This window comes from Diceros bicornis, chromosome 34 (genome assembly GCF_020826845.1).
Source record: "Diceros bicornis minor isolate mBicDic1 chromosome 34, mDicBic1.mat.cur, whole genome shotgun sequence".
Lineage (NCBI taxonomy): Eukaryota > Metazoa > Chordata > Mammalia > Perissodactyla > Rhinocerotidae > Diceros > Diceros bicornis.
Window position 1 is genome coordinate 6,196,841 of NC_080773.1, and position 122,404 is coordinate 6,319,244.

The 122,404-nt window shown below is 39.9% G+C and overlaps 1 protein-coding gene across 4 annotated transcripts; it reads left to right on the forward strand.

Annotated features, from left to right (window-relative positions):
* Positions 1 to 6,523: 6,523 nt before the first annotated feature.
* Positions 6,524 to 79,862, forward strand: DPY19L3 (dpy-19 like C-mannosyltransferase 3). 4 transcript variants are annotated; one of them, XM_058529064.1, is made up of 20 exons: positions 6,524 to 6,632; positions 7,943 to 8,083; positions 8,273 to 8,414; positions 10,921 to 11,054; positions 31,008 to 31,098; positions 37,589 to 37,710; positions 38,308 to 38,453; positions 39,928 to 40,051; positions 40,593 to 40,727; positions 53,621 to 53,752; positions 55,366 to 55,467; positions 57,070 to 57,143; positions 57,317 to 57,475; positions 60,705 to 60,827; positions 61,217 to 61,328; positions 62,157 to 62,213; positions 66,186 to 66,268; positions 73,759 to 73,891; positions 76,876 to 77,034; positions 78,453 to 79,862. In XM_058529064.1, exons 3-20 carry the CDS (start codon positions 8,312 to 8,314, stop codon positions 78,612 to 78,614), a joined length of 2,151 nt encoding a protein of 716 aa, XP_058385047.1. In that variant the 5' UTR covers positions 6,524 to 6,632; positions 7,943 to 8,083; positions 8,273 to 8,311; the 3' UTR covers positions 78,615 to 79,862. The 4 variants fall into 4 exon arrangements, with proteins under 4 accessions (XP_058385047.1, XP_058385049.1, XP_058385048.1 ...); XM_058529066.1 differs by having other exon boundaries at positions 8,326 to 8,414; XM_058529065.1 differs by lacking the exon at positions 7,943 to 8,083.
* The last annotated feature ends 42,542 nt before the right edge of the window (positions 79,863 to 122,404 follow it).

Sequence of the window (122,404 nt, forward strand, 5' to 3'; positions counted from 1 at the left end):
GATAACCGTATCAGCACTTGTGTTTAACCATTATCCACTGATGTAACTTACTCCCTAAAAAATTAAATGGAACAAGAGAGCTTCATAGCCATATTTGCAGCTATAAGTTATACCTTACAAAACAAAAATGGATATGTATAGAAGCGAGATACAAAGAGGAAAACAAAACCTTCGAACAGTAACGCTGGTTTTGTGTAAATAGCTGCACCCTTTTAATACCTTGGATTAGACACCCTATGGGTGTTTTTGAAATTCAAGAAGACACGAGATCTTACCTACACAGCAATTTACACTTACATAGCACCTTTCAGCTAATTTACTCAAACACTTAGCAAGCATTTCCTAACTGCATTTCTAAATGCCCCCAAGCAAGCTCTTCTAGTAAAACCTATCCAGTAAAATTAAATTTCCAGTTTTAAAAAAATAAATCTATGTTTTGCCATAAAGTAGGGGGGAAAATTAAAACTAGGGAATCTGCATTTAGTAACCGATCAGGTAGTTTTTACATTGATTTTGGACCCTTTACTAATACTAATAACTGAATTACTCCAGTTCTGCTGCTCAGTCGTAAGCTATTCCCACATTAGCTTTATCAAAGAACTCTTAGCTTGTGCTTACAGTTTGTGATCATCAAAGAAACAAGACTAATAGTGTGCATGAAAATACATTCAATCTTGACCCTGAAAAGAAAGTACTTTTCCCATGGGTTGTGGCAGACACTGCCAGTTGTTCCCCAACGTCTACTCCTCTCTTCCACGGTGGTAGAATTTTTAGCTGGGCACATAAAAGCCAGGCCATTTCCCAGTCTCCCTTATAGCTGGGCGAAGCCACATGACCAAGTTATGGCTCATGGGATATGAGTAGAAGTGATACATGGAACTCTAGGTTGTGCCCCTAAAATTAAGAGGGGTCCCATCCCCTTCCCTTCTCTTTTCTGCTGTTATGTGAACGTGGTGATGAGCCATTCCTGATTACAGGAACAAGTGTGACACCCTGATGACAGCAGAGCAATGAGACAGAAAGACTCTGGGGTCCCTGACACTGCAACTGGACTGCTTACATGGGAGAAAGAAATGTCTTGTTTAAGCCAGTTTCTTGAGGTGTTGTTTCAGCAGCCCCACCTGTATCCTAATTAATACTGAATCCTCAGCCGTTATTTCTAGTCTGTCTCTCCCCTCCTCCATCTATGTATATTGAAAATCCATTAAAAGGAAAAGTATACCTTCAGGATTTGGGCAGCACTCCAACCACCAAAACTTAATCTATATCAGTGTTTCAACACTTTTTCCATTATCACCCCCCTAAGGAGCCTTTTTTAGACATTGTTTTCCTAATCAACCTCTCCCCATGAAATTTGGATACCTTAGATATACTGTATATCTGTGCTTTATATACATAAAAAAGGGTTTTTTTTCAATCCCCAATTTTCTCCCTCCTGGGGATATCACCATGGAGAATGCATGCTCTTACATAGATGAACTGGTTGACGATAGTTCTGGGGAGAGAAAGATACTACAAACATCATCTCCTGGTATCTTGACTGAAAATTCAAAAGGTCATCAAGAGATGGTGATTACTGACCTCTCAGAGGTGGCTGTATGTTCCTCCGTCATGTGGGGATCACTAAACTACAGAATCCACCCAGTATAGTCTCCACACAGCTGTTGGGGTCTTTTCAGTCCTACTAGCTTTCAGGCCTGGACAGTTGGGGTCAAACTCGTGAATTCTTACGCATAAGGAGTCCTTCAGGCTAGCTTATCAGTATCCATAGGTGGACTCAGGAAGGTTTGAGGGGAGCACTTCATAAGTGTTAGTGAAAATCCAGCCCAGTGCTCGTAGATTAGCCATAATTTAAGGCATGATAAAATATCTGAATCTGAGAGTGTTAGAAACATACACATTTCTGGCTGAAAGTCCTACTTCATCCCAGACCAGAGAATACGCTGTGGCATCTGTTAGTAGGAAAAGGCTCCTTCTAGGATTTTCGGACACCTGTTGTGTATACGCCTGTTTTGCAGAGAACGACATTACAGCAGTCCAAAGGAACAAACTGGAAAGACCAGCCAAGGCCACTGGATCGTGGACTAGAACAGCCAACATCTAGGAATCATCACATTTGGCAAAAAGTTTATGTAATAAAGCATCATCATCTGCTCTAATTGAATAACTTGACTATTCGTGTCCTCATTCAAAAATATACAACAGTTATTCTAACCATGGAAATGAAAAAGGAAGGTGTAGGTGGGGTCAACAGACAAGCAGAGGTAAGGGGAGTAGCAGGTGTTAAGGAGAAAAATGAAACAAAATTGATAATGTTTAAACACTTTGTTAACTTTATTTAATAGAGTCCTTGAATAACTCTGCCTATGCTAATCTGCCTATACCTTGCACTGTTCTAAACCACTACAAATCTAGTTCATAAAAAGTTGATCAAAGGAAGAGAAAAAAATACAATATTTCATAATGCCTTTTCTTAAGAATCTCACAGGGAAGGAGCCATATACTGACAAATATTTTAAAAGAGGGAAGGACGACTCGAATGTAATGTTAATTCCTGTGCAACTCTGGAATGATCTGTGAGCACTGAGGAAACTGATCCCTAGGACTTAGCATGGGTCCCCTAAAACCAAGCATGCCAAACCAGGCTCAGAAGAATGCCATAGCCACCCCCTATGTCTGCGGTCTCTGACATGGAGCGTACCAGGAGTGTCTAAAACAATCCAGTGGGATACAGGCAGAAGATATTAGGATTTCCATTCGTATTTACTTTACCTAAATATATGTAAGTGTGTGTATACATATAAATGGATGTATACACACAGAGACAAAAATTTTTGTGTGATAAAGGTGTGAGATCAAAAAGTTTGGAGACCACTATTCTGTCATCAAGACAGCAGAAAAGCCAACCCTCGTGGACAAGGTGGCAAAATATGAAGTGGATGAAAATACTGTTGGAAAAATATACGTAGTGGGCCAAATTGTCTTCAACTGAATACATGTTCCTGTAAGAGAAAACTTGGTAGTGTAAGGATCTCATTTCTCCCAAAGATTTCTATACATTTTATACAATTTTAGCAAAAAAAAATGTCCATGGATTCTTTTTTGGAAACTAGCAAATGATTATAAAGTTTATCTGAGCAAATAAATATACAAAACTTGCCAAGACATGTTTAAAAGACATATAATGAAGGGGCAATTGCTCTCCCAAATATCAAAGCATTCTAGAAAGAAACAGTAATTAAAAATATGTCAAACTGTTGCATACTAGTTCTTTTTTAAAATCATTTAAACATAATAGTGAGTTTACAAATACGCCATATACATATAGGAATTAGTATGTAATACAGATAATATAAATCAGTAGGGTAAGAATTACGTTGAAAAAAATTGACTATCCAATTAGAAAGAAATTGTCAGATGTCTATCTCACCCCATATTAAAAAGATGCAATATTTTTAAAAAGTAGAAGAAAATATTTTTAAATTTTTACAGTCTTGGGATGGGAAAGGTTTTCCTAAGCATGACAGAAAAACCCAGAAGCTATAAAGGAAAGATGACAGATTTGACAATGTAAAAATGGAAAATTGCTGCACAGGAAAAAGACACATACGCAGTACACAATAATGAGACAATATCTGCAAGGTATATGACAAAAATTAATATCCATAATCTATAAATAATCCCTTCATATCAAGATTAAATCGATTACTGGCCAAAGAACACAAAAAGACAAATCATAGAAAAAGAAATACAAACAGCCAATAAACTCCCGATGGAACCGTCTCGACCTCAATAATACATTTAAAATGATACATCATTTGTCACCTAAGACTGGCAAAGATTAAAAGTATACATTCTTGGCAAGGACATGGAGAAATGAGCACCATAATACACGTTGGTGGAAATGTAAATTAATAGATTTTTAACCTTTTTGGAATGTAGTTTGCCAATGTTTATCATAATTTAAATTATGAGTTCTAGCAATTCTATTTCTAGAAATATATCCTAAAGAGTTGCATAAATATAAGGATGTTCTCTACAGCATTGCTTGTAATGGGATAAAACTAGAAACAACCTAAATGTCCAATGAGAGAGGAACAGTTAAATAAATTATGATAATCCATACAGAGGATTATTACTGTATTGATTCCCTATCATTGTATAACAAAATTACCCGAAAACTTAGTGGCTTAAAACAACAATAAACATTTGTTATCCTTATTGTTTCTGTGTCAGCTATTTGGGAGTGGCATAGACGGGCAGTTCTGGCTCAGGATCTCTCGTGAGGATGTAGCCGTCTGACGGCTGACCTGCAGCTGGCAGATCCTCCTCCGAGGTGGCTCACTCACGTGGCTGGCAACGTAGTGCTGGTTCTAAGAGTGTTCCTACTACTAAGCCAAGCAATTTAAAACTGAACAAACATTGTACATCAGATAGGAAAAAGCCAATAGAGGAGAGCTCTCTCCCTTGGCCCCAAGGCAAGACACTTTTATGGGAAGAATGTAAACAGCATTAATGACTTCTGGCGCAGTGCTTCTCAAAGTGTGATGTACACACAAATAACCTGGGGATCTGCATTACAATGCAGATTATGTCTCAGTGGGTCTTAGGGAGAGCCTGAGATCCTGCATTTCTAAGAAGGTCCCAGATGATGCCGATACTTCTAGTCCACAGACCACATTCTGAGTAGCAAGGTTCTGCTGTGGTTCTCCAACTTACTGAGCATAGAATCACATGGAGAACTTCTTAAAACAGGTTACGGGGCCCCCACCCCTACAGATTATGATTCAGTTGGTCTGGGATAGGACCTGATAATTTGCATTTCTAACAAGCTCCCAGTGATAGTGATGCTGCAGGTCCCCAGACCACACTTTGAGTCGCACTGTTCTAGAGGACCACAGCTTAACTATTGCGGGCCCCAAAACAGGAAAAGCCAGAGTCCATTTGGGTTTAAAACATAATGCAAAACAAGAAGTATTCCTGTATACCACTGCAGTCACAGGCCATGATCAGAGTTCATTAGGGAGCTCCTTATCCATCACCCCCAGGGTTGCTGTATCAGAACTAAGGACTTATTCCTGACTTATTCATTCCGAAGACTTACTCTCAGCAGTGGAGGCCAACTTCTTATAAGTGTCAAAGTTTTATCTTGCTTAATAAAGCCACTTCATGGTAAAACAAACGAGCAGCTGCTAATGAGTACTATTTCCCTTACTCAAGGGATGCATGTTTCACCACCGACACATTTTTCCCCCAAGTGAGAATTTCAGAAAAAACTCTATACAGTAAAAGGGGGGAAATCCTATTTAAGGAAGAATAAATTCACACATGTATTTATTAAGCACACAAATGTATTTTATGTAAGCCATCTTAACGTGAAAGATTATAAATATACAGTCCCTGCTCTCAGGCCTATAAGATTAAAGAAAGAAGACACCAACAGTCATGTTGAAACATGACAAATGCCATCTGAAAAAAACAGCTGACATTTATTTTTATTAAAGCCACCCAGCAGATACCTCCATCCATTGGCACAGAATGTGTGCTTGTCATTAACAGCAACAGACACCCAAAGGAGGAGGAAAATATCCAACAGGGGTGACTAGGAAAGGCCCCCTGGATGCAGTAATTTCGTGTTGGAATTAGAGGATGGGCAATCTTTTCACAGGTGGAGGACCCAGAGGACTACTGCTTTACAAAAATCAGTTAGCACGTGGTTTGAGTATCTGCTGACAAAAGGCTTTCTTTCTCTACTGCTTTTCGCAGTGCAGTTAAGAAAAACATCCAGATACGCAGCGCAGTACCCGCCCTCAAAACAGGCTTCACTCTAGTTGGGAGACGAACTAACACAGGAGGCTAAGACGACACAGGAGCACATTCCTGAAGACAAAACTAAGAAGAAAACAGCGCCCCCACCCCAACACTAGAGGGGAGTCTGGAGATGCGAAAGTACCTCTCGGGTACTCTCGTGGCATCAGGAAGACTCCAAGCGCAGATGAGCGGAACTGGAGCTTGGGGTCTGCCCAGACCGGGCAGGGGGCGCGCCAGGCCTGGCAACGCGGGAAGCTGGGAGATGTCCGAGTGGCCGGACCGCTTCCGTCCATCTTGCCCTTACCGGCCCTCCGCATCCACCAGCACAGGGGCCGCTGCGGGGCCGCCGCTCCCGGCACCCTTGCTCGGAGCCGGGCCCTCCTCCCCGGAGCCGCACCTCTCGCTCTGGCCAGCGGGTGGCGGGCGTCAGCGTGGGCCACGCCGGCCTCGTGGCCCCGCGAACCGCGGCCGAAACCCCACGGCTCTGCTCCTGGCCCCAGAGCGGCCGGACGCGGGGGGCGGCGCCGGCCCGCGAGCGGAAGTGCGCCGCTTCCTTCCGGCCGGCGCCGCACGAGACGGGGCGGGGGCTCGCGCTGACGGACGGCTCCCGGGACCTATGGGCGCGGCCGCCGCGGCGCGCCCCTTCCTGGGGGCCGCTGACGCCCCCAGCCCCCATTTCCAGGGTGTCGCACGAAGCGCCGCGGCTGTCGGGTGTCCCTCTCCCGCGGCTGGTTGCGGGCGGGTGTGCGGTCCCCGGCGCCCCTGCGCGGCCGGCCTCCTGCCCCGCCCGGAGCCGCGCTCGAGGACGGCTGAGGCCGCAGGTCTGTGGCTGCGCGTCGGCCCCGGGCGGGCGGGCGGCGCGAGGGCACGCGCGGGCGCCGGGCTTCGGCGGCGGGCCTCCGGGTGGCCGCGGGCGGGCGGCGCTGCGCCCTGCCTGGCGCGTGCCGCGGGATCCGCCGCGACCACCGAAGGCCCGCGGGCGGGGCGCCGGCCCGGCCCCTGCGGCGTCTCGGGTGCCCGGGTGGGTCGGGGCGCACGCTCGTCCGCCCGAGATGCGGCGGCCGGGAAGTTTGCCGAGGGCGGGGCCTGGCCGCTCTCCGGCCTCCGCGGCCGCGCGGCTTGCTGGGGCGCTGGACAAGTGCCGAAGTTCCCCGGCCGCCGGCCCTGGGCGTCTGTGGGGACCCGGCGCGGCGGGGCTGGGCGCGGAGGCAGGCTGAGGGACGCGCCCAGTCTCTCTTGTGACGGAAGAAAGCGTCGCTGTCATTGTCCTTTACAAACGTTTAGACGGCATTCCTTCTAAATTGATGGGGAAACTTTTGTTTCGTAGTTCGTGCGAGGATCGCGGTGCCTGACACGTAGTTGGCACGTAAATATTTGTTGCCCTTGCGTCTTAACGTGTTAGAGTGTATCCCTTGTGGGGTTTTTACAACTCCTCTCCGAGCCCTTAGAAAGAGCATGATTCTAGGATGAGGTGATTTGGGGATAAAGCATCTCTGGCGGTACGAGTTGGCGACACTGCTTTGCTGTCGCGCTGCTCCCGAGTCTCCATTTCGGTGCTGGTAGTTGTCTGTTTTGCTTTTCACTTCTGTTTGAATGAATGAATAAGTAAATTGTATAATGTTGGTTGGTTGGTTTTCTGTAGAGCAAGGTGTTTACTTTTAGGAATTAATAAGCTGCTCGAACAGTCGTGTCCAGCAACTGATCGTATTTAATAAAGAATTAGTAAAACGCTGTTCGTTATTCAGAGGAGCGAGGCAAGCTGTTCCAGGGGACTGAGCCGGCTTACTCACTGCCGCCGCTCCCCCGCCTCCCACGGGCTGCTTCCAAACCAGGCTCCTGCTCCCCCGCTCCTCCCACTGCCGCCCCTCCCGGGGATCGCAGCCGCCCTGGTGGGCACGCCCCCGCTGCCACCGTCCCCGCGGAGGCAGAGGTCTGAAGCTGCCCTTGTGAGTTGTTTTCAAGAGCACAGGTATTAAAATTCAGATCCCTGAGACTAAACAGTATTTCAGGTCTTCAGCATCAGGCCGTCAACAGAATTACTACTGAATACCTGTCACGTGGCATGGAACTAGAGAAAATAATGTAAAACTATGTGAATGTGACAGATTGCATTGTAATTGCTATGGCTCAGGAACGGAAAAGATCAGCAGGAGCTGGTGCGTGAAAGAAAGTGCTTTCTGGAAGAAGGGCAGCAGGAGCTTGTCTGGGAAGCTCACCTGTATTCCTGACTCTTGATAGTTGGCGATAGAACAGGCACTTTGTAAATATAATTGTAAGTAAATAGTTGAATTGTGTCTTGAGAGTAGCTTTGAAGGCTGGTTAAGATTTGGTGGGAAAATGGGAGGGCATGCTAAGCAAGGGAAGTCAGCTCAGCACACCTAAGCTCAGATGAGCACAGGGTGTATTGGGGAGAGAGGGTACTGACATAGGGATGGGGGCCTTACTTCTGTGTTGTTTGTAGGAGTGGTTGGAAGAACAATGCATGTAAGTCTTTGACACCATGATATCCATCAGGCAAAGAAAAGGAGTAAAAACCACAGAAGTTTCTGAGGATTTTGCAGCACAAGAAGAAAATGTGAAGTTGGAAAATAAATTGCCATCTGGTAGGTGCTTTAAATTAAAGCTGCGTTTTGGATTGCTTTATATTAATGTATCATTCTCCAATGGGGTAAAAATTCTGTGAGACCTAGCAGTTGAGGAAACTTGTTCTAATACCCTGATATTTAGTTTTACACATGATTTGATTGCAGTTTGATACTGGTTTAACAGCTATGATATGAGGTGAAAGAGCTCTGATATGATATGAGGTGAAAGAGCTCTGATCAGAAGCCCTTGTTTCTCAGCTGTCTGTACAGTAGGTTACGGTTATGCCAATCTGGTCCTTTGACTTTCTAGAATAATGCTTTCCCCCACCATTCAGGTTTTAGTCTGTTTCTAATTTTTCTGGTTTGTGTATGCTGTTCACACTAGATAGCCTTACCTTGGATGAGTTTTTCATTTCATTAAAGTAGTGAAAGATGAATCAAACATTTTTCTTATTCTTTATTTTCAGTCAAATTCCTGAAATTTTCTCCTTGGTTTTTTTTTGTGTGTGGGAAAAGTTATTACATTTGGTAAGTTGTTTATATAATGCTGAAGGCTCTTGCTAAGCCATACAACAAAGGGAATTAATTACCAACTTCTTGCCTTCAGAGTGCTCTTAACTAAGCTGCATCAAGATTTCTAAAAGTAAGCATGAAAAAGTCCGTGTTCAGCAGCCATTTGGGATATCTGACACAATTTACATTAGTTGCAGCCATGTTAATTCTTACCACCCAGAGCTAGAAAAAGAATTTGGGGGAACAGTTTTATAAGATAAAAGTGATCTGGGTTGAGAAGTTATGCCATCCAGCGCAACTACGTATTAGCAATTTTAGACAAGACAGTACTTTCTGAAGACCTTATACAGTGCAAATTCAAGTTTGCTTTGTTCAATTAAGACATAACTTTTTTGGGGGGTGGGGGAAGATTAGCCCTGAGCTAACATCTGTTGCCAGTCCTCTTTTTGCTGAGGAAAATTGGCCTTGGGCTAACATTAGTGCCTATCTTCCTCTATGTGTGGGACGCCTGCCACAGCATGGCCTGATAAGCAGTTTGTAGATCCACACCTGGGATCCCAACCTGTGAACCCCAGGCCACTGAAGTGGAGCACACGAACTTAACCACTACGCCACTGGGCCGGCCCCAATTAAGACATAACTTTGAGGATTGTTCATTTTGCCAAAGCAGTATTTATTCGTGTAAGAAAAAAACCTGAAAACTAAAGAAAAGCAAAAAAGAAGGAAAAGATACTCCCGCAAACCCACCCATCCTGAGACTGCCACCCATGACTCTTTATTTTGCTGTCTAAATGTTGTTCTCTGCACGTGATTACCTACAAGCATTCATATGTGGTTTTACAAAATTGGTATCCTATATGCTCTTTTGTAACTTGCCATATTTCTCTTATTTTGTTATGAACATATCAAAAGTCAGTCAATATATTTTAAAAATATTGTCAATGTATAGTCATTGTGTGGCTATAGCATAATTTATTTAATTCCTTATTGAATATTTAGATGGTTTTTAACCTTTTACCTATACATACAGAACTGTGATAAATATCCTTGTGGCCAAATGTTTATTTCAAACTTTAATTATTTCTTTGGGGTATATGCCTAGATTTAGAATTACTGGTCAGATGGTGTGCTCATTTTGATGTCTTTTACTTCCTATTGCCATGTTGGATTCCAGAAAGGTACCAATTTATTCTTCTACCAGCAGTGTTTGGAAAGTGACTATTTTTTGTACCCTTATCAAAACAGAGTATTACCATTTTTAAGCTGTCAAATTGGCCAGCATTTTAGAAGTTACAGCTCATTGTTTTGATTTGCATTCCTTTAATACTAATGAATTTGGACATTTTTTCCTAAGTTTATTGACCATTTTTTCTTCTGTGTATTGCCTGTTCATGTCTTTAATCCATTTCCTACTGGAATATTTATTGTTTTTTATTATCTTGAAAGTATTTATCCTATATTAAGGATATTTAAGCTTTCTTATATGTGATATATATTTTTTTCCTAATTTATATGTCCTTTAACTTGAGTTATTATGGATTTTTTTTTCCTATGGGTTTTGAAATATTAAGTAATCAAGTGTTTTAGTAGCTTTTAATGAATAAACCACAAATTATAACTAGATAATCCAGAAGGCTGTTTATATTCTAGACATGTAACCCATTTATTCCTCCATTTAACAAACCTCATAGTTAAACTATAGTTATTAAACTGTGCCAAACACAGCCCTAGATACAAAGATGAATAAGACAACGTACTTGTTCTCAAGAAGCTCACATTCTACTTGGCAAAATGGACAAGTGAAAAATTAGATACAGTGGGGTGAAAACTGTAATAAAAGTATGAAAACAGGTCTGTGGAATCACAGATAGGAGCCCCTCATGGTCTGCTGGGACAGAGAAAGCTTCACCAGTGACAAGCAGCTGGAACTTAGCACGCGTCGTAGTCTGAAGTAGAACTGTTAAATTCTAAATTCTTTATGGACTTATTTATCTGTTTTGTTTTTCTAAAGGTTGTACCAATAGAAGATTATGGAAGATTCTGTCATTTATGGTTGGAGGAACAGTTGCCCTTTGCATTGGACTTCTTACATCTGTCTACCTGGCCACTTTACATGAAAATGATTTATGGTTTTCTAATATTAAGGTATGGGGTTTCTGTGACCATTGTGTGATTCGCTCATCATGTCTCTAGTAGTTAGCCATATAGAGGAATGACCAAGACAATGCAATGACCAAGACAATGCAGCTTTGCTGTAAAGAATCCAATCTCTTAAAAGATATGGCTGTAGAGTAAAGGGACTTTGTTAGTTTAAGGTAACATCAGAATTTTTATAATCAAGTGAGTTTCCTCATTTTCATTAATTTCAATTATGCAGCAGTTGCTGTAAACCAGTATTTTTCAAACTGTGGATTGTGAAGTTTGTACAGTAGGTCATGAGTAACATTTTTCTTTTATAAAAAGTCAAATACAAGAGAATACCATCCCGTATACTAGGGTTGAGAATTATTTGTGGAACTTTAATTGTATGTATGTATATTCAAATTGAGTCACAATATAAAACTTCTTTTTCTCTTGGGTACAGTTGAAAAAAAAGAAAGAAAGAAAATAGCCGCTGCTCTAAATCATGGAGTCTTAATCTGGCTCCCTACATGACCTCAGTTTGTTCGTACCTTTCTAACAGTATATGCAAATGGCTGGGGGGAGCCAGAATTTTTATCATGTTCTCAGGCGGCTCTCTGACTTTTTAAACTCCAGTGTCTTTGTTGTCTTTTTTCTGTCTGCCTCTTTTTTGTCTCTCTCTTTTTAAACATTTCTTGTTGTCTTTTAATTTGGCATTGTTTTCAGATCAAGTATATCACTTACACAAGGAAACTTACACATTGCCAGTGTTTTTCATCCAAAACACTGCACACTGCCAGTGTTTTCCATCCAGAAATACTTTGGTTTGGGGCTGGCCTCGTAGTGTAGTGGTTAAGTTCATGCACTCTGCTTTGGCAGCCCAGGGTTTGCAGGTTCAGATCCCGGGTGCGGACCTATGTACCGCTTATCAAGCCATGCTGTGGCGGTGTCCCATATAAAGTAGAGGAAGATGCGCACAGATGTTAGCCCGGGGCCAGTCTTCCTCAGCAAAAAAGAGGAGAATTGGCAACAGATATTAGCTCAGGGATAATCTTCCTCAAAAAAAAAAAATAAAATATTTTGGTTTCGGTCCAAATTATCGTGATCTTTGACCTTATTTACTACTGTGGCTTCTAATGACTAGTTACTTATAAATGTAAAATTCACCTTCAAAGATCAAAGATTTATCATCTATGAGAATATTCAAAAGAATCAATGCAGAATCAAAAGCGAGTTTCCCAAAATATTTGAGCTTTGGTTCCATTATTGGAATGAGTCTCTAAAGGAAACTACTTTGAATGACAAAATTAATTTGTATGAATAAATTCTAGTATGTTTATTTAAAAAACCTGTCATTACTTTATAGGTACAGCATGTATCTATGTATATCTCTTATACAAATTATCGTGGTACCAAATAATAATTCTTATCCTTCAATGACAATTGGTAGTTTTTCTTGTCAAGAAAAATTTTACTCACCTATATCTCTTTCAAATGGAGTGCTTATAAACAGATTCTCTAGAATTAAGCAATCTAATGCTTATTTAATAACATAAGTATTTTGTTTTTTTGTGTGTGTGTGAGAGGAAGATCAGCCCTGAGCTAACATCCATGCCAATCCTCCTCTTTTTTGCTGAGGAAGACTGGCCCTGGGTTAACATCCGTGCCAATCATCCTCCACTTTATATGGGACGCTGCCACAGCATGGCTTGACAAGCGGTGCCTCAGTGTGCGCCCGGGATCCGAACCCTGGGCCGCCAGCAGCGAAACACACACATTTAACCACTACGCCATGGGGCCAGCCCCTAACACAAGTATTTTGAATAAAGGCTGAGACAGTCCTATGTGGGCATATAGCTGAAATTAAATGCTAGTAACTGTATAGTAAGGAGACATGCTGAAAGAGATCACATAACTTAATTTTAAACTATAAGTTTAGTTGTTTAATTTCAAGCTTACAAGTGGCCTTGCTGGTATCCTTAAATACACCTCATCATCAAGAAACCTAAGCATCCTTGAGTTTTTCTCTCTCTCCTCTCACTAGGTTAAGTGAGTTGTTATACTTTGACCTAGTATTTATTGAGCACCTGTTCTGTGAGTAACATTGATTTAAACGCTGTGGGGAACATGTAAGGATTTAAACACTATGGGGAACATGTAAGGAATAACAAAGACTTCTGAATTTGCCAACAATAAATTAATGCAGTAAATGTATAATATGCATCTACAGTATGCCAGCAGGCACTGTGCAATACCACCAAATAAGATGAGGCCCCTGCGTTCAAAGAGCTTCCACTCTTGCGGAGGATGCAGGCAGGCAGACAACTACAGCAGGTGCAAAATCAGCACTTTGATTAAGAGAGATAGAGTATTGTGGGAGCACATAGGAGGGGTAGCCTAACCCAATTTTGGAAGCTCAGAGAAGGTTTTCTAGAGGAAGTGATGGTTAAGTAGACCTGAAGAATGAGAAAGGTTAACCTGGCAAATTGGGGAGGAAAGCTGAGTGTCAGAGGGAACGGCCATGTACAGGAAATTCGAGAGGTAAGAGAGTCTAGAATGTTCAGGGTATTGGCAGTCATTTAGCCTGGCTGGGGAATAGAGGGGGAAAGGGGATGTACTAGAATGGTGAACAGAGGCCAGATCATGCAGGCCTCTGTGTCTCACAGCTTTCTCTGAACGTAGTAGTGAGCCCTATATTTGATGAGGCAGTGGTGTCATCATACTGGTAGTTTAGAAAGATGGCTCAGGCTACAGTGTGGAGAATTTGAGGAGGGCAAAACTAAAGTGAGAGGAAACCACTGAGATCATCCAATTCAGTGGGTTCAGTAGTATCTGAATATCCAATTAAGGCAATCAGTAAATGAATATCTTTGGTGTGCCAGACACTGATCTAGGCCCTGAGAAGACAACATTTGAAAATTATGTGGATTGGGCCGGCCCCGTGGCTTAGCGGTCAGGTGCACGCACTCTGCTGCTGGCGGCCCTGGTTCGGATCCCAGGCGCACACTGACGCACTGCTTCTCCGGCCACGCTGAGACCGCGTGCCACATACAGCAACTAGAAGGATGTGGAGCTATGACATACAACTATCTACTGGGGCTTTGGGGGAAAAAATAAATAAATAAAATTTTTTTAAAAAAGTAATTCAAAAAAAACCCACCATCCTACTAAAAAGAAAATTATATGGAACCTAATTCTGATGAGGAGGAAAAAACCATAAACTAACAAGAAATAAGTATTATAGTGAAAATCAAACAAGGTGATGAGTTAGTTATTGGGAAGCTACTTGAAATTGGAAGGTAAAGCAGACCATTTTGAGAACAAGACTTAAATGATAAGAAGGGACCAGCCAAGCTAAGGTCTGTGAGAACATCCTAAGCAGAATGAGCAAGTGAAAAGGCTCCTAGGTAGGAATAAGCTTGTCAAGTCAAGGATCAAAAACAAAGCACATGTGGCCAGAATTTTATGAGCAACAAGGAGAATAGTACAAGAAAGGAAAAAGCCAGATCGTGTAGGGTTTTGTAAGCTGGACAGGAGTTGGAGAGAAGTGGACAGAGTCAGCTTTTTAGGAGGTAGACTTGGAAGGATATATTGATTCATCATTTGTGTGGAGGGCAATTCAGAGAGAAGAACGATCAGTGATGACCTGCTGCTCCTGTTAGCAGATAAATAGATGGTTAGATATGCCATTCACTGTGATAATGAACCCTGTGGGAGGAGCATTTCTGGAAGGTACAATGATTTCTTACACCAACTACCCAGAGTTAAGCCAAACTTCACAGGTTAAGGGCACAGTCCTCCACAAAACTGCTCTCACTTCAGACACCAGTTGCAAGTTCGGGGGTCCCCAGGCTATCCTCACTTCTGGCCAATTGGCTGCAAATTTTGGGATACCCACTACCTGCTCAGGTTCAGTAATTCACTAGAAGGACTCATAGACCTCAGGAAAGCATTATACTTAGGATTACGATTATATTAATAGCAAAAGAACCAGCCAAAGGCAGAAATGCAGAGGGAAAGTCTGGGCGGTCCCAAATTCGAAGTTTCCGTTGTCGCTTCCCTGTGGAGTCAGGACGCCTTATCCTCCTGGCATATCGATGTGCTACAATCTGTAGAGTATTGCCAACCAGGGAAGCTCACCTGAGCTCTGGTATCCAGAGTTTTTCCTGGGGTTTCGTTATGTAGGCATGATTGATTGAATCATTGGCCACAAGATTGAACTCAATCTCCAGCCCCCCTCTGCTCCCCAGAGGTTGAGCTGATGTCAGCGGGCTCAGAGCCCCAACCCTCTACTCACACGTTGGGCTTTCTGGCTTGGCCAGCCCCCATCCTGAGTCTTCTCCTTAGCGCAGACTATCAGATGTGATCCTGAGGAGCCCACCATGAATAACACTTGGGAAATTTGAGGATTTATTAGCTACCTCCCAAGAGCTGGGGTCAGAGGCCAGCCAAGTTCTTGATTATGCAGGAGGCAGCAAGGCAGGAAATGATACTTTCAGGTTTGGATACATTGTGAGTCACTTTCAAAACAGTCTGAGAGATGAAGTAAAGGAAGCTGGATTTATGGATCTGAAGGCAGGAGTTCCATGTGTTGGAAATGGACATTTTCATATTACCAGCTTGTAGATGTGTGGGCAAGATTGTTTGAGGCATGTGTAGAGTGAGAAAGAGACCCTGGGCTGGCTACTTTCTGTCTTTGCCTCAGGTACCATCTGGGAAAAGCTATAAAACAGGCGTATCCTGGAACAGGTTTCTCCCATCACCGCCCCCATCCCCTGAAACTTACACTTGAGCTCAGTCTTATGGCATTTTTTCTCACGCCCTCGCTTATAGCACAGGCTTTTTTTTTTTTTTTTTTCTGTATCACAAGAGGAATCCTCAGATGTTGTAACTATTTCTCAAACCTGGTGATACCTCTACATAGGCATTGGGTTTATTTTTCATCTTAGGTTATGTATGTAGACCCAGTGCTTTCCAGTAGAACTCTCTGCACTCAACGAAATGCTAGTATCTGCACTGTCCAATACAGTAACCACCAGCCAGGTGTAGCTAGTGAACACTTGAAATGTGGCAGTGCAACTAAGGAAGTAAATTTTAAATTTTATTTAATTTAAAAATGTATATATATTTTCTGCGAATAAACCAATGAAAATTACAGCCATTACTGATCAAAGACGTTAATTAGCCAAACGAAAAGCTCACTTTCAGAATTTATATGCCTTCATAAATTTACTCCTGTAATTTACACTATTTTCATGCTGGGGGATATGGGAGTATTTGAGAAGTGTAAATCTGTTTTCCTTTTGTATTTGTGGGTTATAACTTAAAATTTCTAGGCTAATTTTTGATGAAAATACTTTGATCTTCTTTTGAATACTGTGAATTAGTTGTAATCATTCAGAGAGTAAAAATGTTTCTTATAAAATAGACAAATGATACATTGAGTTTATGCATTCAAAATGATTTTTTTAAATGTTCATAGCAGTGTTAGTATTTGAAACATGGGAACCCTGGAACAGAGCAACTTGAAAGTTGGAGAAGATGTTGGTTTTAAATGGTCATAGAAAATGTGTATGTAGTATCCTTTCTTGATTTTTTAAATTAGAAAGCTCTTCTCTTACTGTCTTAACCATTGTGTTATATTTCCCTTGCTGGGAAATTGGAAGTGTGAGAGGTTTTTTTAATATCTTTTCTTGAATGTCTGCTGTGTGGTTGGCACTGTTTTAGATGCTTTTTACACATATTGTATTTATTCTGGCTGTCTCCAAAGCCCAAACATTTTAACTCTAAATTGTCCTTGAAATGCAGCCTGTTTTTTTGCTGCCCTTTATTATAAACAAAACAAACTAAAAGGGTTCAAAGCCCATGCTCTCACTTGCTGTGCCACCCTTATGGCGCCTGGCACCTAAGCAGCGCTGAGTACATAAGGATCTTTTTGGACTAGAAGTAACCTCCAGGGAAGAGGGAAGGGGTGTAGGCTGGGGAGGCAGGAGACGACTGGCTGCTGTAGAAAATCTGGGCTGGAACTGGAGCAGAAGGTGCGGCTTTGGGAGCTGGCGCTCAGGGATGGGTACAGTTAGCACAGGTAAGTGGGGAGCCAGTCGGCTTAGTTTGTGCTTAGTAGATGGAAGGTAAAAACCTATATGATCGTCATTCTTTTTATTTTTTGAACACATATTGTGTTTTTTGTTGTACAAACTATACTGTGACAGCAACAAAAATTTTTAAATGAAAACCGTTACTCAGTATTCATGACCCTTAACAAAATGTTTTCATTTTTCCCTTCCATTCTTCATCCTATATGTGTATAATATTGTACTTATGACTCCCAATTTTTTTTATAATCAGATCGCTATATCCGATGTTACATCATATGCTTTTTTCTTAACAGACTTGCACAATTATTTTGTAAATAATTATGGTTATATAATTTAATATTTTTAAAATGTTTATACTCAGGTTATTTCACTATTTCCATACTTTCCAATTTTGAATAGTTTGTTTCTAATTGTGTGGTTAGACCCCTAAAATTGCTTACTTAACATCTTGTTTTAAAGTGGCAGTGTAAAGAGGTCAGTTCCTTCTTTTTTTAGAATTACATCAGAGCAATTAAGGAAAATGAAAAACAGATAGTCAAATGTCACCCTGGATGAAACTGAAAAGTCTGTAATCTGGAACCACAGTATACGAGAAAGGGCTGCCAAATCCAGGGAAACTCAAAGGCACGTGGAAAGATGCTGAGAGAGGACTTGCACAGCTGCAGATTTCAGATGAAGCTGCCAAAGCTTAGTTCTCCAAAGCCACAGGCACGTCCTGGGGGGTAAAACCCACAGTCCCCTGTGTGGGACCATGGGACTTGATGTGAGGAGTAATGACTGCCACTTTCCTGGAGACACTTTGGTATGAAAGAGAAGCAAACTAGGCAGGCTGAAAGGGGTAATCACAGAGACAAGCCATTTTTGTAAAAAGTGGAATTTAAGAAGACCAAGATACAGAAAACTTGCATTTGAACTCCCAATCTCTGTTGACTAAAGTGAGGAAACGACTCAAGAGCTCGCTGTTGTAAACCATCCCCATCACAAGGAAGATTCTTGCTGGCCTGAGTTATGGCCCTGGCCTCTCCCACAAGTGGACTTCCTGTAAGGAGCCAGTTTGGTAACAACTTGCCACATTCAGAAATGACTAATAATCAGAAAGGAACTAGCACTAGGTCTGTGCAATGATACTGCAAGAAAAAAGGGAAGAGAAAAACAAGAATGGATGATAGATGAAGAACAGTCACCAGAAAAATTTTACAGCAGAGACGTGAAGATTGTGACCAAACATGTCACATTGAAAAGCAAACAAACATAATAAAGCATTTGCCACTGTGGAAGAAGAATTCAACACAGGTATGTAATAAGGTATATGCCATCTTCAAGGAGATATAGCAAGATAACAAAAGGAAAGGAAACATAAGCTGGCAGAACTTAGGTAAGAAATAGAATTAAAAAATATAACCATAACAGAAATCACAGCCACATTGGAAGCAACACACAGGAGACCAGAATCTGCAGAAAACACAGAAAGAAGAATGTTGGACAGGGTTGATGAAAGTAAACGAAATGAAATTAGTAAAATATTAGAAAGTGACAGCTGAGGAAGAGAATAGCAAACATGCATAATTTGTTTCCCAAAAGAGAACCAAAACGATGAAACAGGAAAAAAACCTGTTTAAAGATAGAATTCAAGAAAACTTTCCAAAAATAAGACTTGAGTCTACAAATTGAGAGGGCGCAATGGGTCCCAGAAAATTTGGCCTAGAAAAATCATTAACAGAATATAGTTCTAGGAAATTGCTGGACTTACATAGTAGGAAACCTTTGGACATCCAGACAGAAAGATCAAGGTACTTATGAGGGGAGACAGAGGTCAGTCTGGCTTCCAGCTTCTCCATAGTAACATTTAATGCTCAAAGACCTTGAATGAGGTCTACAAAGGACTCACATACAAGAATGTATGTATATTTTAACACAGTCATTCTATCATATCTAAAGCACCATACAAATTTTTTGGATTCTGAGAAATAGATATTTTTAAGAATACCTGAAGAAATTGGTGGAGGAAAAAATTTATCCAGCCAAGAGATAAAAGGCAAAACAATGACAGAAAGACTGTCAGTGAGGTTCAAATTTATTGAACTGTAGGACTAAGACCAAATAGAGAAAAAAATATATATTATGGTATAAACAATGTAATAACATAATTGTTATAATTATTATCTAATAGTAACAACAATGTAATAGTAATATAATAATGCAAGTTAGAAGAGGAAGAGAAAGAGAAGGTAAAACATGGTAGAGGTCTCCTGTTTTTTTATCTTTCACAGCTAAAAGTCAAAAATCATTTGACTTTTGATGTATCATTTAAAAATGATACATCAAGAAACGGGCATATAGTATATATAAAAGAAAATTCCAAGAAAAATAATACCAAGTAAAATTGGGCAGGAGAAAAATAAAAATTTCATAAGATTGTCATTACTCGTTACAGGAAGTCAGTAGATACTATCCAAAGAAATAAGAAGTTGTCCTTTGAAGTTATAGCTATCAAGGTAACCCCTAGAACAAAAACATAAACCTCCCAAATTAAAAGACACACATACACGTACAGAAACAAGCAGAGACAGATGATATACTAAAAGATTTGTTCTAAAGAGCAATAAAAAGCATGGCATAAAATGTATTAACACTAATATGTCCAAATGTTTTTGTATAAATAAATATAAATGGGCTTTACTCACCTAATAAAAATTCTGGATCACAAAGCAAAATCCAGATCACATGCCATATGCATAATGTCCTCCCAGAACAAAGTTCCTTAGAAGGATTAGACCAAAAGTGTGGATAAGGCTTTACTAAATAAAAGCAGAAAGGGAAAAGAAAGTCTCAGACAGAAAATGTTAAATGAGGCAAAGGGCAAGTTTTCAGTGATAAAGATGCAGACCACAGATATGACCATCCGTGCATCAGGTAACTTAGCATAATATTCATAAAGCAAAAACCACAGGAAATACAAGAAGAAATACAGGAACACATTAGTATTGAGTTTTACTTCCTTCTGAGTTCATAAAAAAGCAAGTGGACAAAAATAAGTGAGAATATAGAAGACCTGGGGGAAATAATGAATGTGATAGATCTAATCTGTAACTATCTAAAGACAGAATATATGTTCTTCTCAAATATCTGCAGAATATTCACTAAAACATTGATATGTTAAGCCATAAAGAAAATCTCGGATCCAAAAATACAGAAATTATACGGATGATATTCTCTAATCACAATGTGATAGCGTGTTGTCTTGGCTTGTTCCTGACTTTGGGGATAATGGTCATAGACTCACAGTATCCTCTTTGTTTAATTTATTAAATAATTTAAATAAAAATTGGAGATAACTAATTAAAATGAAAAAGAAATCACTCCCTGGAAATTTAAAAATATTTCTTAGCTAACTTTTGGATCACAGAGGAAATTAAAACTGAATTTATAGAAGTATAAATAAAGTCTAGAAATGATGAAAACCACATTTCAGGATTATGGAATACAGCTAAAGCAGTACTCGGAAGAAAATTTGTAGCTATAAATACTATATTATGAAATAATGAATAAACATAAATGAATTAATTATTCCACTTATGAAGTCAGAAAGTAAAGAAAAATCTAGCAACAGAAGGAGGGATAAAGGTAAAAGAAAGTGATCAACTAGAAAGGAGGAAAACAATTCATAAATGAATGGTTATTTGGGGGTGCAACAAAGGAAGATCAAGATGTGGTAGGAAGTACAAATATCCGAAATAAGAAATAATTACAGACATCATGAAATATGGTAACAGAGAAACAACTATAGAGACCATGAAATAGAAAAGAGCCACACAAGACTATTTTGTTTGATTCTATGCAAATTAGATGAATGGATGAATTGGTGATATTTTAGAAGAATATAAATTACCAAAACTTGGGTGAGATGGATGATTTTCGAGAAGAATATAAATTAACCAAAACTGGCCCCAGAAAACACAGTTATTTCTGGGGATGTGATAGAGAAAACTTGATAAAGAGCTACCCATCCCACACCCCCAAAAATACCAGACCCCATTGGTTTTATGGAGGAACTTTACCAAATGCTTAAAGAATCAAAATATTCCAATACTATTTGAGCCATTCTAGAACACCAAAGAGGAAGAAAACTTCCAAATTATTTTTATAAATCAGGCATAACACACCAAAACCAAGGGTCAGAATATAACTCTACTCAGTTTTCTTTGTTCCTATCGGTTATGTTTTATAAAGTCACTAAGAACGCTGAAGTAGAGAATACTGAACCATTGCTCCTGTGTGCTCATGTATACACACATACATATCACACATAGGTTATAATCTTAAATCCTAAAAACTCCTCCTGGTGGATTCTATTTTCTTTATTTTACCAGAGAAAATGAGGTTCAAAAGTGTAAGGTAACTTGCCTGAGGCCACCCCACTAACAGGTGCCAGAATTGGGATTCAAACCCCGTCCACCTGGCCCCCAGGCTGGGCTTCTTTCACTGTGCCGCAGTATGCCTTACTGTCTTCATCCTCTGATCATCTCTCTGTGAGCGCTGGGATGAACAAGACCACGACTGGAATGATGCACATTAGGTGACTCGAATTTTTTACTGCTCTGCACATGACTGCAGATGTCCAGCAAGTATTGATTTTGTTGATATTGTTGTTACCTGTAAATTTTAGCTTAGTAAGCAAATTTGTAAATAAATCCATGAATAATGAGAATTGACTGTATATACTAAATAATATAAGAAAACAAAACTCAGAGACTAGTCCCACTTATTTATATTGAACCAAAAATCCTAATTAATAGTAGTAAAGAGAATCCAGAAGCACATTAAAAGCATGACACACCATGAAAGAATCAATTTTATGTCAGGAATGCAAAAGAAATTGTTGGGAAATCTATTAATATACTCGTTTGCTGTGTTAGTACTTCAAAAGATGTAAAAAAGGCATGTGAAAAAACTCAACATCATTTCCTTACTCAAGAATAGACCAGATGAGCCTACCACATCAATAGAATAAAAGACAATCACATGGTTTACGTGATTATCTCAAAAGACACAGAAAAAGCATATGACAGAATTCGGCTTCCATCCGTGGTAAAAACACTGAACAAACTAGGAATAGAAGAGAACTTTAACCTCATAAAGGGCATCTGCCAAAAACCCACAGCTAACATCATACTTAATGGTAAAAGACTGAAAGCCCTCCCCCTAAAATCAGGAACAAGACAAGGATGTTGGCTCTAGCCACTTGTATTTGACATTGTACTGGAGGTTCTAGTTAGGGAAATTAGGCAAGAAAATGAAATGAAAGGCATCAAAATTGAAAAGGAAGAGGTCAAACTGTATTTTTAGATAACATGATCTTTTACATAGAATCCACTAAAAAAATCATTTAGAACTAATAAATGAGTTTATCAAGGTTGCAGGATACAAGATCAGAATACAAGAACTAATTGTATTTTTATACAGCAGCAATGAGCAAACCAAAAATGAAATTAAGAAAACAGTTCCATTTACAATAGCAACAAAAAGAATAAAATACTTAGGAATAAATTTAACAAAAAAAGTATAAAACTTAAACCATATTCATGAGTTGAAGGCCAATATTGTTAAGATGGCAGTACTTCCCAAGTTGATCTGCAGGCTCAACACGATCCCTTTCAGAATCCAAGTGGATTTTTTTGCAGAAGTTGACAAGCTGATCCTAAAATTTATATGGAAACTCAAGGGGCACAGCCAACACGATTTTGAAAAAGAGCAAAGTTGAAAGACACACACTCCCTGATTTTGAAACTTTAAGGGTACAAGAATCAAGACAGTGTGGTACTGGCATAAGGATAGATGTATAGATCAGTGGAATAGAATTGAGAGTCCAGAAATAAGCCCTTACATTTATGGTCAGTTGATTTTCAACAAGGGTACCAAGACAATTAAATGGAGAAAGAACAGTCTTTTCAACAAATAGTCTAGGGACAAATGGATATTCACATGCAAAAGGATGAATTTGGACCCCTTCCTCGTACCACACGCAAAAATTAGCTCAAAATGGATCATAGGCCTAAGTGTAAGAGCTAAAACTGAAACTTTTAGAAGAAAAAATCTTCATGGCCTTGGGTTAGGCCAAGCCTTGTTAGATACAACACCAAAAGCGCGAGTGACTAAAGGAAAAATAGTTAAATTGGACTTCATCAAAATTAAAAATTTTTATACTCCAGTGTACACCATCAAGGGACAACATTCAGAATGGGAGAAAACATTTGTAAATCATATGTCTGGTAAGAGACTTGTATCTAGAGTATGTAAATAACTAGTACTTAAATAAGGACAACCCAATTTTAAAAATGAGCAAAAGACTTGAATAGACATTTCTCCAAAGATGGTATACAAATGGCCAATAAGCACATGAAAAGGAGCTCAGCAACATTAGCTATCAAGGAAGTTCACATCAAAGCCACGATGAGACAACACTTCATACCCACTAGCAGAGCTGTAATAAAAAAACAGATAATAAGCATTGACAAGGATATGGAGAAACTGGAACCCTTCTGCACTGCTAGTAGGAGTGTAAAATGATGCAGCTGCTTCGGAAAACAGTCTAGCAGGTTCTGGAACAATCAAACATAGTGTTATCATATGATCTTAGCAATCCTACTTCTCAGTATATACCTAAGAAAAATGAAAACATATCCACACAAAAACTTGTACACGAATGTTCATAGCAGCACTTTTCATAATGCCATAAAAGAGAACAACCCAAATGTCCATCATGGATGAATAGATAAATAAAATGTGGTATATGCATGCAATGGAATATTATTTGGCAATTTTGAAATGAATTAATGGTACATGCTACAACATAGATGAAGCTTGGTAATGTGCTAAATGAAATAAGCTAGGCACAAAGGACCACGTATTGTATTTATATGAAATGTCCAGGATAGACCAGTCTAAAGAGACAGAAAGTAGGTTAATGATTGCCTTGGGTTGGAGGGCGTGAGGGATTTGCAGAGTGATAGCTCAGGGGTGTGGTGTTTTTGGGAGGGGTAATGAAAATATTCTAAAATTGGTTGTAGTGATGCATGCATAACTGTGAATATACTAAAAGCCATTGCATTGTGCACTTTAAGTGGGTGAATTTTATGGTATGTGAATTCTATCTCAGTTAAACTTAAAAGAGTAGATGCATACTTTTTTAAAATATAGCCTGTGTACATCTCAGACCAAATGCTAAGGCCTTACCTGTTAGAGAAACAGTAGAACAGTGCTATCCAGTAGAACTTTCTGTGATGATGAAAAGTTCTTTGTGCTGTACTAATACTATTGCCATTAGCCAAATGTGCTCAGGAACTGAGGAACTGAATTTTTAATTTTAATTACATTTAATTACATGTGGCTGGAAGGCATCACAGCACGAGAAGCATGTCTCAAGCCAAAGCTATCCATTACCATTACTATTACTTAACAGTGCTTTGGCGGTACCATCGACATAAACGTGAGAGGAAGTAAAAAGTATAAAAATTGGAAAGGAGGAGGTAAAATTATTTGCAGATGATGTGATTATCTACCTGGAAACCCCAGGAGAATAATCTGAAAAATTATTACAAGCAGTAAGAAAATTCAGAAAGTTGCAGAGATGAAAGACAAACTTAAATATACAGAAACCAAAATACTTTATTTTAAAATTTGTCAAATTGCAATTAATGGGGAAGGAAGACCCAAACACACGCTTTTAAAAAGCGCTGCCTGGCAGTCGGATCACACTTCCTTTTGTCCGCTTACCCCCCACCTCTCCTGGGGAGAGCTTTTCTTCCTCAGACCTTCCCCCAGTCTTCACTGTCAGCCTTGCTTCCTGTTCACTGTGTGGAGGAGGAAAAAATTGCTTTTCTTACTACCCTCCTAAGTTCTCTGGGTGGAGTCCTGTAAGTTGAACTGACAAAAGACAGATTAACAAGAGAAAAGCATACAAATTCACTTAATACAAGGTCTCTGTGACGCAAGAACCCTCGTAAGGAAATGAAGACCCAAAGAAATGGTGGAACCTGAGCGTTTTTAAACTAGACTTGATGAACAGTGGAAAGTCATGGAAAAACATAATAAGACAAAGGGTAGTAAACTGGGGGACTCAGCAAGACCTGTCTGTTCAGATTCCTCTCAGCCTCCCTCCATCTTTGGAGATGAGGATATTGTTTTCCTCTGGGTATCGGAAAGGCACCTCTCACAAGAGAGTCTCAGGACCTGCTTCAGGGGAGAAGGGAGAGGTCAGAGAGTCCTTCCTGCACCTGCCGTTTCTCAGAATACTCAATATGCCAATATTGAGCCATATTTTGGGGTAGCGTGTTCTGAACTCTGTCAACTGCGAAAATAGAAGCAAACGGAAGAGACCTTCCACGTGCCTCCACTCCACAGCTGCCTGGACCTACACCCATGTACGCTGACTGTTCTTCATGCCACATTTGTGCAAGATCCTATCCTGTCTTCTCCAGAATCTCATCACTCTAGCAGTTGGTTCTCTCTCTTAGGTCTTTCTCCCATCCTGGGGGGAAACGTCTCTTTGACCCCACTTTCTCTTTCAGCCAGTGTCCCATTTTTCTGCTCACCTTAGCACCAAAACTCCCCCCAGAGTTTGTCAGCCTGTGGTCTCTGTTCCTTTCCTCCCATTCTCTCTCTCGAACCCACGCCAGTCAGGCTTCAGCCGTGGCACTGCTCTTAAAAAGTTCTGGTTAGGGCTGGCCCCGTGGCTTAGTGGTTAAGTGCGCGCGCTCTGCTATTGGTGGCCCGGGTTCAGATCCCGGGCGTGCACCGACGCACCGCTTCTCCAGCCATGCTGAGGCCGCGTCCCACATACAGCAACTAGAAGGATGTGCAACTGTGACATACAACTATCTACTGGGGCTTTGGGGGAAAAAAAAAAAAGTTCTGGTTAAAGTCACTGGTGACCTCCAAGTTGCTAAATTTAGTGGTCATTTCTCAATTCTCATTTTACTTGACCACGTTTTTTTTCTTGACTCCAGGACACGCATCCTCCTGGATTTACTCCTGCATCTCCAGCTGAGTCTTGGGCTCCTTTGCAGGCTCCTCCTCAGCCCCTGACCTCTTATTGGCAGAGAACGCCAGGACTCGGCTCCTGTATTTTTCTGTCCACCTGCATTTCTAAGAACAGTCTTATCTATAGCTTTGAATACCGTCTATATGCTGATGGCTCCCGACGTCTTCCCCTGCTCAGACCTCTTCCCCTGCTCACACCTCTTGCCTGAGCTCCAGACTCGTATATCCAGCTGCCTACTTGCCGTCTTGACCACCTGCATTCAGATGTCCAGTGGGCATTTCAGGCTTAACAGGTCGAGAATCAAGCACCTGACCCTCCCTCCCCTCAGATGTTTCTCCTTAAATCTCCATCTGTGTAAATTGCAGCTTCATCCTTCAGTGGCTCAGGATTTCTGTCCTTGAAGAATCCTGCTTCTCTCAAAGCCCACATGAAATCCCTCAGGAAACCCTCTCGGTTTTACTTTGACAGGGTCTTGACTCGGATCCCTCTCACACCCTCCACTCTTATCTCCACCTGCATTATTACAGCAGCCCTCACAGGTATCCCTGCTTTGCCTGGCCCTTGTAGTCTATTCTGAGCACCACAGCCAGGGTCATTCTTTTAAATGTAAAGCACCTGTGTCTCTGCTCCAGACACACACATTCGAACTCAGCATGTCTGAAACCGCGCTCCTGACCTCCCGTTCCTCCCTGCACACACACCTAGCTCAGAGCACAAGCCCAGAGCCCTTGTCGCCTACCGGGACCAGGAGGTCCGACCTCACATTACCTCTCAGGTGCCCCTGCACCTCCCTGACCCTATTAGCTGCCCCTTGCTTGTCCCCTCCACTCAACCACACTGCCTTCCTCACTCATCATGGTGTATGTGGGTTGTCCTGTCTGACCAGCAGGCTCTTATCCACATGGCTGCCTGCCTTACCTCTTCAGGTCTCTCTCTGTTCACTTGTCGCTTCATCAGTGGGGCCTTCCCTGCCTACCTTCAAGATCACAGCACCACCCCCTTCCCTCCCTATCCCCCTTCTCTGCTTTACTTTTTATATTTTTTTTTTATAATTTTATTTATTTCCCTCAAAGCCCCAGTAGATAGTTGTATGTCATAGTTGCACATCCTTCTAGTTGCTGTACGTGGGACGCAGCCTCAGCATGGCCGGAGAAGCGGTGCGTCGGTGCACGCCCGGGATCCGAACCCGTGTAGCCAGCAGCGGAGCGCGCGCACTTAACCGCTAAGCCACGGGCCCGGCCCTCTGCTTTACTTTTTATATTTTGCTTATTTGTTCTCTTCTCCCTCTGCTCTAGATTATAAAATCCATGATGGCAGAGATTTGTGTCTCTTGTTCCCTGCTGAATCTCCCAGCAGAAGAATGCTTATTGCTTGTTAGTCAATAGGTATTTGTTCAATGAGTGAATGAATGAATGAGGAAGGTAGTTAGGGGGAAGAGGAGACCAATTAGAAGCACAGAATCCACATGGGGAGGCTAGTTTAATAGTTCTTGCAAAAGACCATTCATTCCTTCTAATTTATACGTGTCTTTCCTTGATTAGTCATTTTCCCTTTTGAAAAATGCATTATTCTTTCTCATTGAAACATAAACCCCTTGGGATCAAGGACTAAATTCTACACCTTTCTGTTTCCCCAGCAAATAAATGTTCAGTAGTAAGGAAAGGTAATTCTTATTTGGCTAAAAGTACTCAAATCATTCAATGTATTTTTTAGTCTTTTTTCGTTACACTAACATTTTCCACTGTTACTCTCTTATTTATTTGATATTACAGAATTTGCATATCTTCCCATTGAATACTCTTGCAAAGCAAAGAGTCTTTAGAATAAATAGGGTTAATCCTCAAAGTGGTAACTACAGTAGTACCAAGATTAGTGGTTGCTTCAGTGTGAGCCCAATGGAAGTACTGTCGCTTCAGCCGTGGTCTAACCTGCTCACAAACACCACATGGCAACTATCACATGTCACAGCTTTAATCAACTCCAGGGCAAGAATCATTCCACTAGCAGATGGACATGAATTTAACCAGACAATAAACCATGTATGTGCCATAAATATGTTTGCTGAGGGCATGTTTCCCAGTACAGAACTTTAAGAACAGCTGTCTTATCATGAGCTACTGTTTCTTGGTGAGATGATTTGTTAGCCTAATTCTGAAACAGATGACACTTATAAAGTTAATCTTTCATAGCTTCCCCACTACCAGCAGCCTAGTTATTTTGGGGGCAGTTTTTATAAACAGAAGTTATTTACATGAGATTTTTTAAAACTAATGACGTGTTTTCCTTTGCAAATTTGGTGTCATTTCTCTAAAGCGGCTTGTTACCTTTTGTGTGTTACCAGGGGGTGCAAATCATTAATTGCAAGCAGTCATTTTTTTTTTCTTGATGCTTTTTCTTTTCTGTTAAATTATTGTATAAACTACTACTTAAATGGTTTTAGCTGTACCGTTCTTTAAAAAATACAGTTCTTTTGTCTTGCCGCTTCTTTCTGTCGTTGTCTTCAGAGAAGGTGTTTTCATTCTCTCAGCATTGCTTTCCCTGTGGAACCTCTGCAAACTGAACTGTGAGGTAGCTGTCCACGGTGCCTTCTTCAGGGGCGGCTTCTATTGGCGCACATTTTCACTGGCACAATCCACCAGGCAAAGCATAAGTTGCTGGAAAACTGGAAGAGCGTTTGAATGAGTAAAGCAGATGTTCTCTTAGCATGAAGCAGATGTAAAACTTGCAAGTGTCTGTCTAATAAAGTATAGCATTTGGTTCTCTACAGCTGGTGCCAAGATTACCAATTAATCACGTTTGAATGCATTTTTACTAATTAGGTCCCCCTCTGTTTTTACACATTCTGGGTGTATTAAAGAGAGGGATGAGGCACAAAAGCTTTCTACTTTAGGTACTTTGAGCAGTGTTTTTTTCTTTTTCCTCGTCTTTATGAAGTCAGTCTTCTTTTATTCTTAGAACCGTGGCGGATATGCAGCCCCTTACGTGTGCATGACTGATTTGACTCTCCAGTTTGACTTGGGGATGCAGGTTTGGTGTTAGAGTTTTCCATTGAAGGCAGCTGTACTTTGAACATGCAGCTGGAGAGAAGGAAAGGAATGTAATTAAACTTAATGGGTTTTTTTTTTTTCTTTTTTGCATGAACACAAGCTAGTATTTGCTCAGTTAACGTCAATTTATAGCCTCTAGGGTTACTTGACCAAGGAGAAGCTTGGACATTCTAGAAATGACTGATACCAGTTTAGTTTTGTCATCAAAAGTAGTAGAGCAGTTTTTCTGAAAGATTTAAGATGGATAGTTTAACATGACTGCTAAGAAGAGTTGCTTTTACTGCTGTGAACGATACAACACAAATCAGTAGTAAGTGGAAAAGCTGCAAGAACTGCCTCATTTTATATTGTCCTTTTTATAAAGCAGGTATGTTAATGAAATTAAATTTCAGAACCTGACGGGGCCTTTTTTTCATATTTGATTTCCCCAGAATAAATTTGTTTTCTATGAAAGGAGGCTCGTTATTAAGGAGGTTTGCTAACTTACCTCTCCTCCCTTTTTTTTTAAAAAGAGCTAACAACAATAAAACATAGTTTGTTTTTCAAGGTCAATAATTGGATGTTTATGCTCCAATAATTGAGTATTTCTTCAATGCTTTAGTCATGAGTTGATTTATAATACTTTTTTTAAAGGATAGGAGAAGTATTTAAAGAGTATAAGAAATAGATTAAATAATTTACAGGTCTGAAGATAAATAACATGAATGGTTCTTTTAATGAAATGGTTATTAGTATTTGAAAAATACTTGGAGGTAGGGAAAACAAGGATGTGTTAAAAGAAGCTTATCCCCTAGAAAGTTTAGTGTTCATCATCTTCCCCCAGTGAAGTTGGGTGTGTGGAAATGGATCTGCTGTAATAGGAAAAAACACAAGTGGAAATGCATTTTAGACAACGCATGGCAGATTCTGGAGCGTGTTTTGAGCACTGGTGTAGAAGAATCTGTGCTGACATAGAGTATAATTGTTTGTTCATTTCTACTGTTACATGTGTATGAAATGTAGGATCTAAGAGTATTAATAAGATTATTCTAGGAAGTCTTCCCCATCCTCATTACCAGTTGCCTCCATATTTTATGTTAATGATTTAAATTTTAAATTTCATAAAAACATCTTATAATCAAATTGACTAATAGCTATTACTTTAAATTTTCAGTTCTTCTAAAATTTAATATTTAGGGAAAAGCAGTTTAGTATTTCTAGTATCCATTTTCCTACATGAACGTCTTTCTACCAAGGTTACACCTGTCAAGGTAAACTTCACATGGAAAAGATCTGCTCCGTTTCGCTAAGAATACCTTACATTCTTAGAATAAAAAGAAAATTATTAATCTTATATAATATTGTTAGCTTTTAGGCAGGTGTCTAATGCAATTATAGTTCTTTTCATTTGGGAGGCTTTTTTATACTGCTCCTATTGTTTTTTCCTCACTGATTACATAAGAATGATAGTGTGGTTTTTTTTTTTAAGTTTTAATTTGTGTGAAATAAAAAACATTAAGTCTGAAACATCAACTTAAATGGAACTAGTTGTCTTCATTTTTTAAAATAGTTTGTTATGGAAAATTTTAAACATCCACAAAAGTAGAGAGACTAGTATAATAAACCCCTATAATATACACCCAGCTTCAACAATTATCAGTCTTCTGTTGTTTTTATTTGCCGAGATTTCTTAAGACAATATTTTCAGAGTTTTTTTTCTTTTAAGTTGTAGTTCTGTATCCTGTTTCTACAGTGACAGTAGATCTTTAAAGAAACTAGGTCATGTAACCCAGTCGAGCTACCTTCTTTTCAGGAAGTAGAGCGGGAGATCTCCTTCAGGACAGAGTGTGGACTGTACTACTCCTACTACAAGCAGATGCTGCAGGCTCCCACCCTCACACAAGGTAATCACAGCTGCTGCTTGCGTCCGGGCTGCTGCGTTCTTCTCAAAGGGTCAGCCACCACAGACTTCTGCACTAAAGCATTTTCAATGCTTTATAGAACTTGGGTTGTTTTTCTTTGAACTTGTGTGGTTTTTCTTTGTTAACACAATCAGTCCATGAAAATGTTTTGCTCTGGAAGAAGTTATATAATACTGTCTGTAACTCTCTTCTCCTTGCCTCTCAGCTCTACTCTATCCCAAAATTAATCTGTGTGTGATTTCTTGGTTTTACTGCTGATTTTTCTCATGATCATTTTGGAAAAGGTCTTTGCAGGTGAAAGGAGTATTGTCTAAAAACAGGAGGCATTTTGGTAATACAAATGAAAATTACAGTTGTCCCTCTTATCCCTAATGCCCCCATTCATTCTTTTATTTTGTAATTACCATTTTTCCACGTTTTCACTGTTTCTAAGTGCTTTAGAGCCCATACTCTTTATCTTTACTCCATCTAATGGAAACCCCAAAAAGAATCAGTCCTACTTAATATGTGCTTGATATGCTTAACATGGGTACACATGGCAGAAAATTGCCCTTTTCTAAGCTTGGCTTGGATTCAGATATATCTTTGGCAAGAATTCTTCATAGGTGATGTTTTGTACTTCTAATTTTATCGCAGTAGGAGACACGGAATTGTATCCTTTTTTGTGCCATAAAAATTAATCCATTGATTCTTGTGTAGATAGCCAGATTCACCCATAATATGGTTAATTACCCATCAGCCTTTCACTTAATGGTTTTAGCAGCCATTGATGATTATCGCCTATATCCATTTCAATAGAGTTACAAAAGTGACATTCTGCTTCTATCATTCCTCCTGTATTTATTAGCTGGAACTCTGTGATATAGAAAACCTTTTTATCATCAACTATTTGATTACCTTCAGGTACAGTTTTATTATATAAGAAAAGCAAGATAAGTGTTGATTTTTTTTTTTCCTGTATAGTCGATCCTTGGTATTCATGGATTCTGTATTTGCAGATTCACCTACTCACGAGAACCTATTTATAACCCCACAGTCAATATTGGTGGCGCTTTTGCAGTCATTCATGGGCTTGTGCAGAGTGGCAAAAACTTTAGTCCCCTGACATGCATGTGCCCAGCTGAGGTCAGGCAAGGCAATGCACTGCCTTCCTGTTTCAGCTCTCATACTACAGTGTCCTTTCCACAGTCCATTTAGTGCTATGTTTTTTGCATTTTTGTGGGGTTTTTGGTGATTTTGCAGTTTAAAATAGCCCCCAAGCATAGTGCTAACGTGCTGTCTGGTGTTCCTGAGTGCGTGAAGGCTGTGATGAAGGCATGCAGAGACAAAATGGGTGCTAGGTAAGCCTTGTTTAGGCATGAATTAGACTGCTGTTGGCCATGAGTTAAGTGTTAATGAATCAACAATATATGACACATAAATACACATAAAGAAGGTGTCTTTAAATAGAAACACATATAAATCAGTCATGTGTTGATTGGTTGATGAAAATGGGCAACCCAGAGGCTCATCAGACCTGACCCTGTATTTCCTACTAGTTCAAGATTGCTACTTCAGTTTTCACTGCAACTTTGTAGAACACAGCTACCATGAATAATGAGAATCAGCTGTACTTACATACTTCTCAAAATTATGAGAATTAATTGCTTCTCTAGCATCCTCTAAAGCAGTGGTTCTTATTGAGGGGCTTTTGTGTCCCTGAGGGACATGGGAATGTCCAGACACATTTTTGATCGTCACAACTGGGGGTGAGGTAAGTGTGCTACTGGAATTTAGTGGGTAGAGGGCAGGGATGCTGCTAAATATCCTACAATGCACAGGACAGTTCCCACAACAAAGAATTATCCAGCCCAATATGTCAAAATATCAATAGTGTTGAAGTTGAGAAACTCTGCTTTAAAGGTAAATAGTGAGTATTTTCTTCTTAACTTTTTCTTTATGAACTCAGTGGTTGATCTCTTTTAATTCATTTAAGTCATTTGTTAAGATTATTATTTTAGAAAATTTCAAATATAAAAAAAGGTATAGAGAATCCTCTAATGGACTTGTAGGTATCTGTCACCCAGCTATAACATTAACCAACTCATGACCGATCTTGTTTCCTCTATATCCCCATCCTTAACTTGGATTATTTGGAGTAGCTCCAAGACATCGTATTGCTTCATCTCTAAATATATCAGTATATTTCTGTAAAGGACGGCAACTCTCTTTTATAAACATAACCACGTTATCATTATCACACTTAAATACAATTAAGAAATTACTTAATATCAAATATCCAGTCAATGTTCTCATTTTCCTGATTGTCTTACAGATTTTTAATTTAGTTTTTGAGATCCAGATTAAGCCCATACGTTGCAATTGGTTCCTATGTCTCTTTAAGTGTTTCTTTTAATCTATAGATTTCTTTCCATCTTTTTTTCTTGTTTTTTTTTGTTGTTGTTGAAAATACTGATTCATTCTGATAGAATTTTCCACTTTCTGGATTTTGCTGCACTTTCTAGATTTTGCTGGAGCCCCATGGTGTCAATTAATGTTTCTCTGTTGCCTGAATTTCCTGTTAATTGGTAGTTAATCTAGAGGCTTGCTGAGATTTAGGTTCTCTTTTTGGCAAGAGTACTTCCCAGGTGGTGGTGTACACATCCACGTCAGGAGACACGTACTGTGCAGCTAGCTCTCTTTTGGAGTAGGATTGATCCATCCATTGTTAAGTTCTGTTAGCCTTTCAGCAAATGGTTTAGCACCGTTGATGGTTATTAGCTAAATCTGTTAATTTCATAGGACTATAAAATGGTGATATTCTAATTCTATAATTCCTTCCATCATTGTCAGATGGAATTCATCTCTAAAGAAAAATGTTTTCTTAGCAACTATTTGGTAACCCAGAATTTCAGGTCCTAAAGGAAAGATAGGATAAATATTGATCCTTTCTCTTTATTTTAGAATGAGTTGCCTCTCTAGCATCCCCTAAAGGTTTTGCTTTTTAAATATCATCACAAATGCATGAATTTTTAACATATTTGATGTGTTTCAGTCTTTTGCATTATTCTTATATTCAAATTGTCTAATCTTTGGGCAGTGGGATGTTCTTCGATTGGCTACTGTCTTTTTCACATGACTCCAGTAGTCTTTGAAAACTCCCTTGCTTTTTGGCATAAGTCTTTTCAAGCTCATTTTGTGTATTTCCTACCCCTGACCTAGAATCATCCATTTCTCTAAGGAGCCCTAATTCTCTTAGAATAGTTGCTATTTAGAGACCACAATCTGGGTAATAGGCATGCTTGTTGCTACGAGATTGGTCCTTGTTTCCAGGCCTTTTTAGTGAGCAGAGCTGGGAAATGTGTATTTTTTTTTCATAAGAGAAAATATGTATATAGCTGTTCTCAGTTCAAAGTTAGGATAACAGAGTTTTTTTACTTTTGTGTGATTGTGTGTAAGGAAGATTAACCCTGAGCTAGCATCTATTGCCAATCCTCCTCTTTTTGCTGAGGAAGATTGGCCCTGAGCTAACATTCGTGCCCATCTTCCTCTACTTTTATACGTGGGACGCTGCCACAGCATGGTTTGATAAGCAGTGCTTAGGTCCACGTGCCTAGGATCCGAACCTGCGAACCCCGGGGCCGCCGAAGCGGAGGTCCCGAACTTAACCACTATGCCCCCAGGCCGGCCCCAACAGTGTTTTTACTTTTTGATTTTATATTTGTATCTATTTTTTTCTGAAGTTAAAAATTTTGCTTTCTTGTGATGTGAACATTATCGCTTACTTGTTTTATGCTACTATATATGTAATACTTTCAAAGTAGCAATAATAAGATTTCTACTAACAATATGATTACCTGAAAACAGTTGGAGCCATCTTTGTGGTTCTTTTTGTCCTTAGGATATAACCCCCCGGGACTTGGAATCACATTCCTCTGTTATCAGTCGCTGGAAAGAGTTCTTTCTGTGTGGCCAAGCCACCAACTTAATAGGTTTATTTTTTTTTTTATCTTGCTTTTGGTTTTCAGGGACTGCTGTGTACAAAATTTTATTTAATTTTGTAATAAAAAAAGTTTACATGGTTCCAAAGTCAAAACTATAAAACGGAATATTCAGGGAAGTCTACTTCCATCCCTGTCCCCTCCACCCTGTTTCCTTCCTCACTCTTTAGGTAACCATTTTGATTAGTTTTTGGTTTATTCTTTTACTGTTAATATTTTTAATATAAGCAAATACTTTATATATTCAGATTTCCCCTCTTATTACCAAAAAATCCTGCTTGCTTTATACACTGCTCTCTGCTTTTTTCATTTAACAAAAGTTTTGATCAGGGGCTGGCCCGGTGACATAGCGGTTAAGTTCACACGCTCTGCTTTGGCGGCCCGGGGTTCGCAGGTTCAGATCCCAGGCGTGGACCGTCACACCCCGTCACACCGCTTGTCAAGCCATGCTGTGGCGGCGTCCTGTATAAAGTAAAGGAAGATGGGCACGGATGTTAGCCCAGGCCCAGTCTTCCTCAGCAAAAGAGGAGGATTGGCAACAGACGTTAGCACGGGGCTAATCTTCCTCACAAAAAAAGAAAAAATGGAAAATAAAAGTTTTGATCACTGTGTATTAGCATAAAAAGATATTCCTTATTCCTTTCTGCAATTGCATAGTACTCCTTTACATGAAGACCATAGTTTATTCAAGTAGCCCTCTTGTCTTCATCTGCTTGGGCTGCTGTAACAAAATACCGTAGACTGGGTGGCTTGAAAAACAGAAACTTATTTTCTCACAGTTCTGGAAGCTAGAAGCCTGAGATCAGAGTGCCAGCATGGTCAAGTTCTGGTGAGGACTCTTCTTGGCTTGCACATGGCTATCTCTCTTTGCATCCTCATGTGGAAGACAGAGACAGAGAGCAGGCTCTCGGGTGTCTCTTCTGATGAGGGCACTAATCCCATCATGAGGGCCCCACTTGTGGCCTTGTCTAACCCTGATTACTTCCCGTAGGCCTCATCTCCAAATACTATCACATTGGGGGTTATGGCTTCAACATATGATTTTTGGAGGACACACACAGTCAGTCCATAGCACTCCTGTATTAGTCTAGTAAGACTGCCATAACCTCAGATACCATAGACTAGGTGACTTAAACAACACAAATATATTTTCTCTCAGTTCTAGAGGTCAGAAGTCGAAGATCAAGGTACTGTCAGGGTTGGTATCTAGTGAAGCCTCTCTTCCTGGCTTGTAGATGGCCAGCTTCTTGCTGTGTTCTTACATGGCCTCTCCTCTTTGTGTGTGCAGAGAGTGACCGAGAGAGCTCTCTCTTGTCTGTTCCTCTTCTTATAAGGACACTAGTCCTAGCAGATTAAGGCCCCGCCCTTCTGACCTCACTTAACCTTTATTACCTCCTTATAGACCCTATCCAAATACAGACACACTGGGGTTAGGGCTTCAGCATAGGAATGTGGGAGGACATAATTCAGTCTAAAACTCTCCTACGATGGACACGTGGGTTGTGTCTGATCTTTGCTTTTGTAGATGGCACTGCGTGAATGACCTTGTGCCTGTCATTTTGTCTTTTGGCCAGTCTGTGTCTGGAATCAATACCTAGACATGGGCTTCCCAGATCAAAGGGTAAATGCACATGTAATTTTGCTGGGTGTTGCCAAATTCTCCTCCACAGGCATTATACCATTTTTCGTTCCCAGCTGCAGTGTGTGAGAGAGCCTACTTCTTTACAGCCTCACTAAGAGTATATTGTCAAACTCCTTGATTTTTTCCAAGCTGACAGGTAAGAAATGGTATCTCAGGGTAGTTTTAATTTGCACTTCTAGTAGGAGTGAGGTTGAGCATCTTTTCGTATGTATAGGGACTGTGTGCATGTTTTCTTCGTACCTTCTGTTAATTAGTGAGCTTGGTTACAGTAGCAAATGACCTCAATACAGCAATGGAATTAATTCTGTAACAACTGGTTTATTTTTTGTTGTCATTATCCAGCCCCTATTTGGAACATCCTCTTATCGTGACAGAGGGAAAGAGCAAGATTGCATTATCTCTTAGGATTCTGCTCAGACATGTCATGTGTTACATCCACTCACATGGCATTGAGTGTCAGAGCAAGTCAAATGGCCAAACCCATCCCCGGGGGAGTGGGGGCGGCTACATATACTCTCCCAAAGGAGGTGCTGCAGGTCTCATGACAGGAGGGCAGGGCAGGGACATGTAAAATCCTCCTGCCCAAATTTCTATAGAAGAACCATATGGTTTTTTTTTCATTGCACTCACAAAAATTATACTTTACCTATGTTTGTGTAAACATTTAAATAATGTCCATCTAATAGATGGGAATCTCTTTGAGGGTAGGACTGTGTTTTTTGCTTACTATTATATCCCAAGTGCTAGCACATTCTCCGGCAAATGCTAAAGAGTCTGTGAATAGTTTTGAATGAATGAATAATTATAATTGTAATTATTTTTTCCTGATTTTTTCAAATATCAACCTTAGGTTTTCATGGCTTAATATATGATAACAAAACTGAATCTATGAGGACAATTAACCTCCTTCAAAGAATGAATATTTACCAAGAGGTTTTTCTCAGTATTTTATATAGAGTTCTACCCATACAGGTATGTTGTGTTCTGTGACATTGAATAGTTGATATCAGATGAAAGTCAAAATCTGCCATTGCTAAATTGAAAGTTTAACATATGTTATTCTGATCTTCACCTGGCTTGGTATAAAAATAACAATATCCTAATTTTTTCCATATATATTGTAAACTTTGCTTTGTATTTATGTTTTATAAGATTTTTTACATGTATATGTTGCCTGGCACAGGAAGCACAGTCTAGAAGCTGATAAATATTTTTATTTGGAAATACATAATCTTTCCTCACTTATCATTGAAATAAAAAAACAATGGAAAATTAGCAAATCACAGTGACCACTTCTCCTGTGAATAAGGTAAACTGGACAAAACTAGGTGTAAAACTTTTCTAAAGAATAAAGCCAGAGTCCTCAAGGACGTCCTTCCCTCTTCTGCTCTTGGTAGTGAGAAGAAAGGCTGCTAGCACACTTTTACATGGAAAGGACTGATGTAGGCTTATTGCCTGGAATTAATACTGAGCTTCTGAATATTAAATTTCCACTGTCATATTTTTTAAATGGCAGTGAAAAGGATTAGGGCTTCCCTAACAAATATTTTTTATTGTTCCCTTTTACAGAAATATTTAGAGCCAGTTTATTTTTATATTTACACTTTATTTGGACTTCAAGCAATCTACGTCACAGCTCTTTATATAACCAGCTGGCTCCTTAGTGGTACGTGGCTGTCAGGACTATTAGCAGCTTTCTGGTATGTCACCAATAGGTGAGTGGGAGTCAGTATTCCTCTTCCCTTTCTAAAATATAAGTTAAAATAAAGTTACTCCATTTCCAGTTCAGAGAAAGTTTAGCCACGTTTGTTTGTATGGAAGTATTTTCTCTTTGGTTTACCTAGCGGTATTTATTTGTCTTATTTAGTAAGGTAGAAATTCCTGCTTACATATATCTCCAGCTGAGGAACAGAACATTGAATTGCAAGTCAAGAAAATCATCCATAATAATCCTAATTCTATTACCAATTTGCTGTGTGATGGATATTTCTGCAGCCACATATCTCATCTCTTAAACAGGTTTAATATTTTACTGTCAACCTTAAAAGGGTTATATGGAGTTCATAATTAGCACAGCATAAGGCGCTATACAAATACCAGGAAGTTCTTACATTATTTAGTTAATATCTATTATTAATTTCTAAATACTGGAGCATTATGAAATAGCATTTTTTAAATGTATTCAAGATAATATATTGAATTGTTGCCTGATCTACAGTAGCAAAACCAATATTCAGTAGGAATCTTAAAACTTGAACATGAGTTTGATATTGATTTTATTTTGAAATCCTAAGCAAATTACTTTTTGTTTTAAGCTTATTGAGTGCTTACTCTATGCCAAGCACTTGACAAAATGCTTTATATGTATTCTTTTAACCCTATAGGGTAAGGACTATTATTATCACCATTCTAGAGATGAGGAAATTGAAGCTTAAAAGGTTAAGTTATATACGTGTGTGCGTATATGAGAATATATCTATACAGGCATATATGTTTATATAGAGATAAAGGCATATACATACACACATATACACAGAGCTAAGTCTTGGTCAGAATTTAAACGCAGGATGTGAGATCGCTGTTATGCTGCCTCTTAACATTTTAATCTTACGTATTATTCCTGCTAAGAGTAAATGAAACTCAATTTTATTGTTTCTATTAAGAGTAAATAAAAGGCATTTATTGAACGCCTAGTATGTGTAGGGATGGTTCTTGGTACCGGGTGTACAAAGATGAAAACTTAACTAGACTTGCCCTCTGGGGGTTCACATTCTAGGGGAGCAAGAAGCTTTTAAAAATTATTGCTAAAGACAAATTTAAGACTCAAGTGTAAAGCACTAGAGAAATACAGAGAGGGAGAATGCAAAACATTGCCGGTGGGCACTGATGAAGTTAGAGAGAAATAAAAGTACCATGCAGTTTGACATGAACATTCGTGGGTTTAGGAACCACACCAGCATGAGTTTGAACCCCAGTCCTGCCACTTAGCTAACTACATACCTGTGGGCAGGTACTTAAATTTTCTCAGTGCCAATTTTATGTTACAGAAATGATAAGGACAAATTGTTATTGAGAACCAATAACCGGAATCTAAGTATACTTAATGTAATATATCTTTCGCTTTTGGGAACCTTTGAGGTAGTTTTGGTAAAAATTATCACTTCGGCCATTTGTGTTTTCTTTGTGCAGAATAGATACTACAAGAGTTGAGTTTACCATCCCATTGAGGGAGAACTGGGCACTGCCATTCTTTGCAATTCAGATAGCAGCAATTACATATTTCCTGAGACCAAACTTACAGCCTCTTTCTGAAGTAAGTTTTTATAATACTTTATACATTTTTTTAATTCTCCAGGTTTTATAAGAAGCTTCAGAAAATGTGATGTGCACAGTGTCCCAGTGCATGTGAACGATTCTTATTCCATGACCAGTTTTTTAACTTGAGTTAAATTAAGTTTTCTTTTTCTGAGCCTTTTCCTACTTTGCAAAGAAAATGTTTTCATTTTTGATGTTAAAAATGTGCTCTGCGTAATCTGCCCTTAAATGGTTGCAACAAACCCACACGCAATTCTGCAAAACTGTCAGAATTTTTAAGCCATTGCTCTTGAGATGTGATTTGGTGCATTGTCGCCTCCATAATAGTGTGGAGTACACATAGCGTATGTGGATATTTATATGCAGAGCGTCGCTTTAGGATATTTAGAGCTTAAATAAAAAAATGCAAGGGTTTTCAGAGCAACAGTTTATGGTTTTTCTATTTGGTTTATAGAGATATTGGCTGCTCTTGAGAAAATTTGTCTACAAGGCTTTTTATTACTGGAGACGTAAATTATACAAAGGTTTTCTTTTTACAGAGGCTGACACTTCTTGCCATTTTCATATCAACTTTTCTCTTTAGTCTGACATGGCAATTTAATCAATTTATGATGCTGATGCAAGCGCTAGTGCTGTTCATACTGGACTCCTTGGACATGCTGCCAGCAGTGAAGGTACGCTCTGCTTTCTTACTCTCATTTGAGATGGTCATTGTTTAGTGTTTTATATCATAGAATGAGCTCAAAATAAGCACATGCTTAAGGATAAAGCTGAAGCTGCTTCTGAGATGAGATGTAAGCATGCTGTGGCCAGTCGAAGCTCAGTAATTGATGCAGCCTAGTTTCACTGTCTAAACTTTTATTCTGTTTGTTTTACGTTAAAATATAGTCTAGATCAACTGTCCTCTATAGCAATGACTTAAATTTTAAAATATCAGATAGCTCTTTTAAAATGTGTTACGGTGTATTGCCTTTTTTCCCAAGGAACTCAATGGGTGTATGACAGCTTTTCTGTGATATTTTATAAAATTTTCGTAGTGACATTTAACCAATATGGGATATGAATCCCTATTGAATGGCCAGAGGTCACATATGAAATAAGACAGTTATAAGGAAACCCTTGTTTGTGTCCCAGTGTGTACTGCTGTCACTTAATTGCATGATTTTTTTCATGTGCAGAAATATGCTTTAATGTATTGTTACTATTTCTCACAGTTACTATTCTAAAGTAGAAGTAACTTATGTGTTTTCCAGGTATATAAAAATATTATCTCCAGATCTAAGGCAGCAATATAGTCTAATACAGAAGAGTTGCACTCATTTATTCCGTGTCAAAAGAGATGCAACAATCTTTGGAAACTGACTGAATCTAAATTAGGAAACATTAAAGTCAACCAACACATATACGTTGTCTGTCTGCTGAGCCACTATAATAGGATAGGCACTACAGAAAATTCCAGCCTGTGTAAGACATTGTCCTGTCCACAGGAGATTTGCCATCTAGCTAGGAAAATAAAGATATGGACAACTAGACTAGTTAGAGACGTGTCTGTATATCTATAGATGTCAATTTGTAGTAACAATAAGTGCTAGAAGTCTAGAAGAAGGAAGTTCTTTTTAGGCTAGAAGGGTTTCATAGAAGTGGGAGGCTAGAGATGGGCCACAAATGAGGAGATTGGAATTCGGATGAAGTGTGAGGGGGCAGGATATGAAGGTAGAATGTAGTAAAGAAAGCAAGTAAATAAGGCAAAGTTAAAATGTGTGTGTGTGTGTATATATATATGCATACACATATATATGATATTAGATAATGATGATAGAGCTCCAGATGCCTCAAAAAGCCACATGTACAAATGAAGCTGAGTCTCTTCCTGTCTGTTCATATTTGCTTTTCCTGTTGTGTAACCTCTTTGTACTTCGTTCATGGTGACTTGTTAAGCTGAGGGGAAGAGGTGCCTGGATGCCTTTGCATTTCTCCATGTCGTGTGCTCCCAGGCTAGTTGGTCTCCCTTCCTCTCCCTGTGTGTAATATCACTCTTTTCCCCCTTTCTATCAAGTACTTTTGCAAGAACTCTGTACACTTTAAGATAAAAAATAAATTATGTTGAGCCATTTTGAAAACATTTATAAAGTTTTTCTGTGGTGTTTAATTTTTCTGTAGTGTAATTTCACAGTAGGTATCAAAAGCCTAAAAATGTGTTTGCCCTTTCACCAACACTTCCACCTCTAGAAATTTATCTGAAGGAAATAATAAAACATGTTCATTTTAGTAGTGCTGTAATAAGAAAAAGCTGGAAACAACTGAAATCAATAGCAATAGGGTATTGTTAGATAAATATGGCATATCTATGTAATAGAGTATTATGTAACCATTAGTTTCCTCTCTCCTTTTTTTAAAAAATAAAACATATATAGAGAAAGTAAGAAAAGGTTCTAGAAAGATATATGTTAAAGTATTAGCAGTCAGCATGTGATTGATGTCCTTATATTCTTTTTATTCCTTAGATCTTTTGAACTTTTCTGTAATGAACATGTATTTCTTTTTTTTCCTTTAAAATTAGAAAACAGAATAAAAGGTACTGTTTTGACACAGACACACAAAAATAAAGAATAATACAATTATTTCATACTCAGTTCTAAACTTTGTTAAATTTTTATATTTGAAGCTGTGTTGGTGTTAGAAGTTATAAATATCAGAATTTAAGAAGGAGCAGTAGTATAATGAAAGGATCCTGAGTTATAAAATCAAGTTGCTCCTATTAGCTCTGAACATAACTAGCTCTTTAAACTTTGGCAAGCGATTTAACGTCTTGAAGCCTTAATTTCTTCACAAATTGGAATCACTGATCTCTAACCATGTCGAATGGGAAAGAGTCAGAATAATTGATACAGAAAAAGGTAATATAAATTCAGAGCCTGATTTGGTGACAAGAAGCACTATGTTCTTCAGTATGTGTCATCATCTTTTCATGGATGATGGAAAATCTCTTACCATCAAAAGCTCAAGTTTTCAGTCAGAAATGTGCACAGGATTCTTAAATATAAAGCAGAACAGTAAATGGTATTATTAAGCATATACTTTTACTCCATTAAAGACTAAGAATGTGGAGGCTGATCAACTTTTATTAACCTTCTGTGAAAACAAGACACATTAATGATCAGTGTCTGAGAGGTGATTTTAAAGTACTCCATATGGTTCCACACAAGATGGAGTAAATGCACTTTTCCCTATTCCTCCCAGTAAGTACAACTAAAAGCCCTGGACAATATATATAAAACAAACATAAGATTTTGAGAGGTAGAGAAAAAGAAAGCAGACTGCCTAGAGACCTTGAGGCCCTAGGAAGACCACAGCATAGAGTTCCCTGAATTTTCTTTTTGCCTCAGGTATCTCAGACTGCGTGCTGGAAAAGTCAGCAACCAGGAAATACCAATGGATTGAGACAAGAACAACCGCAAGAAAAGCCAAAGGACCAGAAAAGGGGAAGCTTAGCAAGATAGAAAACTTTTGGACATTAACTGCTCTATTTCAGCCAAACACCACAGAAAAAAACTGCAGCCCCACTCCCATCTCCACCACGGAAGTTCAGTGAGGAGGCTAGACTTCCACCCTCTCCCTACTGTAACAAGGTATTCCTCACTTCCTGCCAGGACTATGTCAGAAGAGGTCTGGTGGGGAGCCAGAGCTTTCACCATCTCCCACAGGCTTCAGTGACGGCCACGTGGAGAACCTTCAACTCCCACCCAGTGGTAATGATTCATTCCTTCCCCTCCTGCCAGATGGTGTCTGAAAAGGCCAGCAGGGAAGCCAGGACTTTAATCCCCACTCAGAGGTAATGAGCCTCCCTCTCCCCCTTCACCCTACCCATAGTGTCAGTGAAGGCCACGTGAGGAGCAGTAATGAGGCATCCCTTCCCCTCCCAGCCAAGATGGTGTCAGCAGAAACCTTGTAAGGAGCCTAAACTTTCACCTTCACCTAGCAGTAATGATACACGCCTATCCCCTGCGCCCCAAAAGTCAGTGGACATCAGGTGGGCACCCAGGACATGCATCCCCATCTGAAAATAATGAGGCAGCATCCTTTCCCTACTGGCATTGTGCTGGCATGGTGTCAGAGGAGGCCCACTAACCCAGAAGATTTAAATAACATCCAGAGTCCCATATCATAATACAGTACAATTGAAGATTACTTGTTATACTAAGAACCAGGAAAATCTCTCAAGTAAAAAGAGACAACAGATGCCAGCACCAAGACACACAGAAGTTGAGTTATCTGACAAGGAATTTAAAGCAGCCATCATAAAAAGTTTTCATTGAGCAATTACAGACACACTTGAGACAAATGAAAAATAGAAGCTCTCTGACTTGGGATCAAGATGGCAGATTAGGACGATCCTGGGCTCACTCCCTCTTATGGACACACCAAAAATACAATTACATATAGAGCAACTGTCTCTGAGAATGACTGAAGACCAGCAGAAAATATTTTTCATAACTAAGGATATAAAGAAAAAGCCACATTGAGATGGGTAGGCAGGGCAGAGATGTGGTCTGGTAGGGACCCACACCCCCAGCATGGCAACCCATAGGTGGGAGGGATATCACAGCTGCAGAGATCCTTTCTGAGGAGCAAGGGGTCCAAACCCCACATCAGGCTCCCCAACCCAGGAGACCTGCACCAGGAAGACAAACTCCCATAACATTTGCCTTTGAAAACCAGCAAGGCTATGTTGTGAAGAGCTGGAGGGCTGTAGGAAATTGAGACTCTCTTATTAAAGGGTGCACGCAGAAATTCACTTACTCTGAGTCCCAGCACAGAGGCAACAGTTTGAAAAGTGCCTGGGTCGTACGTGAGTGAGATTCACTGACTAATTTTAGGGCATGTGCCAGAGGGGCAGGGATCTGCTGGAACTTTCTCCAGGGATGGAGGCACTGGCAGGCACCATTTTTTTTGCTTACCTTCTACCTAGCTGGCCCGGTGCTGGCAGGCACCATTTCTGATCTCATTATCTACCTTACTAGCGCTGCTCACGCCACCCCGGCATTCTCTTACTGACCTACCCCAGCCAGCGCTCCTCCAGAGCGGCCTCCTGCTCCTCCATACAATACTCAGCAGGCAACCTCAGCCGGCTCCAGACTCCCTCCCAAGTGTCCCCCCATCCTGCACGCCCTACAGGTAGCCTAAACCAGCTCCAAAGCAGGCCCACCACACCACACCCAGTGGGCGGCCTCGGCTGGGACCAGCATCCCCCCAAAGCAGCTCCCACCTCAGTGTACCAGCCCAGCACATCGGAGTGCTCACAACAGTTGCAGCTGAGCCTTGCAGACAGCTGCACTGGAGACCTGCCCTACCCACCAGCACACCTGCAGTAATTGTAGTCCAACTGGACACCCCTGGAGCACCTGGCTCTGGTGACTGGAGGGAACCATGCTCCTGGGCTCCACAGGATATAAGGCCACTCCTTCAAAACTGGGAGATGTAGCTGAGCTACTTAATACATAGAAACAAAACAGAGAGTTAGGCAGAAAGAGGAGACAAAGAAATATGTTCCAAATGAAAGAACAAGGCAAATCTTCAGAAAAAGAACTAAGTAAAATGGAGATAAGCAATCTACCAGATAAAGAGTTCAAAATAATGGTCATAAAGATACTCACCGAACTTGGGAGAAGAATGGATGAGCACAGTGACAGTTTCAACAGAAAGACACAAAATATAAAAAAGAACAAATCAGAGCTGAAGAATACAATAATTGCAATTAAAAATAACACTAGAGGGGATCAACAGTAGGTTAGATGATATAGAAGAACAGATCAGTGACCTGGAAGACAGGGTAGTGGAAAGCACCCAATAGGAACAGCAAAAAGAAAAAAGAATTTTAAAAAATGAGAATGGTTTAAGGGACCTCTGGGACAACATCAAGCATACTGACATTCACGTTATAGGGATCACAGAAGGAGAAGAGAGAGACAAAGGGCCAGAAAACCTATTTGAGGAAATAATGGCTGAAAATTTCTCTAACCTGGTGAAGGAAACAGACATCCAATTTCAGGAAGCACAGAGAGTTCCAAATAAGATGAATCCAAAGAGAGCCACACCAAGACACATTATAATTAAAATATCAAAAGTAAGTAGAGCATCTTAAGAGCAGCAAGAGAAAAACAAGTTATGTACAATGGAGCCCCCATAAGACTACCAGCTGACTTTTCAACAAAAATTTTACAGGCCAGAAGGGAGTACCACAACATGTTCAAAGTGCTGAAAGGAAAATACTTAGAACCAATAATACTCTATCCAGCAAGGTTATCATTTAAAATTGAAAGAGAGATAACGAGTTTCCCAGAAAAGCAAAAGCGAAAGGAGTTCATCACCACTAAACCAACCTTACAAGAAATGTTAAAGAGACTTCATTAAATGAAAAAGAAAAGGCCATAACTAGAAATACAAAAATTATGAAAGAAAAAATCTCATTGGTAAAGGCAAACATATAGTAAAGGTAGTGAATCAACCACCTATATAGCTAGGACAAAGGTTAAAAGACAAAAGTACTAAAATCATCTATATATACAACAAGTAGTTAAGGGGTACACAAAATAAAAAGATGTAAAATATGACATCAAATACAAAATATGAGGGGGGGTAAAATGTAGTGCTTCTAGAATGTGCTCAAATTTAAGCGACCATCAACTTAAAGTAGACTTCTATATACATAGGTTGTTATATAAGAACCTCATGGTAACCACAAACCAAAAACCAATAACAGATACGCAAAAAATAGGGAAAGGAATACAAACATAACACTAAAGAAGTCATCAAATCACAAGGGAAGAAAGCAAGAGTAGAAGAAAGAAACAGAGAACTGCAAAAACAACCAGAAAGCAATTAACAAAATGGCAATCATAACATACCTCTCAATAATTACTTTAAATGTATATGGACTAAATGCTCCATCAAAAGACGTAGGGTGGCTGAATGGATAACAAAACAAGACCCACATATATGCTGAAGATGTGGTGTATATATATATGTATATACATATATATGCACACACACACACACACACAATAGAATATCACTCAGCCAGTGAAATCTTGCCATTTGCAACAACGTGGATGGACCTAGAAGGGTTTATGCTAAGTGAAATAAGTCAGACAGAGAAAGACAAATACCATATGATTTCACTTATATGTGAACAAACAAACAAAACAAGACAGAAGCAGACTCATAGATACAGAGAACAAACTGGTGGTTGCCAGAGAGGGCAGGGATAGCGGGTTCTTGCAAAATAGGTGAAAGAGATTAAGAGGTACAAACTTCCAGTTATAAAATAAATAAGTCATGGGAATGTAATATACAGCATGGAGAATATAGTGAGTAATATTATAGTAACTTTGTATGGTGACAGATGGTTACTAGACCTATCGTGGTGATTATTTCGTCATATATAGAAATGTTGAATCACTATGTTGTATGCCTGAAACTAACAATATTGTAAGTCAACTATACTTCAGTAAAAAAAAAAAAGAAAAATAGAAACTCTCAACAAAGATATGGAAGATAGAAAGAAGGAAATGAAAATTTTAGAACTGAAAAATTCCAATAATGAAAATAAAAAACTCAGTAGATGGACTGAACAGCAGAGTGGAGAGGTCAGAGGAAAGAATCAGTGATCTTGAAGATAGAACAATTTAGAAATTACCTAATTTGAACAAGAGAAAATAGACTGGAAAAAAATGAACAGAGCCTCAGGAACCTGTGGGACTATAACAAAAGGTCTGACATTCATGTAATCAGAATCCCAAAAGAAGAGAATGAGTGTGAGGCTGAAAAAATAATTGTTGAAGGAATAGTTGAAAATTTCCCAAATTTGGCAAAAGATAGAAACCTACAGAATCAAGAAGCTGAGCTAATGTCATATAGGATAAACCCAAATAAATCCATGCCAGGACACATCATAATCAAACTTCTAAAGATAATGAAAAAATCTTGAAAGCAGTCAGAGAAAAATGGTACTTACCTGTAGGGGAAAACCAATTTGAATGACACTGGGTTTCTCATCAGAAACCATGATGCTGAAGTAAAGAGTGGTCAACCTACAGTCAAATACCCAGCAAAAATATCCTTCAGGAAAGAAGAGGAAATCGAAACATTCTTGGATTAAGGAAAACTAATAGAATTTGTTGCCAACAGGCCTACCCTAAAAAAATGGCTAAAGGAATTTCTTGAAACAGAAGGGAAATGATAGAAGAAATGTGGGAACATCAGGAAGAAAGAAAAGGCAATGAAAAGAGTAAAAATATTAATAAATATAAAAGACTTTACTTCTCTTAAGTTTTGTAAATTATGTTTGATGGCTCAAGCAAAAATTATGATATTGTCTTATGTGGTTCTTAATTTAGGTAGAGGAACTATTTAAGACAATTATACTGTAAATGTGAGGGGTAAAGGGACTTAAATTGGAGGTAAAGTTTCTATACTTGACTCAAACTGTTAATCCACACCAGTAGACTGTAATAAGTTATGAATATATAATGTAATTACCGAGAATAACCACTAAAAAATCTATACAAAGAGATAGATTCAAAAATACTACAAATATATAAAGTGGAATTCTAAGAGTGTTCAAGTAACCCACAGGAAGGCAGGAAAAAGAATACAAATGAAAAACAGAGTGAACAAATAGGAAACAAAGAATAAAATGGCATATTTAAGACCTAACATATTAATAATTACATTAAAAGTAAATGATGTAAATACGACAATTCAAAGACAGAGATGAGTAGAGTGGATTTAAAAAGCACAACCCAACTGTTGTCTACAACTCACTTCAGACAAACAGTATAGGTAGGTTGAAAGTAAAAGGATGGGAAAAGATATACCATGCAAACATTAATCAGAAGAAAGTAAGAGTGGCCATATTAATATCAGATGAAGTAGGCATGAGAGCAAAGAAAATTACCAGGACAGAAGGGGCCATTATGTAATGATAAAAAGGTTAACCTACGAAGAAGACACAGCAGCCCCAAATTTACATACACCAAACAATAGAGCTGCAAAATACGTGAAGCAGGAGCTGATAAAACTGAAAGGAGAAAAGACAAAACCACAAATAGAGCTGAGAATTTCAGCACCTCTCTCTCAACAATTGATAAGACACCAGACAAAAAATCATTAAGGATATAGAGCTCAACAACACCATCAACCAACAGGATCTAATCAACAATTATAGAACACCCAACAACAACAGAATACACAATGGATTGAATTAAGGATTCAAACTAGACATCATACAGAAACATAAGAAAATTTCCAGTACTTGGAAACTAAGCAGCACACTTCTAAATAATCGGTGGGTTAAAGAGGAAGCCTTGAGGGAGCATTGAACTCAGTCACAAGAAAGATGCAACATGTCAAACCTTACATTAGAAAAGAAGAAAAATCTGAAGTCAAAAATCTAAGCTCCCATCTTAAGAAACTAGACAAAGAAGAGAAAAATAAGCCCCACTCAAGCAGAAGGAAGAAAATAAAGAGCAAAAATCAGTGAAATTGAAAGCATAAAAAAATAGAGAAAATCAGTGAAATAAAAAGCTAGTTCTTTCAAAGATGAGAAAAATTATATAAACCTCTGGCAAGACTCCATAATTGCCTTTGAGCATTAAAAACTCAACAGACTTTGATATCAAAGTTCTGAGTCTCTGTGACACAACTCATGTTCTAGCCAGTATAGCATAGTGGTTAAGAACACAGACTCTAGAATCAGACTGCCTAGATTTGAATAAGATCATGTTATGTGAGTCATTTAGAACACCACCTGGTATTTTGTGATTGTTAAATGTTAACCATGGTTAATTATGAATGATGATGGAGAGCATAAGCATGATCCATTGAAGAAAATTCTAATTATTCTATGCAGAAAGAATATATTATTGCTGCCTTGTTTTTAAACTGTACGGGACTAATAGAACCTGAGAAGGAACATCAGCTGTACCACTGTTAATCCAGGACTTTCTAATATACAGAGACAGTACTGCTCAATTTTACATTTATGGGTGCTCACCGGCAATGTTTCTTTTGAACCTAGGATATCATTACATTTATGAACTATGCAATCTGGTTATAGCACCAACTGCTGTTTTTTCTAGAAGTATGCCTATTTGATATAAAAAGAACTGCCAGCTTCAAAAAACACTATAACCCAAATAAAGGCAAACAAAAAAAGTCTTATAAAAAATATATATTTGTGAATGAGTGGTTGTACTTAAAGAGTTCCTACAAATCAATGAGAAAAACATTTACACTTCAATAGAAAAGGGAGAAAAGGATAGACTACTTCCTAGAAGGAAAAGCCTCAAAAAGAATAAAATACTTAGGTATAAATTGAACAGAAAAAGTACAAACTTATATTCTGAAAACTACAAAACATTGTTGAAAGTTTTAAAGACCTACATAAATTGGAAGGATGTCCCGTGTTCATGGATTTGGAAGACTTAGATGGCATTACTCCCCAAATTGATCTACAGATTCAACATGATTCCTCTCAGAATCCTAGGTGGATTTTTTGCAGAAACTGACAAGCTGATCCTGAAATTCATGTGGAGACTTAAAAGACCCAGAATAACCAAAACAGTCATGAAAAAGAAGAACAAAGTTTCTTTGCAAATTCACACTTTCAAATTTCAAAATTTAGTTCCAAGCTATAGTAATCTAGATAATGTGATACTAGCAGAAGGATAGACATAAATCAGTGGAATAGAATTGAGAGACCAGGAATAAACCCTCACCAGAAATAAAGTCAGATGATTTTCAACAAGGTGCCAAGATAATTATGCAAAAAGCATATTCTTTTCGACAAATGGTGCTGGGATAACTGGATATCTGCATGCAAAAGAATAAAGTTGGACCCCTTGCTTTCACCATATACAGTAATTAACTCAAAATAGATCATAGACGTAATTATAAGAGCTAAAACTATAAAACGTTTAGAAGATAGGAATAATTCTTCATGACCTCGGAGTAGGCCAAGCCTTCTTAGGTGTAACACCAAAAGCACAAGTGACTAAAGGAAAAATAGATGATTTAGACTTCATCAACATTAAAAATTTTGTACTTCAGAGATACTATCAAGAAAGTGAAAAGACAACTCACAAAACGGGAGAGAATGTTTGCAAATCATATATCTGATAAGGGACTTTTAGAATATACAAAGAACTCTTACAACTCTTTCAACAATAAAATATCAGCAAAGGATTGGATTGATAGACATTTCTCCAAAAAATATATATAAATGTCCAATAAGCACATGAAAAGATGTTCAGCATCATAAGTCATTAGGGAAATGCAAATCAAAACCACAAGATACCACTTCACACCTACTTGGATGGCTAAAATTATGGCTAATGGATATGGGATTTCTATTGGAGTGATGAGAATATCTTAAAATTAGACTGTAGTGATATTTTCACAACTCTGTTAATAAACTAAAAGTCATGAATTGTACACTTTAAATGGGTGAATTTTATGGTATATGAATTATGTCTCAGTAAAGCTGTTAAAAAGGAAAAACTATTTGTTCTCTGCCCAATAGTGCTGCTTTGGGAATCTATTCTAAGGAAATGCGTTCATTCATTCATTCCTCCAGTATTTATTGAGTGACACTGTTCTAGTGGGCATTATTTTAGGTGCTAGGGATACAGCAATAAACAGAATAAGGAACTAATCAGATATAACTAACTGAGGGATTTTTTAGAAGGAGGTTTATAACAACATTAATTTCAATAATAATAAAAAGCTAGAAACAAATGATCCAGTGGCAGACAAATTATGGCATATGGTGGAATGTTATGTAGCCATTTAAAATTAAATTTTCACAGAATAGTCATTGATGTGAGAAAATATAATGTGAAATAAATGCTACACGAAATATCATACACCACCATGAAATCAGTATTATTTCTGTAGGTAGTTATATTTTGACTCTAGAGCCCACCTTTCTATCCAATACCGTGTGTTTTTTATGTTTTTCTGAATTTTCTAAATCTCCTACAGTAAAATGTTATTCTTATCCTAAAAGCTATCAACACCTGTTCCCCTGAGTTTCCTTAACACTAACTAAGCAGAAGCACTGAACTGTTGCAGGCCTTGCTTTTAAATGCTTGATGTAGGTTTGTTTCTTTTGAGGTTAAGAAAAAAAACTATGGGGAAAATCTGAGATGCTGCTTATCTGGCCACATGCCCAGTTGAGCAAGCAGTTCAGGATAAGGTGTGGAGAGCCTGAAGAAAAGACCTGGAGACAGTGTACGAGACATACAGGTTTATTGGGACTTAGGTACAGGGAGTGTCGAGGGGCGGCCGGCTGGACAGAGTTGTGCGCCTGCTGCTGTGGGCAGAGAGGGAGTTTCTTATACAGGCAGGGGACAGAGGCTACGTGCTTGCCAAGAAAAACTGTCTTTGGTAGGACCAGCGTTCCCAGGAACAGCAGCTCATGTGGAAAGGTTCTGTGTTCCTTCAAGACGTGATGTTCTTTGAGTGAGATAAGATCTGGGTTGGCCAGGCCCTGGATCATCACAAATCCCAGATGGTTGGTGTCCTGCCCAGAAGGGGGCCAGAAGGACACATGGCTCTTAAAGGGCTCACAGTTTATTGCTGAGCGTGGGAAACCCTACACTGCTGAGTAAAAGTAGAATTTTTCATATGCTGTTATGAATATGGAATTATGTGATTCGAAAGAGAAAGGAAAAGGTATCAACTCTTTATTAGAAGCTGTCTTTTTTTTCCTTGTGGTGTGTGTTTTGTGTTCAGGTTGGTTGAGTTTTGCTTCTTTCAGTGTCAGCAGTTTTTATTACATCAAGAGCGAGTGTGTATTCGGTGCTAGGCATTTTAATACAGTACCATACCCGGCCCTCATGCCAGGTCCTTACAGCACCTCTGAGGAGGGTGTCATCATCCCTCTTTTACAGATGAACCAATTCCAGCACATTAGGGTCACACAGCTGGTTTACTCCAGAATCAGCACCATGTTCTCGACCGCTGCGCTCGCTGCCTGCTAGGAACCAGTGAGGTGAAAGAGTTATAAGGCTTTGCTCCAGGAGGAGTTTTCAGTCTAATGGGGGACTTAGGCACACACGTACGTAGATAAAATGAGGCAATGTAGGATACGGTCCTAAAGGGTATAGTATGGAAAATTAGGAAATAGTGGAATATGATAAAATATTGATGGTTTGCTGTAGGCAATAACTGTAAAAGATTTTAGAAAAAAATTGGAGACCACAAACCATGTTTGCCTATTTCTAGAATATACTTACACCATCGTTTGCTTCTGCTACTTCATATTCTGTTTGTTTCCTCTTTAATTAATGTTAATTAATTAAAATTTAAAATGTTCTTAATTAAAAAGCAAATAAACAGTCTGTATGTGTGTGATTTAGTTTCCTTTTTTAGATTGTAGTCCTTGAAGCTAGATGTGTTTTCTGCATTATTTGTAACTTGAGATTATCCAGCAAGTGACCAACATGTCAGTAGGTGGTAGTTTCTCGATAAATCTGTGTGACCATCTAACCTTTGGTTGTTGCAGGCGACGTGGCTGTATGGTATACAGATAACAGGTTTACTCCTGGTCTGCATTCTTCAGTTTCTTAACTCCATGATTCTTGGATCATTGCTTATTAGTTTTAACCTTTCAGTATTAATTGCAAGAAAACTTCAGGTAGGACTTTTTTTGTCCTTAATCAGAGTAAATATTTTTTCTTAATTATGTGGTTGGTTGGACCTTATTTTCATACAGCTTACAAAGGAAAATTTAAGACCAAATTCCCACTAAAAAACACTAGTGACATTATTTGCTTTTTTTGAAATGCATAGTATGGCCTTTCTGTTTTCAGGCTTTCTGATGTGCCATCTCTTTGTTTTGACATTTATTATTTCTTAGAGAACTGGAATCTTAATTCAATTCAGGGATTAGCCAAAGATGCGTATTTGAATGCCATTGATTTAAAGTTGAAATAAAAGATTAAAAAACTTAACTTTTTTCTGTGTGTGAATTCAAGAATAAGGAGAACTTGGGGCCGGCCCGGTGGCGAAGCGGTTAAGTGCACGTGCTCCGATGCAGCAGCTCGGGGTTCACTGGTTCAGATCCCAGACACGCACCAACGCACCGCTTGGCAAGCCATGCTGTGGCAGCATCCCGTATAAAGTGGAGGAAGATGGGCATGAATGTTAGCCCACGGCCAGTCTTCCTCAGCAAAAAGAGAAGGATTGGCAGATGTTAGCTCAGGGCCAATCTTCCTCACAAAAAAAAAGAATAAGGAGAACTTGTTCCTTATGGGAATGTGTTCATCACAGTCTTTCAAGTTGGCAAACCCCTTGTTATTATTTGATGTAATTCTTTCTCCCATCCTTCCATACCTTACTGATTTTTAAGTGAAATGAAATTAACTCTGTTTTGAGAATTCTGAGAATCCAAATAACCTTTAGAAATAATGGGACATTTCCTAGGGTATCATGTTTGGAAATATTGACCTCATCTTTGGCTTTATTATATAATTAAAGTTTCTTACATTTACATGAGATTTAAGGGTCAGTTGTTTTTCCTTAATAATGTCACAAAGCCTGTTTTCTTTCTCATAAACAATTCTGTATCAAGAAGCCATTTTCTTTCCACTTGAGGAAGAATAACTCCTTTTTCTTATCAGTCTTTGAGTGAGAGCTGCTATGGACAAACTGTCACGAGGATTTTAAAAAACAGGTTTTTAGTTGACTATCAGAAATAGTAGTTCTCGTTCATCCTTTTAACCTTAATTATAAGTAAATGTCACTCATATTTGAACTCTTTAGATATTATTGTATTTGTATTTGATAATCTGTAAAGTTATCTGAAGGTTATAAGAAAACTATTATATATCAAAGAGCACAGTTTACTTTGTTTTACACAAATAGATATTTAATTGGACTGTCGCTCTGTCTGTGATATATGAATTAATGGATAAATGATCAAAAAATTTGTTCAGTCAGTATATCCTGTACCTTCTAAGTGGCAAACCCCAAAACTGGTTGCGAAAGTCTTAAAAAAACAAAACTAGGATACATTTCTTCATCTTGGAGGTCGTTGTTAAGGAATTCATGTACTATTAGAAAATTACAAGTGTTAAGACAATGTAACCTCATGAAAGTCAGTAGGCTGTGTTTTCCACATATTTTCGTTGTAGGTTGCAGTGTTCCCTGTATGATCCAATGTTTTAAATCCTTAAGTAATCTCATTTTAAATATTTATAAAGTTATATTAAAATTTAAGAATTAAAACTCAACTCTTTTAATTTCTAGAAAAATCTGAAAACTGGAAGCTTCCTTAATAGGCTTGGGAAACTTTTGTTACATTTATTTGTGGTTCTCTGTTTGACGCTTTTTCTCAACAACATTATTAAGGTAGGTTAATAAAATGACATATTTAATTTAACGTTACTGAAGGTTACCAGTTTTACTTTAAACAGGCACAGTTTTAACTTTGTTTCAGTAACAGGATTATTTTCTTGATTTTAATCACTGATTTCTATTCACTCTTCTTTAAGATGTGCTACTTGGAACTCACCTTTTGAGTTATTAAACTTTTTAAAAGCTGAACTTCAAAGCATTAAGCACATATTTCTCTAAATTTAAAAAATTCTGGTTTTTAGAGATAGTTCTGTGCACTGTGGAAAAGAAAGATGACTGATTTTTACTGGGTTAAGTTAATAAATGAACTGGCTTTACCATGAGAAGCACAGTGATTTGAGATGATTCTGCCCCTCCTAGAAGGCCAGTCTCGGGACAGGAGACACCTGCGTGTACATGACATGTTCCTCCCCCTCGTAAGAGAATGGCAGTCCCGCTTCCTGCCTGTTGCCTGGCAGAAAAGCAGCCTCTTCCCTCCACCAGCCACGTTACACACCTCCACCCCAGGTCCTTTTTGCTGTCTTCTGAAACTCCGGACACTTCAGTACTTTTCAAAAGCTTATTTGAGCAGAACAATCAGCATTTCTGAAAGACTGGCTGAAAGATACGCAGTCTATCCATTTGCCCACTCCACGCATTCCCTCTCTGTGCCTGAATTGAGCCAGTCAAGAGCTGCACGTCTGGACCCCGAAGAATAACTCTCTTCACTTGCACTTGGTGTTTTGCCAGCAACCTACAATGAGAGGAATTAGAAACATAGTCTGTGAGACTCCTTCTGTTTTTGCTGTACCCATGGGAAAAATTTCTCTTGAGTCTCAGTTCTAGGACTGTTAGGATCTCTTCTGAGCAACTAGTTTCTTTTAATCTCATGACCCTGCCAGTAACACAAATGCTTTTATCTTCCTCTCTTCGTTTGCTGCTAGAATACATAAGCCCAGATTTGTGGCTCCTCTCTAGTGCATATATTTGTTTACTAACCTCAGTTCTGGATTCATCTTATTTTCTTTTCTATCTTCATTTTTCTTCTGACAACAGTTTCTTCACCCATTTATGTTATATGGATTTTTGTGAGCCATAAATTAAAAATAAAAGTATATGAGTTAGAATTATGATCACTGATGATCACTGCTGGCATTTGCCTGTTCCCTCCTTGAGCATTCCTGCCATGTCTTGAACTGCCTCTGTGTGAATGGGGCTTACAGCAGTGGCACCTGCAGACAGAAACCCCAAAGCCGAACAGGCTGTATGGGCTGTGTGCCTATTTGAGGCTTCAGGTCATCGTATCATTGGTTTTCTCATCTAAATAATTGTCCTCACTGGAGTCTAGCTCTCTCTCTCCCTGACCAAAGAAGCTCATCCTTTATCTACTTTATTTAACTGAACTTATACATAAGGTTTTGTTTGAAAAAATGATTCTGCTAAAAAAAAAAAAAAAAGGGAATAGAAGGAGCATAAAAGTCCCTCCTTTAGAATTCCTCAGTTCTAAGAACAGAGTCCTGTGAAAGTGGACACTGCATGTATGTGTCCAGTGGGAGGTTAGCAGGAAACTGTGCCTAAAGCACTAACAGCAGTTTTTGTTTTCTCCCTCCCCAATAGAAAATTCTTAACCTGAAGTCAGATGAACACATATTTAAATTTCTGAAGGCAAAATTTGGGTTTGGAGCAACAAGGTATGACCCAATTTAAAGTATATGTTTGCTTTGTTATATTAAATCAGCAGGGACTTTACAACTTAAGTTATCATTGTGACTTCAACTATTAATTTCAGGCTCATTTGAGGAAAAAATTGTAGTTTACTTGTCTTATATTGAATTTAATACTTTGCTTTCCATTTGTTCCCTAGAGATTTTGATGCAAATCTGTATCTTTGTGAAGAAGCTTTTGGCCTCCTGCCTTTTAATACATTTGAAAGGCTTTCAGATACTCTGCTTTTTTATGCTTACTTATTTGTTCTGTCCATCACAGTGATTGCAGCGTTAGCTGTTGCCTTCCACAATCTCAGGTATGGCCCGTTTCAGAAACCTAATGCTGTGCTTTAATGAACGTGTTCTATGCTGCAGAAAAATTGCTAAATTGAAAATCAAAATACGAGACACAGAACAGAGTAGTGTTGTTCAGCTTAAAGGGGGAAATATCCAATCTAGAGCGGACTCCACTCTCGGTAGTTAAGGGTGGAGTAGTGAAGAGACAGCACAGAGTAGTGGATGCCGCGCACGTGCTCTGGGTTGAAGCCCCAGCTTGCACGCCTGGGAACACTGGGATCTTTGAGCCTGTTCTACAGCCTTAAAGTATTTCCATTTCCTTGTCTGTAGAACGGGAATAGTGAGAGTCCTCACTCTGCAGGTTTTGTGAGAGATCAGTAACTGAGAACAACATAAAGTACTAAAATAGTGCCTCATGCCTAGAATATTTTGTAGATTTTAGCTGTCATTAGTTAGTATTATTATTATGGACTCATAGTGTCTATTTTGTTCCCCTTATTAGTTTCCTATGTTTTTCTATGTTTCTTCCTCTAGCTGCCTTTTTTATTTCTCATGAAATATCAAGAGTTAACTATTGTTTATTTTGTTGTGTTTTGTTTAAGGGCTTATACATTTGTAGTGGACTATAATTATTAGCATCTACTAAAAGTCCTAAGTAATAATTGACGAGTTTTCAAAACTTAACATGTCTACTAATCTACTAAAAGAAAAAGTCGAGAAGTATAAAGACTTTTTAAAAGCTTGTAGAATACCTGCCTGTCAAGCTGATGGAGGTTTTTGCATTTACTATCTTTATTAAATGGAAAGAAAATTAAGTGTAAGAATTGGAAGCTACTGTCATTTGTGAAAACTTAATGAAGCTCAGAAGGAAGGACTTTTTCTGTGTCGTTACCTTGCCAGTTAAGGTGCTGGGGAGCTGTGATTCACAGCCACCAGAAGGCTGTTCTGGGAGAAAGTCCTTAAAATGAGCCCAGATCAGTTGAGGCGTTTTATGACTATTAAGAATAAAGCAACATTGAACCATGAAAATATTTCATTGACTGTAAACTATTTTAGTATCTTTCAAAAGTGTTCTTTTTTATACCTAGCCCAAGATAAAATTTAGCCCTGTGAAAATAGATGGAAGTTATTCTAGACAGCATAATTTAATATTATTCCAGACATACCAGGTGTCGACAGGATTCTAGACTGCATGCAATGCAGGAAGTGCAGGTGGCCTGCGGTGTTTTGTGAAAATGTCTGTCGTGCTCAGTGTGACCCTGTGAGCCGTCTCTGGAAGCTGATTTGGTATATGATTATAGATAAAGATTTTAGAGCGTCTTCATCCACCAGGTAGGGATATTAGGACTTTATTAGAGGAAAAGCACTACATTAATCAATTTAAGAATTATAGTATCTTCATATGAAGTAACTTTTAAGTAATTTGAAGGATATTTTATCAGTGCCACGTATTTAAAATATTTCTACCTTTTTAGTACTAGGAAGGATGATACTGTTACATTTATACGACACATCTACCTTAGTGTGAAGGATACAGCTGCAAGGGGCACGCTCTTCTGTATTCATGGGATTAGTAAGAGCTCTCTAGCGTGGCTGGGAGGAGAGTGGGAAGTGTTGCAGAATTCTCCCAGGTGTCAAGGGAAGATGGCAGCATATGTTCTCCTTGTCTGGAATTATCTTTTAGTATCAATATGGAAGCCCGAGTTTGGGTTGTAATATATAATGTTGAAATAAAGATTACTACCAGTGGTGAAAATTACCTCAGAGTATCATTTTACTTTTCTTGTGAATCTAGGGTGGTAAGGAGAGGATTTCTAGGAAATAATAGTTCTCAAGTTACATAGAAGCATTGTACATATCCAAGTCTATTGAATTTGTGTGAAAGAGAAGTGGGGCCTTTATAAAAGTATTATTTTTCTCTTACACTGGTGGCCCTTACTGTTGTTTCCTTTTCCCCTTGACAACAAATTGTGCAACATCCAAGCGCACTCATCCATCTCAACATCACTAACTCGGAGACAACACACAATATGTGCTCCCCAGTGTGATGTAATATAGAGTGTATCACATCCCCGTGAGGTGCTCTCGCCAGAATACATGAACTTGAGTCTCATAATTAACCTCTAGATCTAATGCAAGTTTATAAGAAACATGGGAATGGAGAAACATATTAAACACCAACACAAGGAGACAATCAGCCAAATCCAGAAGGTGGGAATAGTTACAGGACAAATAGTACGTTTTCTTCAACCAATAAACAGCCTTAAAAAGGTGGGAGGGATACTTTTATTAATTGAAAGATAATTTAAAGATACATTGATGAAATGCAGTGTGCAGGCTTTGGATCTTGATTCTAAGAAACTACATGGAAGGGGGCCGAGCCAGTGGCGCAAGCAGTTAAGTGCCAGCACTCCGCTCCGGCGGCCCGGGGTTCTTGGGGTTCGGATCCCGGGCGCGCACCAAAGCACCACTTGTCATGCCGTGCTATGGCGGCGTCCCATGTAAAGTAGAGGAAGATGGGCACAGGTGTTAGCTCAGGGCCAATCTTCCTCGGCAAAAAAAAACGATCAGCATCAGGTGTTAAGCTCAGGGCTGATCTCCCTCACAAAAGGAAAAAAAAAAATTTTTTTAAATACATGAAAAAAGCAATTGCAATAAACAGGGAAAACAGAGCATGAACTAGGTGTGTTAGATGATGTTAAGGAATTACTGTTAATGTTATGGGTGTAATCATTTTAATGTAGCCATGTTTGATAAAAGTCATTGGTTAGACATACATAATGAGGTATTGGTAGGTTAAAGATGTGATCATTAATTCATAAAGGTACTGAATTCCAAGTTTAAGGATACATTTTTACTTTTTCTTATTTGTAAAACCTTGAAAAATACTGATAACTCGTAAAACATTTTTAAAGATCTCTCGCAGTTTCAGTGATTCCAAGAGGATTTTTTTTTTTTGCTATTATAATTTTTTTTGCTATTACAAAGCACTTTGAATTTTTACTTAAATTAAAATGAAATTTGTTAAATTTTGGTTATTCTGATTATTGATGCCTTTATGTTATGACACTGTCAGTCTCATAAACAAATTCAAAATTGATCCATGCTGATTCATCTTATCCTAGGAAAATCATGCATTTCCAAATATATGAAGGCATAAGTTTCTTGTATCTTCTTCTTTAAAAAATATTTAACTAAATTAAAATTATGTATCCAGCTTTAATTTTGTGTGTTTGCTATTTTATTCAGTGATTCTACAAATCAACAATCCATGGGTAAAGTGAGAAAGTGCACAATCGGCCTGAAACCAGAAACTGCCTACAACTTATTACATACCATTCTGTTTGGATTCTTGGCCTTGAGTACAATGAGGTATTTTTGTCTTACCTGTTCATTTGATTTATTTTTTTGTTTGACCCCTCTTTACCTGATGTAATTTAGCAATATAATTTGGAAACTGACAGTCATCTTCATTAATAACTATGGTTCCCATAAAAATGTCCTCATTTACTGTCTTCTCCCAGTGCAAAATATTATTTATAACCAGTTTTTTCCTAATTACCAACATTCCTCTATTTTTACTTATATGACAGTTCTCAAAAGGCAGTGGACTTAATAACTAACCCATTGGCGGATGGTCCTGCCCCGTTGTAGTAAGATTTTACTGTCACAGACAAGACAGTTGCCTTTCCAGCTGTCTCAGACTCCTAGTGTCTACACACCTAGCACTCGTTGATCTTTGCCTGCGTATGTTCTTACAGAATGAAATACCTCTGGACGTCACACATGTGTGTGTTTGCCTCGTTTGGCTTATGCAGCCCTGAAATATGGGAGCTACTTCTGAAGTTGATACGTCTTTATAACCCAAAGAGGGTCAGTGCTGTCCCTTTCTCCATTTCCTTTTTACGATGTAGTATTTCTTTCATACTGATTGTCTTTTCAGTAGTTGCCCATACATCAGTATGATAAAATGGATACTAAAATTTGAAGCTAGAAACAGATAATTGATAAGTTATGGTTTTATAAGGAATTATTTTTTTAATAATTTTAATTTTATTTTTTTAAATAATTTGTTCCCAGACCATAAGTTAGATTGGTTCATTATACAGAATTTAGAAATACTGAAAAGCACGAAAAAGAAAAATTAAAAATCACCAATAATCCCATTATCCAGAGTTATCACTATTATTATTATGTATTCTCCTAAAAATAATTATTAATAAGTGTATGGTAATGATTAATAGCCTATAAAATGCAGTTTTGAGTTCTTTTGCCCTACAAATTCACTAGGTGGCAATATGTTAGAAGCTACAAGTATCTTACAAATGATTGGGACCCTTACATTCACTCAGTTGTTTTCCATGTTGGAGACTCATGCTCTATTAAATTATATTTCTGTTGTTTAAAAAAGAAAAAGTCAGGGCCAGCCCAGTGGCATAGTGATTAAGTTCATGCACTTCGCTTCAGCGGCCCGGGGCTCGCAGGTTCGGATCCCAGGTGTGGACCTACGCACCGTTCATCGAGCCATGCTCTGGTGGTGTCCCACATATAGAAAGAGAAAGATTGGCACAGATGTTAGCTCAGGGACAATCTTCCTCAAGAAACAAAAAAAGAAGAAGAAAAAGTCATGTTTACAAAGCAAAAGCGTAAGGCAAAAGTGGTCAATATACTTGTAATCTAAATAATGTCTTTCTTATATAGATCTGTATAATGCGATATTCAGTACCGATATTAATACTGCTGTATCTGTGCTATAAGGTAAGACTGATTTTCCTCATTCCTGTCATTAATCTGTTTAGCAGAATAATTGCTTTGACTTATTGTACTTTGTGTATTATTGGCACATAGAAGGGTTTGCGGAGGTTATAAATATCTCTTTGGCTTCTTATGGCATTTGGCATTGATAGGAAAACTGATCTGTGCCCCAAATAGTATTTCACAAGTAAAAATATTATAGCAAAAACTACTACAATTTAACCATTCTAACTAATTTTGGTTTTGACTTACTATTCAGCTGATGCAAATTCTGAAAATAAAGATGTTTTTAGACCTGTTTTGAGGTGAATAAAGTAGAAAAATTATTTTCCCTTGTTACCTGCTTTATATAGAGTAAGAAATCTTAAAATGCATATTGCTTTAACCTACATATTTTATTAGATACTTAAAATCATCTTTGTAAGAAGGCTGAGCACATAAATAAATACAGTCTAAGATTAGTCTTATCTGCCCTTCAGTTTCAATAGAAAACAATGAAATTCTGCATATTCTCAGTTGACAACTAACTTCTGAAACAGCGTTAACTGTGCTTCAGTTCCAAGAATCTCCACAAGAGACAGTGAGTCGTTGATCAGGTGGACTACTTTGTGACCCTTTTGTCACATCTTTGAGATTTAGAGGCTTGAATTGTCACCCAGGCAGGTAGCCCAGATTGTTCTGTCCAACTGAGCTCTCACCTTCTTTTTTTAAAAAAATCTTACGTACTTTTTAGGTTTAGATTTTTTTCTTCAAATTTTGTTTTAAGTTAGAACAATCGATTTCACACTCTACTGTGTATAGCCCCTACTTTGGGGGGGGTTGCTGAAGGGGTGAGGGGAATCACCTGCAGAGGGGATCAGCTATAGCAGCTCAGCTTTTGGTTTCATTTGCTTATATTTTCATGTAAGATTTTATTTGAAGCAAAGGCTTTAGGCTAAAAAAATGCTTGATAATCATTATATTGGATGATTCTATTGTACATACTTCAAAAAAAATCTGTTCTATCATGTTCCTATCTATTGCGGACAGAGCACCCTGCTGCCTCCTGGACACTGGGAAACAAAACTAGATTATTTCTACCACCCTGCCTCTGGGAATTTTACTGCTCTGTAAATAAATGAGACTTCTTAAAAACATCTGGAAAGCAACAACTAAAGATTAAATAGAGTGTATATTTAATAATGAACTAGGTAACTTTACACATTGATTCTGAGGGTGTAACACCCTCTTCACAGAAGAGATACATCGTTCTCGTCTCACCACCAAAGATGTATGCACACTACAACAGTCTGTCTTACTGGCTCTGTGTGTGTAGGCTGAGTTCTTTTATATCTCAGCTATTTATTTGAAATTTTATTGATTTTTTTTAAAGCCATTTGAGGACTTAAGTCTCTTGTTCTTGATAAAATTGAGGAACGACATTTTAGAAGAAATAAATTATGCTATAGAGCATTGACTCTCAAAGTGTGGTCCCCAGTCAAGCAACATCAGCATCACCTGGGAACTTGTTAGAAACACAGATGTTTCGGTTGCATTCCAGACCTACTGAATCAGAAACTCGGGGAGTGAGGTCCAGAAATTTGTGTTTTAAGCAGCCGTCCAGGTGGTGCTGATGCACCATCAAGTTTAAGAAACCCCTGTGGAGAACAGGGTTTCTCAGCACTGGCACTGCTGACATTGTGACCAGATCATCCTTTGTCGTCCGGGGCTGTCCTGTGCATTGTAGGATGTTTAGCAGCATCTCTGTCTTCTACCCACTAGATGCCAGTAGCACCTCCCTCCAGTTGTGACAATCAAAAATGTCTCTAGATATTGCAAAACATCCCCCTGGGGGTGAAACAAAATCCTTCCCTCCCCCGCCCCCCACCGAGAACCACTGCTATAGGAGAACCAGTGATAGCACTGAAAAAGCAATCATTTTCAGGAAATCTCTGTAGAAATTCCCTGAGTGAGAGAGTTAGTAATTCTAATGAATCCTTCCAAAGATCGATGGCCTAGCCTCTCTCAGTGTTGGACTTTAGCAGATATCCTAATGCATCTAGCTTTCAGTGTATAAAATAGGTTAGATGTTTCAGCTTCTCAAAACTTGTGAAATATAAAATCACAAAGAAAATTAAGATGTTATGTGTATTAGGGGTTACCCTGAAATTGAATCTATTTTCCAACTATTGAACAGATTTATCTGTAAATAATATAAACTTGTATATTTCAAAGCCTGATTTAAGTTTTATTTAGCGATTGTAATGAGGATTTCAAAATTTCTTGTTCATAATACCAATTTTGCTGTATGTCTCTTTAGTATGATCCTGTTTAAAAGAGAAAAGCGTATACTGGTCTCCACTCTAAAATCAAGAGTTAGTAAAATTATTACCCTCGTGTCGATTAACTTGGTTGCTGAAATCTCATGAACTGCTGGTCATTTAGAAGCAGGATATAGTTAATTCAACATTATTTTCACATTGTTTAAGGAATTTACCACAAGACTATGTTACTAGATTTTCAGAATTAACAGCAGCAGCTTTCAAACTGGAAAAATATCTAATATCCATTGAATTCACAGATTTCAAAATATGTTTCATACCAAAAAACTTAGAACATATCATTAACACATTGGTAGTCGAGTGATTTCCAAAACTAATAGGGACAATGGATAATTGGAGTATTACAAAGGTGTCATGTAATCAGTAGCTTTTATTACATCTCTTCTAAAACCTAGAACCAGCAGTACTGACACCTGATTTTCCATCACCAGCAATTTTCCTAATTCCCCCACCCAGGAGACAAGATGTGAATGAGCAGTAAGAATGGCCAAAGACAAGATGACAAGATAAGAAAGTGATGAGGCTGAAATACAGCCGTAGACCGGTCAGGTGCCACTTTGGTTCTAGTTAGTGGTTCTTAAATAAAATTATTGTATTTTCAACATCAGTAGAGCATAGATACAATGTCATTGGTCTTCTGTTCCAGTATTGAGGTGAATTCTGCAGTTCACATTAGGATATATAGAGATGATCAAGTCATTTAGCCAATTGTCATTTGATAAAACAATTAACATTTAATTAATTGTTGAATTAAACGGACAAGTTATATTAGAAAAGCAGTGGACTTGGAGTGTAATTTTTACGTTATATCTGCAAAACCTTAAATAATTCAAGTTGAGTAGGAGGCACCAGTGGCATAAATATAATATTTAAATGTACCAGATTTTCCTGGAGAGTCCTACTTTCAAATATTCTTTTCTTCCATTGCACCTGTAATCATATTAATATACATCAAAACATTTGTCCAGATTTCTAGTACGAAAAATACAATCACCATGTTATGCAGTGAAAGGGGCCTGAATCTGGAGTCAGGTTCAAGTCGTGGTTCTGTCACTTTGTGACCTGGTCAAATCAGGTTCTCTCTGAGCCGAGGTCTCCACACTGGTAAAATGGAAAATAAATACGGTAGTGATGGTGCCTTCTGCATCTTCTTTCTCTCTGGTAATTGTGAGGATGAAATGAGATTCTGTATTCCAAAGCATTTTTGCAGCTGTAAAGTGGTACTGTCTTCCATAAGGCACATTCTACACTGAAGGGGGCATTGCCGGATGTTAGTTAGTTACATTTTTCTAACATACTGTGAATTTTCTCATGGTTGCTATTCCTGTCATATCCAAATTATTGTTTTACTAGATACCGACACCACATACAACAGCATTTTTATTAGAGTAAAATAAAAGCTCATTTTTAAAAGTTGACAACACCTCTAGTCCTGATTAGCTTCGGCTCAAAATAGTTTTGGAAACTTTTCTCAGACTTCAGCTCACTTCTGCCAAGAGAGTTGACTGCAGAGGTGAAGCAGTTCTGATCTTCAGATGCCATGTTTATTGGTTCACAAGTTATACACAGTTTCTCCTTTTTCATTTTAATCTTAGTGATAGGTGTGGGTGTGGGGGTGGATTTTGTTTTTGTTTTGTTTTGTTTTTAATTTCAGTTCTGGCCAGGAATGATGGATGAACTCTCCGAGTTGAGAGAATTCTATGATCCAGATACAGTGGAGCTGATGAACTGGATTAAGTAAGAGGATTTTTTTTAACCTTTGAACTTTAAAGTGCCTTTTAAGAGTCACTGTAGACCTCATTTGGTTTTTTGTTTTGTTTTGTTTTTTCTGAATTAATTGTAAAGATACATTCATTGTCAAGGTTTTCTTTAAAACTTTATATTGGAAGTAATTTCTTTCCATTCAAGAAATAGTCTCTCCAACCACAACCCCATGAAGAAGGGAAAATACCCACATGGAGAGGGAAACAGACTCGGAGGGTGCATTTCAAACCAGTGACAGCAATGGAAATAAAGTTTTATACTCTCTGCCAATTTTATCTTGATGATTTCTTTTATTTTAATACCATTCAAATATTCTATTAATGCTGACACGTAAAAGTATTCTTTCCTTGTTAATCATTTGAAAATTATACAGTAAACTGCAGTTAATTGGAGTCCTACTAGCTCAGTGCAGATTCCATTTTAACTAATCGTATTGCCCCCGCCTAGGCCTCAAGGGAATTTAAAATACAAAAACAAAGCTTTCCTCTCTTTGGCGAGGTAATGCATTAGCATTGCACTGGTTCCCGTTTTTGCCTGCGCTGTGTTGCTTTCCCTCAGCATTCAGCATCAGAAGGAAGTTTGTGTGCTTTGAAGCTTTGTTAATGAACCTGCCTCCCACCAGCAAAAATAAACTTTTCTACCCAAGCAGCATTCCTGTACCCTCTAATATGTATTTCCTTACTTTACAGCCAAAAAACAGCAGTGTAATTATTCACGTGTAAATAGATGTTGCAAATCTTGTGTGACATATTCTGAAAGCATCGACTGTATTGTCTCCATCACTTAGAATTTTAGTAGCGTTATTGGCACCTGCTCGTGACTAATGTTTACTAACCAGTACAGGTTAGCACTGCCTGTGTGTTAAGAGATGGTAAATGTTTGATAGCTTAGGTCTCTTGAGTGCAATACATGGATTTTATAGAGATTTATGTCTAAAATATATATGTGGCTTTGGTCCCAGTGTCGGACTGGGTTTGACTAGATGCAATGAGTATAATTTTTCGTATATTTTCAGTGCTGAGAATACTAAGCAGTGCTTTGTCTTTATTTATTTATTTAACTTTAAATCATGGCACACAATTACAGAGTAAATAATTCCTTCAGTATTTATTGTGTGTAGGCAAAGAGGGCTATTCATATAAAGAAAAGCTAATTACTTTTGCACTAACTATAGTCACCTGGAAATTTATGGCATGTGCATCTGAAGGTGAGGCTGAGATTTTCTGTTTTTAAAATGGCACCGTTGATATGAGTGGTGCAGAGCACCCGCTGTCTGGTAGAATCCTGAAGGATCCTCCGGATCTGCCTGGATCAGCATTGTGACATCCCGGCTCCACTCCCAGTCTTTAAGGGATTAATTTTAGCATCAGTAGAGATTTATTCCAGCAGAGCCCCAAGTAGACTTTGGCTGGGTTAGACTGGATGTTCTTGTGGTCGGGCCTTTACTTGCATGCTTTTCTCACAGAACATTACTGAACGTTCTGGTTCTGAGAGCCTGTGGATGAGAGGTTCTTCCAGGGGTGAGGAAGGCAGGCAGTCCATCTCGTTTCTCTCTTTGGGGCCGTGGTCTTTGTTCCTCACGTTCTCCTTTTCCTGGCAGTTTCTCTCCCTGGGTGTAGACACACTCTTTTTACTTTTTTTTAAACTCTCAGCAACTGAAGGATTTGTATTGTCCCAAAACAATTGGTTCCATTATGATCTAATTTTGCCTGTTTTCCCTTTAAATTCTTCACATCTGAATTATGGTTTTTGCAAAGATAGCTGCTGGCATGTTGTGAAGCAAGCTTGAGTGATGATGAATGTGTGCCAAAACCGGTCTATTTAGACACAGCATGTATTTGCGTAAATCATCATTTAAGTCTGCTCTGGCCCATAGGCTTCAGCTCCAAACACAAGTGAATGTACTTGATATTCCTTTAACCTGCCCTGATTTCTTCTGTTTTTGAAACATAGGAGCTACAGCTTGCACTTCCCGACTTTGGTTAGTCACACGGTGTTTGTGATATTAGTAGGTCTGAGCTGTGGTGTGGGAGGGCTGTGGCCTGAGGATACGTGGAGTGTATCTGAAAGTCTGTTGGACACTGTCTGATGGCAGCTGCCGGGCCTCTGTTGGGGACCTGGTCAGTGAGGGACGCCTCCTTCTCTCCATCCTTCTGCTTCTGTTCTCAGAGAGCCAGGCTGCAAACACTCACGTCTCTCCTTTGTCCAGGCAGTCATGACAGCATCTTTTAGCATGGGACGCAGCTTGCATTACAGGATGGCTGCCCTTGGGGTGAGTCAGGGTGAGAAACAGTGACCTGCAGAAACCCCAGGGGACACCTGAAGTGACCCTCCATTTTGGCACAGGGCAGTTCTTAGGTGGAGAGTTGGGAAGAAGCTTACCTGCCATCTCCTGGTCCCTGCTCCGTGCACTTGATGCTGGGACAGACCACACACTTGCCTTAGCATCACTCTTGTGCTCCGAGGACACTGAGCTCCATTTGGAGATTCTGTCTTTCCAGGGATTCACTGAGGGCTGCTCTGCTTGGAGGGTAGAGTGAAAGATTCCATCACTCCAGCGGGAGTTGGTGCTGTTCTTTTCTTTTGGAGGGACTCAATTATGACCTTTGATAGGCGAAACAGACAGCCTCAAGGGAAAATAAAGGACATTACTTGAGGATACCGCCTCTTAATATGATCAGGATCATGCCGAGGGATTAGGTTTCTGTGAAAACATTGAAAGCCTTAATATATAAGGCTGTTTCATGTCTGAGGTTGTATACTTATTAATACGATGTAACAGGTATTTATTGAGCACCACCTGTGTATATATAGGACACTGTGTTAAACGTGCACACGTTGGGTGGCAATTTTAACTGCTTCGCTAGAGTAAACATTGCACCTCATCTCAGCACTATTGTCTTCATTCCTTTCCTCCATATTCTTATTGTTGACTCCATTTTAAGATTTTTAGAGGCTTAACAGCTTCTGATGGAAAATTTTTGTTAGAGTTCTAATTTTTAGTAAGAGAAAATGTTGTTTAATGCTTTCCTATCTTTAGTTCCTTAGAGGAGTGGAGATTTAAATTTAAGTATAAAACCAAGATTACTTCAGGATTAAATTTCTCATGAATCTGCCAGGCATTTTGTTGAGATTAGGCCCCAGCATCTTAGAGGTCACGTCGTGCCCTCCACAGCCCGGCCTGTGCGTTCATCTGTTGCCTGCAGAGTCATACTGAGGAGCTGCACGCCTGTTTCCCAGCAGATTTAAATGGATATGTTCATAGTTACCCCTTTTTGCTGATAATGTTTCCTGGATACAAAGATTAAAAGCCAGTTGTTTGTTTTTCTGGTATCTCTTTCAATAAAACCCAGGCAGTACTTCTGTAGGTTTTGTGGGTGATTAGAAAGCACGTTTACTTCAGCAAGGCCAAATGTGCCAGGAGTTGGTGCTTCGTACCTCGTTCCTTTGTGTCCTTAGAGTGTTTCATTTTTGGTTCCTGAGATTTTTCTGTGACATTCTGCAATTAAGATAGACAGACCTGTAGATGTGAATATTTTGAGGTGTGACATTTTGACTACTTGGCTTTAGGAGATTTTCACTAGAAATAATCTCTTTCCGGTGATGAAGCCTGCATGTGCAATATTTTCTCAGTGGAACTAAGAAAATAAACCAGACTTTCTACACATTTAGTCAAAGCAGAAAGAATTACTGTGTATTTTACATATGATGTAGGTTAAGTTCAGACCTTAAATGCCTATAAGCCTCTTTTATATTTAATGAGTGATTTTGTAGTATTTGCGTAATTCTATAAATTTTTTAAGTGTAGATAAAGCAGATGTTCACATATTATATATAATGCTCGGTTTACCCATTAGTTCAGCAGTAATTAACTTGAAGCTTAGAACATCAAAAATAAATGAGATTATTTGTTCAAAATGCCATCAGGTCTTCCTGGGATGACATTTAAACTATATAATGTAAATCCATTTGACCTATGAGTCCTTGTCATTATTTAGTGACATTTCTTACAGAATAAATTGTTTGCAGGTTGGGCAGCCTGCTATGGAGCTTGGCAGAGAGCTATAAAAACAAATTATCCTTTCATTTTATACATCATTTGTTCAAACATTGGTAAAAATTGCTTTGTTTTTCTGTCATAGAGAAGTGTCATTCAGTGGTTAGAAGCACATTAGCCGTCACAGACACAGGCCACAGACTGTGAGGGAGGAGCACCCAGCGTGGCATCTGTCCTGCTGATGTAGGTTAGGGACAGGAAGGCCCTTCTCCCTTTGCCTGCTCAGTTTGCACAGAAAATATAGAATACACTGAATCTGAGTTTCTAAAGTTTCAAAAATGTGTGCTTGTTTTTCATTTTGCTCGTCTGTTTTACTTCTGCATTTGCCTTACAGGTAAACTTAAATCTATATAGCGGTAAACTATCCCGGATTTACCGTGGGGCTAGTGTAGAAAACCACATCACAGAGAATAGAGTGAATAAACAGCATCTCTGCCATGCTTGGAAGTCAATAGTTTTCAAAGAAGTATTGTTTCTAACTCATTTATAGGTGTTAGAGTACTTGCATTTTGCTGCTTTAAAACCAAAGATCTTAGTGAAAGACTGCTAACAATCCAGAGGGTTGTTGCACTAGGCGTTGAAGCAGATTACATTTCTTTTAAACTTTCTTACTCTTTACTAATGAAGCCAAATGTTAAAACATGTCACAATTGAATGAGCTTTATTCCATTTTTTCCTCAACTCCTCCAAGCAGTCATGTGACAGGTCACCTTGCTCTGCCTGGTGATGGCAGCTGCTACCCTGGGGGGCAAGGGACACTCAGGTGCCCTTCTTGCATACTGAGGAGAGAGGCAGTGTTTGCCACGGTCGTACAGTGTCTGATGTGTGTTGTTTCCAGCACAGCTAAAGGCCCACAGAAGGCATTAGTAAATATGTGGCAGACTAATGACTGGTTTATTCTGAAGTGTTCGCCTGAAATAGGAGCTGAGTCTGGCTCTGTGAGCTAGTAAGCTTCCTGAAGACGGGTATTTATACCATGTTTGCCAGTCAGCATGTAGTAGGCCCTCAGTAATATTTTTTGACCAAACAAAGAATAACTGTATAACTCCCCAGCAAGCAGTTCAGGACTTTTGACATTTTAAACCTTTGTGAACTATGTAATTCATTAAAGTACTATGATTATAGTCCAGCAGTGAGGCTGAAAGCTTGGTCATTAGCCATGAATAGAGAACAGGTCAGTCGTCCATCTCACACCCTGTAAACAGCTGTGTGTCTCCTTGACGCCACTTCCTGTTACATGTTCACAACGGTGATGCCAGGGCAGTCTTACCATCTGGATGGCTGTTATCTGGGTCTGCCTGGGGTACAAGAGCAGTCTGGCACTCTCTAGGCAGTGAGACTACACGGACCAGGATAGTTCACCTCCACCTCATGCACTGCCAGACACAGAGGCCAAACTCATTTTGTTCTGCATTCCAAGTCTGCTCAGTTCAGAGGACACAGCCAGCCACTTCTTGGTATTAATGTGTGATGTTATTGTATCAGTTATTGCAGTGGAATGGTTTATGCCAGTTAAGAGCATACGAAAGGAAGACTGGCTTGGAAAAATGATGGCATTTTCTTTAATATCCGTCCCTGGTCATTCTCTTTAGCAGTTACAGTGCACTGCGAGTGAGGGCAGCGCAGTATATATATATGACACAGACTAAGTGTTTAGTGAGTATTGATTGAGTTAAACTGGATTTTTGTGAAACCTTTCACTAAGGAACTCTGTGCACCTTCTCATGTCTTCATTTAAACCCTCCTCTTCCCCTAACCACTTGGCACAGATGTCAAAAATTCCCTGTGAATTGCTGGTTTGGGGGGATAGAGCAAACATCGATTTGTCCTTGTGTTCCTGGGTCTGGTTGTCAGAATGATGACAACCTGCCGAGCACAGCCAAGCTCATGTAAACCTTTCTCTGTTGTCATCCTCATCTGGGTTCTGACCTGAATGAGGGAGGATGCAGATTATGTGTCATTCCCTTGTGCTCACTGTAATTCCATCCACTTGTTTTCGTCACTTAGAAAAGCTCATTGGAATTCAAGTGAATGAGAGTGTCGTTGTTAGAAAATCTTGAATTTTTCAGAAGTAAATTATTCGTAAATGTTACAACTTGTACTGTAGGTTGTCTTGCTTGTGGACGTCCTCAGGCCTTTGTTGGATGGATTCATGCTGTAGTCTTAGCATTAAATTGGAATAAATAAACATCCTCATGGGATATATGAATATGATGGCGCTTCCCTTAGACGTTTTAGCACCAGAGCAAGTTTCATGCCCTGATCTCCAAAAACATTGAGGAGAATGCCTGCTCTAGCTTTTTCTGCAGAGTATGTTGAGTTTTAATGATTTCAATTAGACTTCTTCTCAAAACTATCTCCATCAGCCTAGCAGGCATAGACTCCTCTTTCTTAACACGAGAAGTTTAAATCAAGGAAATTCTGCACTGGGGAGAATCCGAAGAGGACCCATTACGTTCTACACAATAAAATGACACCTTATTGATTTGCAAGTGACTCCCAGGTTTCCAAAAAATGGAAGAGAATTAAATTAAACTAGAATTCTTTTTTTCCAGGGTAGGGGGAGGAAAAATGCTTTCCCCATAGTCAGGGGAGTCTTTCCTGGTCCTCCATCATTGTCCCTCACACCCCATGGGGAGGCAGAGAACCGCAGCGTGGTGGTGACGGGAAAGTGAGGTCGTAATTTATGGATAGAGTGCCCTGTATTCCTTGAGATGCAGACAGCCTTTCATAGTGTGGACTAAAGGAAAGGAAGATATACATGCTTGTGTTTCCACGTCAGGAATTTTGTACATCCCCGTATTGAGTAGTAAGATACTTGCTATTTCAGAATCTTCTTTTCCTGTTCTTTTCTTTTACTAATTCTTTTTTTTTCTAAAAAGTAATTTATAGTAATATCTGTGATCTTTTTTCTTGTTTGAAACAAAAACCTTTGGAATTGACTCACGATCAGGAATTGACTCACCATCAGCTGCAGTTTCGGGCTTTATCATTTGGTGCGTAACTCGAGGCAGCCCTTTAGTTCAGTGTAATACAGAAGGCAGTGGCAGTCTTATGAGTTCTTGTCTGTTAGAATCTGCCCCACTTGAGCAAGAGCAGGAGGATTTGGATTCTAGCCTAGAAGACTTAGGCTCAGGAGATGCCCACATCCTAGACAAGTTGTTCTAAGAGTAAACCCATCAAAACAGTAAGTTAGAAGCTTCCCAGCCATTGTCAAAAACAGATACGAAAAGTTGCGTAAAATAGTTTGAGTGCCAGTCAGAATCTCAAGCAGCCTCCTGTGCTTTTCCCGACCCTTAGCCCTTCCTCACATAGCTGGGTCCTGCTGAGAGTGTGATATTGTCTTCGTTGTTGTCTGTGAGGACATCTTGGCAGTGTGGTTAATTCAGACTCAAAAATCTTTTAGCTCTAACACTCCAAGAAAGGCTGTGTTCGCTGGAAGCATGCAGTTGCTGGCCGGAGTTAAGCTGTGCACGGGAAGGACCTTGACCAACCACCCGCACTATGAAGACAACAGCCTGAGAGAGCGAACCAAAGCGGTGAGGGCCCGTCTGCCTTTCCTCCCGTCTTGTGGACCAGCCGTGGGCCTCCTTGTGTTTGGTAAAGCTGGGGCTTAGTGCTGCTTGTAGCTTATGAGGAGGAGTCAGAACCTCAGCACATTGTGTCTCCTGATTCTAGACCTCGACCTGCCCCACATCCGTTAAAGGCGTGCTGTTCAGGCCATACATTCCTCTCGGTTAGAAGAATAGCTGAGAAGAAAAACACCTTGAGATGTACGGAAAAGAGCATTTGAGAACGAAGCCTCACAGCTTTTGAACTGGAGAGGGAAGGAAAAGGAGTAGAGGCATAATGGATACATTTTTTATGGATGATTTCGTGCGCGCGCGCGTGTGTGTGTGTGTGTGTGTGTGTGTTAATAGTTAATACAGCCACATAGTTCAAAGGGAATATAGTAAAAAAGTCTCCATCCCACCTCTGTCTCCAGCCACTGGTTACCCTCCCAGGAGATAGATGATGTTACCAGTTTCTTGTGTATTCTTCCACGGGTGTGTTATGCGTATACAAATGTATATATACACACATATTCATATTCTTTTCCCTCATTTTTACAAAGGAAGTAGCATACTACATCTTGCTTTTTTTTGGCACTTAATATATTTCAGAGATCATTCCATAGCAGTATATTAATAGCTTCCTTGTTATTTTTAAAGCTGCATGATATTTTGTTATGTGGATATAGCCTACTTTATTTAACCATTTAGGTTGTTTCCCTGTCTTTTGCAATTATATAAACAATGCTCAAAATAATAAATTTGTATATGCATCACTCGCACAGGTACAAGTGTGTGTCTATCTGTGCCTCAGGTTCTTAGAGGTGCATCTGCTGGGTCAAAAGGGGTAGATATTCCTGAGTCACCTCTCTACTGCTTCTACCAATTCACATCCCGACCAACAGTGCAGAAGAGTACTTGTTCCCCTTAGTCCCCACCAGCAGTGGTTTCAAACTTTTTAATGTTGTATATCAGTCATTTCTTAATCTTGGTTGCTGAAAATTTGTTGAAAAGTCTTGTTTGGGGGTGAGATTTAACTAGCCTTAAAGCAAATGATTTTTACTGAATCCTTTTTTTTTTGTGAGAATTGTCTAAACTAGATTCCTGCTAAAATGGCAATTTTTCAATTGGCCCAAGTGTTCCGGATAGCCCCAAGTTAGCGGGCGGAAGGAAGGAGGGAGGGTACCTGGCTCACCAGACGCAAAGTTCAGCCGGGAGGTGGCCTACACTGCTTAGACTCGAGGAAGATGCGGAAAAGACTTGTCAGCTGCACAGGGAGTGCTTCTGTGCTCCACCCTCTCCAAGATCCTGTCCCTGTCTAGGTACTGAGTTTATGCCCTGAAAGCTGGTGTCCTGAAGGTCCTGGTGCCCTTCTGCAGTCCGGACCTTTGGGTCCTTGGAATGCCTTCAGTCTGAGGCCCGGCACTGGACTGTAGGTAGAATGATCTCACGGTTTTAGCAGTGGAAAGCTCCCTGCCATTTCACCCATCTGTACAGACACATTGAATTAGGCTCTCAGAACCCAATCTCTTAAGTCAGAAACATCATTAGAAGTCAGGGGGCAACAAAGGAAGCAGCACTTCTCTTCATTACCCCCAAACACACAACACACAATCTTTTCCCAATACCAAGTCCCAGAATATAGGGCACTCACCATCTGTGCGTTCACTTAACGTGTATGACGCTGGTAATGGATGGGAAGGTGCTGCCTCCTGTTGAAGTGCCACTGGGGGCTGCAGCTTGCTCTTCCTCCGGGAGGGATGAGAGAGCGACAAGTGTAGGGGCTCCTTCTGGTCAAGCAGGGTGCAGCATAGCAGCGGTACAGCAACGAGTTCTGCCCCAGCCTGGGACCAGGGACCCTATGCGGGTCCTTTTCCCCGACTGCCATTATCAGAAGCTGGGTCTCCTGACATTGTATGTCCCCAAACTGTACCACCACCCCAGTTTACCCTTCTAGTCTAAAGGTCCCCTTTTTTTTTAATTCATGTTTTTTATTGATGTCATAATAGTTTATAACATTGGGAGATTCCAGTTGTACATTATTATTTGTCAGTCACCATATAAATGGGTCCCTTCACCCCTTGTGCCCACCCCCCAACTCCCTTCCCCCTGGTAACCACCAAACTGTTCTCTCTGTCCATGTGTTAGTTTATCTTCCACATTATGAGTGAAGTCATACGGTGTTTGTCTTTCTCTGTCTGGCTTATTTCACTTAACATAATACCCTCCAGGTCCATCCATGTTGTTACAAATGGGACAATTTTGTCTTTTTTTATTGCTGAGTACTATTCCATGGTATATATATACCACATCTTCTTTATCCAATCATCAGTCGAGGGACACTTGGGTTGCTTCCACGTCTTGGCTGTAGTGAATGATGCTGCAGTGAACATGGGGGTGCATAAGCCTCTTTGGATTGTTGATTTCAAGTTCTTTGGATAAATACCCAGTAGTGGGATAGCTGGATCATAAGGTATTTCTATTTTTAATTTTTTGAGGAATCTCTATGCTGTTTTCTGTAGAGGCTGCACCAGTGTGCTTTCCCACCAGCAGTGGATTAGGGTTCTAAAGGTCTCCTTTCTAAAGGTCGAGACTGTGTCTTATGTACTCAACTATGTGATTTGCCTTGGGGAAGCGTTCTTAGAATTGGCCTCTGCTGATGAATATATTCATAGCTCGAAATAATAATTCTAAATCCATATCTATTTGGTGTCTGAGTCCAAGTGTATTCAGCAGGACTCACTGTTCCTCTTCCCAAGGCTAAGCAATACAGTATTCTTTTGGGAACTTCCCCCCACGCTCCAGGACTGCAGGTGAGGGAGGGCAGCAGTGGCCTGTGTGGAGGAGCTGGGGAGCTGAGGTCTAGGTCCCAGATTCAACCCCGTGGGAGGTTCCATCGTTACATGTTCCTCCACTGACTTCCTGGCAGTTGACTGGTCTTTTGCCCTATTCCATTTTCCTCTCATTTGAAGGTTTATCAGATATATGCCAAGAGGTCTCCAGAGGAGGTGCATGCCCTCCTGAGGTCCTTCGGCACTGACTACGTGATTCTGGAAGACAGCATCTGCTATGAGCAGAGGCACCACCGGGGCTGCCGGCTGCGCGACCTGCTGGACGTCGCCAATGGCCACGTAAGCACATCATCTCGCCACATGTGGGAGCCTCCTGGAGAGGATAGGGTTCCAATTTGAATCCTAAGTAATGTAATATTTTTGTACGTTATAGAATTATATTATGAATGAAGGGTTCATTGTTCTCTCGCATTCTTCAGAACTCCCTACCTGGGCACTTGAGTGACTGCCACGGGCTGGGCGAGGGGAAGTCGAGAGGGGAACTCTAGGTCCTCATCTGCACATCAGACAGAGCACCTCTGTTTTTAGCTGGTTTGAATCATGAGGCTCTGCATAAAATTTATTTTTCAAGGATTTGACTGCTAAAATCAAAAGCAAAACCTCAACCTTTTAAAACCACTGCTCCATAGCATCATTTTGTCTCGTACATGAACAACTGTGACAGCAGTGCCCATCTCCCCTCCCAGCCCTGGTGGTGGATTCCTGGTGGTGGATTCCTGCTGCCCTGCCTGCCCACTCGTGTTGGGTGTCCCCTTTCGTCCCCTGGCACACTTCCACAGAGGTGGCTTTCTGTGATCAAGCGTGCACTCCAGAGCAGAACAAGCTGTTTCTCCTTCCTCCCTTCCGAGAAAGATCTTGGAGCTTGTGCCAGGATAGTTATAAAATGAGTGGGAAAAAATGGTAAACCTAGCCTAAATCTGAAAAAAACTTGACTATACAAAATTTGAGATTCAGAACACTTATGATCTACTCTGTTAGCAAATTTCAAGTATACAACACAGTGTTATTAACTGTAGTCACCACGTTATACTTTAGATCCCCAGAAGCAATGCACCTTGTGACTGCAGGTTTGTCCCTTTGACCAGCACAGATGTGTGAATTAACTTGATTGTGGTAACATTTCGCCATGTCCCCGTATATCAAATCGTCAGTGGTACACCTGTAATGTATACGATTTTATTTGTCAATTATGCTCAAGAAAGCTGCAGGAAAAAAGAGTATGAGATTCAGATTTTTGTCCAAGGCAAATAACTGTTCATAACTATCTTGAAATCAGGGGAGATGAAAACCAAAGACATGCATTTAAATTTTGTTGTGTGTAACTTTTTCTAACTAGGCCATCCAATGAGTGGGAGAATTTTCTCTGGTCACAGTAATCCTTGTCTGTATTTTATTTCTGTGAGAGGAGAAGTGTAGTACGTTCCTAAAAACAAGGAGATCCACGTTCTAGTTCTGGCTTTGCCACTGAAGGTGCTCATTGGGTGGGACTGAACTCTCCTTCTCAGCTCTGGTGTACACTTCTGAAGGGGAAAGGGTGGACGCGAGGATCTCCAAGTAGCCGTTGACACTGAAATAATATCATTTAGGTTCACTAACATATCATTCTTTCAAAGCCCAATACATTTTCCTACTTTTGTTATCTCTCATAACTATGATTTTTTTTTTCCAAATTGTTTTTGGCTTTGTTTTGGCTTTAGATGATGGATGGCCCAGGAGAGAATGATCCTGATTTGAAACTTGCAGGCCACCCTCGCTTCTGTGAAGAGATAAAGAGAAACCTGCCTCCCTACGCAGCATACTTCACTCGAGTGTTTCAGAACAAAACATTCCACGTTTACAAGCTGTCCAGAAACAAGTGACAGAGCTTTCTGCTCAAGCTCTACTTTTGATAGGTGAAACCCCATCAGAGAGAAACTGAGTAGATAGCATTTCACATGTAGTTAGGCAGCTGCTCCTTACAGCTGTGATATGAGCAAGTCTGCAGATGTTTGCACAGCGTCACCATCTTTGAAAGCATCTTATATAAGCTTAAGTCTTTTTCGTCTTGTCTCATTAATGTTCTTTAGCCTAAATGTTCTCAGCTTTCTAAGAGTGGTCTAGAATTTTGTTGTGGGGTTACAGTAAGTGTTCCATAGGTAGCCTGAACAGCCGCATATCATGTTGGAAATCCAGGGCCTGTTCAGGATTTGACATACTTGTAATTTTCAGTTGACTTAAGACAGCTATGGTTGAATTGAATTGAGGGGATGCATAATTAAGTTATTTAATATCATTTCACTAATGAAGACCAATTGGTAGCTTTTTTAAAAAGCTTTTTATTGTCCTGTTTCACCTAAAAATTTTATAATGTTTTCCAAGTGTCGTGCTTTTAATATTTCAAAAAAATCATGTCAAGTCTTTGTATGTATCTAAAACTTTTTGTTGTGCTCTGTCTGCAATGTAATGCATAGCACCTCAGTAGTGTGTGTCATGTGCCGTTTGTGTGTGTGTGTGTGTGTGTGTGTGTGTGTGTACATGCGCATGTGCGTGCATGTTTTATTGCTGGACACAGAAAAGTCTTAGAAGTTCCATACTGTAAGTCCTTAAAGGAACAGAAATGTTACATAGCCAGGTAGAATTTGTTACTGTTTAGTATTGTTTTAAAACCTATTGATACTATTTAACCTATCCTGCAAATAAGAAAATTTTTCTTTATTTCTTACTCATTTAAATTTACTGGGTTTGCAAAATTTTGTAAACTTTCTGTTTTTAGCCTTTGTATTTTCTACAGCCTAGAACCTTGCAAAGTCTGAATATTTTTTAAATGTTGTATCTTAACTGATTCACTAATACAATATTTTTGGCAGAGAGCATTTTCATACCAAGTTTGATTTGTGGTCTCCAATCTTCCTGTGAGGGCCCTGGTGGCGTTTTCCTTTTCCATACTAAACAGTAACCAAGTGCCTCTGAGTCATGCTGATTCGTAAACAACGAAGAGGGTTATGTGTACCTGCTCAAGAATTTTTGGTAATTGCTGTTATAATTAATTTCTAATGATGGGAACATGTAAAAGTTGCTGATAAGAGCGTATCGTGCATTTAATTAAATCAAGATGGCTAATGAAATTACCTTCCTCCCCTCTTCTTGCCAGTTGGAAATGATGTAATGTTCCTCCTTGTAGCTGTGTTGAAGTAGATTACCGTAGGCATCAAGATGGCTATATCACGTGTTCCAGGGATCTTATACTCAGTTACTGCTTACTAAGCAGTATTCAGAGAGAAACTTTACCCTGTCATGTTGGACTCAAGGATAGTTGGCTTTTATCAAAACTTATTTAAATAAAAAAATTGACAGTAGCTGGGTTATTACATTATGCAACTGAAACTCCTGAATTATATCTTTCCTGTATCCCTTAATAAGGTTGAAGACCACTGCAGTTTAGAGTAATACAATAATAAAACATTTTAATCAGTACTAGAACTTCGATGAAGCCAGTAATGACGCGTGCCCATAGTCGCTGACAGCATGGGGCAGCGCCTCCTGCGGCCAGTGCCTTACTCCAGTGGACACCAAGCACATGTAAGGTACAACACATTGGACTGTGTCGTTTCGTTTTTAATATCCTCTGTTACCTTCTCAGATATATTTGTTTATTTTAAATATTCCTATATGCATTAATCTAAGCATTTGGGTATTTGGAGTCTCAGTATATAAGAAAGATGTACTTAAATTTTGATGCTTGTCATCACCGCATTGATGGCATACAGTAATCTTCATGTTTAGGTGCCATTGTTGCCAAAACATTGAATGTTCAGTCTTTAGTGAAAAATACAAAGTGCCAAAAAAATCTCGCAAGACAGAATCCGTGCATATACTCTTTCCAAGACACTGTGACCATGTATAGTAGACATTTTTGTTTCCTAATGACCAAATCTCTCAACGATTCATGTTAAATATTTTTAGCACTTGTCAGTATTCTCTCTTATGACCTTCTCATTGGAGTACACGGGGGGGAAGAGGGACAGCGACTGACTCCTGGCTCTCTACCAAGCCAAAGCAAGGGACTGTGGCCTCAGCTCCCGCCGCACAGATCACAGCTCTCGGGGGCTGTGTTAATATTCAGTAATAGCCTCAAATTGTGGCTGTTTTTTATGGCTAGAATAACCACTTGATTTTGCTTCCAAGTTAGCATTCAGAAGAACCTCTAAGTACAATAAGTGCTCTTAATTAACCTCTGCATCCGTGACTCGCCAGATCCCTTGACAGTCTCCATCCCTCTTGTAAGCTGACTGCCCTCCCTTGAGTACTGTGCCCACACTGAACTTCTCTGTGCGAGTTCTGCTTCCTGCTGTGGGTACACAATTCAACACACATCTGGGAAATACAGGTGTAAAAAGAAAGGATTATTTCTGCAAAAATTAACTGGGATGCTTTGGCAAGATTTGATAAAGGTTGACTTGGTAATAAAAATTGCTTTTAATTAGGTGTGGTTGGGAAAATTATACTGGGAAAACATAAAATTCAGGAAAATTTCTGAGCTCATATTGCTTCATAGATTTATTTACATATTCATTCCACGTTTAAAAAATCTAGACTGATCAGAAGGTATTAAAATGTACCCAAATCATGTTATTAGTATGATTTATGCCAGAATAGAACTTCAGTCACTGGACTCTTATGCAAAGGAAAGGCCTTGGCTTTACATCAAAAGATGAGCCAATGAATGTACAATTATATGTTTAAAGTTAAGATTCCCTACTGTAACCTGCTTCCTCCATTAAATGGCCAACTACTGATACTGATCACAGTGGCTAATAGAGATTCTGCTGTAGTCGAAAGGTTCCAGTCACTTTTTTTACACACTTAAAAAAATAGGGACTCGTTTTAGATGTATTAGCCAGAAGCATAATTAGGTGTTATCTAGGCCATTTGTTGTTCACTTAAAGATGATTTTCTTGACCTTTGTGAGATCAACTAGATAAATTTGTGTGTGAGTGGGTGCTGCCAGATGGCAAGGACATATGTAGATATCTGGTCTGTATCTTTGCTTCACAATAACTAAACATGTTTATTCTGATTCCACATGAACTTTGTCTAAGACGTAACAATTTTAGTTCATCTTTGGCCAAAGCCTACCTGAAGTAACATAGAAATATTCCATTTTTTAAATTTCATTTAAACCTGGAAATCAATAGGAAAATATTAAGATGTTTTCAGATCATGTATCTTGGTTAATATGCCCCCAAATGCTTTATGTATGACAACATTTTGGCCTAGAAGAAAGTCCTTGTCTGTTCATGGAAAAAAAAACTTTCACGATGAGAGAGTGGCTTACTTTCTTGTGGCGTTGATTTTCTGTATTTAACATCCTGTGGCTAAAATCTTACACAGAGCTTTTATAGTTTGTTGTACTGAATTGTATGGAGACTGTATACTGAATAAAGCTCTTTTAAGTTACACAAAATCAACGTCTTTCATTTTTTTGAAGGTCAGAAATCAAGGAAGCAGCGCACTGCAGTGTGTTGAGGATGAAGCTGGAGTGGCCGGGTCTTAACTGAACGTTCTGGCGTTGGCGCAGCTCACTTTCTCACGGGATTTGGTTTGATAGCTGCTTAGTTGCCTCACATGAGCTTCAAGGTTATAGTTTAGATTTCTAAAGAGAAGGCTGCTATCAGCAGAATTTATCCTCAAAGAAATAAATGCTCTTTGTTTTGACCTTTGGAATTGCTTCTACTTCTTGATTAAATTCTCAATCTAGCAATTCAGGAAGATGAGTCATAGTCTACGTTTTTGATAAGAGCGAACCTAACCACTAGACCACCGGGCCGGCCCCAGGAGCATATAGATGACAGATGTGCTTGACTGTTAGCGTTGTTCACAGCAGGTCCTGAAATTTCAAGCAGATGTGGTCAGAGGGGCTGTATACATCCAAATAGAAGAAACTGACAGTGGGATCTCAAATGTTCTGTACCTGTAAGTACGCAATTAAGTGTACTTACACTTAAGGTATTAAGTACACTCAGCTAGAATGGTCTCTAGCAAAGGAAGAATGACAATATAGTTAATGGAGAGATTTGGGGTACGGATGAGCTGAACGTGTCATGGTCTGACATGACGCCAGGCACATGGCAGCAGAATAGCTGTTTCTCTGCCCCTCCTCTCAGAAGAGGTATATGAAACTCATCTCAAACCTTTTCAGTTAATTTAATATACAGGAGTTTGCTTTATAGGATTGTTTTCCAAAGTGCAAGTAATAGAACTATAGTGTAATGTGAAATCAATTTAATGGGTTGCAACCAACATTAAAAGATTGAGAGAGCCAAAAAAAAGGGGGGGGGAGGGGGAGAGGGCTGAGGAAGGAGGGAAGGGAGAGAGTGGACAGCCCGTACGATACATGTAAGTATAGTTTTGTGAAATATTTGTTTCAGTTACGTATGTATGGATTCGTGTACTGGGGTGTAATATAAAATGTATTTCTTTTTTATTTTTTGGTGAAGAAGTTTGACCCTGAGCTGACATCAGTTGCCAGTCTTCCTGTTTTTGCTGAGGAAAATTAGCACTGAGGTAACATCTGTGCCCATCTTCCTCTATTTTGTGTATGGGATGCTGCCACAGCATGGCTTGATGAGTGGTCCGAAAGTCCATGCCTGGGATCCGAACCTGCGAACCCTGGGCTGCAGAAGCGGAGCTCGTGAACTTAACCACTACGCCAGCCCCTAAAATGTGTTTCTTACTGTGAGATGTTGTTATGAAAGGTTCGGGGATTCGATCGGAGACGTAAAAGACACTGTCCACTCCAAACAAATGGACTGAAGGTATATTTTATTATATAGAGGATAGTAAAGGCGGCAGTCTGCAAACAGATGCAAATAGGTCAAATATTAAGAGGGAAAAAACATCAGCCCGACTGGAAAGGGAAAACACCCACATCGGCTGAAGAGAAATGACACAAATCAACCGGAAAGAGAAACACCAGGTTGACCGAAAAGAGAACACGTCAAATCAATTACTTCATATCAAATCAGTTACTTCACATCAAGTCAGTTACTCACAACATCCACGCCCCACTGCCGGGAGAGCCCTGTCAATCTACGCGGCTGGGCAAGGATCACACGTCCAGGGCAAGGTGTCCCTTCCACAGGTGGAACTCTCACCGGGGCTCAGTTTCCAGCAGTTTTTATACCATCAGTAATTTTCAGAGTAAGCAATTACAGAGTTTGCAACGCAAGCAGTTAGTGTTTCCATGCACAAATGGTTATCAGTGGCGTACTGCACTGAGCCCCCTGGCTAACGTCCCAGCCCAGTAGTTGTGTACGTGCATTGTTCTCTTTGGTTATCGTCTCAGCCCGGCACAGATGGCCAGTCCTTTCCGGGCTACGACGCTCCAAGAGCCTTGAAATGTTACAACTTGCAACTCTCTCCGTGGGAGAAAGGCCAGTTCCCAGGAAAAGGCCAGTTCCCACCACACAGAAAGCAGCTTTGTATTTCTTTTTGTGCTGGTGGCTGTAGGTCAATGGAGCGGCCAAACATGGCTGTACTCATGTCAAGACAGATATAGTCACAGTTTGAAAGCCACGCCCTTAACAAAGGCAGGGAGGATTCTGGAAGGATGGCAGCTTGAACCTGGCTGTGTCCTGTCCCCCAACTCTAGTAGAACCCTTTGAACAATGATAATATTAAAGAATTATTATATATTTTTAGGTGTGATGTGGACATTATTTTTTAAAGTCCTTATCTTTTAGAATATATATTGCTATATATATATATGTATATTTGCAGATGGAATTATATGTACAGTGGTCCCCCCTTATCTGCGGTTTCACCTTCCTCGGTTTCAGTTACCCACAGTCAACTGCAGTCCAAAAATATTAAATGGAATATTACAAAAATAAACAACTCATAGGTTTTAAATTGTGCACCATTCTAAAAGTAGCGTGATGAACTCTCTCGCCGTCCTGCGCCATCTCACCCGGCACGTGACTCATCCCTTTGTCCAGCAGATCCACGCTGTGTGTGCTACCCGCCGTTAGTCACTTAGTAGCCGTCTCAGTTACGAGATTGACTTGCAGCATCCCAGTGCACGTGTTCAAGTATCTCATATTTTACTTACTAATGGCCCCAAAGCACAAGAAGAATGATGCTGGCAATTCAGACATGCCAAAGAGAAGCCGTAACGTGCTTCTTTTAAGTGAAAAGGTGCAAGTTCTCAATAAGGAAAGAAAAAGTCATGTGTTGAGGTTGCGAAGATCTACAGTAACTTTTATTACAGTATATTGTTAAAATTGTTCTGTTTTATTATTGTTAATCTCTTACTGTGCCTAATTTATAAATTAAACTTTATCATGGGTATGTACATATAGGAAAAAACATAGATAAAGTCCAGTACTATCTGCAGTTTCAGGCATCCACTGGGGGTCCTGGAAGGTATCACCCATGGATAAGGGGGGCTACTCTACAGAGTTTGCATTAAAATAATTTTGTGGGGAGTATAGATGAAACACAATTGACCATGAGTTGATATAATTTAAGCTAGCTTGGAATCTTGTAATGAAAAAAGAGAAATTAGAACAAATTAAACCAGAAAACTAGGAAGATTAAAAGATATGAACTGAGGGCCGGCCCCGTGGCTTAGTGGTTAAGTGAGCGCGCTCCATTGCTGGTGGCCCGGGTTGGGATCCCGGGCTCGCACCGACGCGCTGCTTCTCTGGCCATGCTGAGGCCTCGTCCCACATACAGCAACTAGAAGGATATGCAGCTATGACACACAACTATCTACTGGGGCTTTGGGGGGAGAAAATGAATAAATAAAATCTTTAAAAAAAAAGATATGAACTGAAATCAATCAACTAGGGAAATAGTAGAAAGGGTAAATAAATCCCCTAAAAAGCTGGATTTAAAAAGCTGATTCTTTTTTTTTTTTATTTTTCCCCCAAAGCCCCAGTAGATAGCTGTCTGTCATAGGTGCACATCCTTCTAGTTGCTGTATGTGGGACGCGGCCTCAGCATGGCTGGAGAAGCGGTGCGTGGGCGCACGCCCAGGATCCGAACCCAGCCGCCAGCAGCGGAGCGCGTGCACTTAACCGCTAAGCCACGGAGCCGGCCCAAGCTGATTCTTTTTAAAAGACTAATGAAATAAACACCTGGTAAACCCAATTAAGAAAAAGAGCATTGATCATACTTTTCATCAAATCTGTCTCCTTTCCTGGCTTCTCTTGAGTCTCCTCTACCGCTTTGGCCGCTTGATACTGTTATTTTTGTCTTTTTCTTCTGCTGGGCCCTTTGATGATGATGATGTTATTGCGGTAACATTGGTTTATAACATTGTATAAATTTCAGATGTGCATCATTATACTTCTATTTCTACATAGATTACATCACGTTCACCACCCAAATACTACAATCCTTCACCACATACATGTGCCTAATCATTCTGTGTGATTCCACATGTCACTACTGTCAGTGGTGGGTGGATATCACCAAGAGAGAGAATAATAATTAAGAGCTTTCTAACATAGGACTGTCCTTCTTAGGAAGGAAATTCATTACCTAAGACATATTAAAGAAAAGTCTAAATAGCCACTTATCAAAACACTGGAGAAGAAAGTCCTGTATCATTTAAGGGTTTGAGAGAGAGTCTTTTTAACATGCAACTCAATTAAATTATCGTTTGTTTATAATGGCAAAAAGAAAAAGAGCAAAAATATACAAGATTTTGGAATGTGAAAGAAGACATAATCCCAGAATCAAGAATGGTAAGAACTACATGAAATAATGTATACAATTCTGTGGCAAAAAAAAAAAAAAAAAATTGAAACCCTACAAGAAATGGATGATTTCCTAACAAAATAGAAATTGTCAAAATGACCCCAAAAAAGATGAAAACTTGAATAGAAAAGAACCACAGAAGATCTGGAAAGACATTCACAGCTTGCAAAGGACGCTTGAACAAGAAGGGTGCACAGCCAAGTTCTTTCCAACTTTTAAAGGATGACTCCAAATTTGTTTAATCTAGGCCATAGGAATATAAGGAAAGCTCCCAAATTTGTTTTAGGAAAATAATCCAATTTTATACCAGAACTCAACACAGATAGTATATTAGTTTCCTAATGCTACATAACAAATTATCATAAACGTTGCAGCTTAAAACAGCATACATTTCTTATCTCGAAGTTTCCAGGGGGTCAGGAGTCAGAGTGTGGCTTAGCTGGGTCTCACAAGGCTTCAGTTAAGGTGTCAGCCAGGCTGCTGGCTCCTCTGGAGTTGGGGTGCTCTTCTAAGCTCGTGCAAGACGGTGGCAGAATTCAGTTACTCGTGGTTACATGACTGAGGCCATTAGCTCCTGGAGGCCACTCGTCTCCATAGGCATGGAACATGCAGCATGGCTATTTTCCTTTTCAAGGCCGGCAGAAGAGCATCTCTCTCTTCAGCAAAGGTCCAGCTCCTCTTTCAAGGCCTTTCACATGAGTAAGTCAGACCCTGCCCCACCCCACCCCCCCGCCAGCCCCAGTATAATCTCCATTTTTATTAACTCAAAATCAACTGACTTGGGACCTGAATTACATCAACAAAATCTCTTCACCTTTACCATATAGCACAACATAATCATGAGAGTGACATCCATCATATTCACAGGGCCCACCCATATTCAAGGGGTGTTATACAGGGCATGTTCACCGGGGGGTGGGAATCTTGGGAGCCATCTTAGAATTCTGTCTACCACAGATAGGTTAAAAAGAAAACTAGGCTCTGGCCAAAACTCAGTCTTTAGGGGCGACTAACACAGGGCTATAAACTTTGAGAGAAGGGAAGCACACAAGCTGAGTCCCTGTCTCACTCACTTTCTCCCTTAGAGTCTTCCAAACCATGGCACAGGGAAATGGAATTCAAGCAGAGCATGGCTGTCTTACTGAAGGAAACAGATTGGAGTTCATGGCTGCTAAGGTGGCTGGGATTTGGTAAGAGTTGGACGGGCAGGGCACAGGAGAAGAGGGAGTTCCAGAAAAGAAAACCTCAGACGTTCCATTTGAGTCCTTGGCCTATTCCTAACCTGCAATTATATGGCTTAGCAGAGAACATCTGATAACTGGCAGAGAACTGCACAGAGATTCCAGAGGTTACATGGTGCTGAGGAGATGTTGGAATTGGGCTCCAGCTAGCCTAGAGAGACCATGGTGAACCCCAACCATTCAGTTGAGACCCCAGAAAAGCTATACCTTATCCTAGGAGTAGAGGCTGTTTTCCTAACTGCCTGTCAAAAACAAATGTAAATCTGCTATGAAGGATGATAACTTTATCCATGGCCTCAGATATCTCTACCATTTTTTATATACAATGTCTAGCACTCAATCAAAAATAACTAAGAATAATAAAAAACAAGACTGAAACAGAATTGAAATAGAAACAGAGCCACAGTCTATTCAGATATTGGAGTTTAAAGCGTAGACTTTAAAATAACTATGCAGGGGCCAGCCTGGTGGTGCAAGCAGTTAAATGCGCACAGTCAGCTGCAGTGGCCCAAGGTTCGCCAGTTCGGATCCCAGATGCACACCGACACACTGCTTGGCAAGCCATGCTATGGCGGCGTCCCATATAAAGTGGGGAAGATGGGCACAGATGTTAGCTCAGGGCCAGTCTTCCTCAGCAAAAAAAGAGGAGGATTGGCAAATGTTAGCATAGGGCTGATCTTCCTCACAAAAAAATTAAAAAAAATAAAATAACTATGCATATTATGTTTAAGAAGATAGAGAATTTAGGTGAACTGCAAACTACAAAAAAAGAATAGAAATACTAGAAGTGAAAAATGTAATAAATTAAGTACTGAATGATGGGTTAAAGAGCAAATTAGACACAACTGAAGAGAGAATTGATCAACTAGATGATAGGCTAGAAGAAAATATCCAGACTAAAATGGGGGCAGGAGGTGAAAAAGGAAAGAGCATGAGATGTATGTTAGAACATTTCACTTTATCCTATGAGTGTAACTGAAGTCCCACAAGGAGAGGACAGAGAATGGGCCTATATGACTTTGAGCAAGCTACTTATACTCTTAGCTTCAGTTTCTTTTTTTGTAAATGGAGGTGTAATAATAATCTACCTGTAGGGTCATTGCATGACTTAAATGAGGTAACATTTAAAGCACTCAGCTCAATACTTTGCACATGGTTAAGTGCAATAAGTGGAAGCTACAGGATATCATCATCATCATCATCATCATCATCATCATCATCAAAATTAGAATGTCAAGGAGAAAAGTATAAAGAACAATGTGAGTCAGATAGACATTAAAGAGCCCTTAGTAATTTTATGTGAACTATTTTTGCTATAGAAAACGTCTTGGAAAAAAAAAAAACTAGGGACTTGGAGATTAACAAGAACAGTTTGTAAGGAAACCAACTTCTTAGTAATCTCTGAGGTGTGCATTTGCATCACAAGGAGAGGTGTGTGTGGTGTGTTTGAATTGGTGTCTATGTGTGTACGTATGGGAGAGAGAAAAAAGAGCCATAAAGACTAAGAGAGGCTGATTGATTGCCTGTTTCTGGAAGAGACATCATCATTGTTGAAGATACATGTCAGAGCCCTGCCAGGATGCTCGTATTCATAAAGAAAGTCGAAGCGTCTGGTTGTGTATGAATCTGCTTGAGAGAGGAAAAGGAGTGAAGGAAATGATTTCAGGAGTCGCACAGTAATTAGAACAGCAGTGTGCTAATTAAGGCTCATAAATTTAATGAAACTATTAGCATTTTCTCTTGCAAGAAAAGGTAGTTTTTTTTCCCCAGGAAATGGCACCTGTGAACAATTCTCTCTCTTATCATTGCCATTAAGATTATTTACATAAATTGTGCTCATTTAGCATTCACTGCTGTTAACGATTTTTTTACAACACCTGATTTCACACTAGATTCTCTCTCTGTCCAGGAAAGTACTTTGGGATTATTGATAATTAATAGTGTAGTACAAATAGGCAAGACTGTTGTTAGGGGACCTGCTGTACAGTTATTTTGCTCTGTCTTTGTGGGCAGTGTTTTTGTTTGTTTAATAGAAAATGTTGCTGAATCTGAGTGTTATAAGAGCCTGGTGGGTTATGAACATCATGAACACAACCCTCCCTGTGCTCTAGGATTCCCTCTGTGAGAACTTACTGAGCACCTACTCTGTGGCAGGTGAGACCTGAGGATAGGGAAGGTCCTATGATATAAACATGAATAAAAAGACCCTGTTATTGTACTGAATAAAAATCGTTACGATGACATGCTTTACCCTGAGCTATAGAAACTCCTCCAAGCGAAAACAAAGGGTGTGCCAGTTCGGAAGTTTCGTGTCGGGAGTTACAGAAAACCTAACTCAAATTGGCTTAAACCATAAAATAAATTTATTAGCACATTTAGTTGTTTTTTAGGCCTTTAGGTAAGGCTTAATCTAATGTCTTAGTGATTAAATTCATTCAATTGATATTTATAGAGACCTATAGGCACTGGGAACACATCAGTGTACAAGACAGACAAGGCCCATAGTCCCACTGAACTTACCTTTTAGTGGAGGATGCAGACAACAGATAAGAAAATATATAAGAAAATGCCAAATGTTTGAAGAGAATTAAAATAAGGTGCTGTGATTGAGTGTAATTGAGTGGTTACTTGGTTTTAAGTGCTCAGAAAGGCTTCTCCGAGGAGATGACAATTAGGCCACAGTTCGACTCACAAGGAGGCCACCGTGCTAAGACTGGGGAAGGAAGGGTTGCAGGTAGGTGGGAGGAGCTTGGTGCCGCTGAGGGTCAGAAACGAGAACACGGGGAGGGGGAGAGCAGCGGAAGCATGCAGGAAGCAGACCACATGTGCCATGGTAAAGAGCTTGAATTTCACTCCAAATGTGAGGATTTCGATCAGGGTAGTGACATTATCTAATTTATGTTTCAAAAAAGGTGTCTATGGATGCCGTATTAGTTTTCTATTGCTGCCATATCAAATTACCAAAGTTTCTATGCTTAAAACATTACAGAAATGTTGTTTCTCAGTTTTGTAGTCAGAAGTCAGCGTGGCTCAGCTGTTTCCCCTGCTCAGCGTCTCATGAAGATGAAATCTAGGGCTTCCAGGGATGAGTCCATTTCCAGCCTCCTTCAGGTTATGGCGGAATTCAGATCCATGCATTTGTAGAACTAAGGTTCTCATATCTTTGCTGGCTCTCAGCTGAGGACCACCCTTAGCTCCTAGAGGCCTCTCTGGGGTCCTTGCTCATAGCCCCCTACATCTCGGGACAGCAACAGGATGTCAGATCCGCACCCTGCGGCATCTCGTCTACCTCCTCCCTGCGACCTCTTCATGACTTCAGCTGGGAAAAGTCCTCCACTTTTAAGGGCTCATGGGCATGAAAATTCAGGATAATCTCCCCATCTCAAGGTTGGGAACCTTCATCACATCTGCAGAGACCCTTCTGCCAAGTGACACGACATGGTCACAGGCTCTGGAAATTGGGAAGTGGGGATGGAGACGGGGGCATTAGTCAACCCACACAGATGCTGTGTGGAAATTAGACTTGAGTGGGCAGAGGGTAAGACTGAAGCAGGGAGAGTGGTATTGAGGATATTTCTGTAGTCCAAGTAAAATGTTCTGGATTGGGGCGCAGAATGGTGGTGTTGGAGAAGGAAGAGAAGTAGGGTTGACAGGACTTGCTGGTGGACTATACATCAGGAATAAGGGAAAGAGAGATCAAGGGTAATGCCTAGATTTGGGGTTTTTGACTTGAGTAACTCAGTATATAATAGCAGTGCCTTTTCTTGAGATGGAGAAAATTGGTATGGTAGTCATTATTGGTGTTCAACAAATATTTCTGGTTCTCCTCTCTTCCTGTTCCCCTTTTGGTTGGGTGTGGCCTTGTGACTAGTTCTGGCCAATAGGATCTGTCACTTCTGGATCAGAACTTTTAACTGTCAGTGCAAAATCCTCAAGAACTCTCCCTCTCCCAGATGGTGGCTGCTGCTCCATCAGCCTGGGTCCTGGAATAAGGGTGGTGTGGAACAGAGCTTCCCGCCAACTTGCATTCCACACGTAGTTTAAGATATAAACCTTTATTTTTTTTAAGTCACTGAGATTCAGGGCTGTTTGTTATTGCACCACAATCTTGCCTATCCTGACCTGACGTATCGGGGAGAAGCAGGCCTTTTGCAGGAGCAGGAATAAAGAGTTATGAACTGGCCACATTAAGTTCAAGATGCTTAATCCTCTCTGCCCACTTCACTGCTCTGCTTCAGTTAGTATTAACATGCTACCTCCATTCTCACATTTCTGTTCCTGTTTCTAGAATAGCTGCCAGCAGCTCTCAAGGTCTATATGCTCCATGATGCAGGTTCAGAGGGGAGAAAGTGTACTTCTCAGATAGGTCAAAGGTCCAAGAATGGAGGGGCCAGCCCTGTGGTGCAAGCGGTTAAGTGCGCACGCTCCGCTTCAGCAGCCCGGGGTTCACAGGTTCAGATGCCAGGCATGCACCAATGCACCGCTTTTCAGGCCATGCTGTGGCGGCGTCCCATATAAAGTAGAGGAAGATGGGCACAGATGTTAGCCCAGGGCCAGTCTTCCTCAGCAAAAAGAGGAGGATCAGCATGGATGTTAGCTCAGGGCTGATCTTCCTCAAAAAAAAAAAAAAGGTCCAAGAATGGAGACTTTCTGACCTGATCTGGTTCATGTGCCCACCTCAGAACCAATCACTGAGACCGTGGGGTTGGGTTATGTCGACAACTTAGGCCAGTCACTCTCTCCCTCTGGAATTGAATGTGAGACCAATCGCATGTAAATCACGTGGCTGGGAAAACCAGAGTGTTACTGGGAAGGGAGAAGATGGGAATAGATGCTGGGAATGGATGTCCACTACAAGAGAAAGAACATTTTCAAGTTCCTGTCCTAGGTCTAGCACGGTCCTTGGTACTTTGCATGTACTGTCTTATCAGTAATCCCATCCTTCATAGACTCCGTTATGAGCACTGATAATCTCAGCTAAAATGGACAGAGATGTCATGTGTGTAACCTTTATCCTCCCACATGTTTATTTTGACAAACATTTTTCCCATAGAAGTTATGAAAACAAGAAATAACATTTTTTCCAGTGCCACAATTATGATAATTAGCCGTGTAGAGAGATGTCTGAAAAACCCACGGTCTGCCCACTCATGGCAGGTGTGTTACCTGCATCACCCACATTTCCTCCTCAGAGCGTTTGCCCCCTCCGCCTCTGCTTCACAGGCAGGACACCACATTCATTATCCCTGCCCACAGCTGTCTCACCCAAAGTGGGCTCAGATTCTTCTCTGTGTATTTGGAAGATGACATAGGGGACCTCCTCAGTCTCCCGGGGGGATGTGAATTGCAAAGTCATAGGGCTGGAGCAGCTGTGTGCACGTCAAAGCAGACAACGCCAGCCTGCAGAAAGGGTGAACCAGACACAAACCCTGAGCAGAGAGAGGCCACGTGGCCCCACAGCGAGGCAGGGGAGACAGGCTGGGGTGTGGACTCCCAGCCTACTACTCGTAGTCCCTCCTGAGGCTGGCCTCACCCGTTGTTCGCAGGTTCCATGAAGCACCTCTGTTACCTTTCCAGTAAATTACTTCTTTGGCTTGAGCTAGTAGGAGAGTCTGTTCCTTATAACCAAATGATCCCTGATGAAGTCACTCTCGTGAAGGCAGAGAGTTCTCATGAGTCTGGTTTTCTTGGGGCAGACATCTTTTTTTAATGTTCTTTACTCTCATAACACCATCTCCATACAGTTAACATGGCACTGTGAATTCTGGTTAATTATATATGTTACTGCCCTTCTTGCTGTGCTGTGAACTTCCTGAGGGCAGGGACTATTTCTTTTTCATCTTCAACTCCCAATGGATGCTCAGAGTAAGCGTGTAGTAAGGGTTTGTTGCATTGGATTCTGCAGTTAAGATGAGGTTCATCTGACTAAATAACTCTCAGTGAGCTATGGTCAGCCGACGCCACCCAGGGAGAGAAATGGAATGAAAGCAGGGATCGTGGTGCCTGGCAAGCTAACCTTCCCTTCCTACTACCTACTGAACAAATAGATTCACCTATACATGCCAAAAGGAATGTGTAAATATGAAAACACCTCTCCAGAATATCCAGGCATTCAAGTCAACAGTCAAAAAAAACCTGCTGGTAACAGTTTTTGTATCCTCTTAAAAAGGATATCTATTATGTCATTATTGGGTGCAGTGCTCTGACATCTATTAATTAGGCCAAATTTAATTTTATTGTTCAGATATTCAATATATATAATTACTTAATTCTTTGTTTCTTCTTGTCAGTTGTTGAGAAAGGTGTTAGAATCTCCTGCTGTGATTTGCCTATTTCCCTGTTTAGATCTGTTAATTTGCTCTATATGTCTTAAAGCTGTGCTATTGGGTGATTAAGATTTAGAATTGCTGTAACTTCCTAGTGGACGAATCTCTTTAACCTTATGAAATGCCCCACTTAACTTCTAAATAATGCTTATTGCCTTAGCTTACTTTGTCTGATATTAATAGAGTCACACCAGTTCTCTTTGCATGTGTATGTATTTCCACCCTTCTTCTTGGAATCTTTCTGTATTACTATATTTACGATGTGTCTCTTATAAACATATAGTCGGGGGGTTTTTCCTCCATACTGACTATTTTTTCCTTTTAACAGGAGTGTTATTCTCTCTGGATTTTAATGTAATCGCTGATAGATACACTGGGATAGACACATTGTGTAGATACATTGATACTACACAAGTGACCTTGTGTCCTTCTCACGTAGTGCACCTAGAGGCACATGACATCCATTTTTCCCTTTTCAATGATATTAATTTTGATCACTTAGTTAAGGTATTCCAATTACCCACTGTGTAGTTATTAATTACTAAATAGTAAGTGGTGTGTGGGGAGACATTTTGAGACCCAAAACCCTGTTCTTCATCAACCTTTGCTCCTGCCATTAGACTTACCACCCATCACTGATATTATTATTTCAACATTCACATTCTTGCAGAGCTGGGCAGTGGGGGCCCTTCAAGCTGGCTCTGGTGTTATTGTTGTTTTACATGCCGCATCATTTATCTGAGCCTTTCCTCTCTTCCTGCTACAAGACCTTCCACGCGTATTTTGTATGCTCCCTTCCCCACCCATGTAATCAACCATTTCTCCAAGGGGCCCTGGTCGTTTTAATGGGAAATGGTATTTAGAAACCAGAATCTGGACGCTAGGTGTGCTCATTGCTATTGAATGCCCTGGCGTCTAGGCTTTTCCAGTGGACTCTGTGAGGAACTGCACATGCACATACGCAGATGCGCAAGCATGAGAAAACTCACATGCATATATGTGTGCAGACACAAATAGATACATGCACGCACACATACACAAACAGCCACACATGAGTCTGTGCAGGTACAGCCAATGTCAATCCAATTCCACAGGGTGTTCCCTTGCCTTCCCTAAATAAAACAACAACCCATATTTATTTCTCCCTACTACCACATTGAGAACGCTGGCTCCCAATATTATCAGCCCAAAATCACACACTAGTTTCAGAATTGCTATACCTGTAAATCACTACAAAAATCAAACCTAATCAGAAGAGTTCAGTGTTGTGTTCACAGTCCTTTTTTTTTTCAACTGAGAGTATATAGTCAAAGTACTGTGTCCAAATATCACTTGAATTAATTCTGCTCCCACCTTCATTGTGGTTGTTGCTTTTTTGAAATTCAGTTGGGCTCACTCATTTATGTTTGCATTAATTTTAGGGTTCCCCCATCCATGCTGATCTAATTTTTTTGATATTTAGAACATTAACATGATTCCAAAAGTCAAAACAATCAATCAAAAAGACGTACTCAGAGAGGTGTCACTCCCTCCATTATCCCACTGCCCCAGTCTGCCCCTATGTACATAATCCACTCTATTAGCTTCTGGTTTATCCTTGCTTTGTTTCTTTTTGCAAAAATAAGCAAATGTGTGTATGTTTTCTTGTTTTCCATTTTTCCTTACACAAAATGAATGTATATTCTCTTGCACTATGCTCTTTTTGCTTAACAATGTATCCTAGAAAATATTCCATATCTTTTCATAGAGATTTTACTCATTCTTTTTAACAGCTGTTTAGTCAAGTTAAGCCTATTAACATTTATTGATTGATATGTTTGGTTTTAATGCTGTCATATTATTTTGTTATAATTACTGTGTGTATTATATTAACTGTGTTTCTTTATGTAGTGTGTCAACTTCTCTCTTTCTGAAGTTATTTTTTATATTTAGGAAAGCTTATATTTTGTTCCACTTGTTACCTTCATATTTGTACTTTTTATGCTCTTAATTGGGCATAAATGAGAAAAACGCATTGACCTTTGACTATCTAGTGTCTCAGTTTTAAAGATATCTGTTGATTCTCATCTGTTATCTAGTCAACAATCAATGATCACGTTCTACTTTTCCCTTCCTCCCTTCTCCTCCTTTTTCAGTTGTAATTTTTGGTTGTATTTTTCCTACTTTGTCAGAACATATTCCGTTTACTGTTATTTCTCCAGCAGTGTCTCCACCTATTGTAAGGTTCTACCTAAAGTGATACAGTATTATTTGAAGGTATTCTGTAATAAAGATGCATATTATAAACCTTAAAGCAATCCATCTCTCTCTCTACATACATATATATGTATCCTCTCTCTCTATATATATATGTATCCTCTCTCCATATATATATACATATGTATCCTCTCTCCATATATAGGTAGAGAGAGACAGATAAATATAGATAGATAGATAGATTGAGATATTGAGATATCTATATGTCTATATCTCAGTATATATATATTCTCAAAGTGTGGTAAATAGCTATATAAAATTATCTTAATAAAATTGAATTTGTTATCAAAAACCTTTCCAAAGAGTTCCACTTCCATCCACAATAGCAGCATAAAGAATTCTGTGGACCTGCTTCCCAAGTGAAACAAGCATAAGTGGGAAAATTATTTTTGAAAACCAACCATTTAAAGACTCTGGAAATCATTTTAAGGGGACACAGAAAACAAAGAAACATTTATTCAAGAAAATCTATTAAAACTTGGTAAAAAGAGCAAGAGTCTTTGGCATTTGCACCACAGCCTGTTCCCTCTCACCTTCCCCCTCCCAGTTCAGAGTGATGGAAACTCCATTCCAGGCAGGTACGGCCAAGAACACAGAGCTCCCTCTCCCCCAGCTCCCAGTTGTTGACTATGGTATCTTTCCAGGAGGGGCAGGCCACCAGCATTGTTCACCCCCAACCCCAGCTATATGTTGCAGAGACTAAATTCCAGGCAAGTGTGGCCAAGAGGTTTGGGGCTCTGTTCTTCCACCCAGGCTCTACAGAGGGAGGAGGCTGTGAGAATTAATAAAGGGAAACCTCATTTAAAATGATGTCAGGAGGTCAGAAGGGGGAGTTCCCATGCAGTACCACTCAGAGGTCAATTACAGGAAAGAGGGTCAATTACACACCCCAACAGAAAAAAGTTGTAACAGGAAGATAGTCAATTACAGACCCCAACAGAAAGAAGTCCTCAGGGAAAGAATCTTTAATTACAGGAAGAAATGTACGTTGCATCCCCAACAGAAATCATTACCCCAGCAACTCAGACAATGAGAAACCATCACCACCCTGAACTCTTGCTTTTTCCAATTGACTTTTGCTCAAAACAACCCCTCCCAAGTTCCTCCTTTTTCTCTATAAAATAATGTTCCTCTCCCTTGTTTGTTGGATTTGCCTATGGTCTGCCATAGCATGCATATCCTGAATTGCGATTCTTTGGCTATTGCCAAATACACTTGTTTTGCTGGTAAAATAACTGGTTGTTCTATTTTTAAGGTTGACGAGGCTCTACCTCAGGGATGGCACGCTGAAAACACCAAGGGCGGAAGCCCAGTGCTACCGCCATCACCCAGCGTCCTGCTCCCAAAGCAGGGCTGTCACTCGGAAGTCCGCCACTCTGTCTGCCTCCAAGTGCATACGACTCAGCAATCATCCTCCTTGGTATTTACCCGAGTGTGTGGAAAACTTACGTCCATAAAAAAACCTGCACATGGATGTTTATAGCAGCTTTATTCATAATTGCCAAAACCTGGAAGCAACAAGATGTCCTTCAGGAGATGAATGGATAAACAAACTGTGGTACATCCAGACAAGGGAATATTACTCAGTGCTAAAAGGAAATGAGTTATCAAGCCATGAGAAGACATGGAGGAACCTTAAATACATATTGCTAAGTGGAAGAAGCTACTCTGAAAATGTTACGTACTGTACGATTCCAACTATATGATATTCTGGAAAAAGCAAAACTATGGAGATAGTAAGAAGATCAGTGGTCGCCAGGAGTTGGTGGGGAGGAAAGGATGAATAGCAGACCACAGAGGATTTTTAGGGAAGTGCAACTATTCTGTATGATACCATAATGGTGCATACATGTCATTATACATTTATCAAAACCCATAGAATGCACAACACCAAGGGTGAAGTCTAACCTAAACTATGGGTGATGATGTGTCAATGTAGGTTCATCGGTTATAACAAATGTACCACTCTGGTGGCAGATGTGGATGCTGGGAGAAGCTATGTGAGGTGGGGTAGGGAATACTTGGGAAATCTCTGTACTTTCTGCTCAATTTTGCTGTGAATCTAAAACTGCTCTAAAAAATAAAGTCTATTTTTTTAAGTTAATTAAATGAAAATCAGTCATTAACAGACTGGGCTCAAAACTAACAACATAAAATGCAGAGTATTTGAGCCTGATGTATAACAGCAACACTATAAAAGATGAAGAAGTACTACTATCTGTGATCGTTTTGAGTTTTTCCAGACTGACAATATTTTAAAGGATTCAGTGTATTAGCAGCTGAGATCTCAATGTGCATCATTAGCCTATTAATATTTCTGTGATATTTTAGGTTAATATACAAACTCCGTGAGTGATACGTTAAGAATTCTAACACAAAACAATTAGTGAGCCGCCTGTGAAATCTAAGTGGCTTTCTATCTGACTACCAAAATCTAATGGTACTTGTTACATTAAGATATTTGGAATTAATTTTCCCTTCACATATATAATCCACTTCATCAAACATAAATCATAATGCACATTATTTGCTAATATTTTCTAATATCCTTCCAAGAGATTTGGAGGAAGGCAGCACAATGGCCGAAGGTTCCGCCCCAGCATCCTCCCTTGGCAGCAGTGAGACCTTGGACATGAAGCACACAGACACAGGAAACGGTCTCAGTTTCCTGAACAGTAAATAGATTGAATCAATAGTCTCATCCCGTAAGGTTTTTGAAAGGATTAAATTAGTTAATGCTTGAAAGCTCTTAGAATAATGCCGAGCACAGAGTAAGAACCTAATAAATATTTATTGCTGTTATTAACACAATTTTGACACTTCTTAAAAGGGAGTTGGGCTTCTGTGATTATTCCTTTTACCCTGTGGTGTAAAATGTTTACCCCTGATGTGACTAAACCATCTATTAATAGACACTCGCCCCCTTTTCCTACTTCATGACCATTTGAAACACTTTCTGCCATCAGCAAAAAGCAGATCTCTCTTCCCAGAGCGCTGGCCACTTTTTGAACATTCCAAGCACAGTCCCATCCATGAGCATCTCCAGTACCACCCCTCAGCCTGTGGTTCTCTTCCCCCTCACTTCCACAGGCCTCCCTCCCCGCCTCCATTCAGCTCTGTTCCAATATCACCTTCTAAGAGAGGCCTGTCCTCCTCACAGTAATTCTGCTTCCTACCATCATCTATCAGCACCTATGATTATATTTTCGCTTGTTCTATTTTCTGTCTCCTCCACTAGAATGTAAGTTTCAGGAGGGCCAGGACCTTGTCTTGTCCACTACTCTGTCTTACGCTTCCAGGTCCCACTGTAATTGGGCTGCCCTGGGCTCCCTCTGGAAAGAGCAGCCTGCACTCTATTCCTTATTTTGTTTTCCTGTTCTTTATAGTCTGCATTGCCATCCTGTTTACTTGTCCCCCTGTTTTCCATGTCTCCCACTAGAACAGTGTCTGGAACACCTGTCATCGATTAGGTAATAAATATCTGTTAACGAATAGTGTCTGGCACATAATGGCCCTGAGCAAATGTGCTGGATGAATAAATGTCCCTGAAGATGTCCTGAAAGACTAAAGGAGGGCTAGATTTCCCATGGTCCATCAAAACATAAGAAAAGTTTCCATTAGAAAAAACTTAATAGCCTCATTATATCTGACGTAAGCACACTGGTTCTACTATAAAGCCATACGTGCTAACCTCAACATAGCCCAGAAATCCTACTGTGTGGCTGGTGGACTTACACTCTTTCTCACTTTCCACAACTATTTCAAATCTTCTTCCCTCTTGACACTTTCAGCCGCCTCCCCACCCTACACTCTCAGTCAATAAATCCATGTATTCGTTGTCTACTGCTGTGTAGCAGATTACCCCAAAACTTAGTGGCTTAAAACATGAAAAGCATTGATTACCTCATAGTTTCTGCCGCTCAGGAATCCGGGTGTGGATTGGCTGGCTGCCTCTGGCTCAAGGTCTCTCATTAGGTTCCAGCCATGCTGTCAGTGGGGTCTGTGGTCTCCTCGGAAGGCTCAGCTGGGGCGGGATCCTCTTCTAAGCTCGCTCCATGGTTCTTGACAGTATTCAGTTCCTTGCAGGCTGTTGGTTAGAGGCCTCCCTCAGTTCCTCACCTTGTGAGCCTTTCCATAGGGCGGCTCACAACATTGCAGCTGGCATTCCTCAGGTGCACATGCATGTGAGAGAGGCCAAGACAGAAGCCACTACCTTTTAGGTTATCTCGTATCTGAAGTGGCATCCCATTTCTCTGCCATATTGCATTTGGTGGGAGCAAGTCACTAGGTCCAGCCCACACTCAAGGGAGGGATTACACAAGGGCATGAGCACCAGGAGACGTCACTGGGGACCGTCTTAGAGGCTGCCTACCACACTCCACTTCCACTTTTACAGAGAAAACAGCAGCCATGGCACGAGGATTTTCTCATCTTGTGCTCATTCATCTGTGCCGTCCTATTATCCTTTCCTCCTGGAGCAGTAGAGAAGCAGCCCTCCCACCTGTGGTTTGCTTCCCATTTTGATCTCTCTTCTCAGGATGCTTCCATAGTCGACTCCCTCCGTTGTTGCACAGTCAACTGGATCTTTCCCATCAGCTTTTCAGTGTACTCATGACTCTTCTCCCAGAAACAAACCAACAAAACCACAAACCAAACCAATCTAAAACCTCACTTATCCTCTCTCTCCAACACATATCTCTCTCTAGCTCTCCTTTATTTAATAGTCCAAATGCCCTCCCCCTCCTCCAAGAAGCTGCCTGTCGTCACTTTTCAATGCACTCCAAGATAGCTTTTGGCAGGATTACTTGACTAGCAGAGCTCTTGCTGGTGTCACCAGTGCCTTCATGAGTTTTGGTGAACATTTCTAGTCTCGTGCTCTAGTGACCGCCGCATCCTTTCTGCAGCACCCTCTCCCCGTGTTTTCTAAGACAACGCTCTCCTGGTTCATCTCTTACTTCCCTGGCCTCCCCTTCTTCAACTCTTGTGCAGGCACATCCTCTACTCCTCATCCCTGTGACTGCGGAAGCTCCTCCGGGCTCGGTCCTCTCACACTGCATTTTCTCCTCTTGATGATCTTACCATGTCCTGGCTTCTAGGGCCACCTGATGCAAATGACTCACAAACTGACTTCTCCAGCCCAGAATACATACCTGCCCGTCTGACATGTCTTCCTTGATGCCTCAAAGGCAGTTCAAGCTCAACACGTCCAAAACCAAACTCATTGTTTCTTCCACCAAAGCTGTTCCTTTTTCAGTGTTCTCTAGTGTATTAGTTTCCCGGGGCTATTGTAACAAATTACCACAAACTTGGTGGCTTAAAACAACAGAAATTTATTCTCTCACGGTTCTGGAGACCAGAAGTCTGAACTCAAGCCTCCCTCTGAAGGCTCGATCCAGGGGAGAATCCTTCCTTGCCTCTCCCAGCTTCCGGTGGCTCCAGGTGTTCTTGGCCGGTGGCTGCATAACTTCAGTCTCGCCTCCATCTTCACATGGCCGTCTCCTCTTCTCCCTATGTGTCTCAAATCTCCTTCTGCCTTTCTCTTAGAAGGACCTGGAGAAATCTAGGATGATTCTAAATTAAGATCCTAACTTAATTACATCTGCAAAGAACTTTTACCCAAATAAAGTCACATTCACAGGTTCTGGGACATGGCCATCTGAGGAGACCATAATTCAACCCACTACATCTAGCTCAGTGAGTGGCACCTTCATCCATCTTACTGTTCAAGCCAGAAACCTCATGCTATCTTTTCACTTGTTCCCACTACCCAACACATCCATAAGTCAGTTTACTTCCTCCACATCTCTGGTGTCTGTCCTCTTCTCCCTCTTTACCACAACCTAATCTAAGTGGTCATCACCTCTCACCTCGAGTCCTGTAGCGGCCTTCTGTCTGTCTATACCTGCTCCTGTGCCCTACCATCCATTCTCCACACTGTGGAGTTGTTTCAAAATGCAAATCTGATCATGTGACCCCACCTACTTCATCTCGCACCTCTACACTGCTCTTAGCAAATGGATTAATAGCAATGACACAGTCTATACTAAAAGTCGACATGAAATAAGAGAATAAACTTCAAACTATGAAGCCTTTAAGAAGACGGTACAGAGCAGGCAAAGAAACATTTTGTAAAACAATTAAGAGGAGTCACTACAAAATTTGATGACTTTGAACTTGGCCTGTTCTACACCCAACAATTTAATACACGGTGACCTCACTAGCCCCCTTCTCGAGTCTACAGGAAAACAAAGTCACTGGACACTGGTATGCTAAGAAGCATCTGCCTCCCTCCAACGCTCAACATGTAGTAAACCCTGAGATGGTTGGGGTCCCCTCCGGGTATTCCTGCAGCAGCATTTAAACTTGTCATGTCTGCTTTCCCCAAGCTCCTCTTTCCCTATAATTTTTCTACTGTAATATCTGAATGTGAGCTGTCCAAATGGTTTCACAAAGAAGTGCCTCTGAGAGACCAACTTTTATATTCTTGTCACTACAAAGCAGTCTACTCCAATTTATGTTCTAATAGCAGCTTAATAGAGACCTTATAGGCCCAAAGGCAGCCAATCTCTAGCGTAAAAAATACGACGTTCACCAATCAATCATGAACCACCTTCTGGGTATCCACTATGTACTCAGCACTGTGCTGTTCCACTCTGGCAAGAGTTTTGGCCTCAAAACAGGGAGATGGAGAGCAAGGTGATTTTATACAACTGAAATATTCCCTTCACAATTTCTGTGTCTTCAGGATAGACTTGACTGTGCTGCAGAAAGAAATAGCCTGAAAATCTCGGTGGCTTAAAGCGATGAAGGGTTATTTCCCACGCTTGCTACATATCGCGCAGGTTGACTGGGGCTTTCCATCAGGCTGTCCCTCCTCAAGACCAGTTGATGCACCAGCCCGTCAGGGATGTGCCTGGTCACTATGGCAGACGGAGAGATGGCTTTTGGGGGTCTTGCGCCAGTAATTAAATGCTCTGGCCTGGAACATACATATCTCTTCTGCTCAATACTCATAGGCCAGGGTAGTATTATGGCTCCACTCAACCATCAGGAGGTTCCAAAGTGCACCCTATGGTGTGCCTGGAAAGGGGGAGAAGTGGTAATATTGGCAAACCACGTTAAAGATTACCACAGTCTCTCCTTCTTGTTGCTAAATGTTTAGACCACACTTCTTCCCAACAAGAAATATATACTTACACACCTCCCCCCAAGGGAAATAACCCCAAAGTTCCATCCAATCATGGCATCAGGCTTAAAAGACCAATGAGTGATGCACAGGAATTTCTAAATCAGGTCAAAGGAGGCACTCTCTCCATCCAGAGACTTAAGAACTCAATGCCAGGTTACCTACTCACTTCCAAAGTTATTGCCCCCCAACCCTTACCCAAAGTACAAAGATAGAATAGTCATAGGCTAACCGCAGTCAACACAGCCTTCAGCAAGAGGAAGAAGGGAAGGCCTTCAGACGCTCACTCTACTTCCCCTCCTCTATTGTATTTGTTGCATTTAACATTTACATAGCATCATTTCTCTGCCAGGAATCCCTGTAAGCACTGTGCACGTATTAATTGAGTTAATTCTCACTACAACCCTATGAGAAAAGTACTATTATAAACCCCATTTTCAGATGAGAAAATTCAAGCAATTCATTTGTTCAAGGTCCCCCAGCTAGCACATGCTGGAGCTGGGGTTCTGACCCAAAAAGCCCGGCTCCAGAGTCTGCTCCTCACCATTAGGCTATGCTGCCTTTGCAGGATATCTTCATCTTTAGAGATTCATTTACAAGTAAAATTCAAAATTAAATTTCCAACCTAAAAGTGGGAAAATGCTTATTATGGGACGTACATTTTAGTCTTGGAGGGAACAGATTTGTTACTGGAATTGCCAGTGCCTGCTACTCCTTCGTGCTGCTGTTTTCACCCAGGATGAGCTGGGCGGATATTGGTACCTCTCATAGATAGGTCTCACTGTGAGATGGAACACAGAGGGAGCACTCCCTGCTCTGCTGTCAGGAAGCTCTCACATAGACAGCACTGCTGCACTGCCGTATTGCCAGCAGAGGAAAACTCTGTGAACACTTACACACTGGGTGTCAGTGGACATGGAAATGGAGATTCTGGATCCAAACCAGGAGGTATTTTTGAAGACTGCCTGATATGTAGCCCTTGATTGCTGACTGTGAAGGCGTGAGCCCAGTGCCGCCTGAGCCCGTGTTCTTCTCCAAGGGAAGGAAGCCCCAGAGAAGACTGAGCCAGCGTGCAGAGGCGGAGGTGGAGTGAGAGAACCCAGCAGGATCTGTGTCCCAGGTTCCAGTCTTTCCTAGGGATCCCTGCAGGGTGATAGGCACTTTCCTACTATAGTTTGTTCAAGCTGAAATTTTGTCCCTTGCAATCAAAATGGTAGATATACTATAATTTATTTAACCAATCTCCTACTGATGCCTTTGAATTGTTCTAATATTTTTGCCAATACAAATAATGCTTGAGAAACTTTCTTGTTCTTTGAGCCTGATTGAGTATGTCAAGGGGATGATCCTAAAAGTAGAATTGCTTTCTACTTTTAAAAGTTATTGATGCTTTTAAAATTTATCAGTACTTTAAAGAATTTATTGATATTGCTAATCCTAATACATAGTGCCTTCAGTAGTATGTGAGGGGCCCAATTCCTCATGTCCTCACCAGCACTTGCTACAATCAGTCTTTTTATTTCTTGACAATTGGTTACAGAAAAGTGATCTCATTGCTCTGATTTGAATTTCTTTAATTTGTATAATTAAACATCCTTTCATATTTATTGACCATTTCTCATGCTTTTTATATTCAATTTTTTTATCTACCTGGGATTTATTTTGATGTAAGGAAAAAAGTGAGGATCTAACTTATTTTTTTAAACACATAGCGGCTTTTCAACACCATACTGCTCTGAAAAGCTACATTGATCACAAAATTAATTCCCTTGTATACTTGGTCCTAATTATGAACTTTCTGGTCTATACTATTCATTTGTCCCTCTGGTCTTACTGATTCTTAGGATAAATGAAAATGGAATAAAATAATCTATCAAGTAAAAAAGATTCTAAAATTGAGTCCAAAAATGAAATCCAACTCTATGCTGTTCATATGAGACATACCTGAAACAAAAGAACACCAAAGAGTTGAAAATAGAAGGATACACAAACATATGCTGCATGAGGCAGATGCAAACAAAAGGAAGCATGGGTGGCCATATTATCATCAAATATAGAAATGATGGGCAAAAAGCATTACATGAGTCAGAGGATCACTTTATAATAATAAAGGTTGTAGTCCACAATGAAGACAACCACCATGTACTTTCATGCACCAAATAACATAGCATTGGAACGTATGAAGAAAAACTGTAGGGAATACATGGAGAGAGAGATGAGCACAGCAGTGGGATGAGACAATGTACCACTCTCAAAATCTGTCAGGCCAAGTACATAAATGAGCATGAAGATAGAGAAGTGGTTTAGTTATATTATTTATGCATATACAGAAGGAATTTTTCAAACTTTGTGATTATCTGAAATTAGGGGTTGGTCTGAAAAGGTCAAAGTATATTTATTAGCTTTAAAAGTAAAATATTATCTCTTGATTCTCTGCTACTGTATGAATGTTTGTATCCCCAAAATTCATATGTTGTAATCCTAACCCCCAAAGGTGATGATATTAGTAGATGAGACCTTTGGGAAGTGATTAGCTCATGAGGGTGGAGCCCTCATGTATGGGGTTAGGCTTCTTATAAAAGAGATCCAACAGAGCTCCCTAGCCCATTCCACCACTTGAGGACACAGCAAGAAGTCTGAAACCCGAACGAGACCTTCACCCAACCACGCTGGCACCCTCATCTCAGACTTGCAGCCTCCAGAGCTATGAGAAATAAATGCCTGTGTTTTACAAGCCACCCAGTCTGTGGTATTTTGTTATAGCAGCCCAAACAGACTAAGACATTCCCCTTACAGAAAAAATGAGGAAGCCAAGGTTCTTTTCCATTGTCTCCCCTTCCATTACTTCTGCTGGCACTAGCTGGGATTTTTGTGATCCCTTACATTTCTTGAATAAGCTGCCTAATGTAGAAATAATAACACTTTAATAAGTAAATGTTGGTTTATGGCCACAATTGCCAGTCATTTTAACCTAATAATTTTGTTTATTTAGATTCGAGGCTCACCACAAACTTTGTTATTCATATTCATAAGTTCTTTATTTTGATTCTTCTTTTAATGTGTATTCCATTAACTAAAGCATATAATTTAAGAAGCATTTGTGAGTTCCTAGCTCAAAGGCTCCCCACTCCCCACCATACTCTGCAAATAATCGTTCCATTGTCTTTTGGCATCTTGAGTTTGGGAGGAAAGTCTGAAGCCGATCTGAAATTTCCCATGATAAGCTGACCTTATCCTGCCCTCACGCTTATAGAATTTGTATTGATCCTGACGGCTTTATTCTGATTTGTCTTGTTATAGTAAGAGAATCCTTTTAGTGCACAAATTGCAGTCATCCTTCTATTTTATCTGTAAGTTTGGTTTTATTTCATTTGTTCTGTTCTCTTCAGGAAAACCCACCGTGCGTTGCATCATTACCATTGGCTTCCGTGTCCATCATCTCATCACATATCTCCTCCACCTTTGCCCCTTGCACTTGACGGTTTTGCCCTCAGACCTCATCTCCATGGCAACAGCACAGCTTTGATTCCAAGGTGCTTCTGAGGTGGTTTACATTCTGTAAAGCTTGTCCCCTCAACTCATTCTCCACTAGCCGCTTTCCCCCTCTTTCTGTTCTTTAACACTCTCGTCTTGGACCTCGTGCCTCTCCTGTTTGACTTCTTGCTTCATCGGCTTGCCCTCTTTAATTTCTTTGAGGGTTTGGAGAACTTTTATCTAAATGTTTCTTCAATTGTGTGATTTAATTCTTGTTCAAGTGTGTATTCTTAATCTGCACTCCCTACCTCCATTTTTGTAATATCTATACCTAAGTCCCAAGGTGGTTCCTTTTCGGTCATCATTGAATAGGGGTGGCTCTATCTCAGCCTGCCTGAGAATTACATGATGCCATCATCTTCTTTTCCTGATAACCTGAGCATTGTTTTATTTTTCCCTTAGAAAGAGAGGTGAAGAATCAGCTATTGACTATTTATAATGAAATATCTGTTCACTCCCTCAGCTGCTGGAGAATGGGTGAGAGGAGTGAGCCAGAGTAACTGTCTGCCTTGGCTTGGGAATGTTGTCTGCAAATCTTTCCCACTGTTCTATGATATTTCAGGCATTTCTCTCTTTGGGGTAAGCAAAGCAACATGGCAGGAGTCCCCAAATCAAGGTAAAGCCTTATAGCTCTGGACCGGTTATCTCTTGTGGTCTTATACACCACCCCAATACTTAACAGCAAACAACAGTTTAATGTTATCTCTTACAGTTCTGTGGGTTGACTGGGCTCAGCTGGGTGGTTCACGAGTCTCATGCTGTTGCATTCAGACGGCATCTAGGGCTGGAATCATCTGAGGGCTTCATTCACGTTTTGACACTGGGCCAGGATGGCTAGAACAGCTGGGGCTGGTGGGGCATCCTCTCACCAAGTGGCCTCTCCACGTGGCTAGTTTGGGCTTTCTCAGTGTGGTGGTCTCAGTGTACCACCAGCAGTGTACCACAGCCAGCTACCCCTGTGCAAGAGTTCTAAAAACACAGGTTGGCCTTTAGACGGAACAACTAGAGAGTCGCTGTCCTTGGCATGCCTGTGACTCAAATTGGAGTGGCAGAGATTGGAAGAATGTGACAGCTGACTGACTATAGGGACAGAACTACTCTCCTCCTGTCTTAGGGCTGCAAAAGAGGAGTGGGGCGCTCTGAGCATGTGGGTCGTGGTAAACCTGTGCTTCTCAAAGTTTAAAGTGCACAGAAACCACCGGGTGGATTTTGATAAATGCATAGTGTCATGTATCCACCACTACCATTACTGTGTCTTAGAAGAGTTTCACTGCCCTAAAATATCCCTTGTGCTTCACCTATTCAAACTCCCACTCAAATCCCTAGCAACCACTGATCTGTTTACCATATTTTTAGTTTTACCTTTATCAGAAGTCGTGTTATTGGGATCATACAGTATGTAGCCTTTTCAGACTTCTTTCATTTAGCAATATGCATTCAAGATTCATCCATATCTTTGTGTGGCTTTATATTACATTCCTTTTTACTGATGAATAAAAAGTATTCCATTTGGGTTGCTTCCGGTGTTTGGTGATTATGATTACAACTGCTATAAATATTAGTGTGCAAATTTTTGTGCGGACATAGGTTTTCAAATCAGTTGGGTGAATACCTAGGAGCGTGATTGCTGGATCATATGGTAGGACTGTGTTTAGCTTCATAAGAAACCATCAAAGTCTTCAAAAGTGGTTGTACCATTTTGAGTTCCCATCAGCAATGAACAGGAGTTCCTCTTGCTCTGCATCCTCACCAACAATTGGCATTATCAGTTTTTTGGATTTCAGCCATTCTAATAGGTGTGTAGTGGTATTTTATTGTTGTTTTAATTTCCATGTCCCTAATGATAAATGATGTTGAGTATCTTTTCCTATGTTTATTTGCGTCTCTAAATCTTGTTTGATGAAGTTTTTGTTCAGATCTTTTGTCCATTTTTTAATTCGGTTGTTTGCTTTCTTACCATTGAATTTTAAGTGTTCTTTTTATGTTGTGGATGCAAGTCCTTTATCGGATATGTGTTAATAATATTTCCTCCCATACTATGTCTTGCCTTTTCATTTTCTTAACAGTGTCTTGCACAGAGAAGTTTTTAATTTTAGTAAATTCCAGCTTATCAATTTTTTCATTCATGGATTGTGCCTTTAGTGTTATACCTAAAAACTCATCACCAAACTTCAGGTCGAGAGGATTTTCTTCTAGAAGTTTTATAACTTTGTATTTTATATTTAAGTCTTTGAGCCATTTGAGTTAATTTTTGTGAAAGGTGTAAGGTCTATATCTAGGTTCATTGTTGTGCATATGGATGTCCAAACATTCCAGCAATATTTGTTGAAAAGGTTGTCCTTTCTCCATTGAATTTCTCAAAAATTAGTTGACCATATTTGTGAGTCCATTCTAGGCTTTCCATTCTGTTAGATTGATCTATGTGTTTATTCTTTCACCAATACTGTGCTTTCTTGATTACTGTACCTTTATAGAAAATCTTGGAATTGGGTAGTGTGAATCATGCCACTTTTTTCCTCTTCAGTGCTGTGTTGGCTATCCTAAGTCTTTTGCGTTTCCAAGTAACCTTGAGGATCAGTTTTTTGATATCTACTGCTATGGACTGGATGTTATGTCCCTTCAAAATTCACATATCAAAGTCCTAATCCCCGGTGTGGTGATATGTGGAGGTTGGGCCTCTGGGGCATAATTAGGCCGGGAGGGTAGAGTCCTCATAAATGGGATTAGTGCCCTTATAAGAAGATATGTAAGAGATATGATCTCTCTCTCCATCATGTGAGGATACAGCAAGAAGGCAAACCAAGAAAAAGGCCTTCACTGGGAACTGGATGCACCAGCACCTTGACCTTGGACCCCCTAGCCTTCAGAACTGTGAGAAATAAATGTTGTTTAAGCCACCCAGTTTATGGTATTTTGTTACAACAGCCCAAGCTGCCTACAACATCTACAAAATAGCTTACTGAGATTTTGATTGAGATTGCATTGAATCTATAGATCAAGTTAGGGGGAAAAAATGACATCTTTACAATATTGATTCCTCTGATCCATGAACATTGACTATTTCTCCATTTATTTAGATTTTCTTTGATGTATTTCATCAGTGATTTGTAGTTTTTCGTACGTTATCCTATACATATTGTCTGAGTATTTCTTTTTTATTCTTGGTGCAATTACAAATGGTATTTTTTATTTCAAATTTCAATTGCTCATTGATGGTATGTAGGAAAGCAATTGCATTTTGCTTATTAACGTTGTATCTTGCAATCTTGCAATATTCGCTTATTAGTTCCAGGAGGTTTGGTTTTGCTTTGCTTTTTGTAAATTCTGTCGGATTTTCTACATAGACAATCATACCATCTGTGAATAAAGATAATCTTATATCTTCCTTTCCAATTTGTATACTTTTTTGAGGGTGGGTCTTATGGCACTTATCTTCCTTTCCAATTTGTATACTTTTTTGAGGGTGGGTCTTATGGCACTAGCTAGGACTTAGAATATGATGTTGAATAGAGTTGAGTGGTAAAAGACAACATCGTTGCCTTACTCTCAGTTTTAGGGGGAAAGTGTCCGGTCTCTCCAGTATCATAAATATCATATTATCTGTAGGTTTTTTGTAGATATCTTTCATCAAGTTGAGGAAGTTCCCCTCTATTCCTAGTTTGCTGAGAATTTTTGTCATGAGTGGGTGTTAGATTTTGTCAAATGCTTTTTCTCCATCAATTGACATGATCATATGATTTATTTTCTTTAGACTCTTGGTGTGATGGATAACATTGATTTACTTCCAAATGTTAAACCAGCCTTGCATACCTGGAATAAATCCCACTTGGTTGTAGTGTATAATTCTTCTTATTTATTATTGGATTTTATTTGCTAATATTTTGTTGAAGATTTTTGTGTCTATGAGCATGAGAGATATTGACCTGTAGTTTTCCTGTTTTATAATGTCTCATCTGGTTTTTACATTAAGTTAATGCTGGCCTCATAGAATGAATTACCAAGTGTTTCCCTTGCTGCTATATTCTGGACAAGATTGTTGAAAGTTGGTATTATTTCTTCCTTAAATGTTTGGTAGAATTCACCAGTGAAATTTTAGACCCTCTGGGCGTGGTGCTTTATTTTTTTGGAAGGTTATTAATTGTTGATTTAATTTGTTTAATATATATAGGGCTATTCAGCTTATCTATTTCTCCTTATGTAAGTTTTGGTAGTTTGTGTCTTTCAAGGAATTGGTCCATTTCATCAAAGTTATCAAATTAGTAGGCATAGAGTTGTTCATAATATTCCTTTGCTATCCTTTTATTGTCTGTGAGATCAGTAATGATGACCCAGTCTTTCATTTTTTACGTTGAAAATTCATGTCTTCTCACATTTTTTTCCTAGGTTAGCCTGGCTAGAGGTTTATCAATTTTATTGATCTTTTCAAAGAATCAGCTTTGGATTTCATTGATATTCTCTATGACTTTCCTGTTTTCACTTTCATTGATTTCTGCTCTAATTTTTATTATTTCTTTTCTTCTGATTGCTTCAGGCTTAAATTACTCTTCTGTCTCTAATTTTCTAAGATAGAAGCTCAGCTTTTCAATTTTAGATAAACTTCCAATATCTGCATTTAATGGTATAAATTTCCCTCTAAACACTGCTTTCAGTGCATCCCACAAATTTTGATAAGTTTATTTTCATTTTAATTTACTTCAAAATATTTTTAAATTTCTCTTTAGATTTCGTCTTTAGCCCATGGGTTATTTTAGAAGTATGTTCTTCCCTTTCTAAGTATTTGGGAATTTTCCAGCTGTCTTTCTGTTACTGATTTCTAGTTTCATTCCATTTTGTTCTGAGAACATACTTTGTATGATTTCTATTCTTTTAAATTTGTTAAGATGTCTTTTATGGCCCAGAATGTGGTCTGTCTTGGTGGATGTTCTGATGTTGTTGGATAGAATGTTCTATAAATGTCAATTAGATCAAGTTGATTGATGGTGCTCAGGTCATCTGTATCCCTACTGATTTTCTGCCTGCTTGATCTATCAATTACTCATCCAAATAGTGGATTTATCTATTTCTTCTAAGCTCTTTAGATGTTGGAGCTGAAATCAGAATTCACAAGACTTTGCTCTTATCATTCATGTCATTGATGAATATGTACACATGGGCATTTCTAGAGAGGCAAGAAGCAAGGGATTAAAGCCCTTTCTATCAGCTGGGATTCCTCATGTTGTCTCCCTGTGCATTAAATGAAGACGAATCTCTAGGCAATACAGAAATAGACCCTTACCAACAGCACATTACTCAAAAGCATAGGATATCAAATGAGTGTTACATACAATTTGTTTAAATAGACATACTTGTAAATAATTGTTGCCAAATATGTCATTGGACAATTTAGAGTCATAATTTTTTTTTTATCCTGAAGTCACAAAAGCTTAATTTTAGCTCTGTGAAAACAAAACTCTCCATTAAAAAAAAAAAAAAGTCTTTTGCCTAAATCAAGAGATGTTTTTGTTCCACTCCTTTCTATAGTCAGTGATTGAGAGATTTAATTCTTTAGAAAGATCATAAAAGTTTGTCTATTTAAAGCAAGATTATGTCTGTTAATAAAGCTGAGCGTCATGATGGGGATCAGGTGGAAAAGGAGTCAAGCAAAGAGAAAGCTGACATCCCACAGATTTCAAGGTCCTATACAGCTAACTAGCCCTCCACTAATGTCATCTCCACAACAGGAGAGGAGGCACAGAGGGCACCACCCCACCTGTGACACCAGGCCACAGTCCCTTGGGCATATGCACCATCCCTAAAGGTGTTGCCAGGGACAGAACTGTGGAGCCAGACAAGCTTGGCCAGAGCCATTGCTCAGCCACTTGCTTGCTCCATGAGCTCAGTGTCCTCATTGTGAATGGGGAAGACAATGACTCCTGTTCTCAGGAAGCCATCATGGGCATCAAATGAAGTGAGACATCTGGGCCTCCCAAAGGGCCAGCACATCACAGGTTCTCAGCAATTGCTAATTTCCTTCCCTGTCCACCACTTTTCACCTCATCTCTTGAAAATATTATTTAAGAGATACCCCCAAATACATAAGAGAAATGTACATTAAACCTGCACCGAGGTATGCCTTCTCACCTCCCACATTAGCAAATATGTAAACCCTATGTGACAGAGATGGCATTATAGGATGGAACATTCAGTAGTAGTATTGGGACAATCTGTACAGAAAAAGATAAAATTGGGTAATGGGTAAAATTCCTCATGGGTTATAAAAGTTTAAATCTTAAAGGCAAAACTTTACAAATGCCTATAAGATAACAAATGACCTTGAGCAGACAAGAATTTCTCAAATGAGATACAGAAAGCAACAACTGTAAAAGAAAATATTGATAAACGTGTACATTAGAATTTAAGATCTTTTCTTCACCCAAAACCGTCATGCAGTTACACGAGATGTTAACAGCAGGGAAGCCGGGTAAAGGGCACACAGGAACTTTCTGTACTATGTTGCAACTCTTCCATAAGTCTCAAATTATCTCAAAATAAAAAGTTTAAAACAAACTGTAGAGAAAGTGAAGATACAAGCCACAAACATAGGAGAAAATATTTGCAGTGCATGTAACCAACCAAAAGATTAACATTCTGAATGTGTGAGGAACGGCTACAAGGCAATAAGAGAAAAACACGGATAACCCAACAGAAGAAAAGTACACACACACACAAAATACTAAAAACGAAAATAAAACAAAAGCATATGAACAGTTGGTTCACACAAGAATGGCTCATATCACAAAAATGATGCTCGACCTCCTTAGACATCAGGGAAACGCAGCTGGAGACCACAGTGGATACGATGTCTGTGATCTGCCTGAAAATACTTCCACAAATGCACTCAGCTAGGTGATGGGGAAATGGGGCCAGGTATACTATTCCCTCTACTTATATACTTTTGAAAATGTCCCTAATAAAAAGCTTTAAAAAACCCCCAGTGAGATACTGTATTAGTTTGCTTGGGTCGCCATAACAAAGTACCACAGACTGGGTGGCTTAAACAACGGAAATTTATTTCCTCACAGTTCTGGAGGCTGGAAGTCTAAGATCAAGGTATCAGCAGGGTTGGTTTCTTCTGAGGCCTCTTTCCTTGGCTTGCAGATGGCCGTTTTCTTCCTTTGTCTTCACATCGTCTTTTGGCTGCTTATGACTGTGTTCTAATTTCCTCTTCAATAAGCAGACCAGTCATATTGGAATAGATTCCACCCTAATGACCTCATTTGAACTTGATGACCTCTTTAAAGACCTTATCTCCAAATACAGTCACATTCTGAAGTTCTGGGGGTTAGGACTCCAACATATGAATTTTAAGAGGATACAATTCAGCCCATAACAGATACAATTTTCCACCCAATTGATTGGCCAAAATTAAGAAGCCTGACACAAGCTGAGGAGCACGTGGACCAACAGGAATTTGCTCACTGCTGATCAGAGTGTGAGCTGCCAAAACCACTTTGGAAAAGAACACAGCAATTTTGAACAGCTGAACACACACATATTCTATGACCCAGCAATTTCCCACTATTATGCCCCTGGAGGAAATCTTGCACATGTGCCCCAAGAGACATATGGAAGATTGTTCATAAGAATCGTGATATACAATGCCAACAGGAAAAAAAAGGCAGTAACCCAATAGACAGGAGATGGAACATAAAGGTAACAACACAGGAAGATGCAAATTAAGAGGTAACACCTGGAGAGAAGCTCTCAGTTACTCTGTATATGACACTTATCACGTGTGTGAGAGCAAATATTATACTCTAATAATAAGAGATTAGTTAAATAAGCAGTGGAACACACATGCAACAAAACATCATGCAAACATTAAGAATCTTGTTCTCAAAGACTACTTTAGGATCTTGAAAAATATGTAATTTAATGGGAAAAGAATTTTCAGAACACAGAGACTAGATCAAGATAGTGTATCCAGCCTCCTCTAACTGCAAATGCCTAACTATAGCATGCACGCTTACACAAATATGTGAATGTATTTTTTAATCTATGAATAGTGCAGAAAAAAAAAGGGGGTGTCTTCAATGAACCAGCAACTCTGAGGAATCCCTGAAATTCAGAAGGCAGATGGGCCTGAATTGGAGAACTCACCAGCCCAAAACATGCACGGGAGTGGACTTCCGTGGAATGTGGGAGCACTGGAGTGCTGGGGCCGGAGGGGCTACATGCTCCAGGAGGTGTCCACCCAGGTCAGCACTGCAACAGTGACCCCAAGCAAGCCCACCCACTCTGCTCCGGAGGCCGCGGCAAACAGTGGGCAGGAGCAAAGAGGGTGAGTTCCTGGGAATCCACGAAGTGAGAATGGGCTATATGAGAAAGAACATGCAAAAATCACAGAGATGAAGGGCTGTGCCAAGTAACAGAATGGATAGCGCTGAGTAGCCAGTGAGCCAGCCCCGGGCGGATCTGGAGGCCTGCAGAGACCAGGGATGGAAAGCCTGAAGGCTGAGTGCCTGAGAGAGATCCAGGAGTTTCAACAGCAATTCAGCTGAAGACCCGGGAGGAAAAGGGAGAGAAAGAAGAAAAAACGAAGGAGGAGAAATCACAGCTGAAGAGACCTGAGTCCCCAGGTCAAAGTGCCCTGGGAGCATCAATGAAAAGGAGACCTACCCGAGACACATGTGTGAAATTCAGGACACCAGAGAGAGAGAGAGAATTCTTGGAAGCTTCCAAAGAAATATTCCCTGCAAGGGATGAGAATTAGTAAACTTCTCAATGACAACCTTGAATACAAGACAACACAGCAACTTCCTCAAGATCTTAGAGGACAATTATTCTACGCCTAGAATACTATTCCCAGCCTGATTACCTTTCAAAATTAAGGGCCAGATGACAAACATAGACTTGGAGGAGTCGGGAAATGTACCACATTAGTGAAGAAAGACACTAATACATGTATAGTTAAGTCTCAATTAACAGACTAACGTTCCCTATGACCCTCACAGGAGAGGAAGCAGAAGGGATAAGATGCCAAGGGTCTTCCCTTGTGGGAGGGAACAATACGGATGCTGGTGAACTCTAAGTCTTAATTTAATAATTCTATTGAATCATTGATCCCAAGGAAACCCAGATCATCATTCGCTTGGGAAGCCGCACCCCACCAGGTGAGAGGTTGTTTGCACCATCTGCAAGGGTAGCACAGAGAAGATGTGAAGCAGTGTTGAAAGAGATGGTCATGTTTGTCACTTCACTGAAACCCTAAAGCGTAACAGAGACATCAGCACCTGACACAAAACCTGCTTAAAATTAAACCAAAGCATGCATGTCCCCGTGCCGAGTCAGGTGAGTTCTGTCGCACGGAGTTATTCACGGCGAGCATTGCCTGTCATGCCCTCTGTTTCTAGGCAGGTTCATGCTCTAAATCTCCAACTGAGCATGGAGCAAAACCCAGCCCTGTCCTACCTCAGCCACCAATCCTGTGTATAGAAATACCCAAGCAACCTGGAAAACCTTCTACAGGCTTTTTCCTACTACTCAGTGACACAGGGCCATTCTCTTCTTAGCAAATCATGATTGGAAAACACATGACACATTTTTTTTAAACATATGACAATAAAATCTGATAATCTGCTACACATAGAATTACTGGATCTGTTGTATCATAAAACCTCACCACAACCATGTAGTACAGGAAAAGGTAGTGTGGTGGTTAAGTGTATGTGTCAACTTTGAATTCCAAGTTTATAAAATGCTTTATAGCTTTATAATCACCAGATAGGTGAAACTACACCTTAGGATGAAAAACTGACCTGGTAAGATTTTAAAATTAAGTCCTTTTCTTTTGGCCAACATTCCAACATGGTACAGTAAATGGAAAAGACCTCAACTGTACGATTTTTGGGGGATAGGGGCATAAAATTCTCTTAAATTCTCAGTTTTTACATAAGATGGACACAAACTGGCTCTATAGAGGTTTAGCTGAATATTTAACATAGAATTCAGCTTCCTATTTGTAGTAAGATTGAAAAAGATAAGTAAATCAGGCCTGTAACCATTTTACCCCAAAATATAATTTCTTCATTATAAGGAACCAAACAGAAAAGAAGTTAAAGAAGTTCCTTAATAAAAGCACTGAACTGCTACAAGTCTAATAGACTATTAGAGCCTAGATGAAGATGGAAAATTGCCTAATAAAAATCGCAATTTGCATAGATTTGCCCCATAATTACAAAACTTATTAAGCTCCATTTTCCAGATACTGTAATGGGGTTCACCTTTCATTGAATGTGATCTGTGATCACTGACTACTGCAGGCAGCACGCGTTGGTAAAATCAAATCCATAATTACATTTTTGGTTCATATGTGAAAGACTGAAATATTCATTAGCTGACATATATACTATTTGTTAAAATTAAGTAAAATGAAAAATTCTGAAGAGGGTTTTCCTCAATCCTTTAACTACCTTTTCCAGGGCTTTTGGTCCATTGACCGTGCAAGGTAAGGTTAGGAAGGTTACAAAATAAGGAGAGGAAACACTCCCTTTGGATCTAAATTCATTCAGTCTGGTTCAATACAGTAAATGTTCATTAAAATCCTCCCATACGTGTGGCCCTGTCTGAATTAAGCAGGTAGCCTAAGTGCCAAATGCGTTTCATGCTGAACCTCGTAAATATTGACTGCCTTCTGGTTTTGTGGAACATGAGACAAGTAAGGCCCCCAGTGAATCACGCCTCCCTGGGCCACGCCCCTTTTCAATGTGACTTCATGGCTCCTCCTGTCTGGTTGTGGGGTCTATTTCTCCACCACTTGGATCTAGGCTGGCTGTGCCAGTTTGGCACCTTGAGAATGCTGCAGACATGAGGCTAGGAGGGAAGAAGCCTTGCAGCTTCCTCTTCCAATTCTTGGAATGTTCCTGCTGCCACATGAGCAAGCCTGCAGTAGACCCCACATGATGCAGAGCGAGGGGCCCAGCTGACAGCCAGCACCAAGGCCCCAGACACATGAGGCCATCTTGGGCCCTCGAGCTCCTAGATTACTGTAATCATGAGAAATCCCAGGTGAGACCAACAGAAGGCTCCCCCAGCTGAGCCCAGCCAACCCATGGAACTGGAGAATAGTAAGTCATTGCTGTTTTTAAGCATCACGTTTGGGGGCGGCTTGTTAAGCAGCCCTAGATAACTGACACCCTCTGCAACCGCCCAGTTTCCCAGGAGAGAGTCTCTGTGGTGCTAGAAACCATGACGGTGGGTGCGACTGTCAAGAATCATCCCTGAAAACACAAATGTGCCTTTTTCTCATTTTTCTCACTGGTAATTATTGCTGCTAGTTCAAATACACCATTCCTATTCTCTCCATAAATTAAAATAACGTCTATGATTATAAAGATTTCTAGGAAACAATAACATATACATGGTGATGCCTGCAGAACTAATTTCAGTGTGTTTGTTTACATGGATGAAGTCTTGTGGAGTGCTCTCAGAGGACTTCCACCTGTGTGTACTTCCAGCCTGGTTGTAATCCCATAGCTGACTCTCAAACACACGAGCTGACTGAGAGTTTGATTGGTTAATTTATAATGAGCTCAAATCCACTGATATTTGTCCAAACGTTGTTTTCTTGCCGAGCTTGGTATAGAAGTGAGGAGGGGAAGCTCGCGTGGGAGCCCGTGTGCTCCAGGGCTGGACTCCTCCCCCTGTGTGAAGTCTTCCAGGCCTGCCCACTCCATTCCCTTCCTTCCCACCAGACCTTTAGGCTCTGAGCACCTACACTCCTCTCAGATTAGGTTAAAGGGGGGAGTTATTTTTAAGTATCATAAATGCTCTCCAAAACTTCAAAATGGATCCATGAGACTTGCTGGGCGCCCTGTCAGTGCAGTGCTGGGCTTGCCCTGTGATAGCTCTCTATTGACCGGACTGTTTACAGCTCTGTATGGGGAGACGTGAATTTAGAGACTTTTTTCAGTTAGATATGCAAATAATCTCTGACCACTGGAAGATAAACCCAGATGTTACGGTTATAGCCCTGTAGGAGATTAACCAGTTTTCTATCTAAAACAGCAATCCCAACCTAATGTTCTTTTGAGTTACCAAATATATCCAGTTCCTTAAATGCACTTTGAACCAGTTTCAACATCTTCATGGTCCCCCCATTAATTAATGAGTTAAAGTGAATCTGTGACACACGTCTTTTTGTTGTTGAGTCATGTTATTTGATCTTTCGTAAATTATACTTGAATGTAAGGGGGAAAAAAGGATCTCAGAGAGCCCAAGGGCTAGAGGAAGTGCTCAGCCTCCCGGAGAAGCCACTGTCTTGGGGTTGCTCTGGGCCACAGGACACCTCTCTCTCTCTATATTGATCCCCATGCCTGCTGCTCTCTCCTCTTGGCAGAATGGCTCTCTTTCCACAGCCTTAGGGAAAAATGGCCATCCTACAGCTCTCAAGTTTGCATAGTCTCGTTTTAGAAAAGTAGGGCCCAGACTGACCAGAGTCGCAGTCTTAACTCTATTTCCGGGAGAGATGCTGCGCCCACTCCAATTCCAGCATCTGCACCTTGACCCCTGGAAGCTAAGGACAAGGCCATGAAGTTTCTGCGTTTTCATTACCAAATACATCAGTGGCGCTCCCCAGGGACCAGTGAGAGCTCTCACTGCCTCCTGATGCCCAGGAGAGCCGGGCCTGTGGGAGAATAGGGGATGGAGAGGAAGATCGGGTTGTAATGGTGGTCTTTTCCCCCTCATCTCTGTGGCTACATGCCCTCTACAATTTACCAATGTTCTCTCTTTCTTTTTCTTGATTAGCATTGCCAAAATTTAAGTCATTTTGAATTTTTTCCAAAGAACCATTCCTTGTATTAAAAATTCAACTCTAGTTCTTTCCTCTAATTTGTTGTTCTCTAATTTTGTCTCTGCTAGTTCCATTTTTATTTTTCTTGGCTTTATTTTATTGGTTTTCTAGCTTTTTATTGAATAGCTAGTTCATTTATTTCCATCCTCTCTTGCCTAATAACGAAAATGCTCCATTCTCTTGCTCTGAGCAGAGTGTTGGCTGCACCTCTTGTAAGCTGTGGTGCTCATGCTTTCCATGTTCCTAACTTCTAAGGAGCTCATAATTGCTATGTGGCAGAACTTAACCCTTGACAGAGGGTTACTGAAAAGGCTTATTTGTTTAACTTCCAGGCCTTGAATTTTAAAAATAAACTTTTTGTAATTGATTTCTAGTTTTGTTTTTTTGCTAAGGAAGAATCGCCCTGAGCTAACATCTGTGCCAGTCTTCCTCTACTTTATATGTGGGACACTGCCACAGCACAGCTGGTGAGTGGAGTATGTCCACATCCGGGATCCGAACCTGTGAACCTGGGACCCCAAAGTGGAGCGCGAGGAACTTGAACCACTCGGCCACGGGCCGGGCACAAGGATTTCTAGTTTTATTACATTGTTCTCAGAAAATGTGCCCTGTACTGCTCCTGCTGTGTGGAACTGGAGAGTTTCATAGGTTCTGAGACAAGAAGGTGATTATGCACAGGGCACCAAGTTCCATGGATCTGTAAGTCAGCCTTATTACAAAGCCTCTAACTCTCTGGTTTTTCCTGTTTGATCTGTCAAAGATTGAGAACAGTGTGTTCAAGTGTCTCACTCTGATTTTCCTTATCACAGTTAATTCTCCAATTTCTTCTAGTTTTGCTTTGTATATTTCAACTTCACTAATTTGCTATATCTGTGTGAGTGATACGAACATCTTCACTGTGCATCATACCCTCTGTGTCATTAATCCATTGACCCAAATCCACATCACATATTACTTTCATAATCCCAGTTTGTTTTTTTTATTGCATCTGCCTGACATTCATTCATTCAAATATTTGAGCATCTGCCATGTGCCAGGCACCATCCCTGGTGCTGGGGACAAGGGGATGAATGGAATCAACAGGGCCCCTGCCCTCATGGAGCTTCTAGTGTAGGAGAGAGACTGTGAGCAAATTTCCCAATGGTGTTAGCCTCATACTGTCATGCACACACTCTCTCACACAGGCACATTCTCACACACACTCAACTTTAATTTGTACAAGTATTCCTGTAGGATGGATTATTAGGAAGAGAATTTGGAGGTTGAAAGTCAGGGGCATTTTAAATGGACAAAACCTGCCACATTTATCCTCTCCAACGGTGGCACAATTTCACACTTCCATCAACAGAGCAGGAATGTCTCCCCTACACCCTTAGAAACACTGAATTTTTTTCTAGCTTTTTACATTTAAGCTGGTCCGGTAGGTGACAATGCTATTTGTGCTACCTTATTTATATTTCTTTGATTCATAAACTGGAGTACCCCTTACCATATATTTTTCTGATCTATTTTCAGAAGTCCTTTACACATTATGGACATTAATATTTTGCCATTTATCACTAACACATTTTCAATTTTGTTACTTATTGTTTAACTTTACATATGATGGGTTTTGTATATAAGTTTTAAAATTTGGAGTCCCCTCTTTTTTCTTCTATTGGTTCTAGATTTATTTTCTTTATATCTCTCTGATTATCAAAACATGCTCCTATATTTTCTTCTGCTATTTTAACAATTTTTTTACTTTTAGATTTTTAAACCATCCACTCTTTTGTGAATAATATGAAAGCAGAGAAGTGACTTCTACCCAGATGTATAGCCAGCTGTCTCGGCAACATTCACTAACTAACCAATGGACCAATCCACCAAGAGAAGTGAAATACCATCACCAGAGGAAGGGGGAGATGGGGGGGCCTGTCAGACAGAGAAAAAAACATGCGGTTGTTCCAGTGCACATAATTTTCTTTCCAAATCTAAGAGCCTATCTTCCAAGAGGAAATAGTAACTCTGTGATGAGGAGTCATATCCAGCCAACAGAGAGCTTGCTTTATTTAGGGAAGATGGATCTTGTTTCATAGAAGAGATCTGGCTTCTGGTCTGAGTCCAAGATGCAAGGAGGCAGCCACCCAGTCATGAGCTAAGCCCCCAAATCCCAGGAAAAAAAACACCAGGAGCTAAGGAGGCTAACACAGCACGCATGCTGTGATGAACACTGCCATGGAGACCGACTCAATACAAAGCTAAGCCCTTTGTTTTGAGAAAACTCAAATGCTTACCTTGAAGAGGGAGGTTGTCATGGTGACTCTTTCAGAGACAATGTCTTCACCATGGACCGGTTGTCTAAACTCTGGAGAACAACTGTTCTCCTCTGTGATGACAATCAAAACCCAGTGGGGAGACTGAACCTGGCAGCGTCAGCATGTACCACAGGGTTTTCAAAACACCTCAAAAATGGTAAAACAAGAACTTAAAGTTATATGACATGACATCTTTGTAAGAAGATATGTTGCTTAGATCAATGGTTTTACTA

Coding starts and splice junctions, on each gene's coding strand:
- DPY19L3 (XM_058529064.1), top strand. CDS start 8,312: ATGATATCCATCAGGCAAAGAAAAGGAGTAAAAACCACAGAAGTTTCT. Junction 40,728..53,620: donor ACATGCTGCCAGCAGTGAAG/GTACGCTCTGCT, acceptor TGGTTGTTGCAG/GCGACGTGGCTGTATGGTAT. Junction 53,753..55,365: donor TAATTGCAAGAAAACTTCAG/GTAGGACTTTTT, acceptor TTTAATTTCTAG/AAAAATCTGAAAACTGGAAG.